The following is a 136851-nucleotide window of genomic DNA, read 5'->3' on the forward strand; positions in this document are numbered from 1 at the left end:
GACTGCAGAGGCTTTGACTGCAATGACACAAGTGTTGGCTCAGGCTAATGAGCAGGCTGCAGTTGGTCATCGTGATCCTGGAGAGGCTGAGGAGCGGAGGCTTGATCGTTTCTTGAGAAACAGTCCGTCGACGTTCAAGGGTAGGTATGACCCAGATGGAGCTCAGACGTGGATGCAGGCCATGGAGAGGATCTTTCGTGCTATGGTGACTAGTGAGGATTAGAAGGTCAGATTGGCTACTCATATGCTTGCTGAGGAGGCTGAGTATTGGTGGACCAATGCTAAGGGAAGGCTTGAGGCTGGTGGAGGAGCTGTGACTTGGGCTAGGTTCAAGACTGAGTTTTTGGGGAAGTACTTTCCTGAGGATTTGAGGACTAAGAAGGAAGTGGAATTCTTGAACTTGAAGCAAGAGAACCGTTCAGTGGCCGAGTATGCTGCCAAGTTTGAAGAGCTTTCGAGGTTTTGTCCGTACATCAATGCAGAGGATGCGATGATTTCCAAGTGTGTGAAGTTCGAAAGCGGTTTGAGGCCTGATATCTACCAGTACATGTGTATTCAGGAGATCTGAGACTTTGATACTTTGGTGCATAAGTGTCGTATGTTTGATGATGCCGGAAGGGCTAGGGCTAATCATTACAAGGCTCAGCATGATAAGAAAGGGAAGAGTCATGGATTTGGGAAACCGTACAACAATGACAAAGGAAAGAAGAAAGAAGGTGGTGGAGGCTCTAAGATGAATGTTGCTGAGGTTAGGTGCTTCAAGTGTGGCACATTGGGTCATTTTGCTAATGATTGCAAGAAGGGAGAGAGTTGCTACAAGTGTGGGAAAGCGGGTCACAAGGCTTATGAGTGTACTTATGTTGAGAAGGAGATCACTTGCTACAATTGTGGTGAGAAAGGGCATATCAGTACTAAGTGTACCAAGCCGAAGAAGGCAGCGGGAAAGGTGTTTGCACTGAATGCGGAAGAGGTGGAGCATCCGGATAATCTCATCTGAGGTATGTGTTTTATCAATAATACTCCTTTGATTGCAATTATTGATACTGGTGCTACTCATTCTTTTATCGCGGTTAGTTGTGTTGAGCGTTTGGGTTTGGTTGTGACTCCGTTGTCTCGAGGGATGGTTATCGACACCCCGGCTAGTGGTTCGGTGACTATTTCCTTAGTGTGTGCTAAGTGTCCTGTTAGCTTTGGTAATGTTGATTTTGAGTTAGATCTTGTGTGTCTTCCGTTGAAGCATATGAACGTGATTTTTGGTATGGATTGGATGTTATCTTTTGGTGTTAACATTAATTGTTTGACCAAGAGTGTAACTTTTTCTAAGCCGGTAGCTGAGGAAAGTGGGAAGTCCTTGACCGCAGAGCAAGTGAAGAAGTCTTTGGACGGTGAAGCTAGTGTGTTCATGATGTTTGCTTCCTTGAAGAAAAGTAGTGAGAAAGGAGTTGGTGATTTGCCGGTAGTGCAAGAGTTTCCAGAAGTTTTTCCGGACGACATTACTGAGTTACCGCCGGAGAGGGAAGTTGAGTTTGCAATTGATTTGGGCCGTATCGAATGTCTGCATCAGAGTTGGGTGAATTGAAGAAGCAATTGGAAGAGTTGTTCGAGAAGCAGTTTATTAGGCCGAATGTTTCTCCGTGGGGTGCTCCTGTGTTGTTGGTTAAGAAGAAGGATGGAAGCATGAGGTTGTGTGTGGATTATCGGCAGTTGAAGAAGGAGACAACCAAGAATCGGTATCCGCTTCCGAGGATTGATGATTTGATGGATCAGTTGGTTGGTGCGGAAGTGTTCAGCAAGATTGATTTGAGATCATGATATCATCAGATCAGAGTAAAGGCAGAATATATATCCAAAACTGCATTCCGAACGAGGTATGTACACTATGAGTATTCTGTGATGCCATTTGGAGTCTCTAACGCGCCAGGTGTTTTCATGGAATTCATGAATAGAATATTTCTTCCTTTTTTGGACTGTTTTGTGATGGTGTTTATAGATGATATTTTGGTGTATTTGAAGTCTGAAGAAGAGCATGACGAGCATTTTAGGATTGTGTTGGGAGTCTTGAAGGAGAAGAAGTTGTGTGCTAAGTTGTCGAAGTGCGAGTTTTGGTTGCGTGAAGTGAGCTTCCTTGGTCATGTGATTTCTAAAGGTGGTATTGCCGTGGATCCATCGAAGGTTGATGCAGTGTTGCAGTGGGAATCACCTAAGTCTGTTTTTGAAGTTAGAAGCTTTCTTGGTTTGGCAGGTTATTATCGAAGGTTCATTGAGGGATTCTCTAAGTTGGCGTTGCCATTGACGCAGTTGACTCGGAAAGGACAAACTTATGTTTGGGATGCTAAGTGTGAGAAGAGTTTCCAAGAGTTGAAGAAGAGGTTGACTTCAGCTCCAGTGTTGATTTTGCCGAATCCGAAGGAATCGTTTGTTGTGTATTGTGATGCTTCTAAGATGGGTCTTAGTGGTGTGCTTATGCAGAATCGTCAGGTTGTGGCTTAAGCTTCGAGGCAGTTGAAAGTGCATGAGAAGAATTATCCGACTCACGATTTGGAACTAGCGGTCGTTGTGTATGTGTTGAAGATTTGGAGGCATTATCTGTATGGTTCTAAGTTTGAAGTGTTCGGTGATCATAAGAGTTTGAAGTACTTGTTTGACCAGAAGGAGTTGAATATGAGGCAGAGAAGATGGTTGGAGAATCTTAAGGATTTCGATTTTCGGTTAAGTTACCATCCTCGAAATGCGAATGTTGTTGCTGATGCTTTGAGTAGGAAGTCGTTGCATATGTCTGCTTTGATGGTTAAAGAGTTGGAGTTGATTGAGCAGTTTCGAGATTTGAGTTTGGTTAGTGAATTGACACCGGAGGGTGTGAGGTTAGGAATGTTGAAGCTGACAAGTAATATCTTGGAAGAGATTAAGAATGGTCAGAAGGAGGATCTGGAACTTGTAGATCGTGTGGTGTTGGTTAACCAAGGTAAGGGTGGAGACTTCAGATTGGGTGAGGACGGTGTTTTGATGTTTCGTGATCGTGTTTGTGTGCCAGATGTTCTTGAGCTTAAGAAAAGAATTTTGGAAGAAGGTCATAGAAGTAGTTTGAGTATTCATCTAGGAGCGACTAAAATGTATCAGTATTTGAAGAGGTTGTTTTGGTGGCCTGGAATGAAGAAGGAGATCGCAGAGTTTGTGTATGCTTGTTTGGTTTGTCAGAAGTCTAAGATTGAACATCAGAGACCGTCGGGTTTGATGTAACCATTGTTTGTACCGGAGTGGAAGTGGGATAGTATCTCTATGGATTTTGTTGGAGCTTTGCCGAAGACTGTTAAGGGGTTTGATTCGATTTGGGTAAATGTGGATCGGTTGACGAAGTCGGCACATTTTGTTCCTATTAAGACCGGTATGTCTGTGGCGAAGTTGGATGAGATCTACATTGAGTAGATTGTTAGATTGCATGGTATTCCTTCTAGTATTGTGTCAGATCGGGATCCGAGGTTTACTTCTAAGTTTTGGGAGAGTTTGCAAGTTGCTTTGGGAACTAAGTTGAGGTTGAGTTCTGCTTATCATCCCCAGACTGATGGTCAGGCGGAGAGGACCATTCAGAGCTTAGAGGATTTGTTGAGAGCTTGTGTTTTGGAGCAAGGTGTCAGTTGGGTCGAATGTTTACCATTGATTGAGTTTACTTACAACAACAGTTTTCATTCTAGTATCGGAATGGCACCGTTTGAGGCTTTGTATGATCGGAGGTGTAGGACTCCTTTGTGTTGGTATGAGTCAGGTGAAAGTGCTCTGTTAGGACTGGAAGTTGTGCAAGAGACTACGGAAAAGGTTAAGATGATTCAAGAGAAGATGAGAGCGTCCCAGAGTAGGCAGAAGAGTTATCACGATAAGAGGAGAAAGGACATTGAGTTTCAGGTGGGTGATCATATGTTTTTGAGAGTGAACCCTATAACCGGTGTTGGTCGTGCTTTGAAGTGTCGGAAGTTGACTCCTCGTTTTGTTGGACCGTTTGAGATTGTTGAGAAGGTTGGGGTTGTAGCGTATCGGATTGCGTTACCGCCATCTTTGTCGAATCTTCATGATGTGTTTCATGTGTCTCAGTTGCGGAAGTATGTGTATGATGCGTCTCATGTGATTCAAGTGGATGATTTGGTAGTAAGAGATAATTTGACCGTTGAGACTTGGCCAGTTAGGATTGAGGATCGTGAAGTGAAGCGTTTGCGTGGCAAGGAGATCATTTTGGTTAAAGTGATTTGGGTTGGACCGATTGGTGAGAGTGTCACTTGGGAATCGGAGAGTAGGATGAAGGATTCGTATCCGGAGTTGTTTCCTTCAGGTAATTTTCGAGGGCGAAAATTCGTTTTAGTGGGGGAGAGTTGTAACAGTCCGATTTTTCGATAGATTTATTTTATTATTTATTTATGTGTGTTAATATGTGCTCGTATGTGATTATTTGCCTTTGTGTGTATTTTGGTCGGGAATTGTAGAATTCAGTGTTATAAGGGTATTTGAGTCATTTTGGACTCAGGGGGTATTTTGGACATTTTATGAGTAGGGATAATTTTGTAATTTTGATGAGGATTATTTTTAGTGCTTAGTGAGAGTGGTTATTTTATTAAGTGCTAGGGAGTCGTAGTAATTTATTTTATTACCGGTAGTTCACCGTTGTTATTACATTTTACCGTTAAGTGAGTAGTAACATTTTGGGTTAGAATAGAAATGGGTTAGACACATTAAGGACTGTGAGTTGAGCCCAATTAAGTAAAGCCTATTTAAACACTAGTGTTACTAGTGAAATAGGGTTTTATCAACATTTGCCATTTGGGAGAAGAGGAAGAAAGAGAAAGAGCAAGAGAAGAGAAAGGGTTTGAAGAAGGAGAGCTAGAGAGAGCTAGGGATTCAAGTTGTGGGAGCTAATTGAAGCCTTAGCTTGAGTTTGTGAAGAATTAAGGTAAGGAGGTTAGTCTTTGGTCATAATTACTTAGTTGTAGCTTCTACCGTAATTCTTTACTTAAGTGCTTAATTGAATAATTGATTATTTGTGAAATTAATTGTGAAATTCGTGCTTATGTTGTGATGCAATGTTTGGGTATGTAAATTGAATGCTAATTAAGTTGTTGATGATGAAATTGCAAGCTTAAATCATGGACATATGTATGCTTTGTGTTTTACCAAAAAATTGTTGATATGAGATGTTGTTGTTGATGAATTATGATGAATTCATGATTAGTTGTTGTTGTTGATGTTGTGAGGTGTTGTTATTGATGAATCGAACCTTGGGTAATCATAATCTTTGAGCTTATGATGACTTGTGTTGTTATTTTTGAAGTTTCATGAAATGGGTCAAATGGTGAATTTTGTTGGGAGAATGTTTTGGGTCAAATTTTATATCAATTTGAGTGTTTTTTTATGTTTGGAAACGTTTAGACAAGCCTTTGGATCAAATTTGGGCATTGGGAAGTCAAAATTGGGGTTTTGGGGTGAAAATGGAGGTTTTCCCGAGACTGAACTGTCACAACTCGCCACCGCGCTCGCGAGGCAAGTTGGACGCGAGCAGCAGGGGCTTCCTAGAGCTTACTCGCCTCGCGAGTAAAGTTACTCGCAACGGCGAGTTGCACAGGGCAGTACCCCCTGTTTCGCGTTCTTGCATCTTTTTCCCTAGTTTCTGTTTTGATTGGGTTTTTGTGTAAACATGAAAGTTTTAGATAATTTTGTTATCTTTCCAATGGCTTTGGTTTGACGTGGAAATGATTTTTGGTTTTTAAGTTATGAGGAAAATACTCTTAGTAAATTTTACGAAACTTCCGCAAAACTATTCCTAAGTCGACCCAAACCTTATGGATTGTTTCCTACTTTCAAACTTGGGTTCTATAAGTTCAATTATGGTTTTCAAACTGTGATGTGTTGGGTCTAACTTGTTTTGCTTAGAAAATGGGGAATTCTTTGAAAAATGATAAGAGAGACGAACTTTGGGTTTTTCATGATTTCGTCGCATTTGGCCGATGAAACGCCAAAGTATCCTCTACTGCACCCACGTGTGGCCTAGAGGTATACTTAGTTGAGGCATTGAATCTTGTTTACTTGATTTGGTTCAATAATTTCATTTATGTTGAAAATGAGATAAGATAGACGAATTTGTTGAAAACGGTTCCTTTGGACCAATTGCCTTGTGAATCTCTTGTGAATGATTTTATATGATCAATTGAGGGTGTATGACTGGTTGTTGAAGGTTGAATATGATGTTTATCATAAATGATGTATTTTTCCACTCTGCTTGGTTATGAGAAGTATGTGGATTTGTTGTGATATATTGTGTAGTTGATGATGACTTATGTGATGATGCCTCATATGTTAGTTGTGATTTGTTGAATGTGTGTGGACATGAATACTTGATAATGCTAATGTTGTTGAGCTAGTCAATGTAATTGGAGGTGTACATTTACATTGTCGTTGATAGTTGTATGTTGAAGTTGTGCATTATCGGGTCTTGTTGTATGTCCATGCATCATATCATATGAAGTTAGTTGTGAAATGTAAAAGGAGGTGCACTTTTACATAATAAGAGGAGGTTTACTCTTACTTAGATGTGCGGTTGGCATCTAATGTTGTTGTATGATACCACATGCATGTATGTGTCAAGTTTAGGCGCATTGCATATTGAAATGAAATCTTGAAGTGATATGTGAAAGTTGTTTGTTGGTGATAAGTGGATGCTTGCTTGTAATATTTGGATTGGTTGAATGGATGTATATTGGTAGTTAATTGTTTATGCAACTACCTGAGAATTAATTTGACTTCTTTATATCCAATTATTATTTCTTAATTATGATTAATGTGAAGCAAACCTCCAGTGGTTTTGACCGCCTACCTGTCTGTATGGATGGGTAGACGTCGTGCAGGATTAGCTGCTTTTGGTGAGCTGATGCTTGGATAGCGGGAGTTGTCTCGTTGTCGGTTGCCGAGTCTAGATCTTAGGCTCTGATTAGGGTGTAGTGTCCTTCTGTTCTGTTGATTTCTGTTATGTTGTTGGAATTTGTCCAGTGTCGGACTTGAAGGATTATTTTCGTATGTGATGTTTTATTGATCATGGCATGTTGTGTTGGAGATATTATATTTGTATCTACTGCTACTGTTGATATATTATTTTATATATGCATGTTGTATTTGGATTTTGTTTAGACATAGCGTCTATTTCTTGAATATTTGTTATATTCACGTGTTTTATCGCTTTAGTAGAAATAGGGCGTTACACTATTCATTCGAAGTTGCTCCGAGTTTCGCCATGAAGTCAGCACATTGATTCCCTTCTCTGAGACAATGATGAATGGTGAAATTTCTTGAGGAAATGAGGTCTTTGATGTCTTGGATTAAAACAGCATAGGCATGGTAATGAGAAGCACACTCAGTGAGAAGCTTGATGGATAACAGCGAATCTGAATAGCAAACCATTTCCTCAAACCCGTTTTCTATTGCCAGGAGCATACCTCTTTGAATTGCAGTATGTTCAGCAAACAATATGTCTGATGTTGTTGCGATGAAACCGGAGAAGCCTGTGAGGAAGAAACCTGCAGAATTCCGGATTATACTGCCATAACCAACTCGAATAGGTGACCCCAAGCAGCTGTCGTCGACATTCAGCGCAATACAATTGCAGTAATTATCATTCCAACGAACCATACGGTCTGTGTGAAGAACAAGAGCGGAATGAAAGGTAGCCTCAAAAACATCAACCGTATTTTGGATGTGATAATTAAGCCGAGGAAGGGACCAGGTTTCTTGACTAAGACATATTAAACTACGGTGTCTCCACGTCCACCAGAGGCCAGCAAGGAAGAGTGAGGAACGCATGCCAGCATCATTGTTTTTAATCCAGGTATGTGCAATATTTTTATTAAAGAAGTCATGAGCCGCGAAACCGAGTTGAAGCCAAATGTTTGTGGAGAAACGACAGTCACGGAGACAATGCAGAATGGTTTCATCCTCATCTTCACATCTCGAACAGGTAGCAGAGGGAGCCATGTGACGGTGGTGAAGAAGAGATAGAGTAGGTACCGCGTTGTGACAGACGAGCCAAACTAACAGCTTGAATTTTTCTGGAATTTTAAGCTTCCATATCCAAGACCATGTTAAAGGAGATGAAGGATTGGTATCGAGATCCGAGTTGCAAGTGAGCCAGGAGTAACCACTCTTAGCAGTGTAGACACCGTTTGTGTTGTGGTTTCATACGAGCGCATCTTCCACCTTCCCATTGAACTTGATGTGGGTGTTGTTCATGAAATCTGCAACTGCCTGAGGGAGGTTAGTGTATAGTGCCTGCGTGTGTTGTCCATTGTAAGTGAAGACATCTCGAACAGTGAGCTGGATGTCATGGATGTCGATGATGGGAACCAATGAACCAATAAGACCATGGGAGCTCCAGTTGTGGAACCAAAAGGAGGAGGTCCCGGAGCCAGCACGCCACATATACCCACTACGAAGGATATCTTTGGCTTTGATAATGGAAGACCATGAAGGGGAGTTGCTACTGTTGTTGGTGGCATGAAGGATGTTCGGTCCTGACGTGTACTTGTCAGAGAGGATGTTGACCCACAATTTGTTTGAAGATTGAACCATATCCCAAACAAGTTTCCCAAGCAGACAAGTGTTAGCATCTCTAGCCTTTCGGATACCCAAACCACCAAGATGCTTCGGGCAAGTGACCTTCTTCCAATTTACCAAATGGATTCCTTTGTTATTAGTGTCTTTCCAAAAGAAGTTCCGAGTTGTCTGATCAATACTATCACAAATATTTTGCGGAAGCCAATTAATCTGCATGTAGTAAGTAGGGATGGAGGATAAAACAGATGTTGCAAGAGTCAATCTACCTGTTCTGTTTAAGAGCTTATTTTTCCAAGATGCCAATCGGGTTTGCATTTTTTCGATGATGAAGTTGAAATCGCTTCTCTTTGGCCGACCATGAAGCATAGGGAATCCCAAGTACTTTCCAAGAGAAGTTGTGCTTTGAATTTCAGAAATAGCGGTAAGGTTGGTGATTTTACCATGAGGGGTACCTGAGGAATAGTAAGCTCTTGATTTAGATATGTTGATTTTCAACCCCGAGGCTCGACTGAATCTTTCAAACAGGTTATGAATGAAGTGGAATTGAGAGCTCTTTGCTTTAGTAAACAGAAGAACATCATCTGCAAAGAGGAGGTGAAATATATGAGGCCCCGTATTTGTGATTTGAAGCGGTTCCCATCTTCCTTGGTTGACGGCGGAATTGATGGCTGCGGAGAGCTTTTCCATGCAGAGGATGAAGAGATAAGGGGACAACAGATCACCTTGTCGAAGACCGTGAGAAGGCTTGAAAGGAGGCAACTTGTTCCCGTTCCAAAGAATAGAGTAGCTTGATGAAGAAATACAGTGCATGATAAGTTTGATGGTGATGTCGAGGAACCTGAAATCATGGAGACAAGTGCTAAGGAAATCCCAGTTGATGTTGTCGAAGGCTTTTTCCAAATCAAGTTTGAAAGCTACAAATCCCTTCTTCCTTTTAGATCTCTTCATGAAATGGATAATTTCCTGCAAAACAATAGAGTTATCTGAAGTACCCCTACAAGGCAGAAAACTGCTTTGATAGGGGCCAATAATGTTAGTAAGAATAGGTCGTAGCCGGTGAACTAATACCTCTGTAATAATTTTGTAAATAATATTACAAAGACTGATCGGTCTGAAATCCTTATAAGTAGTGGGGGGTCAATTTTTGGGATAAGTGTAATGAGAGTGTTTGAAATCTCTGGATCAAAGTAACCTGTTTGGAAGGCTGTTTGGAACATTTGGAAAATATCATCACCAACAATGTGCCAATATTGTTTGAAGAAGATGCAATGGAAACCATCTGGTCCAGGGGCTTTGTATGGCTTCATAGAGTTGAGGGCATCAAACACTTCTTTTTTGGTGATTGGAGAGGTTAAGGAAATTTTTCCCTCGGCATCAATGGTAAGGTGGGTGCCTTCATTGAAAGAGCGATCATAGGTGGGTGGGTTTCCACTGAAAAATTCTTGAAGTAGTTTTGGGCCTCTTCTTGGAGAGTGTCGCTATCAAATGACCAAGTACCACAAGGGAGCTGAAGTCTATGGATTCTATTTCTCTTTCTTCTAATGATAGTTTGAGCATGGAAGAAAGCAGTGTTTTTATCCCCAAACTTGACTCACTTTTCTCTTGATTTTTGATAACAAAGCATCTCTTCTTGGAAAAGGATATGGTTATATTCTTTCTAAAGCTCTTTTTCAAGTAGGGAATGCCAGACGAAATCAACTCTTTCAAGATAATTTTGGATACCTTTGAGACGATTTTCAATATGCTTCTTTCTTTGGAAAATGTTACCAAAGACTTCATGATTGAAAATGGTAGAATTCTCTTTGACTTTGTTCAAGGCCGCTGTGATGTTGTGGTTGGGGAAATGCCAGGAATTTTTTACCAAATCCGCGTAGTCATCGTGGTTGATCCAAGCTGCTTCAAAGCAAAAAGGTCTTGGCCCTCTGGCTAAAGGGAGTCCACCAAAACGGAGGAGAAGAGGATTATGGTCAGAATGGAGCCTACACAGAACCTCAACAAAAGCTTTCGGGAAGGACATGCGCAATGCAACATTAGCCAGACCTCTATCAAGCTTTTTAGAGAGGATGCGGATGCCATTGTTATTTCTATGCCAAGTAAACCGTCCACCTGTGGTTGTGAGGTCGAGAAGGTTGCAAGTCATCATAAAATTTGAGAAGGAGGCAGCTCTGCTGTGGTGGAAGATGCCACCTCTTTGGTCACTGGGGAGGAGGGTTTCATTGAAATCCCCTATGAGCATCCAAGGTGCATCAATGGTATGGTTGATGTTGACAAGGTGGGACCAGAGGGTAGGGCGCAGGGACGGGTTTGGGCTTGCGTAAATACATGTGCAAATGGTGGAGGCACTACCACGGCTAATAGTGAAGGTTAAAGAGTGGTGGTTGGAATCAAGGACAGTAGATATGGTGTTTGTTGCTGCGTGTTTGAGGAGCCAAAAGGAACATGAATGGGGATGGAACCATTGTTGGCCCAGAAAGAGGAGAGTCTACTAAAAGGAACATGAGTTTCATAAATTGCCATGAGAGTTGGATTATGTTTTCTCATCAATTCTTTCAGATGTCTTCTAGCATTGTTATTTTGAGCCCCTCTAATATTCCAAGAGAGGATGGTTATATCTAGGAGAGCTTCCATAACAAAGTAGACAGATGATAGAAGATGGAGGTAACAGTTACGTAACCATGTCCTCCTCATTAGCATCATAGGAGTCCTCATTTTCTGGAATAGTATAACACTGTCATCATGGACATCTTCGTTGGTATCGCAGACTGGAGCTTTGTGGAAATTATTGGTTTCGTTTTCAGTTTCGTTTTCAGTTTTTTTAAAAATCCTTTTAAAAAAAATGTTCGCAATAAAGTTATTTTATTTTTTGACAACAAAATAAAAAATTAATTGGATATTACATCAATGGCATTTAATTTAATAATTAATACCGTCGATTCACATTTATTAGCATTCTTTTTCTCCAAGCTTTGCAGTGCATTTTGGCACATTTGACGGCTACATTGTGAGTAAGTTAATTTTTTTTTTTTTTGAATTAAGTTAATTATTGTATACCAAAATCAGCGTTGAGAGAGTAAATTACGCCTTTTACTGTGTTTCTTTGCACTTATATATAGATTTTGATTTTACCCTAGAACTGCATTCTAGTCATCTTCATTGGAAAAGTCTGAAATATATATATCAAACCACGAGGCTCTATGGCTAAAATTGTATGTCTTAGAGATGCCATAACTTTCATCCTTGCCATGGCTATTGTGATCCAACTTGTCTCTGTGAGTTTTCTTTTCTTTTGCTTCATACTCGTTAACCTTGTAAAGCCTTTTGGTTTTCTTGTAGGTTTTTATTTTTTATTTTTTTTATTTTAGAACTAAACGTGTTGTCGGTTGAATCATTTTACTATAACATGTCAAAGATTTTAGAAAACGTGGGAGGAATAAGCCCTCGTGTTTTATTTTTCTTATGAAAAAAACAGTGTGGTGTAAAATAGACCGTGGCAATCGTAGTTTTTTTTTTTTAAGAGGACTGTGACAATCTTAATTATGGATAAAATAATTGGATCTCTAACAATAATTAAAAAGACTCAATTTAATCTTAAAAATAATTTCTTAGATCCAAACTTAATTATTTTACTAATACATTGTTGAATTATTTTACTAATACATTGTTGAAGTGTGTTTAATTATTTTACTAATACATTGTTGAAATGAAATTCCATAGGCTGGTTATGAGGGATCACTTCATCAAGAAGGTAATAGATCCAAACTTAATTCTATATATTTCAAACTCTTTTGCAACTTGTAATTAAAGGAAAACTAGAAAAGAAAATATTAATAACATCATTTTAATTACACATTTTGCAGAATGTGGTGCTGCATGTGATTATCGATGTTCAGAGACTCATCATAGAAAGCCATGCTTGTTCTTTTGCAACAAATGCTGCGAAACGTGTTTGTGTGTCCCATCCGGAACTTATGGTAACAAGGAAGAGTGTCCATGCTATAACAACTGGAAAACTCAAGAAGGAAATCCAAAATGCCCCTAGTTGATGATGTTACTTTAATATTAGCTTACTCTTTTTGATAATGTAATTAATTCAATTGCATTGTGACAATTAGGGTACTCATCACAAGTTATTTATGTGACTTTTGATATAACAATATAATGAATAAGTTAAGTCTACTTGGAATGGAGTAGTTCTTGCAACTCATCCACCATTTTCCTTTTAAAAAAAAGTTATTCATTTTCAGAGCACATCGTTGATGTATAGGCTATTTAGTACTTGTTTGGTTGTGCGTTTTGATTCTAATTCGCGTGTCAACAACTATAAACGTGGGTTAAATGAATTTTATTATGTTTGGTTTTATGAACAACATATTGGCCTCCCTTCTAGAACATTATAGGAAACGAGAGTTTATTACAAAAATCAATTAGGAACCAACATTTAGCAAGAATAGCTTCTACTTTCATGTTGTAAAAATAAAAGTGTTGTTTCCAATTTAAAGTTTTTATCTTTTAGAGCCGATGTTAATATTGTTAAAAAGTCACATATCGAATAAAAGATGATTTGAATATGTATTTATCTTCAACTCACAACCCGATTTTATGGGGTTGTATTAGGTCAAACAATGTTTTTTAAGAATTATGACCCAATATAAGTATAGGCAAACACATATTTAAACCAAATTAATCATCTAATTAATTTTTATCTTAAAATTGTGAATCAACAAAGTAACTTTTTCTTTAATTGAATCTTTTTTTTTTTTTTTTGGGTTGGGAGTGAGGATGCTCACAAATATTTGTTCTGATAAGGAGTTAGGAGGTTTGAGGGTACGGAAAATTAGGGAATTTAATATTGCATTGTTGGGAAAATGGTGTTGGAGATTGCATGTTGATCAGGGTGGGTTATGGTAGAAAGTCTTGGCAGCAAAATATGGGGTAGAGGGTGGTCATATTAGAATGGGTTGTCCAAATGCGTCTAGCGGGTGGAAGAATTTGTGATGTTAGAGAGGGTGTGGGCGTGCATGAGGTAGGTTGGTTTGAGGCTAACTTGGGGCGTCACGTAGGTAATAGTGAAAGTTTCTCTTTTGGGATCAATCCTTGGCTGGACGGGGGGTTCATTATGTGTTAGATTTAGTCGTTTGTTTGATTTGTTTGTTAATTCCAATATAACCGTGGCTGAGATGATGAGATTATTATGGTGGGGGGTTGGGGGGTGGAAATGGAGGAGGAGACTTTTCGCTTGGGAAGAGGGGCTAGTTGTGGACTGTTGTTCTTTGTTAGAAAATATTGTTTTGCAGGAAACAATTGCAGATACTTGGTCTTGGAAAATTGATCCAACTCAAGGTTATTTTGTTAAAGGAGTTTACAATCTGTTGACGCATGATGATCAACAAGTTCAAGCACCTTCCAAATATATCATTTGGAACCAAGCCTTACCTCTCAAAGAGTCACTTTTCGCATGGAGACTGCTAAAGAATAGGCCCCCAACAAAAGATAACTTAGCTAGACGTGGAGTTCTTCATCCAGGATCTTTGTTATGTTCAGGATGTTTGGTCATTCATTTTAAAGTAGTTAGGGATTTTCACTGCACTTCCATTTGAAATTGCCATGCATGCTTCATAGTTTGGTGGCAACCATCTTTTTTGAAAGGACATCCGCACATGTCTTCAAATTATTTGGGTTGCAAGTAATTGGATTATTTGGAAGGAACTCAACTTCAAGATCTTTCAAAACAAATAGTCACTTATCACCGAAATTGTTGACATGATAAAATTTCAACCATGGTGGTGGCTTATGATTTATAACCCTCATACTTTTTTGATTTTCATGTCTGATGAACTAAACCATTAGTTTGTTTAGGTTACTCCACCGTATAATACAGTAATTTGCTTGCAACTGTTTTTTTTATTTATTTTACTTTTTGTCTTTTGATACTTTTTTTATACTCTTTCTTGGTTAGGCACACCTAGAGTTTAACTTGGTCACTTTTTTCTCAAATATTTATTTAATTAATCTCTTTGGCTTCTTATAAAGAACAAAATAACATTTTCTTTCGTTCATAATTTTCTCACCTTTTAAACCGAGAGCAAGCATGTGATTCGAAGCTGAACCACAGTGTACACGTGTCCCTTTTTACACTACCACTTCCACAGAACAGATTAGGCGCGCACAAAACGAACTCCACTCTTTTTTCGCATCAATGGCGTATCCTCTCTCTTCTTCCTTCAACATTCCGATCACTCGCCACCCTTTCTTCCGCCACACAAAGTCACCTTCTCGAATATTCTGCTTCACAAAGAACCAATTAGGCCAATGTGATGATGACACGTCACTTGGTATAACTCAGAGGATAATGAAGCAATTGAAGAGTGTGATTCCAATCCTAATTGCTTCCACCGTTCAGTTCAGTTCCATGGTTCCTTACGTGTCTTCTCCCGCTGCGAATGCGATTCTGTATTCGCCGGACACAAAGGTTCCTAGAACTGGTGAAGTTGCTCTTAGGAGAGCTATCCCTGCAAGCCCTAACATGAAGGCTATACAGGTTCTGTTTTCTTCTATAATGCATGCATATCTTAATTTGATTTATTTCTTATGTAGAAGACAATTAAATATTTGAATAAATTTGTGTGTTCTCTTTGAATTTTTAATATTCAAGGTTGCATATGCTGTTTTTTCTTTGCCTCGTTGATACTTGATGGCGTAAATTTAACGGATGTACTAACCCCAAGGGTTGGCCTGGTGGTGAAGACTTGAGACCTAGGAGTGTGCTTCTCACAAGGTCTTAAGTTCGAATCCTCGAGGTTTCAATAATTCTTGTGTGGAGTCGGTCCATACTGGACGGTTGGAACATTGGTGTGAAGTTGGAAGGAAATTGAAAGGTTGGAAGATTAAAAACAAGTCACGAGACATATGGCTCTAATTAGACCTCCTGGTAGTAGATGGTGGGATTTGGTTCCCCGGATTAGTCGGTCTTGGGCCGGCTACTGAGTTTCCAAAAAGAAATGTTACCTATTTAGTTACTCCCTGTAATCTAAAAATTTTCAAGATGAAAGAAATGCATTGAAATGGTTAATTGTAATTGATGGTACAATTTTGAATTTATTCTAAAAATAGCCATTGGTGTCTTTTCATATCTTTCTTGGATTAGAAATGAGTGAGAATTCTTGTCACAATAAATAAGGGTGTACAAGGAATTGAATATTATTAATAATGTTGAAAATGACCAAATGGAGTAGTTTGTTATATATATAAGAACCAAAATGGGAGTAGTTCGTTTCTAACTGGTCTACACATAATTAACTATTTTTTATAGAAACTAATAAGCTGTGTTACAATGATACTAATTCAGGAGACTCTTGAAGATATTTCATATCTGTTGAGGATTCCACAAAGGAAACCTTATGGAACAATGGAGGGGAATGTAAAGAAAGTTTTGAAGGTAATCATAATTTTTTCTTCTCGTGTATTTATAATAGTTTAATATCTCAAATTCCATGGTTATGTATTTTAGATGCATTATAAGAAATAATGGAGGGAAATATAGAAGATGTAAATCATAGGATTCATGTGCAATATATGAAAAAAAAACAACCCTCGAGCTTACGGGTAAATTTTATAGCACTGTTGTAAGACCTGCTATATGATAAAGTGATAAAAAGAAAGTAAGATCCATGTTACAGAGATGCAAACTTTATGATGGGTCATGGAATCCACAAGACAAAATAGGAATGAGAATGAAAGTATTAGAAAGAAAGTTGGGATAATACTTGTTGTATAGTAGATGAAAAATCACTGATTATTAGGTGTTATTTCCTTTCTAAGATTTTTCAGACCCTCTGTTCAATTGAATTAATGAAAAACATTATTTAAATTTTGTACATGTGCAAACTTTGTGATTTTTTGAGCTTCCATAACATCTTTTAAACCTTGGTGTGTCTTTTCGTTGATAGAAAGATATATGATTGCAACTAAAGTACTTTAAAACTTCACAATTTATATGTAAAACTTAAGTCTTGATGTGTCGTATTCATACAAGAACTTCAATATTTTGATCAGTTTCTTCCTTATTTTAGATAGCGGTAGATGAAAAGGATTCTATATTGGCAAGTATACCAGCGGAACTGAAGGAAAAGGCCTCTTTGGTGCATTCAACTTTAATAGATGGGAAGGTATTTTAGAAAAAATGAACCTCGATTATTTGATTAATTGTATATCAAGTGCTGACACCTTCTTTCTAACAGAAAAAATATTCACGTTTCAACATAATTGGATATGTTTATGATGATTTCGGTCAATTTAACTCAGGGCTATACATGCGTTGATAGTTCTCGTACAATATAGCGATATTTTTCTGTTGTTTACTTTTCCTATATATAGCCGATATACCTTGTGCTTGTATCACACAGCTTGCTGATTCTAGAAAAAGGATTCAGATGAAGAAACTTGAGTGTGAAACTTAGTTATTTTCACTTTATTTCAGATCATTGTGTTACTTTTTTTGTTGTAGGATGAAATCTTTGACAACATTATTAGTTATATAATTCTCACATGGTAGTTATGGTCCATTATAGAAGCTATCAGAATGATATCAGCATTTTGCAGGGGGGTTTGCAAGTTCTCCTTCAATCCATAAAGGAACAGGATGCAGATAAAGTATCTGTGAACCTTCAATCTACACTGGATATTGTGGCAGAACTAGAGACATTACAGGTGATGGAAACCAAATAATATGACGCTATCTTGAAATCAAGAGTCAATTTCGTTTTCCAATTAAAATGACTGAATCAATGTAACACTTATATTATGAACATGTACTTAATCTGATCTTGATATTGCGGCAACAGGCACCTGGTCTATCTTTTCTGTTGCCGGGGCAATACATGGAATATCCACGGTCAGTGACTCCTTCAAAATGACATGTCAGTTTACTACATTGATGTAGTTTAAACATCCCTCTAATGTATATTTTGACGTATTTCACATGTATCCATCATTTGACATGAGACTGGTATAAAAAATCATTGTATCTTTAATCATTCTTAGTGCAATTCCTTGGACAAATTCAATAGTCAGAAGAAGGGAGGAAAATCAACATCTTCATAATTTTTTTGTAGGCTTTCAGGGAGAGGAACTGTTGAGTTTGTCGTTGAGAAAGGAGACGGTTCAACATTTTCTCCAGTTGGTGGAGAAGAGAGAAAAACTGCCACCATTCAGGTAAAATTCAATCCATAACTTGTCCTTTATGATTATCCATTTGTTGTTGATTTGATCGACCTAGTCTTAAACAATCCATAAACATTAAGAAAAGGTCCATTTTAAGGAATGTTTTTCCAGATAGATTAAGAAAAACAGTAATTGTAGCAAATTTACAAAACTGTCCTCATTAACTATTACAATTGTCATAAATGCATTGACGGTTGTAGACGCAATATTTATTTGGAGATAAACTTGGAATAAATTAATTAACGTTACATTGAAATAGTAGACACATTTTGAACAAAATTTCATTGCTAAAACTTATTTTGGAATGGATGGAGTATAACATAAGTACATAACTGCAAAGTTGGCTGAATGGTGCATTGCTAAATTACTGTTGGAAGACGGTATATTAAACTAACTGACAGTTAATTTCTTGTCAGGTTGTTTTAGATGGATATTCAGCTCCATTAACTGCAGGGAATTTCGCAAAACTGGTAAGGTAGTGCAACAGTACTTCAGCCTTGTGAATTCAGTTTTTCTATTATTTGCCAATATCAAGTGTATATCGCTCTTCATTTTCATCGCTTATCATGGTTTATCCATATTCTGTCAGATTTCGCAGTTCTCTGAGTGAACTAAATTAGTGATGTTCATTTTTTTACTTGAATGGTTTATTATCTATTTCTAATGTCCGAATCCATTACTGACTTTCTATTAATATGAACTTTTCATAGCAAACATTCAGTCAACTAGGTTTATTTTTTTCAATTAAAAATTACTTGTTTTGCTTTTGGGGTGATAGTTTGAATAGAGAATAAATAATGGCTTCCACATTCTTAAACTTATGTTCAGGATCCAGTGTATGCAGCGTGATAAAATTTCTGTGTAAGGAGAATATAGTAACTGGAATACCTAGATTTTTTACTTGAAATTTATGTAAAGTTGATTTTAAAGATTAATGAGGAAGAGTCAACTTTTAAACGAAACCTTGGAAACGACTATGGCAATATACAACTTTGAGGAATGGTTTAATGTGAAACTAATATAATGGATGAGAGCAATAAGGAAGTATGGTTTTCAGCTTTGGAAGACTGGAAATTATGTGTTGCAAATTGGAATATTTTGTTTCTTCGTCAGAATATCTATTTTCGAATGTGCATATATTGCTGTATAATGTGGTATTTTTCATGTTTCTAGATTTTGTTTTAAGCATCTAGATAATTTGATTTTACCATCATCTACTGAAACAACGCTGTTAAATTTGGGTTAGGCTGAACCCGACAAAATCGGTTTGTAAGGCTAGAGATGCTTTCCACTTATAAATACATTTTTAAGGCATATCTATCTAATTTGGTCTCTCAACACACTCAGTCACATATCCTTTAGGTGATGGATGGAGCATATAATGGCATAAAACTCAACTGTTCCAATCAAGCTATTCTCTCGGAAACCGGACTAGATAAGACCAGTGGTTACAATGTTCCCTTGGAAATAATGCCCGCTGGACAATTTGAGCCCCTTTATAAAACAACATTAAGTGTACAGGTATGTTTTCGTTTCAGTTTATCACGTTTTTTGCAGCATGCTTGACAGAGTAATATTCATGTTCTCATTTATTTTCTTATCTGTCTTTTGGAAGGATGGAGAACTGCCAGTTCTGCCTCTATCTGTTTATGGAGCAGTTGCTATGGCTCATAACGAAGCTTCTGAGGAGTATTCATCACCTTATCAATTTTTCTTCTATCTCTATGATAAAAGAAATGTAAGGGCAAGCCACCTATTTCTCCGCTAAATGCCTTATTTGTTTTCTTAAAATTTTGTTATGCAAAATAAGAGTGAAAGGTGGACGCAGAATTGGAATGAGTGATGTTTTGTGTTTTTAAAAACTAGAATGGGTCCTTTGTTTTTTCTTTTCAATTGTTGAAGCCTAATTAGTAACCTTTTTTATTCTTTTCCTCTGTTGTAGGCGGGCTTGGGAGGGATATCATTTGAGGAAGGGCAATTTTCAGTTTTTGGGTAAGTCATGTTACTATTCATATAATCTTCTGAACCATTTTGGAGTTTAACTTTTTTCTCTTTTCTCTTTTTTTTTTTTATTTTGGGGTGCTATGTGCAGATATACCACCATAGGGAGAGATATTCTCCCCGAGATAAAAACCGGGGATATCATTCGTTCCGCAAAGCTTATTGAAGGCCAAGACCGCCTTGTGTTGCCGAAGGAAAGTTGAGTAAGTCTTTCCGTTTTACAGTGCTCCCTGAGCAGGTAAAAAGGTTTCATTCTTTGTAAAATGTAATATTTTTTTGCAAAGTGTATGCTGTTTGGCATCAGCCTGATTTTCCAGATGCAGGTTGTGTTGTAAATTATAATTCTTATAATATTATGAGTCAAGATTCAAATTACACTTTTTCACTATGGAAAATTAATTTCTTGTTATAATTATCTGTCAGAAAACACTTGTGCATTTCCTTCCAAATTACACTGTTTCACCGCGGAAAATTAAATTCATGTTAGAATTATGATTATTTCTCGTGCTTTATCATACTGATTTATGCATGTACCGCATGATTCCCGTTGGTCAATAAGCCAATGATTGATGTCAATTTTAGTTAATTTTTTTTGCCAGAAACACCAGAAATATTGGTTTTTTTACAAGCATAAGTTTATTTCAGTGATTTATCTTTAAAAAGGGATTTATTGCACATGATATTTTTAAACGGTTTTATAGCCCTTTTCATCATTTCACATTGAATATTGCTAGTTGTCGCGAACAACCATTCCACGAAAGCGTCCCGAGCAGATTTTTACACAGTATCATTATTAAATTATACCCCACCTCTCCCTTGTATTGTGGGCCAGGAAAGAATTTAATTGGGTGATGGCTTTTCGGGATCAAATCGGGATGATTTTTTTCGGGGTAAATAGCAGCACTGTTTCACATTTATTGTATTATTATGACGTTTTGTTTAATAACAATTTTTTTGTTGGTTAACACTCTGGTTGAACATATAGAAAAAAGTACAAATATAAAATAGAGAAAAAAAACTAAAGGTGGAAGAACTGAATTCCCATTGCATTGGTTGAACATAGCTCAAGAGAGGAGATTGATAAGTTCTGATGATCTTGAACTCATGAGAGAGTGATACACCTAATTTGGCAAGTCAATCAGTATAACAGTTTCCTTCACGCTAAGTATGTTAATGAATAAACATAACATTCCAATCCCTCGACATAAATGAATGAATGATATCTATAAGAGGAGCATAAGAATGAGTAGGTGATACTCCGTCCTTGATAAAACTCAAAGTTGTTTGAGAATTTGACTTGCAAATGATGTCTCTGGATCCATGATCCTAAGTAAGTTCCAATCTATACAAAATAGTACAAAGTTCATCATTATTATTAGTACCATGACCAAAACATTCCACAAAACCAATGATTCAAGCACGAACTGAATTCCTGATAAGACCCCAAAGCCTGGCCTTCAAGGGTTTACCTATTGAACTACCATAAACATCAACTTTAATCATATTATCTGGGAACCAACCTTAGGAGCGGGGATAAGAAAAGGACCATCAAAAACCATCTTGGTGGAATTAAAGAGAGAGTAGATTTAGCTAAAAGTATACCAGAGAAAGTGACTAATATCGAAAATAAGCTTCACCATTTCCAGACTTCAAAATAAACCAACATCCGATGAGAAATAGAATGATATGTTGGACGGTTGCATACATCTTAAACCATAAACAAAGATTATCTCCATAAGGATCATTATGAAAATCAAGTATGGTTATGAGATACTGAAATATTGATGAAGTGAATGATACATTTGTAGGATGAACACACGTTGTAAAAGAAAACGTCGGCATGCTATATCACTACTCAACACCATCTCAATTCTCATGCATTTTTTTATTAAATACTCGAGACAAAAATCCTTTTTTTTTACTATTATTTTATGTAAGAAAAAGTACAAAATTGTGAAGAAAAAGACCAAAACTTCATTTAAAAAAAAATAGACTGCATTGTGGACAAAATTGTTGAACATAGAATATTTAGACAGAACTCTATCCCCGTGCTTGGCACCACTGGTGTTCATACTAGTTTACAAATTAACCATGACTCATCTGATTGGATCAATCTAGATTCTTTTTAGAAACTAGTGACTCTTACCCTAAAGTATCTACTAAACTTTGATCTAATTAATCTATTATTGGACACATCTTGTATCATTGCATAGACAAAAATTATAAAACTTTTATCCCTAATAAAACTATAAATCTTGTTTACTATAGGAGAATTTTAATTTAAACCAGTGCACACAACAGAATAATTATTTTTACCACTATGGGTCCTTTACATGATAATAGAATTCAAGATACTCTGAAAGAAGCCTTGCTCCCCCTAACTATAATTATTCAAAGTTGTAAAATTAAACTTATAAAGGTTTATTATATACATACCATTAACATTAACAATTATCCAACATGCATATATTCATACCATTAACATTAACAAGAATAACTATTTTAGTTTAGGAATAATTTCTGACGATGAGTTCAATTCCATCATCATGAACTGATTATTTACTAGTGTCAATAGCATTATCACTTGAATTGGATAACATCAATGAATTTGTACAGTACTGCTTTTCAGAAATAAAGTCACTTAAGTTTGATTTTGTTTAAGCAACACCTCCTTAATCACTTTGTCCAAGTTCATGTATGAACCACCTCCTGGTCTCGTGTCCTCCTCCGCCTTCTTCTTCAACTCATTTGTCTTTTGCCTCATCTTCCTTCCTTTCTCTCCCACCATCAATTCATTGACCAGCATCTCCACCTCCTCTCTCTTGACATTGGTGTCAATTTCGATCCCAATCTCCCATTCGTTGCAAATGTATCTGCTGTTTGTCGGCTGATCAGCAAAAAATGGCCAACACAACATTGGCACTCCAGCACATATGCTCTCAATGGTTGAGTTCCATCCGCAGTGAGTTAGGAATCCACCAATTGAAGGATGGTTCAACACTTTCTCTTGTGGACACCAACTCGCGATTAGGCCTCTATCTGAAATTTCATTCACAAACTCAGATGAAAAAATCACCGAGCCACCAATGACAAGATCAGGCCTAATGATCCACAAAAAGGGTTTCTTGCTGTTGGCCAAACCCCATGCAAACTCTAACAATTTTTCTACAGACATGACTGTGGTGCTGCCAAAATTTACATAAACAATAGATCCCGGTTCTTTCGATTCAAGCCATGCAAGACATTCAATGTCTTCTTTCCAAAGACTTGAATCTAAAGACGCCAAGTGATTCTGTGGACTTTGATTTAAAAAAGAAACAAAAGGGCCAATGATGTATAGAGAAGGGAACATAGAATAGAGAACATTCATAACATCACTCTCAAGCTCATTGAACGTATTAAAAACAATAGCAGAGGCTCTGTGAAATCTATCGACTACTTCAATGATAAATTCTATCAACGAATCATTAGGATTTGTTGTCCTTATGCAAGTAAGAAAGTCCTTCAGTCTGAAATTTTGCAGACCTGGAATCCAATCAACTTTAGTGTCCAAATATCCATTTGTTAGATAACTCTCATCTGCAAATCATAACTCCAAAAGTCAGTAGCTTGACGCTATATATAACAAGGTTTTAAATCATGGCCGTAACATCAATTGCAATCGTGTCCCGATTTTGATATTATACATAAAATCGAAACCAAATATGAGTGATACAAACTCAAGAAAGAAGAGGAGTATAGATTGTTACCTTTGAGGGGTATGACACCTTTCTCAATCAATATACGTAAATGTAAAGCAGACAAGAAAGAACAAGCACTAGATGGGATAAGGAGAACAATTGGGAGTGCAAGTTCTTCAGCAACTTGTATGGTAACTGACATGAAACTATCAGAAATTAAGCAAGTAACAGGAGGTATAAGACCAGATTTGGAAGAGTCATGAAGTTTAGCAAGAAGTTCACGAAAATGGTCGATGAAGTTCGTTCTGATCAATTCACGAAGAGATTGGAAGTCTTGACTAACATCATCACCTTGTGAAGTTGAACCATCTGGAATGGTCTCAAAGTCAAAGTCAGTGAGACCATCAAAGGGTATTGGACCGATTGACTTGAGCAAGCGTTTGTGGTTGTATTCAGTGTTGACAATTAATGTTATGTAAAAGCCTCTAAGGTGAAGTAGTTTTGCTAGTTTTAACATTGGATTGATATGACCTTGAAGTGGATATGGAGTTAACACTGCATGTGGTTTTTTCTCAGCAAAATTACTCATCTCTGGTTTTTTTTCCTTCTTCTTATGAAATGTTAACGTGAGTATAGATCTTTCTTTAGTAAAAAGAAAAGGCCAGTATCAGACTATGGAATATATGTAAGAAAATAAACTAAAAAGTTGAGCACGTAGACACTCTTAACGTGTACACCTCTTTGTACCACTCTGAAAAATTTCAGTTAACCAAATATATGGTCTCTGTGACCATATTTTTTAGTTGCGTGACCACTGTTTTTCCAGAATTTATTTGGTTAATTAGGTGGAAAAATAATAGTCACGCGCATTTAGTTGCGTGACCACATGTTTTAACTTCTAAATAGTAATCATGCAAGTGAAAAAATATGGTTACACAGACTACATATTTATTTAATTGAAATTTTTTAAATGGTACAAATGAATGTACACATCAAGAGTGTCTACCAATCTTTATTGAAATCAAGGAGTCTATGAGTAAAAATATGGTTACACGTATCCTTACATATTCTAAATATTATTTTGCTTTATATGATCTGTCGTGTAAAAATGTGGTAGGTAAAGCTTTATAATAAAATAATGGACCGGCCATAGTATATACCCTGCTATACGGTTGTGGTTGAAGATATCGAACAATTTTTTGCAAAATGGACGAATGATTCATATCATATCATTTCTCCATCAACTAGCACTTATTTGATAGGCAAATGTTAACATGTGCCCCAAGGGCATATGTTAGGGAATTTAAAATAGAAATAATTCCCTTAAAAATTGTGCATTCAACTTTATTCAACTTTTCAAAGTCAAACTTTTGTTCTTTTCTATGAAGAATTTCTAATTTTGGATTTCGAACAAGACCCTATTTTTAAGAGTCCCACATCGGTTAGGAGTTGGCCTGACAATTTGTTTATAAGTGGGGACAATCCTCACCTCACGAGCCGGTTTTGTGGGGTTGTGTTAGGCCCAACCACGATTTCTAATATGGTATCAGAGCCTCTTCACGATTCTTTGGGCCACCTGTTATCAGGTTTCCGTTATCGGGCCACCCGTCATTTATGTTCACACTTCAGATGTGCAATCCTGAGCGTGAGGGGGTGTGTTAAGAGTCTCACATCGGTTAGGAGTTGGCCTGACAATTTGTTTATAAGTGGGGACAATCCTCACCTCACGAGCCGGTTTTGTGGGGTTGTGTTAGGCCCAACCACGATTTCTAATACCTATTTGATATCATTAACCCCAACTGTCCTCTTTTATTTTTTTTAATGTTCATAATTTGAAAATTATATCAGACGTTGTTAGTTATTTTTAGTTGTTTTTTAGGATAAAGAAACGAAATAATATATATATATATATATATATATATATATATATATATATATATATATATATATATATTAGGGAGAAATAAAATATATTTTAAATGTTGTTTTGATTATTTTTGTTATAAAAATACATCTAATAAATAAATCGATATCTTTTGACACCCCTATTTCAATTAGCTTTTGACAAACCAGCTTTTTACTGTAACTAAATATAAATTATTGAATAGATAATTACAAAATATACTAACTTATTCAAATAAAAAATTAGGGTAGCCAAACCTACCCTACTCATACTCATACAGTCTCACCCTGCACACTGTTCCCTCTTTTATAACAAAATCTACTACATTATAATATATTGATAATGTTTAGAATCCAACTTTAGATCCTTTTTAAGGTCTATACTCTATATTAGTAGCACTAATATATAATACCTTGAATATTTTCTCATTTCTTTTCGCGTATCTTGCTATCTCTTAAGATCCTGTTATTTTGTAGTTTCTTTGACGAATAAATTTATGCGGATTTAGTTGGTAATCCTAAATCCATAGTGTTTGTTTGGTTCCATTAGATGAGTCAAAATTGATTGTGAAATGTTTTTGTTGTTTTCGAGTACGATTGATATTGTTTCTAGAATTGACTATACTTAAAGTTGTGATTTATAACTTTTAATTATAAAATTGATTTTCAAACATAAATTTAAAGTTCAACTCACATTTTACGTAAATATATTATAATATAAATTCATTTCTAGTCAAAATAAATCTTACAAAATCAATTGTTTCAAAATTAATTCTCGTCACATAAGTGTAGCGACTTGCGCTACTTAAGACCAGACCGGACAGCATATCAACAACATATGTAAAACAAAGAGCCGGCAGAAGGTGTATAGTAAATCCGCATCTTGCAGGTACAACAAATTTTGTGCCGTCTTTCCGGCTTAATGTTCAACAAAGCACCCACATTGTCCCAAATCCAAACTAAACTATCCTTCTTCCTATATAAATATTATCACATAGCTAGCTAGCAGCAGAAAATTAAAATGGCTATTTGTACTACTCGTTGTTTGTTCACTTTCCTTGTGTTCTTCTGCCTCGTCTTTCACCTTATTTCTGCTGGTTAGTCTCTCCTATCTTTCCGGCTTGTTCACACTTTAAAAATTAGTATATCATTTCATTTATATGCATATAAAAAATTCGATATATTAAATGAAAAAACTTATACATTTTTTTAAATACTTTTCGTACGATTCTTAATCTATGAAACACGAGCACTCCTTGGATTAGACGTGAACGACACCGACACATATGATTATATTGAATTATGAGATTTTTTAAAATTATTAACGGTGTCGTCGTGTCTGATGTCTGTTTCCGTATCCATGTTTTGCTAATTGAGTGATTTTTTTTCCTTTATATATTCAGAGGTTCGAATTGCTGCAGCAATTTGTCAACAGCCAAGTGGAACATGGTCTGGACCTTGTGTCGGCTCTAACATATGCAATGACCAGTGCAAAGAAAGAGAGGGTGCTGTTGGGGGAGGCTGCCACATTTTGGCTTGTTACTGTCATTTTTTCTGTAATGGAGACTAAAATATGTTAGATAACCGTGGCAAAGTACATAATTAAGGACGGTGTTAAGAAATAAAAAAATGTTAAGATAAATTTGATGCAATTAATGTCCGTGTAAATCTTTATATATTGTCAATCAATTATAAATCATCCTGTTGGTCATTCCTTGGGGGTTGGAGGTACAATTAATCTTTTGAATTATATGAACTACAATTAATCATTCCTTGTGATCTGATAAACTATTCATTTCATTGGCCAGCAAAAGTTTGACCCTTTTTGTAAATTAAATGATCTACAACTTGTTTGTGTGGGACAAGGTTTTAATGGTTGAGTTGTTGGATGTGATGGATTTGTTTCTAGTTTTAGTGAATGTAGACTCCTGGTTCGATAAGGCTTCTCTTGATGGAGTGTTTTCGGTTCAATCCTTGTATGACCATCTCTTGGAGAGGTCTTTGGGGGTTGGAGGTAGGGTATCTGACTTGTCTCTTACTATACCTCTGGTCTGGATGATTGGCCCCCCTTAAAAAAGTCTAGGTGATGTCTTGACAACTTCTTCTTGATAGGATCTCGACTAGAGCTAATTTTTTTAGGCATGAGGTTATTAGCAATGTGATGGGTTCCTTTTGCGCTATCCACGATGTGTGTAGAGATTATGTTGATCATCTTTTTGTTACATGTTGGGTGGCTTCTAAAGTTTGGTATATGGTGTTTAGATGGTTAGGGTGGGTAATGGTTTTGTTAGAGATTTGATGTGTCTTTTCGAGGTGTTTACGATGTTATGGCAGGGATAAGATTTGACGCAGTCTTTTGTTAAACTGACATATTGTTGTGAAAGAACAATTGGATACTCTAATGTGTGTACAAGTGTGCATGACCATATAATCAAATTATGACTTCAAAGGAAAGCATTTTGGTACTTAAGAGTGAAGTGAAAATAATAGACACAAGGAAGAGGGGTTTGAATTGTGACCCTTTTAAAATTAAACATGTAACTTAAAAAGTAATTCTCAAGCTGAAACTTGGAATGGTTAAGTTAAAAACTGACTTCAGAACGTTCTGAAGTATGAGTGCAAAAACAGTTTAATAAAGTAAATGTGTTTGTGTGTTGTGTTTACAGTAAGTAAAAGTATAAGGAAGTGAAGAAGAGCACACAAAAATTTATAGTGGTTCACCCAATGTGGGTTAGTCCACTCCTCACAATCTTGTGAGAGTTTCCACTATGATACTTGAGATAACCTCTCAAATCATGCACCTTACAATATTGTTCACCTGAACAATTACAACAATTGTATTCTCTAAGCCTCGGCAGGTTTTCACCTTCTTGCTAATTTACTCACTTAAACTTTTACACCATCTGTTCAAGCTAACACTTTAGTACCCCTAAAGCTAGATGAGACTTTCTTTACAATTTGTTTGGAGTTTGAATGATTGAAATCAGACAAGAGAAGAAGAATGGAGGGAGAAGTTTATCTTTATAAAGATAAGAGAGAATTGATTTACACTTAAAAAGACTTCTTGGAATCTTTGTGATGATCAATTTTTTGCTAAAGCTTCACAACAATGTTCTTGTTGGTTTTCTTGCTGCTTTGCAATGGTGCAAGTAATGTTGAGCCTTTCACTTCTATTTATAGAGTTCTTGGGGTCTTGTAGCCGTTCGAGGGTGACCAATGGTTTTGTACCATGTGTCCTGGGCCCCACTAGATTTTACTTGAAAATCTAGGTGAACATTCTGAACTTCAGAATGTTGTTGTGTTCTTGAGAATACATCATAATGTTGTTGCATTCTTTATGATCTTCATTTGGGTTCATCATGATATTCATCTGGGTTCATCATGTATGAATGTAGACATGAGTTTCCGGGTTCATCATATGATTTTCATATGAATTTTTGGGCATTATCTATGAGTAGTGTAATTTACACTAACATCAAAATGTTGTTGGGTAATGTCTTTCCAAATTTGTCTTGGAACTTGTGCATGAGAGAGAAAAGTGGATTTGTCACTTCTAATATATACATGAGTTCTAATATTATTGAGTGTAGGTTAGTGTTTTCTTGTCTATCTGGGCTGCTAGCTAGATACAGGAGGATCTTTTCCGGTTAGGAGCAAGAGATTTCAACATTTTTTTTGAGGCAGCGAATTTATTAATAGCCACGCACCAGAAGTGCAAACGGCAAGAAAAATACAAAGAGGCTAAGATAGACTATATCAAACTAATGCCAACAAGAGCACAATATGGAATAGAACAGTCCCAACAAAAAGAAGTAAAAGCCCCTGATACAATAAACAGACAGAACCGCAAAAAACTCCTTCCCAGCCGAAACAGACTTAGCGGAACAGGCACATCACCTCTTAGCGGAATAGGCACATCACCTGTAACAGCAGCCAAAATTACGGCAAGGCCTCAGACACGCATAAGGCATTCTCTAGGGTTCTACGACCATTCATAAAAAAGACACGAGGCAACCTTTAACCTACTCAACACCCAAAACCAAGACTCCAATTTGATACCCTCCACAATGTCATCAAAATCCTTTGTTTGATTTTTTAAAAATCCTCGCATTTTAACATATGTGTGTTATTGCATATTTTATGAGTGGTGTATGTGTGTTTGAGCATCCCTTGGTCTAACTTAGATATAAATAAAATCTTTTTTGCTGTTTAATTTCAAAAATAAAATTGCAATCATCATGCATATATAAACTATTATCCTACCAATTAATCGTATTTGAGGACTAAGTACAAAGCAACGAGTGTTCATTATACAAATATTTCTATTGGTACTTCATGCTCATTTTCTCACCAAAGATCAAACTGAATACACTTCCTAATACCATAAATTCAGGTAAAATAATAAATTAGACAATTCAAAATTATCAAATTGTAAATTTACCTGAGTGGTTTTAGCACGAGAATCAACATATTCACGATTGCCTTTTTTCATGTGTTGTTTTTTGTGCAATTCATTAATAAGTGGAAGTCGCCCGAGGGTGCATTTCTAATTTAGCACGACATAAAATTAATTGTAAGTGGTCAAAAATAAAGTTAGTTAGAATTTGTGAGTAACTAAATATATATAAATATATAAAAATTAAGAATTAAATGTATTTTTACCATGCATTGACTGGTTGTAAAAGAACCTGCAGAACCACCTGAGTGCAGGCAACCTCCCTTCTCTGACGCTCGGTTAACTTTTCCAATTTGTGAATGTTTTTTAAATGTTGGATCTGTAGCCCAATGATCTACTAGGCGAGGCCAAATGTCTTCTCCTATAAACATTGGAAACCATTTAGGTTTTTCAGCATGCTTTCGTCTAAATGTTGACATCATATCTGAGAAACGGTTTTGAGCTCGGTAGTGAAAATTCTTCTTATCTTGAGCATCGTAGCGAGACTCCCAAACACATTTTTTCTGCATCAAATGTATTATCAAAATCAACTTAATATTTTTATAAACTCGCTTTACCTCTCATTAAATTGATTATTGTAAACATAGTTCCCAAATAAAACATATGAACTAAATCAGATGCATTAGTAACTTCAAAATGTTTAACCAACATTTTCAAATGCATTAGTAACTTGACCATGAATCAGAACTTTTATGTATTTATTTCAAGTTACCTGAAACTAACCAAAAATCAACTCCTCGTCAACATCACTATAAACTTTCCAAAAATGCTTGAAGTTGGTTTGTATTGCCAACCTAATGTATTTGGCTACAACCGCATTGGGCTCCAACCTAAATAAAAATTTGAAATATATGAATTAAATTGTTAATTTCAAAAGTTAATAAAAGTTAAGTCAAAATATAAATAGAAAATTAATTTGTTAATACTTACCCTAGATCAATAGGCTTGATAATAAATCGATTACAGATTGGATGTTTTGCATGATGCTCAATATATTGCTCGTCCTCCTCATCACCATCCTCCTCCCGGTCTTCCTCCTCCTCCTCTTGGTCTTCCTCCTCATCCTCTTGATGTTGTCCCTCATCTTGCTCTTGTTGTACATGTGGCAGCACATATTGTTGATCATGTTGTTGCTCCTGGTTCAAAATGGTGGGTACTGGCATGAAGACTTTAGCAGATGGTTGTGAAGACAACATATTCATGAATTCTCCTGATGGATTTAAACATGGTCCATGAATAAGTGGACATTGTCGAAAATTTGGGGAGTGTGAATGGACAGATGAAGTAGTGGGTGTAGGGAATGGAGTAGTGATGTATGTGGGTGGATTAAATGAAGGGAATAGTGGTTGAGTGTGTGTCGGGAATGATGGATTTGTGTAGGGACATGTGAACGATAATTTGGGGAGTGGGAAGGACAGTTGAAGTAATGGGTGTAGGGAATGGAGTAGTGATGTATGTGGCTGGAGTAGGTGAATGGAATAACAGTTGAGTGAGTGTTGGGAATGATGGATTTTGTGTAGGGTATGATGGATGTGTCTGCGCAGGATGTGGATGCAATTGATATGTAGGAAATGGCGCACAACAAGTTGGTGGAGTCTGTATTGTTGAAGAACCATGATCATTTTGAGTCAGCATCGGAATAAACTATAACGACGGGTCTGTCTCAACTATATGTTCAACGAATTTCATCCTCCTCCGTTTAGTACCCGTTTTGTTTTCACCTTGTTTGGATGGCATCGCTGAATAACTAAAGAAAAATAATAAACATGAGTAACAGAGATCAAAATAGCCAAACTTATCTAAAATGTAGTAACAGAGATCACAAATATGGCTATTAAGAGTGATCCAATGTATATAGCAGTAGCACAAGCAAAGAAAAGAGCAAAGAACTCTTAATTTTAACCAACCTTGTGTTTCAGTCTAACTGACACTCTTAATTTTCATTTATCTAGTTTTTGACAAACATATGCATTTCAAAATAAATATTAATCCTAGAAAACGGGCTAACTGGGAGTAGACAAAAAGACAGAAACATGAGTTGTTTTGCCTTTGTAAATTTTGTCGTATAACATTATTGTAGTTGCAATCACACTAACACAATTCTCAACTTTATTTTCAAAAACATGAGTGCAACTAATAAACTGGCTGCTAGCTAGGTTCAAAACCAAAAAAAGGTCTTACTTAATAGACCACATACAAAATCAAAAAGGATCCCCAAATGATTATAAACCCTAATCCCCAAAGAATAACCAATTGAATAAAAAATCATAAAAATCCACCAGAAATCGTCAACTTAAAGCTAGAATGAAAAATGAAATTTGGGGGGAAAAAGGGTTTTGTGGGTTCAGTGAAAAATCAAAAACAAAAATGGAGAATGTCAACTCAGCTTGATTCTTTTTAGCTTCTATTGAAAGATTTGAGAAGAATCGCTAAAAATATTTCAAAGATTATAAACCCTAATCACCAAATCATACAACAAAAGAATGAGAATACCTTTGAATAATTGATTGAGTTCTTCAACGGTGAGAAGGAAAATTGACTGATTTTGGTTCTGTGTGTGTGTGAGAGAGAGAGAGAGAGAGAGAGAGAGAGAGAGAGAGAGGAATGTGCTCTCCTTGTGTCAAAATGAATTTTTGTTATTGAAAAAAAAGGAAAAAGAAAATAAAATGAAAAAACTTGAAAACTAGGATGCGCCACATGAAAAAAGTGAGCGGGAGAGTGAAAAAAAAGGGAAAAATGTGCTTCTATAAAACTAAGAGAAATTCTCTCAAAAAAAAACTAAGAGAAATTTTACACAATAGATAATGTTTAAAGAGTGTTCCGGAGACACTCGTTAACAAGACTCTAAAACTAAAAAAGAAGATAAAGACACATTAAAACTTCTTATTATTACTTTAAAACTAATAAACTCATCATTACACTGAAATGCTACATAATATTTCAAAAAAATTGAAATATTACACAAATATTTTAATCAAAATCCTATATATCACCATCACTATCTGTATCACCCCCGTTGTAAGACATGTTATCTCCACTGCTATTTGTCACCTCCTCATTGTCATCCAACAAGTTAACTTCAACTTCTTGACCACCAACTTCTTAGTCAACCAAACCTGTAATTGGTTCGACTTCAATTTAATTAGGAACAGATGACATTTCATTGTCTTGGTAAGCTGCTTCTTCAATTTGGACGTTCGTTTCAATGTGACCTCTTGGGTTTGTCTTGATGGCAGCACACCATCCTCGTTTGCGTTGCTGAAACGAAGGATAAGGTGCATAATACACTTATTTGACATTATGTGCCATGATGAATGGGTCAAACGCATTATACCTTTTGTCCATTCGTATGTCAACAATTTTGGAGATGGGGTCAATTTCTGTCCCATTCTTAGAAGGGTTAAAACCAATCACAGTAAAATAACACAACTTTGTTCTCATGTTCTACATATTGGTAAGACAATTCATATATGTTTTTAATCACGCCATAGAAGTCATCTACACCTCCTTCTCCGACTCCTTTTACGTAAACACCACTATTATATGTTTTTTTGCCCACCATCCAATCATGAGTATGGAATTTATATCCATTCACAAAGTAAGTGTTATATTCTTTAGCAAGCCTCTCTGGCCCTCGAGCTAGTCCTCTCGGATGACTGGCCCCTCTAGTAGGTTCAATAATTGATACTTGATGTTTAAACTATTCTGGAAAATTAGCATATATATAACCAGAAGATTGTTGTTAACTAACGTTTGCCCAACTCAAAAATGCCCTGTGGTGAAATTCAAAAGTTAACTTCAGTAATATTAAAAAATATATATGAGATTAAAATAAACATATACATGATGGACGTACTCGAGGTATGGTTTAACTTCAGTGCAATTAATCAACACATGAACTTCAGCTGACCGCAACTCTTCATCTTTCATCCAATATTCTTTGTTTCCAACATGACGTCCGGGAAGAAAAAAGACCGATAAGGCAAATGAGTGACTTCCACTTGTAGCATCAACTTCATTTTGTGTGTTTGTTGGAGTCAATGTCAAGTTTTTGAAGTAATGAGAGATAAAATGTGTTGCTTCCGTATGTGCGTAAGCTGTGCATATTGATCCCTCAACCTTAACTTTATTCTTCACACATCGCTTTGCATCACCCGTGAATCTTTCAAATGGATATATCCACCTATATTGAACAGGTCCGCCGAGCATGGATTCGTAAGTGAGATGCACCGACAGATGTTCCATAGAATCAAAGAAACCCGGTGGGAATACTTGCTCAAGTTTACAGAGAGTGACTGACATATTCTGGTCCATTTTAACAAGTTCATCCGTTCTTAGAGTTGAAGCACAAATATCTTTAAAAAATTGGCTAACTTTAGCAATGGTTTTATAACATTGTTTGGCAATGAACTAAACGCAATTGGAAGTAAGTGTTCCATGAAAACATGACTTTTCATCCCACACAACTTTCCCTTATTGACATTGGCACACCTTGCTAAATTAGAAGAATAACCATATGGCATACTCAGCTCTTTTAACCACATGCAAACAGATTTTGCTTCATCAGAGGTTAGACTAAGAATAACCTTTGGGTTTTCAAAATTTTCCATTTGGAAGAGGTTGTAGTTCCATTTCTGGTCTCTTACAATGAACCGACAAATTGAGTCTAACCTTCTCATTATCTTTTGTTTTATCTGAGACATTCATCACTGTGTGAAGTATATTGTCAAAAAGTTCTTTTCAATGTGCATAACATCAAGATTATGTCTCAGTAAATTGTCTTTCCAATAAGGAAGGTCCCGAAAAATAATTCTTTTGATCCAGTTGTGCTTTTCCCCGTATTCATCGTATCTGATTCTTTTGCCAACATCTGGGAATCTTGATAGCCCAGGGACCCTACAGAACACGTTTTGAGATGATATCTTAGGAGGCAGACCATCTTTTTCTGTTTTATCTTTCCTGAACATATTTCTTTTCCTCCAAAATACATGACTTTCTGGTAAAAACCTCCTATGGTCAAACCATGAAGCCTTTCCTCCATAGTCCAAAGTAAACACCTTTGTGTGCTCCATACAATGAGGGCAAGCAAATCTACCATGAGTACCCCAACCAGACAACATCCCATATGCGGGAAAGTCGTTGATAGTCCACATCAAAGTCGCCTTCATATTGAAATTCTCCCTCTTTGCAATATCATATGTCAATTGACCAATCCACAACCTCTTCAGATCATCAATCAAGGGTTGTAAAAAGACATTAATGCCATCAAGTGGACTCGATGGTCCCGGTATAAGACAAGTCAAGAACATGTACGGTTTTGACATACACATCTTAGGAGGGAGGTTATACGGGGTAGGGTTAATAGTGTTTTACCCCCTGTAAATTTTTTCGTTTTGGTTTTCGTCCTTGTAAAATTATTTTTTTCCAGAATAACCACCCTAATAGGCCATTCCAAAACCAAAATTTCTGGAATTTTTTTTCTAAAAATGGCCTATTAGGGGGTATTTTGGAAAAAAATAATTTTACCAGGATGAAAACCAAAACAAAAATTTTATAGGGGTAAACCCGAAAATGACCTATATTATAGGGGGTAAAACACTATTAACCCTATGGGGTAACAAGAATATGGCGTTGCAGACGCTTGGATACATGGTGTAAAGCCATCAGAGCATAATCCCAATCTCACATTTCGTGGATCTGATGCAAAATCATGATGAACTGGGTCAAAATGCTTCCATGCCTCACCGTCAAAAGGATGCCGCATCACAGGTGCATTTGACTTATTGTAGTAACGCCATGTCATTTGACCAGCAGTTTGCATTGATGCATACAACCTCTGCAGTCTTGGTATTATTGGCAGGTAAAACATTGACTTAACTGGGATTCGTTTGTGATTACAGTGAACATCATCATTGCGAACAACATACCTCGGTTCATTGCAAAATTTACACTCCTCTAGTGCACCATCATTTGTACCGAATTCATTGTCATAGAACAACATGCACCCATTACTGCAACAATCAATCGTTTTAGATTCTAATCCCAACTTCGACACTAATCTTTTGGCCTCGTAATAACTTTTCGGAAGATTGTCTTTGATGGGAGTAGCATCCAAAAGCATTTTCATGAAGTGCTCCAAACACTTATTAGGTACATTCCAATTTGACTTGGCAGCTAAAAGTCTCGCGCACATGGATAATTTAGAGTCATTCGATCCTTCAAACAATGGTTCATTTATCTTTTCCAACAGGTTGTAAAAATTTTGTGCTTTCTTGTTTGGGGGTAGCTCCTCTTCAACCGGCTCATCATAAGACATGTTCACTCCAAGAGCGACACCAATCATATCACCCATCATGTCAAACTATTCAACATTCTCTGTATGTGTTCCACTGCATGAAGCACGTGTATTCACATCGAACCTAATATTAATAGGCGACATTTGTTCACCATGATTAGGCCACACCCAATAGAAATCCATAAAGCCAACTTTTTTTTAAATGTTTGGTGACATCTTCTCCGCTCTGTATCAATCTACACGTACAAGTAAGACATGAACATCTTATCCCTCCCTCCCTCTCATAAATGTTTTGTGACATGGCGAAAGCAACGAATCGATGAATTCCTTCTTCAAATTGCGGTTTAAGTTTGGTTCTCCCCGGAAATGTTCTATCGTACATCCAACTTCGGTAGTAATAATATTGATCCATCTTTTGCATTGTTGACATTTGGTTAAATTCTTTTTAAAAAAAAAAAAAACTATTTGTGCATTTCTTAAAACAAAAACTAATATTTATGCATATTATATTTTTTTATACCAATATGCATGCCTATTTAATCAATAAAGTTATATATAAATAAATTTAAAATACATATGTAATAATATTAAATTAATTTAAGAAACTAACCTGATCAAGTTGTAATCTGATGAAAAATATCCAGGAAAATCAACAGCGACAACAACCGCAACATGTACGTCTAACGACAAAAAAACTATCAAATTAGTTATTTACAATTTACATGGATTACACATATTATATATCACATCAAGGCCGGACCCTTGGGGTGCAAACAGCGCTACTGTACCGGGCCTCCAAAATTTGGGGGCCCAAAATATTTTTTTATTTGTAACATGAATGTAAAATAGGGATATATATTAATAACGCTGTAAAAATTGCAATTTTACATAAGTGGCCTAGTGGTATTGCATTGTGGAAGAGGTATTGCATTGTGGAAGACGCCTTGAGGTCATGGGTTCAACTGGAAGACGCCTTGAGGTCATGGGTTCAACTCTCCTCATTTTATTTAATTTTTTATTTAATTTTTCTTTACCTCTTTCATTAATTTTTTTTTCTTTCCAGCATATAATACAGCCAAAACACTCATATGTCCTCCATATCCTCTTATCTCCTTAATTTAATTCACTCCTGAACCTAATAAACTACATATTTTTCCAAATAAAAACACTATTTTTTATTATTATTTTAGAGCACTTGTAATTTTGGATACATAATTGTCGTATAAAATAGCAAAGTTTAACAACAAATGTTATAATTATCCTCTCAAAAAATAAAATAAAGAATATAATTTTTTTTCTCTTTTAAAAAAACTACATTTTTTTTAATTAAGGGCCTCTCTTTTTCATGAGAACCGAGCCTCCATTTTCCTAGGAACGGCCTGTATCACATGTATGTATACTAAAATTTACGAACTAAGATTTTTGTTACTATGATTTTTACTAACTAGCATTTTTATTACTACCTATTTACCAACTAACAATTTTTGTAATTAAGTGACGACATTTTTATTACTAACAAATTTTTTTCACAACATTTTAATCACCAACTAACATTTTTACTAACTAATATTTTTAATAATTTTTTTAAAGAAGCTAATTATTTTAAAACTACTTAACTTTTTACTAACATTTTTTTTTACCAACACAATTTCTTTTTACAAATTAACATTTTTACTACTAATTAACCTTACATTTAAGGAATTAAAAATAAAAATCAAAAATAAAAAAATTAAGCAATAAATAGAAAAAATTAAGCATCAACAAGAAATTGACAGTGAGATTATAAATAACTATGATCAAAAGTATATAACTAATTAATGATAGTGAGATTATAAATAAATTGATAAATTAACATTATAAAAAAACTAAATCAACAATACACATAAAATAAAAATACATTTGTAAAACTTACCAATAACAATGATTTGATGCTAAATTTCAGATGATTTCAGTGAAAATGATTTTTAGAAGAATATCTGCATTTTTTAGAAGCTATGAGCATTTAGAGATTGTAGAAATTATTGAAGAGGGCGGTAGGTAATATAATTAAAAGTTTGCTGTAAAAATTACTGAGGGAAATTATTACAAGCTAGCTGCCATGCTATATAAAATCCTTGTTTAATTCATTACAAGGGTCATACACGTTTTGAAAAGTATTTAATAATGACAACATGTTTTCCGAGGAAAATGTTCCTCGGTATTAAACTTGGAAAAGTGTGCCCCACCGAGTTTGCAAGAGGGGGGAGCAGAGATTCTGACATGTGCATACCAAGGAAAAACCATAATTTTAGCAAGAAACCATGGTTCCTCGGAAATTTTTGGTCGGAATACTCAAGCTTTCTTGTAGTGATGAGTGTCAAAAATGAGGATGAAATTTGAATTGGAGCAGCAAAATTTATTTGAATCTCAACCAAGGTTCAAATTTAAACCCACTATTACATATAAAACTTGAAAGATGAATGATATTTGTATAACAATCTTTCGAATAACTTTTTGGAACAATTATTTCTTCGTCCACTTCTTTTGGGACAAAAATATGAGAGTGAAAGAGAAAAAGAGAAGTAAGAACATAATGTATGTAGGAGATAGAGAGATTTATCTCGAAAGTTATCACAAAATGATTTTACAAATATCATTTCTCAAACTCAAAACCTAGGATTGTCTAAAAAAAAAAATCTAGGACTGAATTCTTGATATTAATCACATGTATGGTTCTACTTTTGACTGTTGCTTCTTCACTTTCATGCGTTCACATTCGTTTGTGTGTTTCATGTTATGACTGGGAGCTACTTGGTAGCACTACCAGGGGAGTAGTGAGTGAATGTCTGATGGTTCACGTCTACTGTAACAAATTAAGGTTGCTTATAAATTTAACAATTCGGATGGATGCTTTGATATGCTAGAAAAACTTCATTTTGTTCTTTCCGGATACACTTATTATGACCCAAACTTGTATTTCATGAATTTGTTAAATTTATGTATTTAACAATAAACTCGTTTTCAAATTAGTCGGTCTTTTAGATAAGATATTAAGTTTTAAGAAAAATGAAAAAATAAACCCTTTTATTTTTACGTATCTCAGTATACATTTTGTGTAACACACGTAAATAAAATCTTCATGACAAACATGGGATATATATAAATCTTTCATTACAATTTACATGTTAATCAAGTTGTTGTCTTGTCGACATGCTACATGACATCAAATACTCTATATAAAAATAGTTAATCACATAAATCTAAACCAAACTTTTGAAAAACAGCCGCAATATTGTGTTTAGGTACAACGTGTTTAATGTGGCCTAGCCGAAATGTTCCTGATACAGCCAAATAATGTATGTCATGCAAAGTTGCAAAGAGAACTACTTTTCAGTTCCAATGGGTTCATGCACCATTGCGCAGTTACTTTCTCAGTGACCGACCAGTACACGGATTCATTGTATATTTGCATGCGTACATCCATTCCGTAACATCCACAAGGACCAAAACTATGTTTTGCCTTTCTACTTTTGGGTTACCATAACCAAACCAATCCTTCACATTGAATAACCAAAGAATCACCAATTATTTGCACATTGGCATGCATAGTGCAATAATCTGTTAGCAACATAAATTTACCAACCCTACGATTGACACATATGATGAGATTGACTTAAGTTTAAGGCTAGGGTTCCTCTTTTTGTATATTACACATAAATTTCATTATCATCATTGAAGATTCTCGTTTAATTCGGTCTTGTATGAGATGTGTCTTCTTAAATCTAAATTTTCTTCTTAAAAATTATCACGATATAAACAATTTCTTGGCCGATAATTAATGACCCAAATACCCAAACCCAAACGGGTCACCCAAGCCCGATAAAAATACATTATTATTATGTTGATATAAACTAGAAGGGTCGGTGACCCGGTTAGTCCTCATTCCGCTTTGAACCTCTTCGTCGGTGGGGTTCTTGGACTCCGCCGACAAGTCCATGTTGCCAAACGGTGGCACGGAAGGAACACAATAGTCATTACAACCATAATTCAGCATCCCCTGACTCTGGTTTCCTAATCCAAACTCCGGTGAGGATTCAATATCCGTCGGGTTAACCCAATCAGAGAAAAGTCCAGCACCCATGTTGTGAAACCCGAACTTCTCCTCTTGTTGTAGCATTCGAAGTGATGTCACCCGCGGCAGTGCAAAGCTCTGATCATCAATTTCCAGGAACGAGTCCAACATTTCGTCCACCTGGGACGATGATGAAGGCGAAGAACCATTGCTGCATTCTTTGGTTGAAAATGTTGGAATTTCCTTTTGCGAGCTTGAGTTTTTCTTGTATATTCGACACAAAACCCAATCATCAAGCTGCATCAATAAATCATATAAGTTAGATTCTTTACTTTTCTCATCAACAAAAATGAGCAAGGAAATATAACATGATTTTGTTGCTTACTTTTGAGCTACCAAGATTGTGTTTTCGCGAAGCGTCAAGAAGACGATACTCATGCATAATCCAATTAGTTTTTGTTCCTTTTGGTGCTTTGCCAATATAGAAAACAAGTGCTTTTTTTATGCCAACTTTTCTACCTTCAGTTGTGATAATTTTGTCTGTTCCTGTGGCTTTCCAGTAACCAGAACCAGCAACTCTGTTTGGTCTAGAACCATTTGGATATTTCCTGTCCCTTGGACTGAAGAAATACCATTCTTTCTCACCAAAATTCGCCTTGCCTGCACCAAAACCATGATAACAAAATTAAAATTGCATCTCAATTAAACAAATTAAATATAAACAACACAAAATATTTAGCAGCAGTATTAACATAGTTGTGATTTTAGTGCATGTTTCATATTACCGTATTATTGTCAGAATTTCAGTGTGATCTTGCAAAAGTTACAAGCTTGAAAGTGTAACTAACTATTGCAAAATCACAGTGGTTCACCGTGATTCTGACAAACTTACGGTAATATCAAACATACATTTAATATTTTAAAATTTAAAGACATGACAATTCTGCAATTGCAACCTGAATTGATGATAATTACCTGGAAGAACCCAAGGATCAAACTTGTACAAGTCAATTTCAGCAATAATTGGCAAAGAAAAATGATGTCCTGCAACTTTACGACATAGATACTGAACAAGAAGCTCCTCATCAGTGGGGAAGAATCTGAAACCAGGTGGTAAACTCAACTGTGAAAGAGGATCTCTCTCTGGAACTCCCATTATGATGAAAAACAAAGAACAATTGATGAAGAAAACAAAACAGTGTTTTTGTTTCTAAATTTTTAATGTTTGTTTTTCTTTCTTTTTTTTTCCTAAAACAAGGAGAGATTGCGGTTATTTATATAGGAATAGAGAAGATGCATCGTGATCTTTGTTGTGGGTACTATGTGGGACCAATTTGAGTTTGGAACCTTTAAGGATGTGCCACGTTAACGGTTTAAAAAGATGATGATTATGCATGCGGACGGACAATCTTATCTATTTACCGTACGGTCCGTGGGATTTGACGGGTCCGATTCAATGTATGAAACTGTTCATTGTTTAAAGCCAAATAAGTTAAGTTGAACTGTTGACCAAATACAATAGGAAAGTATTTAATATTTATCTCTTCCCTTCAATGAATAAAGACCTAATATATATTTATTCATTATCAAAAATCAAAAATAAGTCTTTTTTATAGGATATTCCCTCAAACAAAAGTCTTTTTAGAGGATGGGGATGTCCTAGTAGTGCATTATTAACAGAAATTAATTTTATCATATTTTTTAACTAATATATAAATATAAATATTAGCATGTAGATGATGTTTGATTTGTCTATATTAATATTTTTATAATATGAAATTTTTATAATTTTTTATCATAGATAATTGAAGAAATAAATGGTTAAAGTTGTATATTGGTGTCCAGTGATTGATTATGACAAATATTTTAAAACGGATGGAGTACATTTGGAAAGTAAATTATATATTACTATTATTCTATATTTATGTTTAATTACTATGTTGAGGTAATAATTATATTGGAAAATACAATTAATCACCAAATATTCGAACATATATTTAAAATAACTTTGTAATTTTTCAAGTGTTAATAACAAAAGTGTAGGCTCTGTCCTCGTGAGTTTAACTTAGTTGGTAAGAACAATGCATAATATATCTAAAAATTGGAGTTTAAACTCCGACCACCACAACAAAGAAAAGTGTAGGATCTGTGTATCTCTCAAAAAAGAAAAAGTGCAATAGAAAATACAAATAAATATGTGAATATGTCAATCAATTAATTATTAATTTTCTCAAAAATAATAATAATAATTGCAGAGGGTCACACAAAATAATTAAAAAACGAATAACAGATATAAAGCTACACACGTGTATATAGAGACAAAATAGTTTCACTCAGTTTCTTTCTTCTTGGTGCGAGTGTGTGCGTAAGCGTAATCTAAACATTTTAAATAGTTTTATTCGATTTCGTCATTGTCATTTTTCACGTGTGAGTTTTCACAGGACGGTGAACACGCGTCAAGTGCTTAAACTCAGGCTAGGAAAATATTATAAACATTTGAAAATAAAATCCAATGAAATTATTTATTTCAATAATAGGCATGGCAATGGAGCGGGGTGGGGACGGGTTTTACCTTCCCCGTCACCATACTTGATTCTCATATACTTACCCGTTATCTTACCCATACCCAACGGAAATGAGAAATTGAATCTCATCCTCGTACCCGACGAGTTCGGGTATCCCTGCCCCATCCCCGTCCCCGCATTGAATAATTGTTTTTAATAAAAAAATAGAAGTTTTTTTCATCCCCAAGAGCAACATTGTAATACATTATCGAACAATACGCTCACTTTAATATTTGTTAGACAGAATGATTTAGTTGATACTTTAAATATCAATGGTAGTTTTTATTAACATGACAATTATCAAACAAAATAACATGACATATCAACATAAAGTAATTTTTTACATTTGGGACGGGTTTGGGTATGGGTTCGGGGTGGGTACCTATATACCCGTTACCTGTCCCATACCCGTGTTTTGAAATCGGAGAAAACACATACCCGTACCCAAACTCAGTCAAAACGGGGAAAACCCATCAGATTGGGTTTGGTTCGGGCGGGTAACCGCGGTTATGGGTTTTGTTGCCATGCCTATATATCTATTCTTCAATTTACTTAAATCAAAGTTATTATATATTTTACATTGAATAAAGGATAATCTATTAGTTGCGAATATTCTATATTCTATCTAATGATATTTTGAAGATATGAAAACCAAATTGAAAGGATAAAATCCCTTTTATTTTTTCATTTCACCTTTCACAATCAAATTTGTTTGTATTTATTCATTGAGTGGAGCATTTTCCATGATTAGATGATTGGATGGTAGACAAACAAATTGGTATATTCATTCAACGATGCTGTTGTGTTGTAAGCTAGGTTGTTCGACACGTGCTATTTCAATCTTTATCTTACTCTTACCTACTTTTTGAGTTGAGCTACTTTTTTGGCCTAGGTCTTTCTTTCACTCCTCAACTTCTACGAGCAAGCTTACAAGTAAGATTTTGAGCTTTTATGTGGTTTTCATAAAAAAGTAAAGTGGTGACGTTGTTGGTCAAGGTCAAAATAATAGATTGGTGTGATTCAGTGAATTGTTCTCCCATGATTGGTGACATTTTTATAGTTTTGTGAACGTGGACAAGTTTAGGTTCGAGATAAGAAAGAAAATGGACATTTGCCTCACTTGTTTGGATATGCTGTGGTCAAATTCCAAATTTGAAAGAAATTATAATTTCAAGCAACATAACAAAAAACATCCCCATGCACTTTCTTTCAACTTCTCTCTAGAAACTCCAACTTCTCTCTAAACTTTCTTTCTCCTTCGTTCATTGAGAAGGGGTGGTTTTAGGTCATTTTTTGACCTAAAATCACCCCTCTACACCTCTTTCCCTTTTTCTTTCCATCTTAATAAGTGGTTTTCACATATATCAAGTTTTTCCTTTTGTGTTTTTGTGATTTCGTCGTCTAAGTGCGGCGTTGTGTTGTTCGTCGTCTTCTGCGGCGTTTGATTTCGCGTCTTGTCGCGGTGTTCGTTTATTTCCTATTGAAAGATCGACATCAGTCAATTACAAATTCAACCAATGATTTGGACGTCAACGTTGCAGATCCGGAAGCATGTATATTTTGATGACTTAGGTTTTATCATATTATTTGTAGGCATTTTGTCGTTGTGTGCTATTAACTTGGGTGTTGTGAGTTTGTTCGCTGATTCACCCTTTACATTTTTAGCGATGTTTGTATCTGATGTACTCTATCAATTTGAATGAATGAATATCGTTTTGTTTTTGTCAAAAAAACATCCCCCATAAATTGGGAGGAAGAGGGGTTACATGATACGTAAACTAAGCTTGTACTTTGTGTGGCTTTCATAAACAAGGCTTAATTTTAGCAATTGTAATGTTTATCTTCAATTGTAATTTTTAGTCACTCATCAATTTTGATCGATTTTAACGTTTTGTCTTCATTCTTCATGTTAGTAACATGCATGTAAGCACTATTTTACTAGATAACTATAAAGCTTAAAAGAGTTTTAAAATTCTATAACTTATTCTTTATTTCAAGGACGAAGCTAGAAGAGGGACCAGGATATGTCCTGGTCTTCCCTTAACTTTTGAAAATAAAAAATCTTATATTTTTGTATACTATTATATTTTTTCGGTCTCAATATTTATATTTTGCGGACTTTATCTGATATTGTATAATGAATTTTTTTGACTCAATCTATTGGACCTTAAACAATTAGGGTCCGTTTGATGGTCAGGATAGGGAGACAGAATATGATATATTAATCATATCCTGCTTAAATCTCATGTTTGATGTACCAAAGAGATAGGATAAAATAAACCATTTTCTCATCCTATCCTGACTTTCCTTTGTAATTTATATCCTGAGTATAAGCTGGGTTAGAAATTATCCTGATGGGATTAGGAAATCATTCATTATTTATTATCTTGATATTCTTCCATTTTTAAAATATTGTCATTTTTAATAACAAGTCATTTTTACAATATTTAATTAATTATGAGAGCAATTTTTTCATTATGATATCCTATTATGAGAAAAAAAAATTACTTTTGGATATCTATTAATATGGAATACTATAGGTTCTTAAATATTTTGTATATATTATGCATTTGAAAATTTATTTATTTTCACCAAGTTATACTCTCAACTCGGTCCCCCTAAACTAAATTTATGTCTTCCCTGCTTTATTTAGTTAATTACATAAGAAGGACGAAGCACCCTATTAATCCTATAGACCTATCACTTTACACCATATTGATAAAACATTTAACAAGATTAGAACGAAAGCTAGTGTGTGAAAGTGATTTGTCAAAAGAAAGAAAGTAATGGGAATTATGGTATATAAGAGAGAATAAGAGAGAATGAGAGAGTGAAGGTGATTAGAAATCAACACTTTATTAAAGGCTTAATAGCAGTTTTAGCCCCCAAACTTTCTCAAAGTTACGATTTTGGCCCCTAAGAAAAAAAACTATAAAACCGTCCCCTAAGTTTTGCGCATGTGGCAGTTTTGGCCCCAAGACCAATTTTAACTCGGTCTACGCTGACGTGACATCCTAAGTGAGGTGCCACTTGTTATTTTTTTAAAAAAAATTTGGCCTTGGGGGGCCAAAACTACTACAGTCGCAAAACTTAGAGCGCGGCTTTGTAGTTTTTTTTTTGTTAAGTGGCCAAAATCACAACTTCGTGCTAGTTAGGGGATGAAAACTGCTATTAAGCCTTTATTAAATGATCATATTATAATGATTATTATGTGTTTGTAGTCAGTGATGTGAATTACATTTTTTATTTTTTTTGACAAAATAAAAGATATTCATTCATTCAAATTGAAAGAATACATCGATATAATGCAAATTCGCTAAAAACAAAAAGGATGAATCTATGAACAGGCTCACAACATCCATGTTAATAGCATAAAACGGCAAAATACAAATGCCTACACATATGACTATATTTAAATCTCCGGAATAACAATGTTTCCGAATCTGCAACGTGGATGACGCCAAAGTCATTGATTGAATCTGCGCTGAATCAAAGCTGATCTGACAATCTGAAGCGATCAAATACCTGAGAGAAACAAGAAAAACAAACAACGTCGCACAAAGACGAGGAACAACCAACGTCGCACGAAGACGACGAAATCACAAAATAAAACGAAATAGATGTGAAAATCACTTATTTCAATAAAAGGGAAATAGAAAAACGAGTTAGAGGGGTGATTTTGGGTCAAAAATTGACCCTAAATCACCCCTCTTTGGTGGATGAAGGAGAAGAAACTAGGGTTTTTGTGACGGATCAAGAGAGAAAGGAAAGAGAGAGAGAGAGAGAGAGAGAGAGAGAGAGAGAGAGAGAGAGAGAGAGAGAGAGAGAGAGAGAGAGAGAGAGAGAGTTTTTCTGTGCGAAAATAACTATTTTCCTTCATTTTATTTTAAAAAGTCATTACTAGCAGAAAACTAATCAATAATGTTATCAAGGCTTGTTTTACTAAAGGATCAATGTGATCGTCAATGATGACAAATTATTGACAAAAATTGTTTGTTACTAGCGGAATATGGCAACCAGTAAATCCTGAATTTCTTGTGCATTATTAGGTTTTTAAAATTCCAATGCTAAGATCTCTAATACCACACCCAATTCTCATAATTTGCAGTTATCATCAGGCAATTTTGTCAACTACATTGATTCCAATTTTGAAGGTCCTTTGTCTTGACAATGGTGCCTTAAAAATCTTTTTCTCTAATACCACACTTTTATTCTTTGTGCTTCCATTTTCATCGTATAACATTTCCCAAGCAACTATCCAAGACTTATGAGTTTGCTTCTCATGCATAGTTGGGACATAAAGCACACGAGATGAATGGTTCTCTACCATCTTTACTTTGAATCATGGCGCGGGCTAGCGTGAGCAAGCAACATAGGTCTCTCACGGTGAAAACTGAATCTTGTCCATCAGATATATGATTATATTATGTTGTGGTCAGGATGTTTTACAGGAAACCTTCTTCAACCGAGTGAAACAGTGTCTATTAGTTTTTAAAAACTCTGTCAATAGCATCCGAAATTAATCACAGATAAATGAGTAGAAAAATAAGTGGGTTGCCACGCGTTGCAAATCACGACAAAATCTTATGAGATCTGCTCTTTACCCAACAGTTTTTTCTCATTCCCTAGTGAAAATACCAAAATACCCCTACATGAGTTAAGTTACGTTACTGTTAAATTTGCCTGACTTAACTCACGTTGGTTCTATGCCCGCACCAGAACATGCAGTGCTTCCTTGTTCCCTGTTTTTCTTCGTTCCTTCGTTCATACATAGGTACAACCATTCATTCATTCAACAAAAACTCATAATTTAGAGAACATGCATTCATTCATTCATAATTTAGATACGCAATATTAACGAAAAATAACTTAAATGTCATAAACAAGCGCAACCGCGCAAATGTAATTATAATACAACCAAAATGTCAGAAAAATACTACAAATATCAAAAAAGTCATAAAATAAGACGTTACTGCTGCTCCTGTGGACTATGACTCCTAGACCTCCTCTGTGGAACCAGCTCCTGGTCAAACACGCTATAATCGGTCCGGAGGCTCTCCAAAATGCTCAAAAAGAGTGGATTTGAAACCACATCTGGAATCTCCATCGTCTGCTTCACTCTGGCTCTCATGCTGCTGATGACCTGCAATGGATCGGGAGGATGTCTGGCCCACTCCTAGCCAACAAGAATATCCTGGTAGACAAGTCTCGGAAAGACAATGTCAGGCTATGGAGCAGGGTGGACGATAAGAGGATGAGATACACGGTAGAACCACCTAATGTACCTATCTAAATGCTTCCGAGGCTCGTCGTCCGGGATTTGGTCACCCCTTTGCTGCTGGGCAACGACATGCAGAGCAAACTCCAAGAAGGCAACAACCACATCTGCTGGGGCAAGAGGCAGAATCGTAATAGGAGGTCGGGGAACAGTCTGAACATATATGTACTGCCTCAGAACCCGCTCGGGAAAGTGACGCACCATCTTTTGTTTGTCGGCCATGATCCATTCGGAGTACCAGCACACGCCCTGAAAAGGCGTCACGTCTCGTCGGTGCTCGTAAGGCCTCCATAATACATGACAATGCTCCATCGAATCCAACAAGCCTCTGAAGTGTTCAGCATCAGCAAACCCCCTTTTAGGTTTCAATCTACCCGCATACAGGTTCTTCCGTTCGTAATCTTCATATTTCTTCCTCGGATCGACATGTCTGATGTGAGCTATAACCCATCCCTGCAAACACAAAAAGACAAATTTATATCAGCACACAAGTATCATACAAAAAACTATACATTTACGATCAACTTAAAAAAATAAGAAAATAATATATTACCACAAGCAAGGTCATGTAACCACCAACGACGCCAACATGTGAGCTGGAGATAAGATTCAGCTGCTCATACAAGAAAGCAAGTCCCATCTCGCCCCATGACCACGTGCCTATGTCATCCAAATTTTGAATCGCAAGCATCCACAACATATTAATGGTTTTGTTGTTCTTGCAGGCAAAAAGGGTGTAGCCAAGCAAGAGCAAGAAAAACGCCTTGACACAGGCGGACCTAATACGACTTAGCTCCTCCTCCTCTTCCTCTGATAAATCCTCCCCCAGCAAATGGTTACACCTATTCAACAGGTGCTCATAACGCTATTTCAGGGCTGTGTAAGTGACAAAGGCACTTGGATTATTACTCGCGTGCTCCACCGCTTCCTCCACCGGAAACAATAGGTGAGTCACCATCAGCTCTACACCCTGGTCATGATCTAAATCATCCTCCTGAATGAGCCGTCCAACGACGAGGATGCCTAGAAGACAAGCCACATCATCCAGTGTGATGGTCATCTTCCCAACAGGCAGATGAAAGCTGCTGGTCTCCTGATGCCATCTCTCGGCCAAAGCACAAACTAACCCATGGGTGATGTTATCGTACCCAGTCAGAAGGAGGGGCCTTAGACCAGATCTATTCACCGATTCCCAGAACCAAGGGTTATCATCTTCCGGCAACAGAAGTGACAAAGCAGAAAATTTAAGTTTCCTCCCGTGAGAGACGCCAGTCATCTTACGATCCGCTTGCAACTGAAATACAAAAAAAAAATTAAATAAATAAAATAAACATGAAATAATAAACTAAAATATAATACGTAAAAAATAAATGTCACGTATTCTAACAAACACCGTTAAAAAAATTAAACATGAAATAATAAACTAAATATATAATACGTAAAAAATAAATGTCACGTATTCTAACAAACACCGTTAAAAAAATAATACCTAAAATAAACTAGAAATATTCTACGTAAATTAAATAAAGCAAATTATGCTTACTGTTTTATAGTTCCAAAGCTTGTATGCCACGTGTTTACCAAAATTCGGTAAAAGAGACAACTCGTAAGGCCCCCTTGGAAAGCCCTCATCCTCATCCTCCACACCATGCTCATACTGTTGCTGAGGAGGCTGCTCATACTGCTGCTGCTAAGGAGGCTGCTCAGGTTGATACCCCTGTTGAAACTGTGCCTGATACCCCTGGTGATACTCATATCCCTCATGATACTGATACCCCTGCTAAAATTCAGGCTGATACGCTTGCTCCTGATAATACTGCTACTGATACTGTGTTGGGTCCATCGTCTGGGATGGACCCGTATGTGACGATGAGGCCACAACATCATCAACTATAGCAAGTCTCATGCCCCCCACTCTCCCTCGACCTCGAACAGCCATAGGAGGGTGTAGTTCTTGCTTCTCCCTCCGTGCACTACTAGTAGGGGCATGCCTCCCTAACCTAAGTTTGCCAGCCCTCTTCGGCTGAGACATATCTGCACAAAAAGCAAAAAATCTTTAACATATTTTCACACGGACATTGTGTCATCTTTAATAATACAACAACAACACTATAATTTCGACAATGTCATTTGAATCCATAAACTACCACATTGCATTCAAATTAACTATAATCAACATTAACAAACATATTTCTACTTAATTACATCATTAACAATCCAAAAAACAAAAAAAATATCATAAGACATTTCACCAAACACATAGTGTGCAATTTTCTAACAACTAGGTAATCTAACAATTTCTAAACCCTAAACTACCACATTATACTCTAAACAACATCTAAACAACAATTCCTAAGTTAATTCATCACTAACAATCATAAAAACTAACATGCAAGACAATTTTATAAAAACATAAAAATGTTAATTTTCTTAAAAAAAAAATCTAAAATTTCAACGAAAATAATGCAAAGAAGTAGGATAATCATCACTTAATTGATATTGTGGACGAAATTGGCTTTGAATGGCGCAAGAATGACAAAATTCGGATTTGGGGGTGAAATTTTCGTGTTTTGGAAAGTTTTGAAATGAGTGGTCTGTGTGTTATGTGTTGCTGTTAAATGACTTAAGTAACGTACCGTGAGTTAACTCACGCTGTGTGACTTAAGTCACGCTAAAATCATAACCAGCGTGTGTTAACATGCGTAGGGATATTTTCGTCATTTCACTTGGGAATGAGCAAAAACTTTTTGGTAAAGAGCAGAAGTCAAATCTTATCATGTCAACGACTATGGGCTTTTTTAATTGGGTAGATAATGGACTTGCAGGTTTCTTGATAGTTAATGGCCTGTTCGCTAGTTGAGAGAAAAGATTAAAAGTTTGCTACTCGCACCTTCATTAATTGCCTAATACTTGAAAAAATGTTATTTGTGAGATTAAATCACGTTTGATTAGGGGTGTTCAAAACCGAACCAATCAAATAGGAAAACCGCAAACTGAATCAATCCAAACTGAAACCACAAAAAATGACACTTGTTTCGAATGTATTCGGATCATTTTTTTACTCAACCGCATGGTTTGGTTTGGTTTGTGGTTTTGATTTTACCAACCAAACCAAACCGCAATATATATATATATATATATATGAGGGTTGCTAACTTACATCCACCTAAAAACACTAAGGTGCAAGTTAGCAAGCTGCACCCACTTATAATTTATTAAAACACTAATTTGTTTATATTCTAATTAATTTTAAATAGAAGGGCTATTTTGTAACTAGCTTAAAAAAGATCCTTAAAAAAAGAATCAAAAAAGACAATGACATGCTTAAGGTACAAAACATGTAATAAAGACAAATTTTTAAGGAAACAATATTTGGAATAATGAAAGTGAGTGTAAATTAGTGAATGTTTCTAACTTGCACCTTGATAATACTTATAAAAATGAATGTAAATAATCAAGTGGGTGTAGGTTGCTAACTTGCACCTTAATAATTTTAGATGAATGTAGCTTGCTAACTTGCACCTTAGTATTTTTAGGTAGGTGTAAGTTAGCAGCCCCATATATATATATATATATATATATATATATATATATATATATATATATATATCACCTAGACCAATGCTCAGAAACTAAATGGAAACTTTAAGAAAATGACATATTTTTTCTCTTGTTAAGTTTCTTCTTTTCTTTTTCTTTAAAAAATATATTTTTGTGGCACTTGAACTCTTAGAGAATGATAATAAATTTAGTCTTTTGTAATTCTTACAAATTTGGATTACTTTTTGTCCACGTTTAAAGCTTGTCTACGATGTTGGGAACATTGTTCGATGAAAATAAAATTGTAATGTTGGATAAAATTTAAAACATTGGTGAAAATATGTTGTGTTTTATCTTTTTAATTTTATTTTAATGTTGAAAACAAAAAAATTTATTGTATAAACAAAACTGCACCAACCGATCCAATTCAAATCGCATTCGTTTGGTTTGGTTTGGCTCGGATTTTATTTTAAAAGTCAACCGAACCAAACCAAACCAAACCGCATACTTTTTTATCTTGCGGTTCGGGTGACTTTTAGCCACAAAACCGAACCAAACCGCACCGCAAACACCCCTACATTTGACATTTTATGCGGGAGTTAACGCACGTAGGAACGTGAATTAGTAAAAGCAAATGGGAGGAGATTAATTTCAAAATTAAGATACAATTAAAAACTTGTGGTTGATAATATCGGATTAGAAAAAAATTTCCACTTGTTAACGAGATCATTAACCTACCAAAAAAAGATACATACATAAAAACTAACATGCAAGACAATTTTATAAAAACCTAAAAATGTTAATTTTCTTAAAAAAAAATCTAAAAGTGCGACCAAAATAATGCAAAGAAGTAGGATAATCATCACTTAATTGATATTGGGGACGAAATTGGCTTTGAATGGCGCAAGAATGACGAAATTCGGATTTGGGGGGTGAAATTTTCGTGTTTTGGGAAGTTTTGAAATGAGTGGTCTGTGTGTTATGTGTTGCTGTTAAATGACTTAAGTAATGTAGTGTGAGTTAACTCACGCTGCGTGACTTAAGTCACGCTAAAATCATAACTGGGGTGAGTTAACTCACGTGTGTGAGTTAACATGTGTAGGGGTATTTTAGGGATTTACCCCATTATTATACCCAAATTTGAGGTTTATTAAGTTGTTGGGTAATTTTGATATGTTGGGTAACTTTGATTTTGATTTTCAAAAATCATAAGCACAATTGTAATTTTTTTGTATGGGTTGATGAGGTTGAGGCTTTGGGGTTGCTTAATGGGACACTTGATCAAGATGCCTAGAAGGTTAGACTGTTGAGGAAGAAAGATAATTTGAAGAAAAGAAATGCATGTAATGATTATCAAAATGGTGGTGATGATATTTGGAAGCCACATTTGATGGAGAAAATGCAAATTTCAAGTCAAGATAGAAACAATGACGAGGTGTGGAAGATAAGGTTGCTAGATAAAATTGATGCATTGATGAATGAAGTCAAGTTATTGAAGTACATGATAGTATTGTTGTGTATCTTGGTAGTTTTGATTAAAATTCTTGGTTCACAATAGTTATATGAAATATGTATTGTTGTTCTAAGTATTTTCTTATGTGTATTGAAAACAAATGTAAGAGGCAATTATGCAAAGTTGTTTTTGTTGTTATTGTTCTAAGTTGTTTGTGTTGTTATTGTTCCAACAAGTTCGTGTCAAAAAAACCCTTGTAGTTTATATGTAATGGTCAAAAAAAACCCTGAAATATTTAACTTATAATCAAGTTGACACCTGCTGTTATCAGTGTATTGAAATATTTAACTTACAATAAAACTTCTATTGAAGCTCATAAAGCATAAGTTTTAACTTATAATAAAACTTCTATTGAAGCTTATAAATTGTAAGTTGTTAAAGTACTTAATACATCCGAACTTACAAAATATAACCATAAACCATGAGTTCATAACTGCTCAATACATGATAACTTCCAAAATATAAGTCTAAACCATCAGGTCATAAAATACCCAATACATCATTAAAATGTTATAACTTCCAAAACAGGCGTAAACCATAATACCATTAGGTACTTAATTCCAAAAAGGCCTAATGGTTGTTGAAATAGTTGTTATTTAGGATTCTGATTTCGCATTCCTGGATTGGGGATAAATAACATGTAATCAAGCTCATTTGTATTAGGACCCGACTTAGGGAATGGAACTTTGATTGGTGGTATTCCTGAACTTGATGTTGCCACCATGTGTGTGGATGCCTAAACTTGTGATGCTCCTTTCATTGTAGATGGCCGGAGTGGTGGTGGTCCTCTCATTTGAGAATGCTGAAATAATGGAGGTCCTCTAATTATAGGTGGCTGGAGTGGTTGTGGTCCTCTGATTGGGGGTGGTCTTACACCAAAGCCATCAATGTATACAACTGGGGCCCTTAAGCCGTAAGTCTTTCTCTACAAAATTGAAAATTATTAGTCAAATCAGTCCATGTATTAGGAAAACAAATCAAATTAGTTGGTGAAACTTTCATACCTTCTTGCTAGGCCTTGATGTTTCTGCCTCCTAAGATGGTTGGTCGCCTAATGGTCCAGACTGAGACAATGGAATTTCTGTTTGTGTTTCTACAACTTGTACATTATTCCCTTGTGGTTGTTGTCCATTAGCTCTTGTTACAACTCCTTCAACTCTTGCTTCCCTTTGTTGGTTTTCCTCTTCTTCTACTGGTACAGGTAGCTTATGAGGACATCCCCTACTGTTGTGTCTTTCTTATTTGCATGTTGAGCACGTCCACACATTATATGACCTCTTCAACTTTCCACCAAGCACAACACATTCATTACAATCCTTCCTTCTATTCTTTTTGGGCCTGCCTGCACTTCTTCTAACCTTCGGTGGAATAGGTTTTAAATATGGAGTCTTTTCCCAAAATTCTTGTGAGTTAGTGGGGTTGATAAAAAAAACTGATAGGTTGCATGATACGATCCAAAAGATAGCAACCATCACAATAGTCTTCAGGTTTCCTGCATTGATGTGTAATAGCTAAACATGCATGCATGAAAGGAATACCTAATGTCATATCAGAACAAGCGATATAAACGTGTATCAGATTCAAAACATAAACTTGTATCAAAATTCATAAAAGTCGCATCAGAATACATGCAAACAAAAGTTTACCTGACAGCTGCCAATATTTGCATGCACAAGTCATAGCTTCTAAGTCCATGTCAACCTTGATGCTTCCATTTTGGACTTGGTACCTTAAACGTGGAGGACTAGTCCAAGTAGGTGTCCACTTGTTGCTTTCAATTAACTCCTTTTTTAAACGACTTGCTTGTACTTGACAAAAAGGCCCAGTTCTACCAGTAAACTTCACCTTTCTTATAGTCATGGTTCTCATGATGTAGCATCTAACCTCTTCAGTCATTGTCAAAATAGGCTTTGTTCTCTAGTTCACTATCTTTGCATTAAACACCTCACAATTGTTGTTTGTAATGCTATCAACCTTTGAGTTTTCTTTGAAGTATGCCCTTGTCCAAGCACTTTTGTTCAGCCTTTTAACTCTATCCATATGCCTATTGAACTGAGACACGATAATTGACTTAGCACAATCCCAAACCACACCTTTTAACTCCTTATCTTAAAATATTAATATAAATAATATATTCGTCAAGGGAATTAATTTATTACTTGAATAATTTTATATCGCACTAGTGAAAAAATAAATAAAAAAATAAATGATTCTGCACTTTTTACCGATGTCACATAACATTGTCAACTGCACTCGTTCACATAAAAATTTAGATTACAATGAACATAAAAATAAATATTATAAAATCAGTATGTCAAATATTATTAATTATATATGTTTGGAAATAGAAGGTACGACAAGGACAGTTCAAAGCTAACTATATGTTACCTGAAGTACAACTAATAGTTTCATATAGATATATTCTCTTTCACATAGAGATAACTCTTAAGGGGGAAAGATCATGTGGGTCTAGGCAACATATTATGAACCTTAGACTTTCTATAAAAAGGGGAATGAAGTCTTTCCTCATCTTACCTTTCCATAACCTGTTAGCTTCACATCTCTCTCGTCCTTCTCCCCTCTCACTACACTCAAAGTCCATCTCTAAAAATAAACCCAAACAATCTCTCCTTCTTTCTGCCAATCAAAAGGTGCACACACCACCGTCTCTGACACGAATCCTCTTTTTGACTACGTTTGCAACGGTAAGGGCGCCTATCCACTTTTTAGATACTCTTATACATGTTAAAGTGATTATTTATATTTGTTCTTTTTCTTATGTGTTTTCTTATAAATTTCAAGGTGATTAAATGAAAATATATACGTGTTCATTTATGCATGAGAAAACAATTATTCATGGTATAGTTAAGTAGTAATAGGCGACTAAAAGTCCATATACATGGTGAAAATATTATGTTCATGCATTCATAGTTACGTGACCACCAGAGAGGAGTCACGAGGTGCACACCAGAGAGGTGGCACGAGGTGTGTTTTTTAAAAACCACCTTATCCCTTTGAGGATCATCGAGTCTGATAGATGAGTAAGATACTCATCTCCTTAGTGGCGCTGCCACGACCCTCTGCGGAGCGGTATTAAATTCCAGAACATATGCATAAACCATATAGTCATTGCATTAGGAGTCAAGCCATAATGCATTTTGTAACAATTATACTTTCTACTTGTTTTAGTATACAAGTTAAAATGAGATCTTTAACTTGTGTACAATGTTTTCTCCGTGGGTGTTTCTTCTATATATGTTATTTTCGGAGATGGTGACCCTTTCAGTGGATGTGTGGGCTTTACGCCAAATAGATTATGGTGGCACCGTGGAACTCCGAGATGCTTCCTCTGGAGGCAACGGAGTACAACTTCCCTGACATCTGAACCTCTACGTCTTGGGGTTTTGACCCGGCCTCAGGACGAGTCTCATTCACGGGCAGCGTTCATGAGACCACATATAGAGCTGGTCGCGAGACGGAGACAACACTTACTAGGCGTACCATTAGTTTCCCAGTCCCTCTCTATCTGATCATCCATAGCTTCTTGATGGGGATGATCGATGAGGTGGGAAATCTTTTTCCTCCGGCTCCACCTGCCCCTACCCCTGAGATGGGTGGAGAGGCTAACCTCCAGCCAGTACCCGAACCTTTCCCGGATATGGCCGTACTCCCAGAGGCCTCTACTCCTATCCCTTTCTTTGATGCTGATGAGTTCCTCGACCTGGATGCGACATTGACACTACCTGAAGATACCAAGAGGGGTGAGACTGTGGATTCCTCTGTGGAGTCTGACCCTTCAGAGTATCATTCTGATGGCGACCGTGATGATGCATGTTCCGAGCAGACTTTGACCAGCGATTGTAGTGGATTTTGTGGGGCAGCGAAGGGGGATTATTGTGGGTGTCATTAGTCTTGATCAGTTTTAGTAGTGGATTTTGTATATAGTTCTGATAGGTCTGATGATAGTAGATGGCGGGCGCCATGGAACCTTTTATCCCTACGTGGTTGGGTAGTTAGTTTTCTCCTTGGGGCAGCTCTCCTGCGTTAGTGTCTGCCGAGGACTTTATTTTAGTTTGATGTTGTCTCTATGACGGTTTGTAATATATTCATAACCGTACTTTATGACTCTAGACCCCAGGAACCTCTTATGGTATGCTATTATATGTTGATTACTACTTAGACTCTAAATTATTATTTATTTCAAACCACTACATACTTGACCTGGTTTTAATTCTGAAACCCCGTACAAAAAGGGATCATGATATCTTTCATAAGAAAAAAAAACATTGTCTCACCGTTTATAAAAGAAACTACCTTATTATTTGTTTTAAAAAAAAAAACGGGGCGTTACATTGTGGTATCAGAGCTTTGGTTTAATTTTCCTAGGGTCTCTGAGTCGGGTATCCTTAGTTGATCAAGTGTCGGGTAAAGTCCTAAGATTTAATAGTATAGAGATAGTTAGTTCGAGATTTTTCACATGGACGGAGTTAAGTTGTCGGGAATTTCTCTTGAAGCAGACAATGAAGTTCTAAATTGGTATTAATTTTGTAGGAAAATTATGCCTCCAAGACGTGATAACGCTATTGGTGGAATGAACAATCAACAGATGGAACAAATGGCCCACGCGATGGCCAACATGGCAGCTGCTGTAACTGCCCAGACTGTTGCCAAGAACCTGCGGGACTTGGAGAAACGAGACAGAGAACTACAAGCTAGGGAGTCAAGGGGATTAGTTGACTTCCGTCGCCACGACCCACCAAAATTCCAAGGAGATGTCAGTCCAGAGAAGGATGATTTATGGCTTCAAGAAATCGAGAAGATATTTGGAGTAATTAACTGCCCAGCTGGAACGAAGGTTCTTTATGCCACTTACCTCCTCCTCGGTGATGCGGAGTATTGGTGGAGGAGCACCAAGTTAATGATGGAAGGTGCTCAGGAAGAGGTGAATTGGGAATCCTTTAAGAAAAAGTTTCTTGACAAGTATTTTCCGATGAGTGCAAGGACCAAACTCGGGGATGACTTCCTAAAGCATCGTCAGGGTAACATGTCGGTGGGAGAGTACGCTGCGAAGTTTGAAACTCTATCTAGGCACTTTCGGTTTTTCAAAGAGGAAGTGGATGAAGTCTACAGGTGCCACCGCTTCCAGGAAGGACTAAAATATGAACTACAGGACTCAGTGGTGCCATTGGGGATTACACGCTTCCAGCCATTAGTAGAAAAGTGCCGAGAAATAGAGGACATGAAGAATAAGAGGACTAACCGCGCGGTGGGACAGAACTCAGGAGGACCGAATCGCTCATATTTTCTGAATCAAGGACGTGGTAAGCAACAGATAAAACCATACCAGCGACCTCAAAATAATAACAGGGGACCCCAACGTCCAGGGAATCATAACACTGGATTCGGGAATAGTCAGACTATGACTGAAGTACGTTGCTTCCAATGTGGCCAGAATGGGCATTATGCGAATGTTTGTCCTACCAAGGGCCCCACCTGCTACAGTTGCAACAGAAAGGGACATGTAGCGAGGGATTGCAAGACTCCAAAAACCGAATTAGCGGCGAATGCTGTGAGGACTGGCCGACCAACTGCTCAGGGAAGGGTGTATTGCATGGAGGCAGAAACAAGAGCCCCGTCGAACAACTTGATTCAAGGGGACTGTGAAATCGAAGGTACTATTTTAACTGCACTTTTTGATTCTAGAGCAACTCATTCATTCATATCTATGGAATGTGTAGAGCGCCTGAAGATGATACCAACCCCCTACCTTTTGACTTAATGGTATCTACACCCGCTAAGGTCCTAACTGTGAACACTGCCTGCTTGCTATGTAGAGTAGTTGTGCAAGGTAGGGAATTCCTAGTTAACCTAGTTTGTTTACCCCTACAATCCCTCGAGATTATTCTCGGAATGGATTGGATGTCATTTCATCACGTCATGTTAGATTGTGCTCGAAAGTTAGTAATATTGCCCGAACCTGGGGTTATCAAATATCTATCCTCCAACCCTCTTAGAGTTGCTCTCAAAGACGGAACCTTTGAGTTCTCGACACTTTCCAACACGGAGGTAGGCATTCAACTCAAGATTAAAGAGATACCAGTAACACAAGACTTTCAGGATGTGTTCCCAGACGAGATTTTGGGATTGCCTCCAATAAGAGATAACGAATTCTTCATTGACTTACACTCGGGGACTGGACCCATTTCAGTTGCACCACACCGGATGGCACCAAAAGAACTTCAAGAGCTTAAGGAACAGTTGGAAGACTTCTTAAGGAAGGGTTTCATCAGACAAAGTGTTTCACCTTGGGGAGCCCCAGTGCTCTTAGTAAAGAAGAAGGACGGACGTTCTCGACTTTGTGTGGACTACAGACAGCTCAACAAGGCGACAATCAAGAATCGATACCCTTTGCCTCGTATAAATGACTTGATGGATCAACTTAAAGGCGCTTCTGTCTTCTCCAAAATTGATTTGAAGTCCGGCTATCATCAGATCAGGGTAAGGGAGGAAGACATACAAAAAACTGCATTCAGAACTCGATACGGACATTATGAATACCTAGTCATGCCTTTCGGAGTGACAAACGCGCCAGCTATTTTTATGGATTATATGAACAGAATTTTTCACCAGTTTTTGGATAAGTTTGTGGTAGTATTCATCGATGACATTCTCATCTACTCTCAGAGCAAGGATGAACATGAGGAGCATCTGCGCCAAGTACTACAAATTTTACGAGAAAAGAAGTTGTACGCAAACCCATCTAAATGTGAATTCTGACTTGACAAAGTTAACTTCCTTGGTCATGTGATATCAAAGGAAGGAATTTTTGTTGATCCAGCCAAGATCGAGACTGTACTAGCATGGAAGCAGCCGCAGACTGTCACAGACATAAGGAGTTTTGTGGGACTAGCTGGATACTATCGGAGATTCATTGAGGGATTTGCAAAGATAGTGGCCCCATTGACACAACTAACCAGAAAAGATCAACCTTTTGCATGGACAGAGAAATGCGAGGCTAATTTTCATTTGTTAAAAGAAAAATTGACAACTTTGCTTGTTTTGGTTTTGCCGCAGTCAGAGGAACCATATGAAGTATATTGTGATGCTTCTCATCAAGGACTGGGGTGTGTTTTGATGCAACACGGGAAAGCAGTGGCATATGCTTCAAGACAGTTGAAAACACACGAGAAGAATTATCCTACTCATGATTTGGAACTTGCAGCTGTAGTTTTTGCACTAAAGATTTGGCGACACTACCTCTTTGGAATTACGTTTACGGTATTCAGCGACCATAAGAGCTTGAAGTATCTATTTGATCAAAAAGAATTGAACATGAGGCAGAGGAGATGGATGGAATCTTTGAAAGACTACGATTTCACCTTGCAATATCACCCAGGGAAGGCTAACGTCGTGGCAGACGCTTTGAGTAGGAAAAGTGTCCTTGCGTCATCATCGTTAATGGCAAAATAACAGGAATTGTGGGAGATGTTCAGAGACATGCACCTAAACGTAGAATTCGGACAGGGAACAATACAGTGCGGGATGATTAAGATTTCAAATGGATTATTGGAGGACATTCGCAATAGCCAGGACAATGCACTCATACAAGAGAAAAGAGAATTGATGGTACAAGGAAAGGCGACAGACTTTAAAGTAGGCCCAGATAATATCTTGAGATGCAATGGAAGGATTTGTGTGCCTGACGAAGCGGAGATAAGGAAAAAGATTTTGGAGGAGGCTCACAAGAGTAGGCTAAGCATTCACCCAGGAACAACAAAAGTGTACCAGGATTTGAGACAAAACTATTGGTGGCCAGGAATGTAAAGAGATGTTGCAGAGTACGTAGCATCATGTTTAACTTGTCAGAAGGCAAAGGTTGAACACCAGAAGCCAGCAGGAATGTTACAACCCTTAGATGTTTCGGAATGGAAGTGGGTAGCATATCAATGGATTTCATCACCGGATTACCTAAAACTCGAAGGACCAATGACTCAATATGGGTAATCGTTGATCGTTTGACCAAATCTGCTCATTTTCTGCCAGTGAGAGCAACCTATAATGTCGCCAAGTTAACAGAAATTTACATTGCGGAGGTTGTTAGGCTACACGGAGTACCATCCAGCATCGTGTCGGATCGAGATCCAAAGTTCACCTCTCATTTCTGGGGAACATTACACCAAGCCCTCGGGACAAAGCTAAGGTTGAGTTCGGCATACCACCCCCAGACGGACGGACAAACAGAATGAACAAACCAGTCATTGGAAGATTTGTTGCGGGCATGTGTGTTGGACGATAGAGGGAGTTGAGATGATATACTACCTTTAATTGAATTTACATACAATAATAGTTTTCATGCCAGTATCAGAATGACTCCATATGAAGCTTTATATGGACGAAAGTGTCAAACACCGTTGTGCTGGTATCAGGATGGTGAAAGTATGATTGTAGGACCGGAAATGGTATATCAGACCACGGAGAAGGTTAAAAAAATCAAGGAACGGATGAAGACTTCACAAGATCGTCAGAAAAGTTATGTGGATAGAAGGCGTAGACCATTGAACTTCGAGGCAGGAGATCATGTATTTCTGCGTGTCACGCCCACCACGGGTGTGGGGCGAGCAATAAAAGCAAAGAAATTGACCCCGAAGTTTATTGGACCCTATCAAATCACTTCCGAAATTGGACCTGTGGCATACCGAATTGCACTTCCACCCTCTCTATCTGGTATACACGATGTATTTCATATATCACAATTGCAAAAGTATATTTCCGACCCATCTCATGTGATCAAACCAGACATCATACCACTAAAAGATGACTTATCATTTGAAGTATTACATGTTCGGATTGGAGATCGAAAGATGAAGCAGCTGAGAAATAAGGAAATACCGTTGGTAAAAGTAATTTGGAACCAGGCAACCGGTGATGCAACTTGGGAATTAGAAAGTGCAATCCGCGAGAAGTACCCGAGTTTATTCACAGACTCAAAGTTTCGAGGACGAAACTCTTTTTAAGGGGGTAGTATTGTAAGACCGTATTTTATAAATAAATAGTAGTCGCAATATGTAAGGATGCTCCTATTTTGATTTATGTGTCCAAAAGAAATATTAATATAAATAATCTATTCGTCAAGGGAATTAATTTATTACCCGAATATTTTTATATCGCACTAGTGAAAGAAAAAAAATAAATGATTCTGCACTTTTTACCGATGTCACATAACACTGTCAACTGCACTCGTTCACATAAAAATTTAGATTACAATGAACATAAAAATAAATATTATAAAATGAGTATGTCAAATATTATTAATTATATATGTTTGGAAATAGAAGGTACGACAAGGACAGTTCAAAGCTAACTATATGTTACCTGAAGTACAACTAATAGTTTCATATAGATATATTCTCTTTCACATAGAGATAACTCTTAAGGGGGAAAGATCATGTGGGTCTAGGCAACATATTATGAACCTTAGACTTTCTATAAAAAGGGGAATGAAGTCTTTCCTCATCTTACCTTTCCATAACCTGTTAGCTTCACATCTCTCTCGTCCTTCTCCCCTCTCACTACACTCAAAGTCCATCTCTAAAAATAAACCCAAACAAGCTCTCCTTCTTTCTGCCAATCAAAAGGTGCACACACCACCGTCTCTGACACGAATCCTCTTTTTGACTACGCTTGCAACGGTAAGGGCGCCTATCCACTTTTTAGATACTCTTATACATGTTAAAGTGATTATTTATATTTGTTCTTTTTCTTATGTGTTTTCTTATAAATTTCAAGGTGATTAAATGAAAATATATACGTGTTCATTTATGCATGAGAAAACAATTATTCATGGTATAGTTAAGTAGTAATAGGCGACTAAAAGTCCATATACATGGTGAAAATATTATGTTCATGCATTCATAGTTACGTGACCACCAGAGAGGAGTCACGAGGTGCACACCGGAGAGGTGGCACGAGGTGTGTTTTTTAAAAACCACCTTATCCCTTTGAGGATCATCGAGTCTGATAGATGAGTAAGATACTCATCTCCTTAGTGGCACTGCCACGACCCTCTGCGGAGCGGTATTAAATTCCGGAACATATGCATAAACCATATAGTCATTGCATTAGGAGTCAAGCCATAATGCATTTTGTAACAATTATACTTTCTACTTGTTTTAGTATACAAGTTAAAATGAGATCTTTAACTTGTGTACAATGTTTTCTCTGTGGGTGTTTCTTCTATATATGTTATTTTCGGAGATGGTGACCCTTTTAGTGGATGTGTGGGCTTTACGCCAAATAGATTATGGCGGCACCGTGGAACTCCGAGATGCTTCCTCTGGAGGCAACGGAGTACAGCCTCCCTGACATCTGGACCTCTACGTCTTGGGGTTTTGACCCGGCCTCAGGACGAGTCTCATTCACGGGCAGCGTTCTTGAGACCACATATAGAGCTGGTCGCGAGACGGAGACCACACTTACTAGGCGTACCATTAGTTTCCCGGTCCCTCTCTATCTGATCATCCATAGCTTCTTGATGGGGATGATCGATGAGGTGGGAAATCTTTTTCCCTCGGCTCCACCTGCCCCTGCCCCTGAGATGGGTGGAGAGGCTAACCTCCAGCCAGTACCCGAACCTTACCCAGATATGGCCGTACTCCCAGAGGCCTCTACTCCTATCCCTTTCTTTGATGCTGATGAGTTCCTCGACCTGGATGCGACATTGACACTACCTGAAGATACCAAGAGGGGTGAGACTGTGGATTCCTCTGTGGAGTCTGACCCTTCAGAGTATCACTCTGATGGCGACCGTGATGATGCATGTTCCTAGCAGACTTTGACTAGCGATTGTAGTGGATTATGTGGGGCAGCGAAGGGGGATTATTGTGGGTGTCATTAGTCTTGATCAGTTTTAGTAGTGGATTTTGTATATAGTTCTGATAGGTCTGATGATAGTAGATGGCGGGCGCCATGGAACCTTTTATCCCTACGTGGTTGGGTAGTTAGTTTTCTCCTTGGGGCAGCTCTCCTGCGTGAGTGTCTGTCGAGGACTTTATTTTAGTTTGATGTTGTCTCTATGACGGTTTGTAATATATTCATAACCGTACTTTATGACTCTAGACCCCAGGAACCTCTTATGGTATGCTATTATATGTTGATTACTACTTAGACTCTAAATTATTATTTATTTCAAACCACTACATACTTGACCTGGTTTTAATTCTGAAACCCCGTACAAAAAGGGATCATGATATCTTTTATAAGAAAAAAAAACATTGTCTCACCGTTTATAAAAGAAACTACCTTATTATTTGTTTTAAAAAAAAAAAAACGGGGCGTTACACATTGCATAGTACCTATGTGCAAGACCAGGCATCACTTCTTAAACATCAGGTATATGTCCCTGCGCAAAACAAAACAAAAATTTAAAATGAATTGCAGTTACACGAAAACATTATGTTAAAACCCCCTGTAGTTTATCATTAATGATCAAAACCTCCCTCTGTAGTTATCAAAAATTAATGCATAAATGTAAAACTAGTGCAATATATTAGTGCACAAATGGCATATATTAGTAGTAATAACAGTGAAATAACAGACAACAAATGTAAAACTAGTGTAATATATTAGTGCATTATTCAACATAAGCAAATTATAGTCCCTGCACATATAGTTACTTTAGTAATAACAGAAGCACATATAGTAATAACAGAAGTACTTAAGTCACTTATAGCACACATAATTAGTAATAACAGAAGCACATTATATAATGTATAAGATTCATACTATAAGGTATAAGCACATTATCAGTGGCATATATTAGTCATATAAATTAGCATATATAAGGAATAAGATTCATAGTAGTAATAAATTAGCATAAATTTGCAAGGTCAAGTATACTACCTATAATGACAGGATAGGCATAGAGCATTATATTTCTTAGTTGATTTTGACCCTCCTTAATTCTTAGTATAAGCATAAGCATATAGTAATTGACAGAAGCATATAGTAATTCTATGACAAAAGCATCACTCAGTCATATAGCCCTTTTACACAAACTTTGCAGATACGACAAAACTTGAGATCAAAAAAACCCTGTAGTTTATAAGTAATGGTCAAAAAAACCTGTAGTTTATCAGTAATGGTAAAAAAAAAACCCTGCACTTTCACACAAACTAGTCACTTTTGTCACTTATATATTTCTGCAGTGTCATTATTCTGCACATATTCAAAACTTGTAATAACAGAAGTAGTCAAAATTATAGCACATTAAAACTGCACATATATTTCTGCACTATCATTATAGCACTTTAGTCATAATTTAGTAATTGTTCAAAACTGCTATACACACTTATATATGTTTCATAAGTAGTAATAACAGAAGTAATAGTAACATAAGTAATATAAGCATATACTGGATAAGTAATAATACTTTTTCCATATCAGATATAAAGTTCCAACCATGTTGCGTATGATGACCCAAGTCATTTTTCAACAAGGAAAGAAACCATTTCCAGTTATCTTTGTTTTCAACATCCAAAATTGCATAAGCAATCACATAAATATGATTATTTGCATCTTGGCCAACAGCAGACAACAATTGACCAACATAATAACCTTTTAAAAAGCATCCATCCAAACCTATGAATGGTCTACAACCAGCTTTAAAACCCCTCTTGCATGCATCAAGACAAACATAGAACCTCTGAAACTAGGGTGGAGAATTAGGAATAGGTATGGTATATATCTTTAATGTTGATTCCGGGTTGGTCCTCCCTAACTCTTTGGCATAGTCCCATACTAGACCATATTGTTCCTTTTCAGAACCTTCAACAATTTCTCTAGCTTCCCTTAATGACCTCGTTATTTTTGAGTCATCAAGAATCACATTAAAAGCCAGCTTGAAGTATTCCAATACCTCTTTATGTGAGATAGTTGGCTGAACTCTAACTTTATCCACTAACTTCTTAACTACCCATTTTCTATTTGTTGCCGATATGTAAGGTTCCCTGCTGCAATTATGGTGTTCACGGTATGCCTTAATCTGAAAGCTTCCTCTAAGATTATTCCTGGCGCAGTCTATTTCCCACTTGCATCCTTTAATATCACTTTTGCAGTTAGCCCTCGCTCTATATGACTCATCTTTTACCCAGCATATATCTTTGCCTTTCCAGATTGTGTAGTCCCTAACAACTTCTTTAAAAATAGCCAATGTTGCAAATTCCATACCCGCTTCTAAAACAACTTCACCAAATGATGCACCTTCATTGAACTGAGGGAAAATGACCTTTTTTGTACCGTCACTATCAGAATCCGTACTTATTGGAGACTTCAGCACTTCTGAATGGTATGAATCATCGCCTTCAATTTCACCTTCCCTTCTACCTTGCACAATACCACTTCCACCAACATTCTCATCAACATCTTGATAATAACTCTCTCTATGATCTAGTGCATCTCTAAACTCAACATGGTAATCCTCGTAACCACTATCTGAATCACTATCACTTGTTGGTAACACAAACCTCTTCCTTCGAATAACCCTTTTCACCTTATTTTTCCCTTCTGTTTAACCTCCTTTCTCATCTTCGAAAGCTCCTCATTCAAAGTTTGCTCTTGTTGGATTAATTCATCAGCGCATGGAAAATCATCTAGATTTTGATTTTGTTCTGGACCTTCTTGTCTTGCTTGAGACTCTTGACCAGATCATCTTTTATGGCGTCAACCATGTTGACAACTTCACTATCAACAGACAATGGCCTCAACCCCAAATCATAATCTTCGCCAAATTCTTTCCTCGTCCACTGCATACCCTCAACATTCTCATAATTACCACACTCCACAACCATATTTTTAAGATCAAATATGCAAACGAGGTTTGGGTCTACATCCCACACACATCTTCCTTTCCTTGTATATTCATGGTTACCTCTTCAATTTCTTACAAACCTCCCTCCATGATACATGACAAGTGATATGTCCCCATTCATCCTATACATCTAGAAAAATAACATTGAATCATAATAATAACAACTTAACCCTAAAAAAACATACATAAGATAAACATGAAAAATTAAAGAAATTAATAATATTCAAATACTATAATATCACATATAAACAATAATAGGATGATTAAAATGGTAGAAGAGATCATTTCCATATCAACCTTATTTGTAAAAAAAAATCTAATCTTTAACATGCAAAACCATTCAAATAGTAAGATTTAGATATAAAAACAGTAAGATTTCCACCATTATGGTAGTGTTTTTTTAGACCAAAAACAGAGCAACAAAGTTTCAGGACTTATGAGAAGTGTAACTTGCACATTCTCTTACGGTGATGGAATGATGAAGATGGTGATATCTGGAACAGAAGGCACGGCGACGGGCTTCACGGTGACGATTGGTGGTGGTTTCCGGTGACTCTTCGTTGGATATAGATGACAGTGTTGAAAGGGAGAGAAAAACAAAAAGAGTTTTGGAATGTTGTGGGTGAAATTATGGATATATTTGGGGGGAAAGTAATTAAAAAAAATATTAAAAGTGACTTTTATAATTCAGTCATTTACCCCCTGCCAGCAAGCATTGACACGTCAGAATCAAATAGCCACGTCATCACCTTTAACTAGACCACTTAAAAGAAGGACCAAATTGACCGACGGTGTAAAATTTCCAGGGGTGGGGGTAATTGACGTTCTGTGAATTTCGAGAGGGTAATTGAGAAAACGTGCAATTTCGGGAGGGTATTTGACTATTTACTCGTTTTTTTATATAATTAGTAGTGTTTTTTTTATTACAGCTTAAAATTGAAACGTAAATGTATTGTTAATTTATGAACTTATAAGTTAGTTTTTTTTTTTTTTTAAAAAAGTCCTAAGAAGAAGGTTTTTTGATTTTGTATATTGATAAAGCAATAATCAAATTTTTTTGGATACTTTATTTTTAAAAAACAGTAATTAACATAACTGCCATGTTAATATGATATAAAATTTGTTTGTTAATAGGATATCAGTGAAGGTCTTATTAACAAGAGTCCTAAGATGAAGGTTTTTTGATTTAGTATATTGCAATTATGAACATTTTTTGACTAGCATGTGCTGGCAACAGGCGAGATTGAAGTGGTTACAAGAAGGCGACACCAACACAAATTTTTTTAATGGAGTTATGTCCTCAAGGAGGCTCCACAACGTTATTTAGTTGTTACAAGTGAATGGAGTTCAAGTTGAGGGGGTTCAAAATGTTTGTGAGGTTGTCTTGCATCATTTTTCTTCTCGTTACAAAGCTACAAATGTGGTGCGGCCAAGGGTGGAAGACTTAAGATTTCGCCGGTTGTCTGTGGCGGAATCTGGAACTCTTATCTGTCCTTTTTCTTTGGAAGAGGTAAAGCAAGCGATTTGGGACTGCGATAGCTTCAAGAGTCCAGGACCGGATGATATCAATTTTGGTTTTATTAAACAATTCTGGCCGGAGTTGAAGGATGATTTTATGCGTTTTGTGGTTGAATTTCATTGTAACAGAAAATTGACTACGGGATTGAATGCAACTTTTATCGCTCTCATTCCAAAGGTCGACAGTCCCCAAAGGTTAAATGACTTCCGACCTATATCTCTTGTGGGGTGTATGTATAAGGTCCTGGCTAAGATACTTGCAAATAGACTACGCGCTGTCATCGACAGTGTGGTGTCTAATTCACAATCGGCTTTTGTTCGGCGCAAACAGATTTTATATGGCATTTTGGTGGAAAATGAGGTGGTGGACGAGGCACGTCGTCTACACAAGGAAATGTTGCTATTTAAGGTTGATTTTGAAAAGGTCTACGACTCTATTGACTAAGTTATCTAGATACGGTCATGCATGAAATGAATTTCCCGACCCTTTGGTGGAAGTGGATGTCTGAATGTATTGGAACAACCACTGCTTCGGTGTTGGTTAATGGGTGTCCTACTGATGAATTTCCCATGGAGAGAGGCGTCGTCAAGGTGACCCTTTGTCCCCGTTTATTTTTTTGTTTGCGGCTGAAGGATTCAATGTTCTTATGTTGTCGATTATTTAGGCCGAGTTGTTTTGTGGTTACTATATGGGTCACGATAATGCACTATGTCTTTCTTAACTCCAATTCGCTAACAACACACTGATTATAGGTGAGAAGAGTTGGTCGAATGTGCGTTCTATACGAGTTGTATTGATGATTTTCGAACAAGTGTCAGGGTTGAAGGTGAATTTCAATAAATGTCTTATTATTATATATTCACAATATATACTTATATCAATATCATGATACAAAGTCAAACCCAATCAACATAGATTGGCTATTAGGGCTTACTCCAACACAATATTTCCTTCAAGAGACAGAAAAAGATGTCACCGTCAGATGTTGGAGCAGCAAAGAGTTGCTTAGCATCTCTAGGATCAACCACCACCATGGTTACAAGGACAGAGCTTCCTCCGAAGCCATTTCGCCCACACAAATTCAAGTCTAGCGGAGGAATCCTTCCAAAGGTAATGATAAATGAATATCAATTTAATATACCATATTTGAAGGATGTTTAGTAAAAAATTCTTTTCCATGCCGTCTTTGTGTGTAGTATGTAAATGCACATTCAGACCAACTGTCAACATGCGTCTGACAGCGGAGGAGGCCATCGTATGTTCTTATATATTCCGAGATGACTTCCAATCGTACGTACTTGTTGAACTATAATCCTTTTTATACACTTACCCACTTGAGTTTATAAGACTATTTTTTTCATCCATCACTTTCAGGATCATTATTAATCAAATGCTATTTATTATTGTAGGAAAAATGAGCTTGTATTTTTGATGGAAATAACATTTTTATAAGATCTGAATTTCAATGTCTTGTCCCTGGAGGATATGTGGGAAGACAAGTAAAAAGTAGTATATTTCTAGGGTTTTTGTTTACTTGCAAATAAAAAGATTGTTTCTGCTTTAGATTATGAACTTTTATTCTAATATATTTGGTAAAACATATAGATCATACACATGATGGCTTTGAAAGTTACGTGGGCTCAAAATCATGCATTGACCCAAAACTTGTGGTGCTTGCCTCACTCATTTGCGGCAATATGACTATCTGTTGTATACCATAATATGTTACAAGATTAGGATTTTGATTTTTCACATAATGTCGCTTTTTCAAATATTTGCAGTTAGATGTGCAATTGGGTTTTAGCGCTGAGAAACTTGGGGTCATATACAGGCATGAGTGGATGCCAGCCTTTAAAGCATTAAAGCTGGTATACATTTAAACTACTCATATAGTAGATAATATACATCTACATGTATTATTTTTAAAATTTAACAGTTGATAAACATTTGTAACCAATGGCATTCTTTATTGTATAGATATATGTCCCAGTTGTGGATGAGGCCATTGGTTTTTGATGGTAGTACACATTGAGGAAAAAAAAATTATATGCTGGATTCCCATTTGGTTGCAAAAGAGGTTGATGAAAGACACCTTCTGCTGAAAAAAATTGCAAGTGCTCCTATAATTTACAACTATTAACTAATGTCAATGAAACATAATTTAAATAATCCTTATGACTATTGTTGTAGGCTGAAGTTCTGTCCTAGATGGTTTTAACAATTTATGACTATGAAGTACCATTATGTGGATTTCCTGATTTTGATTTCTGGGATATAGAGGAACCAAGTGGTGTTCCCAACTGCGGCCACATGTATAAATTAAAAAAAACTATAACCATAATCATATAACCCAATCTGTAATTATTGACGATGTTTTCCAAAATTTATATCATAGTGAAAATGCTGGCGTTTGGGTAGTCAAGTGGATCAATATGCAGAACGCCTTCAATAACCAGATTGTGGGAGTGGTATGCAACTGATAGGCTAATATAATTAAAGTTACAGTTTCCTTAATCCAATTGATCATATACTTATTTCAATATAATTGTCATGTAAACAAACAAATGGACAAAAGACTAGTCCGAATGACGATTGCTTTACGTTTGTTGCTTGGTCCTCATAACAATTACAAGGAGATGCTTGCCCATGATGCAAAGAAAGATTGGGAAAAAATTGAAATTTTGAAGGCGAACGAGATGAAGAATTGATGGGGGGAGCTGTTTAGTAACTTTATTTTGGGCTAGTTCTTTTTCAAATCAACTGATGGACTGTAAAGTTAATTGTGTTTTGGGCTAGAACTCTTAAATTTCGATGTTGGGCTTTTTTGGCCTTGCGTTTATATTTTGCAGGTGATGTTTTAAATATTTGGTTTGCTGTTAGGCTAATGACAATTATGTATTTTGTAATGATATTCTGCTTGATGATCCTATTTTGCGGCCTAAACATTTGTTTGTGTAATATTCCTAGTCCCAGTATTAATGAAGGTTGTTAGTATCATATGTTTCGTTACCCATTTTCACAATTATCACGATTGATTAATATGTATGTTCAAGATATAATATAAATTTCTTGGTGCATTATTCAATGTATAAAAATGGGTTACAACTAGTAATTGTTGTGCATTTTAATGTGTTGTTTTACAAAAAATGCAAAGCAATGATAATTATGTAGTATATAAACCAATGTGACGAGTGAATTGTATGAATTTTTATATGTTTGAGGGTTGTTTTAAATTTTTATGGTCTTTATATACTTTCAATTACAAAAATAAAACTTAAATGTGTCTTTCACGAGTCTTTTTTATCTTTAAATGCGTAACTACTACTTAATTTGGCCCCCGGATCAAATTTTTCTTCTAACTTATTTATCGACAAATGTACTAAAATTGGATATATTTAAAGATGTATTAGTAACTTTGTTAAATTCAAATATTATAGTGCCAATACCTATCACATGTATTAACAATCCAAACAGATATATAGGGCCCCCATTGTATAATTTTTTATCGTCCGACCATGTTCCTTATATACATACAAACATTATGATTATCTAATGGTAATCAACATGCACATCTATGATAATTCAACATATGTGTGTAAATTGAAAACACCAATTAAGGTAATACAGATCCATAATTATTCTACATTGCAATGCAACCATACAAATCCAAGTATTTTTTAGTGACAAACACAACAAATAAATGACAATAATACCAAGTAATCATATGAGTGTCAATTTGCAACAAACACATCCCAAATAACATTACAACACAAATCCAGATAGTGTACATCACACAGACAACTCGGTACATCGCACAAACTAAAATATTCAATAACATACTACATCACATGCAGAAAATCACCATTATTTAAAGAGTTAATTTAAATTTGCTCTATGGAGCATATTAATTGAAACCCTATTAAACCCCAAAGCATTTCCATGACAGCAATTCATCTGCAACACGTAGATTTTGCAACATAGATTAAAAATTTATCTATAATGCATAAGCAATCCTTAACAATTACATGAAAGGAAATAATAAAACTTCTTACAATTTACATCTTCGTAACAAGGCTTCCATAACATGGACGGTACACGTTTAAATCCTGGCTCAGCCAGATAATGAGGACTTTATAATAAAATAAGACATTTAAATTTAAAATACAAGGAATCCTGCTATAATAACTTGACATTCACTTACATTGTAACCCTCAGTGTTGTAACCATCCTCGTCTTGGAGAATTCCTTCTTCAGTTGACATTGGTGTTTGTGTCTGCCCAACATTGATGTGACTGATGGAAGGACAACAACGTCTATTATGACCTATGACACAAGAAATGTTGCAAGTTTGTGTATGTTTGCGTCTACCAGGAGTACCATTGGGGTTAGCACCACAACCTTTTGTTCTTACACATTGTGGTTCCAACACATTCTCGTTCGTGTTGTTCTGTGCCACTGGAACTGAATCACAATTTGCATTGTTCCTTTTCAATTTAAGCCGATTAATTTCACCACTCAGATATTCGACAACACGGTTGTACTCATCTTCATCTTCGAATACCATCTCAGTAACAACTTTACACATTTGGACTATGCCAGAATACCTTGTAGCAATTTGCGAGTCCCAATAAAGAGATCCATTGGCATAACTACCACGGATTGAATCTTTAGCAAACTTGGACCACATTGGCAACACCAAACATTTTGGAGTCGTGAAAATATACCCCATGGACATTTCTTGGCTTCCTGTAATTCTAAGAAGCAATGATCTTTTCAGAACAATACAAAACATAAGAAAGATCGCCTTCGTAAACTGATTAGACGCAGATTTCTCTAATGAACGTAAACTAGTCTTCATCACAGGTTGACCATAATTGGATTGGTAATCATATAAAACTTCCCAAAACCGAAAAAATGTTAAACACATGTGAAATTGTTGCACAAAATCAGTCATGTTTACCCAAGAATGCACTTATTGTCCCATGTGACTATGGAGTGCCTCACAACGAGAGTTGGTTCTTATACCAGCAAAGAAAGTTCCTCTGATGTGAGCGGTGGCCCACATATTCTTCTTTTCATACATCTCATTGATCCAACTGTTGTTTTCTAACCCAAACTTTTGAACCATCTCAGACCACATATCATCAAATTTGTTAGTCTCAATGTCAGCCAGCATGCATTTTTTCAAATAAGACATAAATTCAGGAATCCCAATGTTGGTTGAAACATTCCTTAACAGATGCCAAACATACAACCTGCGGTGTGCTGCAGGAAATACTTTTTTAATGGCATTTTCTATTGCAAGGTTACCATCTGTTATAACAAACAAAGGATGTTTACCGTTCATTGCACTCAAAAATTGTTCCAATAACCATACATATGTTTCTTCGTTCTCTCGAGTTATTATACCAGTTGCAAAAATAATGGTCTGATTATGGTGATTAACACCAGAAAACACAACAAACGGACAATTGTATTTGTTCTTCCGATATGTTGCATCAAAGGCCAAAACGTCTCCAAATAACTCATAGTTCAACCTACTTTCACCGTCGCACCAGAACAAACGCTCAAGCCTCATGTCATTGTCAATAGTGCTTTTCACAAACATAAAAGGGTCGTTTGTGCAAAGATCTCGAAGATACTTAACTGCACCACAAGCATCATAAAACAATGATTTGCGTTGCCTCGCAACCTGGTTGTACAAATCCTTTTTAACAAATCCTACCTTATGAAAACCCCCGAAAGCATTTGCCAGAGACCCATACATTTGGTAAGGTCTTATCCCTGCTTTTCGATTATGATCAATTTCACCTATGTTGGCCTTGCACATTTTCCTGTATGCTGACAACATTCCACAAAGAGTACCACCTAACAAATCATGGTTGTGATCAAACTCAAATACCGTAACATACCAATGCCTTGACAAAATATCTAAATGGACTCGAAATTTTGCATTACACCCACATCTTGTTTCATTTTTTGGCTCGCGCTTTCAGGTTTCGATGGTTAACCCCATATCCTCCCTGAATCCTTGACATGAACAAACAAAGGTTTGCTGAACTACTTCACCATTCTGATCCCTAACCACTTGGCCCTTACGAACTGAAAAATTTTGACGTTCTAGCAAACCAAGAGTAGAAAAGGTAAGCAAAATCTAATCCAACAAATTCATATCTCTCCACATCAGCCAAGCAAAAAATTTCCAAGTCAATCTTCATTATATCAACCATATCTTTTATGACAATAGGAATGACTTCATTAGGTTCATCATGTGAACCTTCAAATGCATCTGAACTTCCAGTGATATCTCCATTGATTTCTTCCGCATTTTTGTTGTTATATCTTTCATCCTCAAAATCCTATAACAAGTTAATCTTTTGTTGTGTAATTATATAAACCAACAATTAATTTCCAAATTTCACATTTGCGATTACTTACACTGGAAATTCTAGGACCTTCTTGCTCAAACAGAGGATTCGAAGCTTGTGATCTTCCATCCATGTCTCTGAGTACCAACATTTTATAGATCTTCCATCCATGTCTCTGAGTACCAACATTTTATATCAATCAGGGTTACCACAACTTAATTAAAACCCAAACATGTACCATACAAAAAACCAAACAACATTAATATGCTGCATAATTATATCAACATAAAGGTAAACCATGTCTTTGAATACCAAATATAGTAGTACTACAGCATAAATAGGGGCAGATCGATTGTCGTTTTCATAAAACTAATAATACCTCAATTATAATCAACAAAACAGCCATTTTTGTTTAAACCAAGATGGATTAAGAAAAAAAAAAAATTTAAGGAATCTAGATCTAGCATACAATCCGAAAAACTAATAAATATGAAGTTTTTAAAGAAAACATGATTATATGCTAACCAAAATGGATTCAGAAAAAAAAAATGGAATCTAGATTCAGCATACAATCCGTAAAACTAATACAGATGAAGTTTTTTTTTAAAAAAAAAAACATGATTAGATGCCAAAAAATACCTTACTGATCTTTAATCTTCAGCTTAGTATAAGCCTCCTGGGTATCAACTAGATTCTTTTCTTTTATCTTAGATCTCTCCTTCACAAATGTTAGATCTCTCCTTCACAAATGTTATATGTTTGGCTTTCAGATTTACTATATGACAATGTTAGATTTAATTTATTTTGTATTTATTGAAGATACAAAAATGGAAAAAAACATATTAGATGTAATTAATAAAAAATTGGTAAAAACCGGCTTCACCTACTATAAACGGTACATTTGTAAGTTTCACCGTGAGAGACCTATGTTGCTTGCTCACGCTAGAACGCGCCTTGAATCATAACCTTTCCAATCCCTTATGAGTTAACCACATTACTATATGCAAATTTTAACTTTCTTTTAACTGGCTCATTAAGATTAATGAGACAGTTTATGTTGCCAGTCATGTGATTTTGAGCAACATGTATCCAGATACCATTAGTCACCATCTTCTTCTTCACTTTTGATAGTAACCATTTGTAAAACTGTTGTAAAAATTAGGGATAAATTATCTCTATAAATAATAATCATCATACAAATAAAAGCATGAATTAAATATTAAAGAGAATAAATAAGAGGGGTATCAAGTAAACTTATCTGTTCTTGAAATTGCGGTAATTTGAAGTTGGTAATGGTGAAGTAAATAAACAAGAAACCATAAACTGCGATGACCTGCAGAATAGTAAACCGTTAAATAACTTGAGGCGTGACGAAGTCATTGTCCTTAAGGATTTATCCGCCTCATAAGCGCATATCCTTCCAGGATACAGCAGGTTCTTCCCTGATATGAATCATGTCAGAGGTGACAGAGCAACTTGAATCTGATAAACACATGGAATGATGTAACCCAGGAACTCAATGGTATTTGAAGTAGAGTAAAATAATTTCTCTGGTTTGATAGTGTACCAAAACGTTTTTGTTTCAATATTGATCAAAGCAAAATAAAAAAAGTGTTTTTTTTCTTCTGTACGTGCATGTATTATATATATATATATATATATATATATATATATATATATATATATATATATATATATATATATATATGGAAACCAAGAAAGAAGGCTAAATAATAGCCACATTCAAGAGATATTAATGGAAAGGCAACTACAAAATTTGGAATCAAAAATATGTTACGAAATTAAGTCAAACATTATAATTAAAATATAATAATAATTTTTAATTAAAATATTTTTCTATATTTCACAATTGAAAGACACAAAATATTTGAAACTTTTGAAATATAATCAAAATTTAAAAAAAAAACTTCATCTACGTCAAATCCATCTTCATTTGTAGGTTTAAAATGCACTTCATCTCCTCTATCCCTTGCAACCTATTGGAACCACTATTTGCACTTCATCTTCTCTTCGCCCTTGCTTGAACCTTCACCACGATTCTTGGAGTTTTGATTCTTCTAGTTATTCTTTCATTTCTTGAATTTTCCTTTCTTTCCATATTGAGCTTGCAATGCTTGATCAAATGAAATTTCATTGGACTTCTCCTTGTATTTATTTCATTTTGTTAACCTCAACTCTTGAGCTTCTAGACTTTCTTGTAGTTCTTCGACTTTCATTTCATCAAGATTCTTTGATTCCTCCAAGGCTACTACAATATGTTCAGACTTTGATGTCAAAGTTCTCAACACCTTTTCAATCTTCATGAAGTTAGAAATAATGTCACCATTCCTTCTCATCTAGTTTGCTAAGTTGATCAATCGATCAAACTGACTCATTGATTCTTTATTAGTCTTTGGGAGTTCATACTTCCTTCTCAATGCTTGTAATCTCACCTTCTTAAGTGTACTCGATACTTCTTTTACATTTTCACAACACATTATCTTCTCAAAGATGTCACCATTAACACATTGATGATTCAAGAACAACATTTTCCCATCTTTCATCTTCGAATTTTTGTGTGCATTGGTTTGAGTCTCTGTAGCAAATCTTGAAAGTACCAACATACCTTCATTGATACCATCAAGAACATCTTGATATCCAAAGATTATCTTTTTTTGTCTTTACGATGATCGTAATTCTTCCCATCATGGATTGCTAAATGCCCGGGGAAATTACTATTATTTGGACTTGCCATCCTTCACATATTGTACACACTCCTTTCTTTTTAGAATGAATTGTTAATAGAACCAATATCTTATGTCAATTTGTTAGAACACTTGACAAGTTTACTATGACAAGTTATTCTTTCAATTTTTTAGATGAAGACCAATACTACAGCAAAAACCCAAAAACTTTGAGACATTGCGAGTAAATTTTCTTCGTTGACAATATATTGCAGTGAGTTGTTATTAATGTATTTCTGTTTCAGTCCTGAACATCATGTGGTTGACAAAATGCTACAGTGGGTTCTATTCTGCTGATAAAAGTGTTTTTAACTTTCAATGTGTGTCTGTTAATGGTGGAATAGGGAAGTAACTACAACATTATTAATCAGATAAACATCCATTTTGATCCCTGAATGCGTGAGACATTGTCATTCATTATAATCTTTGATATGTATTAAGATTGGCACTTGCAGGTAGTATGTTTGAAGATCTTGAGCTTTAAACAAAAGGGAACAATTAATTAATTAACAGGATGATGCTCTGCTATGATCATGCTTTCCATGTCGAAGAAGCATTTCATGTCCATCCTTTGTCAACTTATTCTTTATTGCTCAAGGTATATCCAGTGCATATCCAAATCAATTTCGTGATGTAGAAATTTTCATGTTTGGCCAATATATCTTGCTATTTGATTTTATGTTTTGTTATTCCATTCACTTTTACGGTAGAAAAAAGTTCTTTATTCCTATTCTGATGTTATTTTGTTCTTTGTATTAGTTTAGTGATTTCGCATAGCATATTGATGCCTGAAGCTCAGACCCCTAAATCGTCTCATCTCACGCCCAAGAGTTCCAAAGGTATATAATGGAGAAGGTAGACTAGTCACATTTTTCTTTTAAGTATTGTTATGGAAAATTTGTGAAATATCTGTCCTGTGGGACTTCATTGATTCCTTTGTCCCTTAGTTTCGAGACTTATTGTTTTTGTGAGTAGATGGCAATATTTGTAAAACATTTTCAACTTCTCCTGCATTTTATTTTGTTGTTTGCAAATTATCAAGAAAATCATCTCTACAACTAAAGAATCAACATGAGCTTAACATCATTAGTCAAATATCTACTCCATTTCTTGTACCTAAGACTGGTTTCTAATTTGCTAAGTAAATATGGAGTCCCAAAGGGTTTGGGGACACACCATGCTTATTTAGTTAACATATCTTCAAACAAACTTTCACACACAATGTTTTTCAGTGGTTTTCTTTCCATCACAGACCCTATATATCAATGAAGCTTTCATACCATATTAGAAAAACATAAGCATCAACAATTGGAGGCGATAACAAGAGAAAAAGGAGAAAAATAGTAGAAAAAAATGGGAGAGCGAAAGGTTTCTGCATTACCCCAACCGAACACATACTAGAAAACATATATATAGTACTTGTTGGACAGAAATAAACATCTGCAGTAAACTACACAAAACAGTAACCACGGTTACTTTTTACCCACTCTACTAACCACACATCCACCACAACTTGAATAGAAACTTAATAGACATATTACAACTTCTTTAGAGAAGTTTCAAATTCTAATAGTTAGTATAGCTTATAGTAGAGTCAGATAGAAATCTTCTTCGTCACTCCAATCCTCATAAGAGCAAAATAAGCCATAAGTCTATAACCTATTAGCATTATGAATAGAAGAAATACAGCCATAAGCTGCCCTTGCAGATTTAGTTCTCCCATTTGCTTTATCAATGGAAACTCAGCAATCAAACACTTCCCATTAGAACATGGGTATGTGTCATTAATGTCATACTGAGACCCTAAAGCGAGCTTGTATATATAGTATGTGATGGAAATGTACTTGATCCATGCTATAAATTTTGGAACATGTTGAACATAGAATCCAACAACCAGCACAAAACTAAGCAAGATGATTGAGCCAAGTGTGATTGCTGATTTTTGTTCCATAATAATAGCACCAATGGCTAGGCCTAGTCCTTGTGAAACTATAACATTGAGTAAGAGGCTAAACAAAGTGTATAAGAAGTTGATCACATTAGGTTTCAACCCTGTCATAAAATATATTATGATAATATATATGGTGGGAAGGATAAGCTCCATTGGAAGGTCAACTATCATCCTTGACATGAAGTATGATGAGAGTCTATACATTCCAGAAGATCTTTCTTTTTCCAGCATAGTTGCTTCTTGAGGGAAAGTGAATATTGCTTTGTAGAAAGGTACCACAGCCCAGAAGCTATTAATGAAGAATAGAAGGCCAATCTACACGCACATAAGAATTGAGTTATGGTCAACTATCATCCTTTGCCATTCATGAATCATGTATTTTTGCTAATATTTTATAAGCCAAATTCTACACAATTGAACTAAATCTGGTATCTTAGGAACACAAAACTTATTTTCATTTTCACTTTTTCATGAATTGAAAATCTTATTACCTGATCCTGCAAGTGCGAAACACTAGACTTATACCAAAGTAGTCCTGTAAGAAGGGCAATCACAACGATCTTAGAAATTCGCAGGACGGAGAATGGTTCATGTTTTCTCTCTTTTAGGTCTCTTTTTAACAGCACAATGAATTGCTGCGACCAACTGGTAGACCATTTCCCAAAGCCACTGTCTTCAAATCCACTACTCTGGATTTCACCATTGTCAGGATTTTCATCAAGTATTATTGGCTTCCATTTGGCATCAAAGTAGTTCTTATATGCAGAAATCAATTCGTTCTTATTTAAGGCATGATCCTCATTTGATTGATCAGTGTAAACTCCTGCAATTTTTTCCGATGTGGCCAACATAAAACATAGTAACTAGATAATCACAATGATGTCTTTACATTAAATTTTAAAAACGTAGTTGGGAATTGAATAATCACAATGATGTCTTTACATTACTTTTTTAAAAAAATAAATATTAAAAAAATGAATCAAAATATATGCAAGTGCTAAAAAGAAAAATTCTTTCTTCGAATGATTTTTCATATAAATGGAAGTGTGTATTGATTCATAAAAACGACGAATGCTCAAACTTTGCAAAATAAATAGAACAAGGAGCAACATACCATTTGCAAGATCCAAAAGGAAGTCAGATGGATTCATGGTAATTTCAGGTTCATATCCAATACCAGAGAAATATTCCATGGCTTCAGAACCCTTACCATAATACAAAGGAACTCCTTCTGATAAAAGCAACACAGTGTGAAACATATTATATATCCTACTTGAAGGTTGATGTATTGTCATCACAAATGTTCTTCCTCCACTTGCAAGCTCCCATAAATTGAACACAATTTTCTGCGCCGTTGTTGAATCTAATCCTGAAGTAGGTTCATCTAAAAACAACATACTTGGATTTATAAGCATCTCTTGTCCTATGCTAACCCTTTTCCTTTCCCCTCCAGAAATCCCTCTCAACATTGGTTTTCCAATGATGCTATCTTTGCAATTTGTTAAACCAAGTAGAGCCATGACAGATTTTGCATGCTCAATTTTCTCTTTTTTGGTGAAACTATTAGGCAATCTTAGAAGGGAAGTAAACACTAGAGTTTCTGTAACAGTCAAGTGAGGATAGAGAATATCCTCTTGTGTAACAAATCCAATGCTCTTCTTCATTGAATTTGAAAAGATTTTGCCATTGTAAGTTATGGTTCCAGAGAGTTTCCCTCCTAGTCTTCCTCCTAGTGCTGTTAGGAGAGTTGTTTTACCACTTCCAGATGGACCTAAAATGGCAAGAATCTCACCCGGCTGAACCATTCCTGTAACTCCATTCAGTATTACTTTCTCTTCTACCTTGGTTTTTCTCTCAAGTAATTTCCACTTTTTGGTCTTGTTGATTTTATATACAACATCATGGAACTGTGGGGGAAACAATGTCAGAAATATATTTAATTGAATATTACAAAGGTTACTATTAGAACTAAGCAGTGAGGAAAAAAGGGATTATTTCAGCATTAATCCATGCAAATTAAAGAGGAAGGTTGAGGAAAACGGTTTCTTTTAATTTTTAACTCAAAATACCTTCAAAGTTACTGGAGGATTTCTCTTGTGGAAGATGTTAGATGCTTCCTTCTGCAATGTAATTTTGTTAGTGGTTTGAGCCTCAATGTCTTGCATCTCTTTCTCCATATCCATACTCACTTGCAATTTTCAGAGACACAATAGCATGCCAAACATGACGAAAAATACATCAAAAATTAAGCTAACCAAATTATGTAACCAAGTATGATTGTGCTTGCTAATATATAACTTTCACTCACTACCCTTTTCTGAATGTTATCTTAATATTACTACAGTAAAAAAACTTTGTTATGAACCAAGAAAAGTGTGCTGTTATGTGTACGTACCTGAATGAGAGTAAGAAGAATGAGTGAGTTTTGTGCTTTTCAATAAATATCACGTCTCATTACAAATTGGTTTCAATAAGAATATCCATTTACAGGCTCGTCTCTCTTATAATTGTTCTTCTACACACACAAGCTTGAAATCAAAACAAATGATAGACCATATTTATAAAGCACGTTATTATCATGTTAAAAAGGTGTTAGCTCGTTAGTAAGATCTTGACTTTGTAACAGCAAGAGACGAAAATCAATTCTGCTCAAGAACCATTATAAAATGATCATTATTACCGCTATCCAACACCCTCTTTGAGTTGGTGCATATATATCTATCATGTCCAACTTGTTTATCAAATGCTCAAAGACGAGTTTTGCCAAACTTTTGGTTAAAATATCTGCAATTTGTTGACCGACTATAAGTCACAAAAGGTAGACATATGATCCCAACATATCTAACCTTTTCTTTATGAAACGTCGGTCAATCTCAATATGCTTTGTTATGTCATGCTGATGGAAGAGAAATGACACAATCATGTTATCCCGGTTCATTCCACAATCTGGAGTTAATATAGTCCCCTCACAATTGTAATTAAACAGATTACAACAACAACAACGCTAAGACACCCTAATCCTATATTTCCTTGCCTTAAAGAGACAAAGCAGGTTACTAAAATCTTTCAACAACTAATATTGTTGAGTATGAAAATAGGGTTTGTTTGTACATTGGTTAGATCTTTGCAGTTAAAATTGGAAACATGAGTAGAGAGATAATATTGGTGGGATTAAGCTTTGCTAACTAATAATCTAAATCGTTTATACACTTTCTAGATTTTAGTTATGCCTCTCATCGTATGTTTCCATGTCTGGCAAACGAAGTGAGATCCATTCTGCCTATTAACTTCCGATGTCTCACTCAGTTGATCGGTTCATGGCATTAAGATCAAACAATGTATGTGACTATGAACCTATAGCCCTATGTATAGCAACTAGCATTCAAAGATGAAATTATTTCAGATCACTTAGATAAAAAGACAATGTCTCGCACTTTATAAATGAAAGTATCATTTTCAGATTGCACGTTAGAAAAAACATTAATTTGAGGTGGCATTGGAGGAACCTTATTTACGCTATAATAACACATCTCTCTCTAGCACTTCATTCAACTTTGCCGTGCACAATGTTACCGATGAGGTGCCTAGGGTTAACCTACCACAATGAGAGTCTGTTTTGAAAACGGTTTCACAAGAGCTTGTAGCGCAAGTAGTCATGCAACATGAACTTTCAACAGTTGCAGATGTTCATCACAAAGAGCTTGATAATAACATTTTTCTTTGATTTTTCTTCTTTTTCTTCTTTTTCCTTGCTTTTTCAGGGTTTTGCCCCCCACCCCACCCCCCATATATACATTTTTTCCTTTTTAATAATATATTAGGAGTAGGCGGTATAGGATGAAAGTATCTGACGGTTCTAAGGCTCAGCGAGCCCGGACATTTGCCCGTGCTCCGGCTTAATTTTTTGCAATTTCTTATGTAAATCCCTCTAAATTTCTTATATAAACATCTATAAATTGTTCAATTTCTTTAAATTTTTGATTATTTGTTTGCAATTTCTTATGTAAACCCTATAAATATGTTGCAATTTTTTTTTTGCCCAGACTTTATAATAATTATGGCTTCGCCACTGCCTGCCTCTGTTTACTTTCTAGAATTAACGAAAATCACAATAACCCTTAATTATGAAAAGTAAATTATTTTGCAAGTTGCAGTACTCACATGATATTGTAGAAGAACTTTCCCTTTAATTTATATGTAAAACAAAGTGCTAACAATACAATGGGGTTACGTGTCACCATCCTTGTGGTTGAATCCATTTTTATTTATAGGCTCCTCTTTGATGAGCATAAAGTTTGTCGATCAGAATCGATCATTGAAGGTGTTAAACAACGTCGATGAGTTGAAACGAGGGCTAACTGAAAGTGAACGCAGTTAGTGGAATTAAAAGGGTCAGGTATGACGTGGATCATTTAATCCACTTGGTATAACAAGATTAAAAACAAGATTAAAATACATGTTTTTGAGTTTTGTCTAAAACAAAAACATATCCCAAACCTTTTTTTTTTTACCTCTCCCATTCACTGCTCAAGCAAATCACTTTAAATGCCAATACTCATTCATATTTTTAGATGAGAATAATATATATATATATATATATATATATATATATATATATATATATATGTATATGTATGTCCATTCATCTCATGCAGGAGTGAGGTGTTGCTAATTCCAACTCATTTAGCAATAGTCAAGGAAAAGATGAGGTACAATAGTTCGTTTATTATTAATTTATAACAGAATGCTTTTGTGACTATGATTGTGATTTTTTCCAAGAGGCCATTACGTTAATTAACTGTTTTAGATTCCAAAAAACAGTAATATTTCATATAATATATTTAATACATGTGGGAGTACTGTTTCTGCTTAAGCAATTGAGTGTTCAAATTTCGAATTGCAAGTTAATGTCATGTTTCCAACAAGTTCAATAGTATGTAACACCCATTATTCAAAAAAAAATAGTATGCAACACCTTGTTATATGTTTTTTTTTGTTTGATTCATAATTTTTTTTTTATGTTATGTATACATAGTATTATTTCACATTCTTGACAACTTCATCTTAATTTCTAGTTGGAGGACAGGACAGAACAACTCTAGTTGTCCAGTGTTTGATTTGTAAAACAGTTTCAGGTACAGGACAAACTGGAGGCAAGGGACAGGACAAAAACTCATATTTTTGTCCCTCACCAAACCACAGCACAACTTTTTGTCCCACGTACAAGTTGTATAAAATACCAAAATAGCATTTTGTCCCCCAAAAATCGTATAAAACATAAAATTACTCATTGCCGTAAAAAATTTGTCCTGTGCTGTTCTGCCTTGTGTTGTGCTGTTCTGTCTTGTACTGTTATGTCCAGTACTTACTGTTTTGCAAACCAAACACACATTGTCATTCAATAATATCATTCTACTCCAACCTTGTACTGATATTTTTAGTCTTACTAAATGTTGCAAGTTAGTAAAATTGAGTTGCATACATCATTCGATCATCAATCAATAAGATATTTATCCTATATGGGTGGATTTGCAATATAGTAGACAAGTTTACAAAATGGAAATGAACTCCCTAGCATAGAGAACGAGCCTCCTATTTATAGCAAAAGAAAGAAATCGACTTATAAGTTTCCATGTATGACCCACGGAGCCGACCCCGATTAATTCGGTGGCTCTCTTATATTCTTTAAAATTTTCATTGAATAAAAAGTTCAACACCACTTATAGTGATAGACAACTAAGTTTAATTAAATATATGAGTCATAATTCAAGTTTAACTTTTACCTATAGACAATGCATAATTGATAGTAAAATTGTTGTCTTCCATAGTTTTACCTACGAAAAATGACATTTACTAACGGATTTTACCTGTAGGTAGAAGTTTTTTTTTTTTTTTTTTGCAAATTATGAAGCACCTCTAAGTTTGAGGCTTTGTTACACTTGCATAGGGCCAGCCTTGATAACACATGTCTCTCTAACTATAAAATTTTCTTTGCAAGTTTCCTCTTGTCTACGAATCTTGATTGTGTTGATCATATGTTTGTCCTTGAGCAATATGGTTATGTAGAAATTACTCTATAACTTTAGAGTTGTTTAATTCAATGAAAATGGTGCTCCTTTTATAGGAGAGAATACAACTAATCAAACATTTACAAGCATAGTTTTGGTTTAGCATACCTTTAGAGCTTCAGCAATCCAACATTAATCCAAACAAATATTTATTATTAGTTTTTGTTTTAATATTGGGTCTTGGTGTAGTTTTGGTTACAAACATAGAAATATTGGGTTTTGGCGTAAGTCCTAGCTATCATATCATAAAGTTTCTTAAAGTTATGTCACATTAATATGATTAGGAACCCCTTTTTGCGAGGTTCGTAAAATAGTAATGTTATTATTGTGAACCGGGTTGTTTTTTGAGGGAAGAACAGAAAGGGGGATTTTTTATCATGGAAAAGGTACATATACCTACTCAAAATTCTCACAAAGTTATCAATCCATTTGTCAAAAGGTAACCCAAAGGATGCCACCTTTCACCGGCAATGCATATATAAACGTATTTACAAGGGAAGTAAGAACAGAACAGAACTATGGTGGCAAAAATAAGCACCTTAATGAAAATCTAAATGTTGTCAAAATCACGAAGATTATACAAGTTTCATTATGATCCTTGGGTAAGTCTATTCGTCTCATTTTGGTTACCGAGAGTTTCCATGAGAAGGGGTGGGGCATACTGTGCTGTCCCTTGGTGTTCTTCAGAATCTTGGCAGAATGAGAGAACTATTGTATCAATTGACATCTCCACCACTGCAAAGAATAGAGTTGCAACAGTATATCCAAGAGCCCAGCATACCTGCATTACAATACACCAAATATAAAGTTCTGACAATAGTTTTAGAATTCACATTTGATGGTGAATGCATGCATGATTTGAATATATTTTGTTCTAATATTACAAGTGAAAAAAATTACGTTACGTTTCATATGTTCTAGTAATCAAGTACTTTGAAACAAACAATGAAATAGGGTCTATTTGTCCAACATTAAATAGCATACATTGCGAGAATGCAGCTAAATTAGAAACAGGTAAGTAGGTAACTACGTGCCATTGTTTGATTTGAGAACTTGATGCCAACGATACAATCAACTAGATGTAAGTTTTGTCCATATGTAGATAGTTTACGAGTTCTAAGTATTCAGTCCATTTTGTCAAAAAATATAGAGCCCATTAGTGTAAATATGTGTGTGTGTGTGTGCGCGCGCGCGCGCAGACACTCTTGTCTCTCATTTGTAAGTAATGAAGCATAATTTACAAAATTTCTTTTATGGCGACATGTTTTGTTCCTCCGGTGCACGTTGACTCCCACCTCCGGCACCATTGCCTCGCGACTGCTGGTCAGCCAATCAAACGCAGCTACTGAACAGAATTCTCACGCACTGCCACAACCTCCATCAACCCTGTTCAATTTCGACCAAATATACTCTTCCCTGCCACATGTCTGCCGACGCCATTGTACTCACTGTTATGAGTCTGCCCCAGTGGTCAGTTTCAACCACCATCGCTGCCGGGACTTCGGCCAGCTTCAATGAACCACTACTATTTGTTGTGCTCTTATTTGGTATTTCAGCCACTTTGTTATGCCTAAAAATGACTAATTCTTACTAATACAACAAGTCGGTCTCTTTCTCTGGTTTTGATATCTACTCCTGGAAGTGCAAAAGAAAAATTAATAGGCTCCTCTAATTATGGTCTATGGTCTAAAGCTGTTCAAAAGTGGTGTTATTGGAAAGGGGTTTAAGAATTGAAGGACAGGGAAACTTAGGAACAGAATGATGATCAAAATGTTAGTGCCAGTTTTATAATCCGTCTCATCACAACATCTACACCAACCAAGAATCTAATAAAGCCAAAAGTTTTAACACCAATGGCTTCAACGCTTATAATACTCTGTTGATGACAAATGAATCAACCTTCGTCAAAGGGTTCTACTTCAGTTTCAGCCATTGCTCAAAGCAGCCCTAGAGAAGAACAAGGTGGTGATCATTGAGGCGGCATCAAGGCATATCACCCTACAAGCACTTATTGTCATAGGAAGTGGGCACACAAAAGAGAGGTGCTTCAAAATGAATGGTTGGCCTCCTCAAATTACTCTTGCTCACAATGTCGACATCTTACCTGTCACCCTTACTTGGAAAATAAGAAGCTTGAGATTATTGTTAGATCTAGATTTAAGGGTAAGTATACTGTTATGGCATTGGTCACATGTGAGCTCGTCTGGATCGCCCAACTAGTTCATGGGAAAAATTTATTGAGGTCTTTCAAATGAAGTTGTTTTGCGATATTTATGTAGCTCTTCATATCGCTTCCAAACTGATTTTTCACAAGGAATAAACGTTGAAGTGGGTTGTCATTTAGTTAGAGAAAAAGTTCTATTTGGTTATATTGTTATTCTAATGTTCAACTAGCCGACAATCTCACTAAGTCTCTCATGAGTTATCGAATTGAGTTTATCAGAAACAAGCTTGGTGCATATGATCTACACGCTCCAGCTTGAGGGAGCGTGTTTGAGTTCTAAGTGTTGAATGCATAAGCCCATTAATATATATATGTGTTTATACTCTTGTAATCTTTCATTTGCACCATACAATTTGATGGTGCAAAGCATGAGCTAATGTAGGATCAAAATGGTTTTGAACTATTCTTGAGTTTCAAAACAATGTCTAATTTCTAAAATATATGGATTTGACATTAAAATATATGATTATAAACAAGACATACCACAACAGGGAAGAGTGGAGATGAGGTCTTGTTATGGCCAGAACTGTACTTGTGTGTGTCTAACATGAGGAATGCAAACACGGAACTTGAGAGGCTGACACACAGTTTTCCAAGGAACAAAATGACATCCCCGATCACATTAAGACGCCCAATCTTTAGAATGTTATTCATGATCAAATCTGTTGCTATAGAAGACGCGCTAAAGAAACTTTTGCCAGTTATAGCAATCTGCAAGCATCAAGAAGATAATCACAGTTAACATCAGAAAAGTCAAAACAATATATATAACAATCAGCGGTCATCAAAATAATGATTTATGGTAAATAATGTAGATTAACAAAAGTTACCATGATATAAGCATTTCGATTTACTGATTTGATTGTCCACTCAATACACCTGAGAAAACATTGAGAAGATTGGTGTGCAGCCTTGCCTATCCAGCTGCCATGCATATGGCTGGATACTTTTAGTTTGCGACGAAGAGATTCAAGCAGAAACCGGATTGATTCTACAAATGACACTATCAGAGAACCAAGAGCCACAGATCCGAGACTGTAACGCATAAGCCTTTTCATGGAGGAAAAAACTGACAGAAATGGAATTTCATGCTGCATTGAGAAATATAAATTACATTTAATAACTTGGACAACATAGAATTTTTCAAGTATCAAGATGAAAAAAGCTTAATCAGTAGACGGTCTTGTTCAAGTCGGCCAAAATAAATACCCGCGTCTGTTTCTTTTTAGTTGCGTTTTAAGGTTACTTACAGTACTACAAAACCAATTAAAATATTGTTACTTTTGATGGGAACATATTATTCAGTATTAGCTCGAATTTGCCAAGTTGTTGATGTAAGCAGTTCAGCAATCTGATTATTAAACACATTTTTTTATCTGTCGCACAATGAGGTATATTTTAATAATTTATCATGATACATATTTTACCAATGAGGAAAAACTTGAGCCAAATAGCAACTTACAGATGTTTCACCGTGGGCCCAGTAATAAGAAGCAACAGACCCAGCAACCACTGTTGAGGAGCACGCTACGAAAAATTGTGTGGCCCAATAGCACCCAAATAGGTGAAAAAGTATGGAAATTCCAATATGTGGTGTGTAATGAATGCTATATCCACAACAACGGTCACAGTTCACCCGTTTTGCCACAAGATCATACGTGCAGCAGTTAGAGTTGCAGTCATTCTGAACAATCTGGCCAGAGCTGAATAAATGGAGAGCAGCTGAAGTCCAAATCATGTAAAACACGGCAAGGATAGCATATGGGATGATTGGAAAAATTATGAGTGCTTGAACTTCTCCTATTACTTTTGCAGCAACCTGTGGACAGTTAGAATTATACCAATTAAATTGTCTGACTCAGGTAATGGAAAGAATGCTGCATAATTATTTAAGTTATTAGTAGCTCGAACACTGTTGTTTTTCGACAAGTTATGTTTAAGAGTTCTGTGAAAATGTTGTTTAACATTGTGACAACTGGATGTGCACACGCAACGCAACGCAACACATGGAGGTAGGATCACATAAGTGCCAAAAATAAGAAAATAGTTTAATGAAAGGAAGTCTGCATCATCAAAATCATGCTATTCTTAAACCAGCACAGAAAGTTTTAGAGAAATCATAAAACAAAAATAATAAGAAAATAATTTAATAATTGGATATGACAAAGCGATGCTTGCCTTGAGGACAGATGTTGCCATAAGGATGCGCCGTACAATAGCAATTGAAGTGAGAACGGAAACAGCCATGACAACGGTCACAAGTACAGTGACAACACGTAGATGAGTTAACTCCTGAAAGTGAAATCATTTTGTTAGATGTATACATGCAAAATATTGTCTAGTCATTAAAGATTTGAGAAAACTTCAATTTTTTTCACAATAGGATGTTACTCACCCTCCCAAATACATTAATGTAAGGATCATGCTCACCAATGATGGGAGAAATAGCATCATTTCCAATCCATCCAGCTGAAAATTTGTAAGAAAAATTAACTCAGTATTAATGTTCGATTGACGTTTGCCCAAAATCCAGATAAAGAAACTAAAATATTACTACCTCGGTCACAAAATAAGTGTTGTTCTAAGTTTTTGCAAATAGATTGAGAAAAGCTATAAATGAATGAAAGAATGCTGCAATTTTATAAAATTATCCTTATTAACCATTGTCACAAATGTTTAGTGGAGTACAATGGCTTGAAAGCGATGTAGACAATATTGATTTGGGGTTAGAATTAAAAGAAAAAAATTAATGTCACATTCAAAAAGCAAAACGATACTCATTTTTGGATATTTTTTATATTCTAAAACGACACATAATTTGGGACAAATTGGCTAAATAAGTTTTAACAGAATAATATAAGAATAGGTTTAAACTAGAATAACCAACGATATAGCAAGATATGAACAAAATAATTATGGTCAAAGTTCAATCTACAAGAATAAAACTTAAATTCATCAAGCATACTCCACATTACACATAACAGCAACATTTTAACAAAAACATGTAGACCGCCTAACTTGTGTCTAACCCATGAAACACATAGAACATAGAAAAGAATAACAAGTTAATTCAGAAGGATATTCATATTTCCTTTTTTACATTGGTATAATGATACTTTCATAAGAGGGCACATATTTGACTCTAGAAATACTGAAATAGGCCATGAGAGATCCTAACCTTTTATGTAGAAGAACATTGTGACTGCTATTATTAGTACATTAAAGAGAACCACTGTAATCCACGGCATTGCAGCAACAAAATGCCGAATCATCATCAGCCAAATCACAGAGAGAAAAAGAGGTAAAATCCCTCCACAAACAATCAGCACAGGCCATGCCTTTCCTATGTCAGCCATGTACCTCTGTAAATACAAATCAAAACACATTTTAATTCTGCAGCCTACAATAATATACACAACGCTGAATATGCATAAGGTCCCTGGCACGAATTTTTTGCTTCCTTCAATTTCTTATCTTCTCTTTTGACACTAACATACAATGTTGATATTGCGTTGTTACGCTATCCTTGTACAAAGTTACAATCAGAACACCAATAAAAGTAGTAGGAAGTTGAAAAAATTTAACCTTTAAGACAGCTGATCGAGAATTAATAGACTTGTGAATTGATTTATCAATAACAATGTCTTCATTGATGCTAACTCCACCCATCTGCTCCCAATGCTTCAGTGATGTGTTTGATGGTCGAGCAATAAACTGGCAACTCCAGTAAACTAGAAAGAAAAATACTCTTTCAGAATCGTGCATTGTCAAAAGGGTAAAAACATCAATGTGCACCATAAGGTATAGTTTACTCACCATTTACACTAGGAAATATAACAGGATAACATGGGCCCTGAAGTTGAAGAGAGGAGTTTCTCATATCAGGTGTAAGGAACTGATAATAATCATAGTCACTCTTGATCCAATCTTCCATGGAAAGACGGATATCTCCTTCAGGATAATCACACACCCATTTAAGAGAATCATCAGCAGGAATAGGGCATTCCGACAAGCATATGCTACGAGCATTGACTAGTTTGAATTGGCTATCCTTCAATCCAGTCTGATAAACTTGGTTAGGATTCTGCCAATATCTGAGCTCCAATTCACCAAGGCCAGGATGTGCATGCTTGTCACCGCACACATTACCTTTGTAGTCCAACCCATAAGTAAGCCTGAGGTAAATCATATTGCTAGTGAGACACTAATAAAAAAAAATTACATAATTTTCACAACAAAAAGGAGAATAAAAATCATTCGCCACACCCTTCCTAGTATAAGGGCCTGCTTGAATTGGCTTATTTGAGTTTATCAACTAGCATAAGCACTTCTGAGACTGTTTGGGAGAGGTTGTGTTAACCGCTTATGACATGTTCATAAGCTGTTTCAGCTTATTTCCATAAGCTCTCCAGGATAGCATATAAAAAAAAAAGTTTGACTTTATTTTATCTTTTGTTATATAAAGAGCTTATACATAAGCACTTACATGATAAGCCGTTATACTATAAACTCTTAATTAAGCCGTTTATCCAAACAGGGGCCAAATTCTTAACCAGCCATTATAACTAACAAACCAAACAAAAAGATTGATCCCTTCTTGAACTAGTACTGTAATAGCTAATAGACCCAGTACATTAGTCAAAATCAAAAATTAATAATTTGACATAAATGTTGAATAAAATCAGAATTTCATGCAATCTGAACTGAAGCATCATCCTTAATTAAGTAAAATAATAAAAGACTAAAAAGAGAAAAATTGAAAATCATGGACCCCTAGGAAGAAAAATGCATCCATTTACAAACTTTCCTTAAAAATAATCTCAAATAAAAAAAGCCCATCAAGAGAAAGTACCAGATGTATTAAAATTTGCAATAAAAATCAAAACTTGCCAATTGCAGAAACACCAAATAACAGAAGAACATACACAATGTTGAACTTTTTTTACCTAAGTGGGTTTCCTTGGTTAAAACCAAAACTGGAATTAACAATCATTGCAATCCAAAAAGCAATAAAGATAACAAGAGCAGTGATATCTCTACATTTTCTATTATGCTTAATGATTCCACCACCCATTTGAGTAACTCCATCACTTGATGTATAGCTTCCTATCACTGCACCTAAAGGACCCCTCATTTTCAATTATCAACTTTTGAGTATATGCAAATTAACAAGCTTTGCTTCAATGAGTGTAGTAGTAGAAGATGAAGAAGATGAAAGGGGTTAGTAGAGAATGAGGTAGCTAGGGAAGTGTGAAAAGGGTGTGTGAAAAAGCAAAGTGGTTTAGATTTGGGTTAATCTAATGAAAAAGAGATTAATATTAAGACAGAGATTTTCTAAAGTGAATGTTTTTTTTTTCCTTTGCTTTTTCTTTTCCGTGTTTTGTGGCTTCTCGGACACATCTAACTAGGTGTTTTTTATTGTTCGACTGGTCTTAAACGGCAAAGTGCAATATTTTATCGGATTGTTATAGGATACTCCGCATATATATAATGATACTTATAAAATACTTCAAAGATACATATCTTAGAAAATATGATGAGTAAAAAAGTGAGACAATGTTGTGAAAATTCAGTGGAAATGAATATGATTCAATTTTATATATATGTAGAATTGTTTCTCGATCAACCACATTTTTTTTTTGAATAAGCAAATATTATTAAGTTAGGTTAGCACAAGATGCACTTAACTCGCAAGGAGGAAAAAGAGTACAAGAGGTTCAAAAAAACGCGGACACCTCAACACCAACCAGACTCGATAAAAAACCTCCTGCAAATCTACTGCAGTAGCAGAACAATAATAAACAACAAGGCAGTAACAGACAACACGAACCCAAAAACGGCCACGAAAACAAACATCCAAACCGCCCCTAGCACTTAAAATTATACTTTTTGTGAAAACATTACATTTTTTTTAATTTTGATCACATGTATTATTTTTATAAAATTATGACTTTTATAATAACAATGAAGGTTTTTCTCATTCTTATTTTATGATGTTGATACTTTTTATATTACTACTACCTTAACTTTTGCTTTTTAAATCATGTATCGTAGCCATATCTAATACGATTCGTATCCATTCTAATGAACCGATGATAGAAAGTTGCAACAAAGTTCACACAGCTTATCAATTAGTAGTTCATACGATTCATATTCTTGTCGACGTTTTAGAGATTGTAGTATGAGATCATATTCTATATTAGGAGGCTAACCAAGTTGCAGAAGTGTTAGCTAAGCATAGTTTATCCTTAACTTATAATTGTAAGATTTTGTCAATGTTCCACATTGTAATGCCTCTTATGGCAGATTTGAATTGCATTGGTTTCCCTATTATTCACCAAAAAAATATTATTATCACTTTTTAATAGTAAAAATGAGTACCCTTGAAGGACTTCATTGAGATGATATGAGAACAAGATCTGATTTGTGAACGGTTGGATGAATTGGAATGAAGCCAAAGACAAGCCGTTATGGGAAATATTCTTAAAAAATACTCCTTTGAAATTTGAATTAAATTAGAGATTCTGCCGCTTGGATTAGGAAAAAGACAGTGATTAAGTTAAATTTAAAAAAAATTTATATCTGACTCATATGGACCAATAATGACAGTTTGATGGGCTTAAAAAAAATGTAATAATTCTTACATGTTTATCAAAAAAAAAAAATGGGTAGAGTTACACATGCTGAATTGACATCAATCATAATCATTTGTTTGTATTTGTATAGGGTTTTTTTATCATGTATAAATTTACGCATGTTAAAAAATTCTAAATAGTAAATTTGTAGGGAAATTTATATTTTTTAATGATTTTAATTAATGGTAACCCATCATATATAATTATACAAACTTTTATTGATAGGTACGTAGTTGTCAAAATAAAGATAGTTTGATGGTCCTAAATATTCCCATCCCACGGATAAAGATTGGTCAATAATACAGCGATTGCGAATGGAACATATAGCAAGTTGGTGGGGCCCTCCCCATGTTTGTATTTCCTTTTCCTTACATGAAAGGCCTCTTTGCTAGATCTCGTATCATTTTCTATTTTCACTTTTCATTTTTCTCCTTGCTTTTTCTTGTCAAGTATAAAATAATAAAAATTGTTATAAAAGTTCTATAGTATAAATTCTAACATGTTTATGAAAATCTAGACTCTCATAACAAAGATGTAGAACGATTTCAATGGTGAAAAACTTGTGAAAATGAACATGATAGATGGAAAGGATAAAGTATGTATAATGTGCACCGTATTATTAGGAATTTGATTAAATGTAGTTAGTGGTCAGTGTAGTTAGGTGTATTCATCACCTCTAAACTGACTTACTAAGATTACACAATTAAGATCTAAAAAAAAATAAAAAAAACTAAGGCAAATGCTAGCATGTTCTCTAAACGAATATGTTAAAATTTCACTCTGATAGGTGTGCATTCAACTTTTTTTAAAATTAAAATATTATCCTTTTTCAATGTAAATTTTCCACTTAATTGACCAAGATCGGCCTACCTCGAACTAGCCAACTGCACTGATACTTGATACATTGAAATTTAGTCTATATTATTGTATGGATAGTTAAATGTTTAGTTAGAAGGTCCGAATTCACCTCTTTTAAAACTAGGGTCATAAGTGTATAATTCAATCTTAATTTGAAAACAAAATCGATCAACTACTTGATTTATAATGTTGTTGATAACGTGTATTTGTAAAAATAGGTTTGAATTTGAAAACATGAAAATATGCGTAAGTAATCATATTTGGTTTTATAAACATTTTTTGGACTTGTCACCTCAATGTTAAATGATCCATATGCACTTAGTAATGAAGGTTGCTGAAGGGTAACAACGAAAATATTTTATAACTTAAAAGGACTAATTTATAACAAAAAAAAAAAAACTTAGAGGACTAAATTGTTACAACCATCTTTTATTTTTTTTGAAAAAGTCAAACTAACCCACCAAAATTTGTATAAAAGGGAAACGAATTTGAGACCTTGCGATAAGCAAACTTCAAGGTCCACATCCAACACCATTAGACCAACCAAAGAGGGTCAACTTGTTACGACCATCTAACTTAAAGGATAATAGATGGTATTTGACCTATTATATATTAACATATTAATTTATTATTTATATATTTTATAAAATACAAAATTTACTAATTCAACTAAGTATAAATTTACTACTTTGTTTTCGCTTTTGTTTTAGACTTCAGTATAAATTTTATACATTTGATGTAGATCTCTTGGTATGTTTTATGTTCACTAACATAGTACCATAATCATAACATCGGTTGTCATCGCTATGTGACATTGTCAGCCAATTCTCCATTTAACAGGAGTAGATCCAAGTATCCAGCTATATCATAGGATCAGAGTTTAATCTTCCATGCAAATTAACACCGGCTATAGAGTGATTACATGTCTACATGATAAATGCAGCTTTAAAATAGATCTACGACACACAAAAATGCTATTCTAGTATCACTCATTTGACATCAACTGCATTCAACACCAATGATGGTAAGAAATCAGTATTATTGCAATCTTGAGTTAAGAATTTCCCCAATCTCTTCATCAACCTCTATTTTATCATCTCTCATACTTTCCAAAATCTCATCAACCTCTATTTTATCAGCTCTCGTACTCTCTAAAATTTTATCATCCTCTTTCTCACTTCTATCATACCTCTTGATCAAGGACAGATACATATCCCTATTCATTGAAGTCACATTCTTCAATGAATTCACGAAATCTTCTATTTCATCTATATCTCTGTTATTGGTAGCCCAACTCAAAATGCTGGAAAGAACATCAATTTTTGGTCTCCAACCTTTATTCTTGGGTTGTACAGCCACAGCTTTCTTCATGCATTGAAATGCCTTCTCCATATTCTCTTTGGCAACATACCCAGCAGCAATGATAGCCCAACTGTTAGGAATAGGATTCTTCCCTTTCTCAATTATGCTTTGCAGCATTGTTTCCGCTTTTTCGATCAATCCATTCTTGGAATAGCCAATCAAAAGGATGTTTGGCACCCTGAAATCATAAGAATTAGTAGATATCTCCCACTCTGCAAGAAGTTTTTCAGCTTCATCAAAGTCACCCAGCTTCACCAAAGAACCCAACATGGTTATATATTCCCTGTTAAGTTGCTTCTTGCAGTTCTCTTTCTGAAGTTTCCATAATCTCATCATGGCTTTTTTGTTTCCAAGACTTGCATAGTGTGAAATCAGATAGTTGTATGCAATCATGTCGTGTTTGTCTGCTTTGTCCTCACATTTCTTCAGGTAGACTAAAGCTTTCTCTTTCAGGTCTCCTTTGATGAAGTAGTTAGCCACCATAGCATACGTGGCCCAATCTGATCCGACGTGGCTTTGCAGTTCCATTTCTTCCAACAGTTTCTCCATACTCGAAAAATCAGACCTTGCGCCATAAGAGTTTATGCATGTCCTATAGCTGAATGTGTCGGGAGAAACGCCGTCCTTTTTCATCGATGCCAAAACACCAAAGACTTCCTCATACTGCTCAGTTTGCAAGTAAAGACACATAATATTATTGTAATTTAGAACAGAAACGAAACCCAAATCCTTGATCTTCTGCATCAGGGAGAGTGACTTATCAACCAATCCTTCTCTTACATAACAATTCAAAAGAGCACCATAAGCCTTTTCAGTTTTATCTTCATCACTTAAATTCTGGAAATAGCTCTCCGCACTATCAAGTCCACGAACTTTACCAATAAGATTTAGTTGCACGGCATGGTCTTTTGCTGAAATTGGGCATAGACCTTTGCTACTCATCCATTCAGAAACCTGAACTTATCAACATTAAAGATATCTTAGTCAGCATTTCAGAACCGGAACAAAAGGATCGATTTAAAGAAAGAAACACATGATAGGATTTCAACTCCTTTTTTTCTTAAGATCAATTCTAGTTGTTAGAGAAAAAATTTGGCACCTGATTTAGTTCCTCAAAACAACAAAAAAAAGTAAACAAAGTAAACAAGAGTTCCTTAACTCGGAACATAGAAGTCCACTAAAAATAATTAAGGTCTAGTTATTCATTTTTTTAATGGGTTTAGTTATTCATTTAGTCCGTGTAAATATAGCAAATTTGATTTTGGTCATTTTAATTTTAATTTTGTTTTTTTATCCCACAATCTTTTTGGTACTTAAAGTCACTATCCTATAAATTGCTGATAATTGAGGTCCACGTGACACCTCTGAGTTGGCATTTTTGTAATTAAATTTTCATCCACCTCATTTCAAGACTACGCCTTTGAAATAGTGTTTAAAATAAAATTCAAAGAGCATAACAATCTCCATCCCTTCAACTTCAAATTCCTCTTTCTTAAAACCCATAAACTAGAACACACCTTCATTCTTTTCTGCCTTCAACATTCTACTTTTTATTCCACTCTTCTTTATCTCTACTTTTTAAGGACCAAAAAAATGGTATATGGTATTACAGGGATAACAAAACAAAACAAAACAAAAAATCACTAGGACTAAAACCAAAATTCATTATAGTCGGAGGGACTAAATGACTAATTAAACTAAAACTCAGATGCTAGTTAGACTCAACCATAGTAGTCAAAATCAGAATTTTAATAGTATAGTCGTACGATTTTACGATTATGGTTTCCCTGAACAATCATGAGTATACCCAGAACCGTAATTTAGTGAAATCGGGTATAACCGCTCCTATAAATCGTGAAATTGTAGAATCCACGATCTTTGAATCGATTCCTAGATTCTGGTTGCAGTGGTAGAACTCACGGTGCACTATAGGGTTAGGGAAAGATGAAGCGTTCTCATTCATGGGTCAGAGAAAACCCATTTCAGTAACTCGGGTTAAGAATATGACCCTTTCAGTAACTCGAGTTAGAATATGACCAGTTTCATTTCGTGGATCAGTAAAATCCCATTTAGAAATTAGGGTTTTTTAGAGCACCTCCAATGGTGAACACTACTAATGGTTACTTTGTGGATCCCATTGTGTTAAAACAACTCACATTTTTTTGCTCCAACAGTGAACTCTAAAAATCTCATATTGGGTTCCACATCTTTAACTTATATATGAGTATTATATTTATATTTCAACTTATTGTAACTTAAAGCAATGCATTTTATTTAACTGGGTCCACAAAGTAACGTTACTTCAGAAAGTAATGGTTACTCCACTATGGCGGACTACAGCGGAAAAATGAGCAAAATATTGGAATAACAAACATTACATGCTGGCGGACAACATAAAATACCAAGCGCTGGAGTTGCTCTAAATAGGAAATTGAATATTTAAAATGGTCATGTGCACATTAACTGTGCAGTAAGTTTGACATGCATCTTTCCAGTGATACAGGCACCTTTTGTTTCCCTCCCCTGCTACTGATTGCCTATAAAATTGGAAGAGCGTAACTTCACCATACACCTCCCACTCTGATCATTTCTCTTGCTTCTCTCTTTTCTTGTGATCCTTGCTTTCTAGTTCCATTATTTCATAAGCTTATATTTAATTAAGTATTGAAAGTGTGATTTAAGTTTTTCTTTTTCCTACTTATGCTATTTTATATGCATATATTTGAATTTTATGAACTTCGTATAATCCTACGGTTAATGTAATGATTTATGATTTTAATTCCTCTTATCGATTATGCGTAAAATCTCGATTTTAACTAACCTTGGAGTCAATGTAGATTCCAATATAGTATCAAAACCTATCCAAAATTTAGTGGGCCACCCACTATCAAGATACTCACGTCACGCACTAGATGTCTATTCATAGGTGTAAGAGGGTGTATATCAGATGATATAGGGCCGGAAAATATGTTAATAAGTGGGAGACATTTCTAACTTTACAAATCTAGGGGTTGATTTAAGTCTAACACAAATCCAAATAACACACAACTGCGACGTTTTACCACTTTGCCCTTCGCCTTAGTCGTGTTTACCTGACACTGACACATAAATCCATGCTTGACTGATATTACTCATTAATATCTTTCGTCGTACTTAACATTCTTTATCATACTCGCTTTCCATGAACATCAGTCCTCTGATACATTTAACAGGTAGAATTTCCATTATCTGACGAGCGGGATGTTACAAAATCTACATGATAAGTGATAATGATTTATGGTGTGGTTTTCGAATGAATCAAACACTCTAATTTATAGAAGTTTCTCTACATTGTGGACCACAAAAATTGTCGATGAAATTTGAACCACAAAAAAACTAAAACAACAGTTAACTATCATTGAGGGTAAAATGGTCAGTTCAGGGTGTTTGAGAACAAACCATGGGTGCCCAAAGGGAAATTTTCATTTCTTTTCCCACATTATGCCTTTCTCGCGTGTGTTTTGATTTGACCATTTTACCCCGTTTAGATTTTATAATGTAAAGCGTATTTGACATTTTTGGATTATAAAATCTAAATAACATTTACCTTGTTTTGTTTGGATTTGACTCGATTTAGTAAATTGTCATAATTTAAAATGACATAATATAAAGTGAGATAATATGAAATTGACAACCAAATTTATGATTCAACACATTTCATTAATTGAATAGGAATTCATAATACATTTACATTAACATAACGTTAATTAGTACAAAATGTTTGGTAATAATACAAAATGATGGGGGGAGAAGGAGGAGAAGGTTTGTCATTTATCTCGTGCGCCCTTCGAATAATTTGGAAACACAAGATGACGGAGCAGGAGAAGGTGGAAACCACTCTCAACAATCCTAGATTCAAACCGGTCTGACATACAAGTTGATATTGGACAACCAACTTTGACCATTCATAGTAACCTTACAAGATGACACAAGGTATTTGTTGACCCCTTCATACGAAAGAACAACAGTAAAATATTGACATCATAACCACCCCCAAAGAAAAGGAAGAAATAAAAGATTAGAAGGAAAGTATACGAGTTATAAAATGAAGAATATGGAAGAAAGTCAATGGGAAATCAACAACCACAAATTAAATTTCGATAGTCTTTTGGGACTCCTTATGTCCAAAGGTCACAAGAAATTGCACGAGTCGCCGAGCCATGTGGAAGAACCGTTGAATCGCTGCAATTCGCATTCGTCGTACTCAAGGTGGCATTTCTCCGTGAGGTTTATTGTTTGAAACAAGCTAACAAACATGATGTCACAGAAAGCACTCCGGTTAACTAGAACCAGTCGAAAATCATAGTTCGCCATCACGACTAGAATAAGAAACAAGATGTGGTGTTTAGGAATTAGACTCAGTGAATCTTCATTATAGAAAGATATTAACAGACGTCTTTTCTTCTCTAGGTGGAGTTTTTAGAATCCTTGTCAAGCCTTGGGAAACTGCCAAAACTTGAATTGGAGGCTGGGTTGAATTCCCACTCCTAGGTGGAAGAGTTTGAAAGGTGGCTATAACAGGGAGGCTTTCCGAAGAGGTGTAGATCTTCCATGTGTAAGACAATGAGACATGATGGCGAATACATCTTCCCATGGAATAGACATTCTTTTGGACATGTATTACATTCCCTTGGATATAGAGAGTGCCTCTATGAAATGTTTTGACAATGAATCTGGAGACTACTTCTTATATTTTTGGACCTCAACAGTCTCGGCCACTGATCTCCATTTAGGTTGAGGAGACTTTTAACACGACTTCAGTTTTGAGACCCTCCTTTGTTTCTTACCTCGAACCTCCCACACTTTCCTTGTTGGATTAGATTTTCTATTATGTCCTCAATTGGATGCAATCTTCTATGACATGTCCGCGACATTAATTGAATCTTCACCATTTGCTCTCGTAGATCCCAAGTCGCTCTCGACCCTTTTATAGATACTCAATACCCTTTTTGTTTGAACTTGGATTTGGAGCATTTCTATAATATGCAGTTTCGAGGAGTGTTAAGTGGGTTCTATTCACAGTATCTTGCAGAGCAGCGTCTTCCATCTCTATCTCACCCAAACCTTCACCCTTGGGGTCTCTCTGAACTTCTATGGGTTTCCATTCATGACTTTGTTAGCCTCCAACATTTCTTCATACTAGATCTAGTTCTTCATATGTCGTAACAAATGGTTAAAGTCCTAAGGGACTTTAAGCCAAATACTTCAATTGAACTTTGTTCCTTTCTCAAGTCCTTTCCTCAACAAATAGGTTTTCATCTTGTCATCAACCCCTTTCACATGAAGAGCCTCTTTGGAGGGTGGCACTTTGGTGACATAATGTCACCGTGACATTAAATCTGAGCCACACAACACACACCTTTGTGTGGCTCAGATTTAATGTCACCCATACAACACATCTGGGCCACACAACACAACCCTTTGTGTGGCCCAGATTTAATGTCACGGTGACATTATGTCACCAAAGTATTATCCCTCTTTGGAGGGGCTCTCCCTTTCTCTGACAGATGACCCCGAGACTGTCCACAAACTTTGTTTGCTTGAGGCAAAGTGGGTTGTGAAACGTCAGCAAAGACCATGGTTTCATCTCTTTGAACCAAATCATGGCCCCTTCAGTTGTATATAATTAATTAATTTTTTAAAGGTACAAGAATAAAATTATAATTTGATGCATACCATATATAATTGGATGCATACCACTTCAAATCATCATTTATTTATTCTATATATGAATGAAATTACAAACATTTAATACTCCCTTGGATCAGAGCACATGACAATGAATAATGATACATACTTTTGAAAAAATAATATATGAATTTTAAAAAATAGAAGAAATTAACTTTATCATATATATAACCTCCACTCATGCCTTTAAAAATTGCAGGGTGTTGGACATGTTTGATATATGTCTTCATTCCAGCTCATATGAGAAACTAATAGAATTGATTATGGGATGAAAATGTTTGTCCAAATCTCCAATTGGAAGACACAACATTGAGAAACACCAATGTTTTACCATCAACCAAAGTAATCTTGAACGAGAGTCTTTGGTTCCTTAGATCTGCACTGCTTTGCCAATTAGCTCCCCAATTTCTGTGCAATGGAAACCAAGCTCCACTTCTGGAACCTCTTATCCACACCCCCTTTATATCACCGCTGCCACCAACGTTTGTTATCATCACCATGTTGAAATTTGATTGACCCTTCAATGTGAACCTAACTCCTCCTCTTCTTTTGCATGCTACCCTGTTATATATAAGTGCCAATTGATTTACAATAGAGGATGCAACATTATAATATGGGTGCTCCTACTCGCTCCTACTCTCCGGTACCAATTTGAGTGGATTAATTTAACATTTTCAAAAACAATATGGACTTGCGAATTTTTTTACTTGTGTGGATCTCTCCAGTAGTGGCTTTGTGACAACCGTTAGTTATTTATACTATATATAAAGAAAATAACATTTTTCAGCTCTTTTGAGTTGACTTTTTCTCTTTCCAAAATTGTCCTTAATTTTCAATACAAATAACACATGTAGGAAATAAATAAGAATAAATTTAAATATTAAAAAAAATGTATTAAACAAGATATAAATATATAGATGTCTAAGTTTTTTCCTTTTATCATATTAAAAGTGTAACAAACTAGATGAATATATTTATACTTACTTTTTTATTATCTCAATTATACCCTTAAACAAATTTTTCTATAATAAAGATTGTGTTGGTGTCATTAAAAAGAGAATTTAAATTATATATTTTTTTGTTATATTGTTGGTGTCATTGAAATAGATCATCATGGTTAGTTTATGTTGTTATAACTTAAATGTAACAAACATTTATATTTTTAGTTTTAATCAAAACCAAAATTTCATAAAAAATACTGTTTATAATTTATATCTTACAGTTTTATTCATAACAACCGAATCTAAGTCTGTACAGATTTTGTAAAAAAAAAAAAGTCTGTACAGATATGAATTATTAACATTTTTTAGTTAAATAGTGGATTTTATAATAAAAAAAGAAAAAGAGATGTAACATTTTATTAAAATTTACTATAATAGTAAAGTCCACCTATAAATCTTTTTTTCCTTTAATGAAACCTATAAACATTTTTGAGGTCCAACTAGTAGTACGAGTGTAGTGCTCCTACAGAGATCTGAAAAAATTATGAAATTCCCTCATTATGTATCATATAAAGGGATATGTTTCTTAATTATTTTATATACACACACTTTATTATAATGCTAATTATTTGTTTGTGATATTGGGTTTGAAATGAGATGCTTATTCACGCCCCTTTGATTGTGCCTTCAATAAAAACAAAGTAACCTCATCAGATTTTTTATTTATTTATAAAAAATAGTGATTTCTTTTTCGGTTGTTAGTTTTTTATTAAACAATGTCAAACTTGATGCATCCTATACAATCAAGTAATTTCAGATTCATGTAAAATTTCCAGCTCTATAAAAATATCTAAATTTGTATAAAACTTTCAAGATGCTCTCTATGCATGTGTCTAAAGTAACTATTTAATTTCAAATTTGTAACAAAGAATGCACCATCAATGCCTATTAAAGAAAGATATGTTTTATTCTACCTTCTATAAAGGACAGGAACAATGCCTTCATTTCCTTGTCGTGCAATGCGAAAGAAAGCAGGCATGGACATATCAAAGTGATGGTGTGGAGGATCACACCATCCTCCATGATTGTTTGGAGGACAAAAATTTGTGGCAGTTACTGTAACACTTCGACTTCTAAGACACCATTTTGGGTCGATTTTATAGTCACATATGACTTGGTAGCAAGCACCACAAACCTCACCATCTCTGAAAAGCATAGTGCTCACTGCTGCTGTGTTCACACCAAACCCAGCATGAAAGGTATCATCATAACCACAAGCTCCTCCTGAAATATTGTCATAATCACAAAGAAGATTAATGTTATATTAAATTATCAGAAGGTTCTTAATATTAAACAAATGGAATCAAATCATGAATGATTAGTTAAGATTAGAATATATAAGGTATCAATATTGATGCATGTTGATAACACAACAAATCATTTTAGATTTATGTAAAGATTTAGAGAGGTGGTCTATATAAAATATTTTTGGATCCATGTAAAACTTACAAGTATGATCTATGCATTGAGTGTATCCAAAGTTAATTATTTAATTTTAAATATAATAAAGATTTTCTCCATGTTGAATTTTATTACTATTATTATTATTATTATTATTATTATTATTATTATTATTATTATTATTATTATTATTATTATTATTATTATTATTATTATTATTATTATTATGTTTCTTTTTCACATGATGATGATGATGCAAGCTTACATAAAAAGTTGTGTTATTTGAACAATCTTTTCTATGACAACTTATGAGACAACCATAAATTTACAAAGAAAAAGAGGTATTGACACAAAAACTAAAATTATAGAGAGAAAAAATAAAAACATAATGTGAATATGAGAAAAAGTTGTAAAAAAAATGGTTATACAAATAATACTTCTCAATAAAAAGGGGTAATTACATATATATTATGCTTGACATGTTATAAACTTTTTTTTAGCAAGACATGTTTATATACTTATTACACATAAAGTTGTTTTAACAATTTTTACTAACGAGCTTTGTCAATTTGTTTTCACTAAAGAACAATTTCAAATAATTTTTACACGCATATAAGGTACAATTATATCCCTAAAATAAAAAGGTACAATTATACTTTACATCATAATTTTCAAAGTCTCGCATTTATACCTTCTTGATAAATTTAAAACTATAAACTTATTATATATATGTAAACTAGTTAATATCTAAACCATAATTATAGATAAAATTGAAACGCCAATAAAATTATAGATAAAAAATAAAAAGTTGATATGTATTTTGACATCTCTAAAACTTAAATATGTCATAACTCATACCAAGGCTGGTTGGACTTTGATTGGCCCCATAGAACGTTGCATGAGCGTTAAGCCAACCGTTAGCTTCAACGTGGATTCTAACTGCGCATAAAACCAATAATAAACGACACCAAATAAAATTAAATGAAGAAATCACAAGAGGTCCCATTTTTTTTTCTTTCTCAAGTCTCAACGAACAAACAAACAAACTTTAATTTGTTTTCTTTATGCTTTTCTCGAACACAAGCAAGTACTACTAATGTACTATGGATGTATGGATTGGAGAGAGTGCCTGGTTTTATAGATTGAATACGCGGTTGTCGGTGATTTTTTAAAATAAAATTTGGATCTGTTAATTAACGACTTTGATGAATAACATTTTGATATATTTTTAAAAACGCGTTTCTCAACACTTTCTATGAAGTACGGAAGAAAAGTACGGTTGGATGACACAACTTTCAGACATAAAGATAAATAAGCACATGCACCCAATCTGTCTGTGTATCTGTTCTCTGAAGAAATGAAAATTATTCACATTTTGAACATCTAGTAACCGAAGAAGAGAAATTGTTGATCTTTTTGAAGAAGAGAAATTGTTGATCTTTAATTCGGGGAAAGAAAGAATGTATAGAATGAAACTTATAATTTAATTAGTTAATTGAAAGTTAATTTTTAAATAAATAATTTTTAGCTCTAGCTTTCTTCATCTTTGTAACAAGTTTTATTTTTTTATCATCAAAATAACATTTAATTGCCAAAAGAAAGTACTCTATCCACTACCGAGGGTGAAATACAAGCAGAAAGAAAGTACTATATCTGATCTCCTAAATGAGCTTCTCGCGGTTGCGGCCCAGCACGCCCGTGTGGAAAACTGCCTGCAGGAACCCCCCCCAACCCCCCCCCCCCCCCCCCCCCAACGAAAATTGTTATTTCAAACCCCGCACGCCCGTGCTTTCTGCAGTCGTGGGCCCCTTTGAAAGTTGTTATTTTCTCCTGCCAACTCCTGGTTGATAGGATTCCTACTAGGCTCAACTTGATTAGGCGTCGTGTCCAGCTTACGGAGGGAGATGGGGGTGTGCTTTCTGTGATGCGCCGTCGGAATCGACAGTGCATTTGTTTGTGTCGTGTCCTGTTATCCTTCCGGTGTGGTATCAGGTGTCTAAGTGGTTGGGTTGGGAGTTTGTGACCCCTCTTCGTCTTGCCCATCAGTTCTTGTCCTTTACGGGTTTAGGTGGGGGGAAGAGAGTTAGGTTAGGTTTACTTCTTATTTGGCATGTTGTTATTTAGACAATCTGGACGTCCCGGAACGACCTTTTGTTTTCTGGTGGCGCTCTTCGCGAGGAGCTTGTAGTGGATAGAGCAAAACTCTTAGCTTGGAAATGGTTCCTGGCTAAGTACCCTGGCAGTTCCTGCACTTATCATGAGTGGGAGGTGCAACCCGTCCTTTGTTGACATCGGTAGGGTTTGTGGTGGAGGTTTTCCCGTGGTTGTTTTTATTTTTTCCCTTTTGGCCTTCTTTTGAAGTTCTTGTGGTGTATATTGTACAGTTTTCTCTCTTATATATATATATATATATATGGGAGCCCCTAATATGGACCTAAAAAATAAAGGTCCACCCATGGACCTGTTCAAATGACTGGCTGCAATCGGTTACCCTCACTTTAATTACTGGAATTTACTGTGTAAATACTAGTACCAATCTTATCCTGAATCCTTCCATGCGGCCCTACTACACCGTAAACAACAATTCATAATATTTCATATGCTTCTAATCTTCTCAACATGCATAGATCTACATTAAAGAGTTTACGTGTGAGGGCTGGTAGAATGAAAAGAGAATGGGTTTTTGCAGTTAGATCTGTGGAGTTCGAAAACAACCATGGAAGATTTTCTACACAGATTTACTGAGATTGGACTTCATGGCCACTATTTCGTTTTGAACCTTCCATTTCTGTTCTTCTTGTTCAATGTCCAGTTGCTCAAAATTGTTTCATGAAAAGCACCTAACAAAAAAAAATCATATATGTTGGGCCTAATTTTTTATTTATGCCTTGTGTAATCTCTTGGCTGGCTGACAGAAACAAAAAGCAAACAATACTGATATTTTATTTTTAATCCAATTTATATAAAAACAATCGATTCCATGAAGAATTAAAAAAAAAAATAGTAACCCAAAGTCTCTAAGTTTGGTGGTTAATTAAGCCATTGTATCAAGGACTTCTTCTCTTGTTGCACCCATAAGCTTCTCAAACGCATATTGCTTCACGCCGGTGGGTGCTTGAAGAAGGGTGAGGGTGTGTTGGGTGACGATACAGTGAAAAAGGTGAAGCAATTTAAAGTGGTCGTGCACTGGAAGAAAGAATAGAGCTAGTGATGGAGAGGACACACTCAAGGCTAACTAATTAAAGTAAATTGTTTAACTAAATTGAGGATGACTGGCTGGAGTAGGTAATATGTAAAGGTCTATCAATGGATCTTTATTTTTTAGGACCATATTAGGGGCTCCCTATATATATATATATATATATATATATATATATATATATATATATATATATATATATATATATATATTGCCATTAAAAAAAAAAAGCAGAAAGTTTTATTTTATTATTAGTATTTCATTAACACACACATATAATAAAAGAAAGTAGAAATTGTATTGGACCCACTACTCATCTTAACTATCATACAAATGCTAAAAAATGAAAGAATGTGTTGAAGTGTAATTTATTGTATTTTCATGTTTGAAATGAAGTTTCATCCATGTTTAAAGTAGTCTCAAAAGTCTTCATGCTAGAGTGTTGAAAACCACTTCAAATTCTCTTTGGCTCTGTTTGGTAAAAATAAGTTATAAGCTTATAGCTGATGACTGATAACTGATAACATATAACTGATGACTGATAACTGATAACTTATAGCTGAAAAGCTCATTTATTAAAAATAATGTGTTTGGTAAAATTAGTTGTTGAAGTGGCTAATAAATATAAAATGACATAAAAATACATGATTATATATATTTTTTAAATTTATATACCTAATTTCTTTTACTTAATTTATTTCTTTTTAAATATTCAAATTATTTTAAATTACATTCATCTCCAAAATGATAAATATGTTTTACGAATTCAATTAACATTTTTTTACTAACATTTGTTTCACTATTTATTGTATATTTTATTTAGAATTATAATTATATTATATGAATTAAGAGGAAGGTAATAAGAAAAGAAACAAAGAAAATATAGTTTTACTAACATTTGTTTCACTATTTACTGTATATTTTATTTAGAATTATAATTATATTATATGAATTAAGAGGAAGGTAATAAGAAACAAAGAAAATATAGAAAAACTAGAACATGAGCTGTGGCACAAGTGTACTAACGTGCAACATTCTGGTTGAGGCAAAATATAAGTTGGTGGTTATATATATATTTTTTTTTAATAAAAGTGGGTAGTTACATGTAAACGTGGGTAGTTTTTTTTATTAAAAAAATTAAATTAATGAGGTTAAAATAGGAAGAAAATATAAAAAACTACTTGAAATAGTTTTCATAAAAAGTTATAAGCTCACGAGGAAAGTTTGTTACCAAACACGTATCCAACAAGCTTATAAGCTAATTCAACAATCTATAAGCTAACTTCTCGTGGCTAACAAACACAAGCATAATAATAAAGTAAACTGGGTGTATTCAATTAGGATTTTAAAGGACAATTTTTCTTTAAGAAAGTCTTGATGATTTTAAAAGGCTTTGTAGGATTTAATGACTTTCATGATTTTAAAAGACTATCAGGATTTAGGATTTGAATTTCAATGGATTTACATCATAAGATTTTAAAGGATTTAAAATGATTTTATGGACTTATAAAATTTCAAAAAAATTTATGAATTTTAAGGACTCAACACATTCTCTATCATAATATTCTCAATGGAGACTCTTACTATGCGTTTGTTTCATGGAATTTCAACACATTCCTAGGAGATATAGGATTGGAATAAAAAGTTCCCATGTTTGTGTTGTCATGGAACCAACAGTTGTACCCAGGAAAGAATCATTCCTAGGAAAAAAAAATTGCCTAGGTTGTTCGACTTTCTATTCCCCTCTACTTGAGGCTGGAAAATTTATTTCCAGTAGATACAAACAGTTTTTGCGTAAAACTAGTGATACACCCCACTACCTAGCACGTTTTCACCTACATATACAATTGTCCAATTTTTTATTTCTTTTTGAAAAATACATTTCAAATGAAAATATATCAATTATTTTTAAGAATTTAAAACAAAGGATTCCCATGAACTAACTATGCTACCCATACACTTTTTTTTTAAAAAAATTTAATCCTTTGAAAGTTATTTCTGACATAAACTTTTGATACCGTGAAACAAACGGGTGAATACTTATTTTTTATTTTTTTACGAGAGATATAGAGGAGATAGAAAGAGGGAGAATAGAGGAGAGAGAGAAGGGAGAAGGGAGAAGGGAGAAGGGAGAAGAGAGATGAAGAGAGGAGAGAGAGTGGAAGAGAGGGGAGGAGAGAGAGAGAGGTAGTAAATATTTTAAAAAAAAAAACAATCCTAAGAAATCTTATGTTTTCATGAAAGACTTTTTCATGCTAAAATTTCACTAGAAAATCCCACAAAATCCATCAAAATCCAATTTATTAAACAATCCTTTAAAATTTGAATGATTTTGAATACTGTGAGACTTTTTTTAAGTGATGTAAAGTCTTGATTGGATACCACAAAACTTTTTTAAAATGACAAAGAATCTTGATTGAATATCACAAGACTTTTTTAAGTTATAAAGAGTCTTGATTGAATACCACAAGACTTTTTCATAATTAAAAAGTCATTTAAAATTTCATAGAATCCTAATCCAATACATCCTGGTATTTAGGCAAGTTTGACATTTGTCAACTATTGAGAGTCTTTACTATTTTAAAAGATTTTATACATAATTATTTATTAGAGAATGTTAACCAGTGCTCTAAGGGCATTGGTTAAGGAACTAAAATAAGTAAGTTTTTAATAAAAAGTAGTGTAATTATTATTTGGTCAATTGTAACAGCTTACTTTTCCAAGACAAAATTTCTACTAATGGATTCCTTAACCATTGCCCTTAGGTACTGGTTAGCAAAACCCTTATTTATTTTGTTAATTATAACAAATTCAATTTAATCAAACTTTTAATGGATTGACTGATGGTAGATATCCATGGTGTGTGATATTGGAACGGCAAAGAGATAGCGTGTTTTCAATGTCAAGCCACTGAAAAATGTGAAGTTTTTATCTCATCGAGAATTTCCATCTTCCCAAACATTGCTCTTCAGTCTTCTAATTTCAAATTTGAATCTCCAAAATCCATTATTTATCTCTCTGTACACCTCTTTGTTCCCCCCTCTCTCTCACACACTTCCGATGAAGGAGAAGAAGCAGATAGGATACACCGCAATGTCCGCCGTTCGATCACCGTACTTCTCCTTTATTCCTTCTACCTCCCGCTGTTGCCCCTTGTCATTTCCAAAACTTATGTTTCCCATTTCTTCTCTCCATTTTCGTTTCACGAAATATGCCTAACGTGAGACACAAGCAAGGTTCCGCAAAGCCCATAGAAATTGTCGTTAGGGGGTAACAGGATGGTATAGTGTCAAATGAACTTGGAATAAGGTCTTTCTTTGCGATTAAAAATCTAGAGTATTGTGAGATTTTATTGCCTTCCTGGTGAAAGTTTTTTTTTTTTTTTCTTCTTGTTACATATTCGATTTTTCTATTGATTTGGTTATAGGTGCAATGACCGCTTTAAGATAGTAAGTCAATATTATGTTTTTACTTGGCCTTAATTTTTTCTATTCTGAATTTTGTCGATTTTTAAACATTTTTATTTGGTTTGTATTTTCATATCTACTGTCCTAGAGTTTGTGATTAGACTTAATGGAATTTTAGGCTATGGATGTGGTTTGAGCTATAATGGATATTTCATTCTTTACATCTTAACTTTTATATTGATTATTTACTTTAAAATTTTTACTTTATGAAATGACCAAATATTGAGTTTCTATTAGTGTCAATTCTGCACGTCAGCTATGAAAAACACATTTCTTGATTTTTTGTCCCTTTTATTGGCTATATTTTCATCTAACCTAATTATTTCAAATATTTCTTCAGGTTGGAATATGATGCAGTATCCGATTAGAATTGTGAAGAACCAATTAAAAGGACAGAGAAAATGAAAGAAAGTGTGAATCACAAGTAATCCAATATTTTGAATGTGAACTTCATAGAACCTCTATAAAAACCTATTATTTTTATTTTTATTTTTATTTTATTTCCCTAGCTTTTTGTTTATGTTTAGAATGTTCTAAACTAGCTTTTAGTTTATGTCTTGAGACTTTAATGTACATATTATAGGAGGCTCTTAAGTTTTTATTGAAGGTTGCATTTCCTGAAGAAGAACTATGTGGCTTGATATCAGAGCACTGGTAAAGGCTGGAATGATCCATGAACAAATTTTAGATAGATACCGTACTTTACCTTGTGTTGATCTTAATTAATTGTGTTAATGATTCTCAGGGCCGTCCCAATAAAACTGGAGGCTCGACTCTCGTAGTAAAAATAGGCCTCTAATAAAAAAAATCGCACAATTTTTTTAAGAGATTAATCTTCTATTTAAATTGAAAATAACACTCGTATAATGGTTATTAGCCACCGAAATTAAAATTAGCAATTATTTTTACTAAAGACGTGTTTGTTAATGAAAATAGATGACAAAAAATTCAAGATATATAGTAGTTTTCTACATTCATAAATAACTTTGAAATGCATTTTAAGTTGTAATGGCCTAGTAGTTGTGTATGTAATTGAGACTTTTATATTTGGTTCAAATTCACATAAATTCTCGGGATTGAACCTCAAGACCGATGACTCAAGTGCATTCTATTTTACTACTAAACTATTCCAATATATCTATTGATTTTTTATATTTTATTTTATATACCTAACACTTTTGAATGCTATATTAATCTATTTATTTTTGAGGTTCCTAAGATTGCGAGGCCCGGCACCGTAGCTCACCTTGCACATGCCAAGGGTCGGGCCTGATGATTCTTATTGGTACGTGTTTCTCAAGGGTGGTGGTTTTATTTCTTTGGAGAATTTTCTACTGCACATTTAGGGTTTATGCAAAATTACACTTAAATTAGCATATGCCTATGTACGTAGAAAACCAAGAATTTGAAGCGGTTTTCAACACTTTTTCATCAAGATCATCGAGTCTACGTTAAACATGGATGAAACTTCAATTCAATTATGAAAATGTAATAAATTATGGTTAAACACATTATTTTAGTTTTTAACATTTATTTGACAGTAAGAATTTGATAGTTAAGATAAATAATTCAGTGATTAATTTGATATGGAGTGATATAATTCAAGTCCATCTTGATTTTTAATTTAGTGAATAATTGAGAGATCGATATGACAATGTAACAATTTGTTATGACTTTCTTCAACAAAAATTTTTTTTTGTTACTTTCATTTAAAAGAAAAGTCCAAAAACAATTAATAATTTTGGATCAATTTCGTCCTAAATACATGACATGAGTTGCCATTTCACGTCAACACTAACATCATACATTATCATTGTTGAGAGTGAGACTTGACGGAGAGACGAAATTAATTGACGTTTATAAAATTTAAGGACGTCTTAGCTATTTCGAAAAATTTAAGAACGAAGTTGACAAGTCAATACAAATTGAAGGACGAAAAACCCATTCATTATATTTTCTATTGAAAATTGCTTTTCTGACATCAATAACTTCCTAATAACACATGGAAAATACTAAATTACCCCATCGGTAGTTAACTACCGCTGACATATCCGAAAGCAGTTAACTACCGCTGGCTTCAACTGCAGTTAACTACAACTGGCTTTGCTGCACTTAAGTGCAGTCCAGTTGTTGTTTTACGCGTTTCGGTCGAAAAATCAAAATAAATCGAGACTTAGTCGGAATGCTAGGAAACTTTATAGACACCTCTATAAAAATACATATAAAGGATGTGCAAAGTTTCGTAACATTCCGAATAAGTCTCGATTTTTTTTTCTGACCGAAACACGCAAAGTTGCAATTGAAAAAATAAAAATAATCGAGACTTATTCAGAATGTTACGAAACTTTGCACATCCTCTATATGTATTTTTTATAGAGGTGTCTATAAAGTTTCGTAGCATTCCGACTAAGTCTCGATTTATTTTGATTTTTCGATCGAACCATGCAAAATCACAATTTATTTCCAAGTGCGAGTCTGAAAATGTGTCCTGGAGGTTGAATTTTTTCACAATTTTTTGCACTCGTGTTTAGAACAAAATAAAATAACATTTACCACAAAAAATATGAATTTTCCGACAAGGGACAGATTAAATATGAATTTTTAACCCACCTAAAACTTAATACACCAAAACATCAACCTAAAAATTGAATTTTGAGCTGTTTTTTTTTTTTTTTTTGCAGACACCTCTATAAAAATACATATAGAGGACTTGCAAATTTACGCAACTTAGCCTCAGTTTATTTTGATTTTTTTTTACTGAAATGCGTAAAATCGCAATATTTTTCCAACTGCTCTTCTGAAAAAGTTATATCGAGGTTGAGTTTTTTCATTATTTTTTGCACACAAGTTAAGGACATAGAAAAAACATTTTCCACAAAAAATTAGAATTTTTCGACAACGAATGGATAAAATATGAATTTTTAATGCACCAAAAACTCAAAAAACCAAAAAATCAAAATGTCGACTTAGAAATTTAATTTTGAGCTGGTTTTTTGCAGACAACTCTATAAAAATACATATAAAGTCTGTAAAGTTTCGTAAAATTCCGAAAAAGCTTCAATTTATTTTGATTTTTAGACCGAAACGCGTAAAATCACAACTGGATCTGCACTTAAGTGCAGCAAAACCAGCTGTAGTTAACCGCAGCTGAAGCTAGCTCCAGCTAACTACTGTCGGGGATAATTTAGTACTCCCTCCGTCTCACAATATTAGTCGTTTAAGGTTTGTGCACGCTTATTAAGGAAATGATTAATTGTGTTGATTTCAATGGTAAAATTAGAAGCATTTACTAAAATGTCCTCATTAATTGTAGTTAGTGGAGTAGTTTAGTTGGATGAAATTCAATAAATAAGGGTATAATAGTGGAAAAAAATAATAAATGTTGCATTGGTATTGTAAAGTGACAATTATTTTGAGAAAAAGAAAAAATGCTAAAAAGACAATAATTGTGAGACGGAGGGAGTATTTTTCATGTGTTATTAGGAAGTTATTGATGTCAGAAAAAGCAATTTAATTTTCATTTCTATCCACACCACCATCTAAAAGCCACCGACCCACCTCATTTATAAACAATTTCGATCACGAATCTCTTTTTCACTTCAAAAAAGAAACGTATCTTTCCCTTCCTAAAATTAACAACGTATCTGCATAAATTTCGACCCGCTGATTGTTGTTTCCTCTTAGTTGGTGTAATCCAGGTTTGCCTCTCGTTCCCTTTCTCTCTCTTTCTCCTTCAATTTTTCAATCGGAGTTTTATATATCTATGCCTTAATTCGTTGTTCTGTTCATGTTACTGGTGTAAAATAATGTTTGATTTTGATTGTATTCATTGATTTTTCGAAACATATACTGTTTATAGATTCATAATCATATTAGTTGTTATAAAACCCTAGTTAGTGGTTATTTTTTATGCACTTATCCCCTTTATTGGATTATTGAACTGAATGTAATTACGCTAACCCCAAGTTTTGTTTTTGTTTTTGTTTTTGCTTGTTCCATTTTCTATTGAAGGAAATAACTTTGGAACGAATTGTATTTTTTTTTAGTGGTAATCAATGTTTAAAATTGCGGTGGTGGTTATGTTGTGATTGTGTTTTTTTATCTTGAAATTGTGAAAAAAGTTACAATTATAGCTGATGCGGGGATAAATGTGCTGCGATGTAATTGAATAAACTTCTATTGTTTTATAAGATTTAGGGTTCATCGCCCGCGTGTTGTCCAAATAGGACATGCTGCCATCGTCCTTGCCAACACGATTGATTTAGCCATTGTCTGTAATGTCCTTATAGATTTTGGTTTATCCTCCATGTTGGTCTTTGAAGAGGGTCTTGAAGGTTAATTGAACAATAGAGGGCATTCTTACCCTTCAATTAGCGACGTTAATCAGGGATCGCATGAGATAGCTGTTTGTTAAGAAAATTCTATGCTATATCTCTATAGCAGCTATTTGGCTACACTATAGCGCCGCTATTAGACAACACTGCCACTCTTTGCTAGCCATCACAAAGCGTTCATCTTGTGTACAAGGGGAATGTTTAGTGGGGAAATATGTTAGTTGAGCCTCTTAATTAGTTAGTTAGAATACTTATTTAGTTGTGGAGGTATCATAGGCTATCAAGTAGAGGGTAGAAAGCTTAAAGAGGAACTTAGAGGTGGGACAAAACTAGGTTTATTGAATAACTGGCATATTATAGTTTTATGCTAAAAAACACTTCTTTTTATATCTGAACCAGCACTTATATTGCTATGTAATAGCAATTCGTTTAAAAGGTAGTGAATGAATAATATAAAAAAAGAATAATTGTTGTGGTGCTTGAGGGGCCTGAATCCTCCCAACCTGTTAAATCCTAGATTTTGCAATAGTCTCCCCTTTAGTCATCTCTCCTTTTACACTAAATCTACAATCAGTTTTAATTTATAACTACCTTGACGAACTCAATTAGCTTCATTTCCTTTTCCCTCGCTACTTCACTCGTAAACCTCTTATATGCATCACTGATAAGGGTGTGGGGTTGTTTGCTCTATGGATTTCCTAGGCCCTAGCCATATTGCATTAATGCTTGCATCACATATATGATATGAATATCAATCTTACCATATTTTTCTTGTCATTGGGATGACATCTCTCGTGTTGTGTTGTGACTGTCCATACAAATATTTTTAAGTGCCGTTTTGATTGAGATTGCCATAATCATTAAACAAGTTATTAAATTATATTCAATTGATACACACAAATTGATGGTTAATTCTTTTTACTGATTTGCATCTCTATTTTCTTGTAGCAATGGATGTTGAACAATCAGATAATGCAGTTTTAGCTTCTTATCTCACACCTAATTCCATAGTTTCTCAGCAGAATGAGATTTTTTCTCCTGAAGATCTTGCGTGGGTTGATTCATGCCTGAATAACGATTTTGATATTTCAGAAAGTGATTGGATGCCTATGAGGGATGCTTTGTTAGAAATTATCAGTTCCGAATCTCAATCTTCTAAAGTTGATGGTGGAGATGGCAATCAAAGTATTCCTTGTAGGGAGGAGACAAATACTACTTTCCAACTCAATCAGTCATCTTCGACTTCTGATGTAGAGCACTTACAAAGTCGTTCTTCGACTTATAATGTTAGCCTAATAAGTATGGCTACAGAAACAAGCATAGACACTGAATTCACTAACACCTTGTATTCTTCAACTTTTCAAGGAAATCCTTTTTTGCCAACTTATAATGAAGACCTGAGACCGAACAAAACATTTGATTTAGGACTTGACCTTGATTCTGCAACTTATGGGATGGATCAGGAGAATATCTTCAAAGTCTGGGATATGGGTTATGCAACTGATGAGAGTGAGCAGGCATCTGAGAGTATCTTCAAAGTCTGGGATTTGGATATTCCATCTGAGGAAGGTGAACTTGTTAAAGAGTTGAAAAAAGCTCTGTCAAAGAATTCTTTGCGGAAGGACATGAAGGAAGAATCGCTTGATGATCTTATTGCTGGCATTGCTGATTTGTCTTTAAATAAGAAAGTTTAATTTTCTTTATTTTATTTTCATTTAGATCTTAGTCTGTCTCTTTTAACTCTATTTAAGTATTAGTATTATAAGTTCAAAGCTACTCATTCGCCTCTATGAATTTACTTTTTATCTAGAACAATGATTCTGAGACTTATATCCATAAGAGCATTGTGTTTGATGTACATAAATTTTAGATTTAGTGTGGTTTAAAATTATGAATCAAACATTAATCTATTCAAAGTAATCTTGGATCATGAATTCTAAATCATATGTTAGTAACCAAGGTTGTTAACATTGTGAAATAACTCGGTTGTAAAGTGGAAATTGAATTGAGTTTACTCGACTAACAGGGAACTTGGTAAACTCAAACAAACCCACAGGGAATTTTAAAAGAGTTTTTAGTTTTCCTTTTTTATCTAAGTTCGCACTTCCAAATTCAGTTTTACACTTCCAATTCCAATTCAATTTCTTCTTAATAATTAACTGATATTTTAAATTATTGATGTAGTTATTATATTATAAGGCAAGCTCATTGTCCATGTAAGCTTTGATTTGATGGAAATTGCATTATATATGCAGTGGCCGAAGTTAAAACCCGAACACTCAATTTATTCACCATAAGATGTGAAGGTAGGCTCGTACGAGTTAATTTCAAATAGGCAGAAATTAATTATGGTGAAGCTTGTGTTTTCTTTTGCGACATTTTGTTCTCTCGCTGAAGAGTAAAAACATAGGATGACAAATTGCTTCCTTTATGAGTTTAATCATCATGTTGTCATAAGACACTGGGGTTTGCCATGGAACTGATATTCGAGTTGGTAGTGAAATGTCATTTTTTTTTTTTTTCACGTCAGCTTGGAAAGCCTACAAACTAGGCTACTCCAGCAAATGGAACTAGGATTTTGTATTTTGCAAGGAAAAGTTACGTAAATGTAGAAAAGAACACCCCCAATATCACTTCGATGAAGAACAAAAACGTGATATGTCTTTGGAAGTGTAATACCAGAAATATAATAGATTTATTTAGAAATGTAGGGTGACCATAGTAGAGTTGCTTAAGAATTCATATTCACTCTCCAAACTTGCAAATATCCATGTCTTGAATGTTATTTGCTTCTTCAAATCAAGAACATGCACTTTCATTTAGTTACACACATTATAATTATCAGAAAATATAGTAAAACATACTATCTACATAAACAGACAATATAGTAGATCCATAAGGGCATCAATATTCAGGGCTACACAAGATAAGTGGCTGTACATACAGTCTGAAATACATCATCTTCAAAACAAGAGAAGACACAAAATGAAACAACAAAGAAGAAAGATTGAAACTCTGTTCAAAGACTTGTCAATCTGCATTTCCTGCCTTCTCATTCTAGGACTGGTACTTCCGTTATGAGGGTACGCAAACAAATTTGCATCAGATACACCAAACATCCTTGTCGACACCATCTCCCCAAACAAACCCATCACAGGATTGACGAAACTAGTCATAGCAGCACCACCAAGATAATGTAACCCATTGGCACTATGACCTCCATAAAGGTGAGGGATGTAGTGCTGATAATGAATTGGTCGCGATTGTGACTGGAAATAGTTCGGATGAAGTTGCTCCTCGTGATGTAGATTTGATGGGCGATTTGAAGTTAACATAGCATTTAAGTTATAAGGAGGTGGTCGATGAGGTATACTTAAACCAACCTGTAATTTATTGGATTCGGTTTCTGAATTAGATTTCCCTCGGCCGTAAAGTGGGACTAATGAAGTATGGGAGATCACGGCTTTACAAACCGGGCATGTTGGCTGCGTATCCAGTTCAACAGAAGAGCTTTGGACATTAAGCCACTTATATATGCATGGCCAGCAATACAGGTGACCACAGAGTGTAACCACAGGATCATTTGCTGATTCCAAGCAAATATTGCAATCAAAGCAGTTATTTTCACCACTAGAGATTGTTGTATCTTCTGTAGTGGATTTCCATTTTTGCTTTAGTGAGACTTCTTCATTAGAACCAAAGCATGTAGATTCCATTGAATTTTCTCCTACAGCAAAATACCCTGTTATACACTAAAGAAATGTCAGAAAGCTGCAATTATTTCAGACAAGCATGACGTAGAAGTAGAACCAATAAGATCAGGTACTCGGAGAACAAGAGCTACAATAAGATTTTATTGCAATTATACTTTGAAAAACAAATTACCAATGTTCAATTGATTTTTCTTTTAAAGGGAAATTTTTGGAATTAACGGTTGATATTTGACCCATTAATGAGAATCATAGAGAAGCAATTTCAATATCTGTCGGAAAAACCAAATATAGGCAATAAACCTAGAACTTTTTTATGGTGCTACATTGAAGTAATGAGTAGGGATCACAACAAAATGATTTAATCATATATGCCAACAAAAAAAAGGTTCTAAAGGTATGTTTGATGGACTACGTCTATATTTTGGTATATATTTGAGATTAAAAAAAGAAATTAAGAGAATAACATGATAGATCATCTTATAACATTTCAATTTTCAATTGCAATCACACTTGATGCATTTTGTAGAAACATCATATAAACATATGCGATGTAAGAACGGATTTACAATGTTAATTTCTTACAAAATGACATAACAAACATGTTTATTGATAACAAAATGACAAACATTTCATCACAAGAATCCACATATCAAATCTCTATGTTTATTGATCATCTTCAAACAGAATAACATAACTAGTCCCTTGGTATAGAATCAGCAGAAATCTTAGACCACATAATCATTAATTTATCAACGAATTTAGCTTAGAATTCGAAAGGAACCAATGAATTAAGAAAGAAAGTCAACTCACAATGTTTTCATTTCACAATTATTCATTGCTAATTCCAGTTTTCAAATCCAGAAACAAAAATTCAACAACAGCTAATACAGATTTAGCCCTTAAAAAAAAAAGGATATTATAAGGAATCTTGAATTGTCACCTCAGATGAAAATTCAATGCATGCAAATCATTTTAGAGAAATAAAAACCCAATACCCATTTGGAAAAATTGAAATTTTGATCCCAAAATAAAGAAGAAAAACTCTTATTATGCATCACAACAGAAAAATCACAAACCAATTAATAATAAAAATGAAATAAAAAGCATACCTTTGCAAATATGCAAATTAAGATGGTGATGAAAATAAAACTAGCTTGAAAGGAAGAGAAAATGAAAAGAAAAAAACAAAAGGAGTAGAAAATTGGGCTACGAAGAAAGCAATGGAGGAGAGTAAATTGTGGAAGAAGATGAAAAAGATTTTATTGAGTTGGAAATTTGGTGGTGCCACCAATGTATATATTTAATTCAGCCACAAATATCAGCTTGATAATAAAGTTCATTTTATGCTTAAAAAATATATATTTATTTTAATACTTTCTTATAAATAAAATATATCTTGGAGACCACGAATTAAGCGTGCACCATCTAGAACATGCATCTATCAATGTTTTAACAATCATCCGACCATGAAACCTTATTTTTTTTTTTGGCACAACCGACCATGAAACCTTAGGAGCAAGCATATTCAATGGTGATATATATAAATGGTTATTTTGTAAGTATTGTGACACATTATTTTAAGGGAAATGCTAGTGCTAACTTGTGTCATTTACCCTTATTTTAAAGCAACCCATTCATTTTCTACTTTAATAACGAAAATGTATACCCTCCTCACATTTGTAAGTAAAAATATATATTTTAAATTAATTTAATTAATAATGTATATGATCTTTATTATTGATTACATACATCGATTAATGAATAAATTTAAAATATCGATTTTTGTTTATAATAGTGATCGAATGGTGTACGCTAGATTCCACAACTTTACATTACAAATTAATATCATAATGTGAGCACAGTTTGCATTTGTGAAATGTCCATGCCTCCAATGGTTACATTTATCCTTTGGATTTGTGTTACTACTCTTCCTTCTGATCACCAACAAATCCTGCAACTAAAACCTTATAATTTTGATTGTTTTTTTGATAAAATTGAGAACAGTTTGCAATTTTGAAAAAATGTTGTTAGGATGCACTTCAAAATAATTGCAACGACAAGTTTTACGATTATATTCTCTTGAAAATGCTTTTTTCCGAGTAAAATGTAAAAGTTTTCATATATGACATGTCACACTACCTGTAGCTAGTTCTTCCTCATGAGTTTACTTGGCACCAAAACCTATTTCCCTTTGTTATTGTGCTAAATATTTCATCAACTACAGTTCAAAAACAGGTACTTTGCTTTCTTCTGATGAGAAGCTCACAAAAGACTTGGTACTAAAGAATGCAATAGGAGCAACTTGAAAGGCAAGTTTCTCCACAACAGTTTACAGTCTTCCATTATTGCTAGTCAGTAGTTAATAGTTATAATGAAAGAGTATTAGCAAACAACCATTTCAGTCCCTAATTGTGAGGTGATGTCACTATAATTCTATTTTTTTTTATCACAAACCAAAATGATATATATTAACAACAACGGTACAATCCCCCGCACAAGGCGTGCTAAGGAAAAACACCGCTTAAAGAATACAACGGAAAGGTGCCAAAAAGGAAGAGGCACCGCCAAAACAAAAAAATTAATTACAAGCAAGCACCCAAACAATGTAACGGGTGTAGCCACCAATCATGATAACATAAATGAAATGACGGCCATTTAGCTTTCAGCCATAAATAAGAATTCAGTTTGATTTTCTCAATGAGGACGGAAGAATTTGATCCCGTGTTGTTGAAGACACGGTCATTACGATCCTTCCAAATCACCTAGACACAAGCAAACCAAATTACTTTGAAAATATAATGAGAACTTCGAGGCATTCTCGCCATTAAAGAGAATTGCGTATAATGTTCGCGCACCTGACAAGGATACACCGTAGGTAAGCCTAAATGTATAAAAATTGCAAGCATGTCCAAAATGCCTCTTATGTTAGTATTTTATGTACTAAGTTGACCAACGAATAACATATTTGAGGACCAAATTTGACTACCAAAAAAATATATTTATGTACTAAATTGACAGTAAAAACATATTTGAGGACTAAATTGACTACCTAACATTCTGAGACTACATTGACAATGCCTCACATATTTAACGACCAAGACGATTGTTTGCTGAAAAGAGTATCCAATATAATCAAATTAAGTTATATTTTGTCTATCACCGCTGAAAATAGTCCAAATTGGTATTTACCTAAAAGTGCGATGGGGATCTCAACACGTTCTTGGGATAAGTCAGGGAACTTGTTTTGAAGAAGTGTTGATTATTTTACTGAAAGTGCTATAAGGATCTCAACTATTCTGACATGATTTGTGGATTCTTTAACTAAACCCACTCAAAACTACAACATGACAACTAGTTCAGGAACTTGTGCCATATATGAGCAGGGTTGATAATTGACACAATCCAAGATCATTGGTTCTTTTCTAAACTTATGTGTTGGTACTTGGAGTATTATTGGTTTATGCTTAATACTGACCAATTCAATCACTTGGATCCTATAGATATTTTAATCTTCACATAATAAATAAATAAAACAACACAAACTTCAGTTTTAATTGAAACATCCCAAAAGCATCTTAATAAATAAATAATAGCAAAAAAAATGCTAATATGTAATGCTATCACATTATATCATGTAATGCTTTCCAATTCAACTACAAGAAAGTCAGCATTAACTATATAGTTTTGGCTGTAGAATTATGAAAAATGTAACCAACTACATAAAGGTGGAAACTGACAGGAAGTTAATTTAGCAAAACAGTTGGTTTCAAGTGGTTTCAAGTATCCAGACACGTGGAAGGCATGCAGTTATCGACGAAGACATGCAATTTTTAGTTTAGGTTTTGCAGTTATTTTCTATATGTATATATAGTAGTTTTTTCATAAGAAAAAAAAACGGTCGCAAATCACTTATAGAGTTCCAGCATTCGAAGTACCAACGTCTAGAGAAAAGAGTCCTACAGAATGTATGTAATCTGATTTGTCGAACCACATTTACATTAATACAATGTAATTTACCTTTTATTTAAATTTCTGCGTTTAAACTTTAGAGTGTTTTACTTGCATTTTCTTTACTTTCAAGTTTTTTACTTGCATTGATCTATGTCAAAAGGCAGTTATCTTCGTACAAAGAAAAACAGTTTTCTTTATCTTGTTCATAGGGCTGGCAATGAACCGAACCAACTCGAAAATAGTTCGAAACTCGATTCGATAAGTATCTCGTTGAACTTGGTTCATGAACCAAATGAGCTGAACTTGAGCTGAGAATTAAGTTCGTTAAATAAATGAGCTGAACTTGAGTTGTATATAGTTCGATTCGATTGGTTCATGAGCTGACTCGATAATATATATTGGTGTGTGTTAGTTTAGTAAAAATTAACAAAGTACAAGCTTAAAGGGTTTTAACTAAACACATGTGTACTAAAATTAGTCCCACATCGGGGAGTTTGAAAACAATAGACAGGCGGAGTGGATATAAAAAGAGGAGTGCGCTTCATTACATTAACAAAGCTGCTACAGTGTATGTTCTGTTATAGTTTTCTTTTAATTAAAGTGCTACTTTTTTTTTTGAAGGGAAAAAGTGCTACTTTTTTTTTTGAAAGACAAAGTGCTACTTTTTTCTTAAGTAGTCTTAAGACCGCCAGCATGGTCCGTAGTTTTATTTTATTTAGTTAAATTTTTGTTTTTATTTTTAAAATTAATTAAAAGGGTAAGCTATATATTTGACAAAAAAAAAAACTTTTGAAAAAGGGTAAGCTATATATTTGACAAAAAAAAAAACTTTTGTCAAATGAGTTGAACCTAACGAGCCGAACCGAGTTGTTCGTGAACCTTAAACGAGTCAAACTCGAGCTAAAAAAAAGGTTCGTATCGAACTCGAGTCGAGTTTCGAGCCGAGTCAATTCTTATCGAGTCGAGTCGAGCTCAGATAAGTTCGGTTCGACTCGACTCATTTCCAGCCCTACTTGTTCATAAAGCAACCTATGAATATGATGAACATTCATGTATTTTCTAGAAAAAGATGGCACAACATGTCCTAGAATTTCTGGTTTGATCATGTTTGTAATAATCAAAAGAGAAATGATATTTGTACAACCAATTTTTGACAACTGTTATGACAACCCTCTCTCTTATACTCACATGTGCTTTTATTCTCTCTCTTCTTCATTCTCTCTCTATTCTTTTTATCCAATAAGAAGAGAGAAAAAGGGGTTGTCACACAAGTTGTACAACAATTGGTTGTGCAAATATCACTCCTCTAATCAAAATTAACCTATTGTTTACCAAAAACACCGGTAAACAACATTATGGTGTCAATTAATTGTTTGTGTTGTCTTCCAAGTGATCCAACCTCAACTTTTAATTACGTTCATGTTAACTTAAGAAGTTAAAAAAGGAAATAAAAGAAAAAATTTGTACCAAAAAGGATAAGGAAAATTCTATGGTGAAGTCATAAGAATGACTTTTTTGGTGAAGTCATAAGAATGACATCAAAAATGTAATGAGTAACACTCCACTGTTTGTACAATGGCATCAAAAGTTCAGTCCTCATAGTATCATCAATTCATCAGATTAACAAGACTACACTTAATCTAATTTTATCCTACCTTGTTATAAGCGTAACACCCCACAAAGTGTAACACTTAAGACTATCACATAATATCATCAACTCTGTTTGCATGTTAAATATTCCAACGATAAAATAGTACATGTAAGTCCAAGATGTTGCAAGCATTACTAGATGAATTACTATTGATCATTAATCAGTAATCAACAATTTAAAAATGAATCAAACATTAAAATCAAAATTACCTTTTTCAAAAAAGTTAGTTTCCTGACTGCACCGTAGAAGCTCCCGATAAGATAACTCTAAATTTTCACGATATTGTATACATAATTTCCATATTTGATTTCTTAATATATGTTTAAGCGCACAAATTCAAATGCACATGCACAACCGTATAATATATATCACCTCAAATGCACAACAGTGAAAATTAATTGTGTTAAAAAATGAACAAATCATTCAGAATTTCAAGATAAGATGTGAAGACATGTAGATAAATATAATTCTAAGATGTTGAGGACTTTTTGTTATAACATAATATAGTTTTTGTAATCTGCACTTATTTGCATAGTGAATCTTCAAAGAAGATCACTAACCTTTTTGATTGAATATTTGTGTGTCTATATATATATATATATATATATATATATATATATATATATATATATATATATATATATATATATATATATAGGGTTATGATAGAAGACGCCCTTTGGTGGTGTCTTTTATCAAGTCACACCTTAAGGTGTGATTTTCACTTTTTAGTTATAACTTTGATAAAAGACACCTTCCTAAAAGTAAGTTGGTGTCTTTTCGCAAATGCTCATAGAGTAACTTGATAAAAGACACCTTCATAAAATGTGTCTTCTATCATAACCCATATATATATATATATATATATATATATGGGTTATGTTACAAGACACCCTTTGGTGGTGTCTTTTATCAAGCAACATCTTAAGGTGTGATTTTCACTTTTTAGTTATAACTTTGCTAAAAGACACCTTCATAAAAGTAAGTTGGTGTCTTTTCGCAAAAGCTCATAGAGTAACTTGATAAAAGACACCTTCACAAAAGGTGTCTTCTATCATAACCCTATCTATATATATATATATATATATATATATATATATATATATATATATATATATATATATATATATATCATAATAGCTATCAATTTTATATGAATAAAAACAAATCAGTCATTAGTTTTGCTAGCAAAAACAATTATTTATTTTTTTCCCTTTCTTATGGTGTACTTGATCTTTAGTCAGCATGTAACCTATAAGCAAAAGGTTGCCTCTTAAGGTCAAAGATAAATAGACTCATCATTAAATTAAATCCACACAAAAAAAATCACTAATCACTACTACCCATTGAAAGAAATTCGAAAGGAATCTATAGTAATAAATAAAACACATGGCTATGCACCACCCATGGCACTGATTATTCGAAAGGAATCTGTAGTAATAAATAAAACAACTGAGAAGATGAAACAAGACAATAAATACCCCAATTGGCACTGATTCTCAGCACAAGAAATTTTGATTAAATAAACACATGGCTATGCACCACCCATTGAAAGAATCTATAGTCTTTGGAATTAAGATGATTCACCTCTAGAAAGTATTTACAGCCAATTGTGGTTAATACATGATTTCTCCATTTTGTGTGTATTTTATTTTGAGAACTATTAACATGACACATAAAAAGGAGACAGTGTCACAGTCTGATGCAGATTAAAGAAATTTAACATGTTCTGGAATTTAAAACCAAATCTACTTACCATATCAGTAACTAGATTAATCTAAAAACCTAAATAATGTTGCATCTGACAAAAACTATACAGGAGCATAATTGAGTATTTTAAGTAAGCAAATTTATGGAAACATGGACTTGGAAAAGAAACAACTAAGAGAAAAAAATAGCTCTTTATTTCTAGGAAGTTAACACATTCATTACATTACCACTTATAAGAATTTTTCTATGCTGGATGTCAGTGTTGACTTGGGCACAGCTCCAATAACTGTGTCTTTTTTCTCACCGTCTTTGAAGATCATAACTGTCGGGATACTTCGAATTCCGTACCTGGTAGCAGTTGAAGGACTCTCATCGGTATTGAGTTTGTAACACTTGAGTTTTCCAGTATATTGTATTGCTAGTTCATCAATTATAGGTGTGATCATTCTGCAGGGACCACACCATGGAGCCCAGAATTCAACCAAAACGGTAGATTCAGATTCGATTACAAGTGATTGCCAATTTTCATCGGTGATAGCAGGCACTGCAATAAACCGTTATAAAAATTATTCAAATTCCAATTAGTATATGTCTATCAAACAAGCAATAATTCTCTTGTCCGTAGAAAATTAACATTTGGATCCATCTGAGTTTGATACTACCAATCATGAATAATGCTGAAATGAAGAACATGCAAATCACATAAAATTGCACAAACAAGCAAATAGAAAATACCTAGTTTAACATCAATCAGTGACCTAAATGTCCTATCATCTTTTTGGGGTTGCAAATGGGAAGCCCAATCAATATTTCAATATAATGTCACGTCACAGTGATTTTTTTTTTTTTTAAGACAACTACACAAGTATATATATGGAAAGTGTTATGGACACCTTCTAACTAAGCACAAAACTCAAAGTGGACAATACCTCAAAAAGCAGTACAATGGACTTCAGTTAGCACAGTAATATATGGTTAAAACTGTTTGACAACGCCAATGTCACTGTATTGTTATTGAGTTCAAAGACTATTAAGTTCATTCAATCAATGCAAGGAAAATCAAATAAGCAAAAGTTATGGATCATGGACATGTTAAGAGCATGTCATTGCAAATGAATCACATCACAACAACAAATTAAAACCAATGTTATTGAAACTTGATCAATAAACGCAACATTGAAAATGGATTTGCCAAATGCAATACATCAATGCATCAATCAAGTCCATGTTGAGGTTATCAAGATTGTAACTATCGATACAAATGCAAATCAAAAACAATCTTATGCCAACAAATCCTTTCTATAAGATGAATTTCTAGTCAATCATTAGATTGGAAGCTTGCATCATGAATTTCACATTAATCCAAAATCAGTTCCTACTCTCCCAAATTGGCTTTAAAGTTAAAAGGATATATCAATCAGATGATCACAGATTAGTTATAATGGTTGAATTATATGATGGTAAATACTCAAAATTGTCTTGACTTTTGACAATTGCTGTTGAGAAACATGGCATCCATTATCCATGGATAAAATGGTGAAAAAGCTTAAACAAACCTTGTATTGATAATTGTGAACAATCTTACAGACGAGAAAGTTAAAAGTAAAAGGGTACATCAAAGCCTATCTATAGGCATCCACTAGCTAGTAACTAATACTCCTAATAACCAGCTAACCATATCTTCAATAATTGCATCAATCCAATCTCTAGCATTATCAATATTCTAAAATAGTCATTGCTTTACACAACATTGATCAATTTGGTCCATCTGCTTGTTTTAGTCACTTAAGAGGGCTAGACATACTGATGTGCCACGTTGACTATTGCGAGACTGTCTCTACTCTATTGTTGTCTTCTTCTCTTTTCTTTTAATGATCACCACTTCATTTTATTTTGCAACATCAAATACCCATCAGTTTCCCTCTTATTCAAAAAAAAAAAAAAGTTTCCCTCTCATATTCCATTTTCATCAACAAAATGGTCTCCATGTTTTCACCTTTTTGATGTGTTGAGTTAGGAAAAGACTTTAAATTCTATCAGGGAAATTACATGCCCAGATGATTAAAATGCCTCTTAAAAGCGTAACTTGACTAATGACTACTATGGATGAAAGCATGATGAGATAATAATTGAAATTTCATGAACATGTGTCATCAATAAAGTCGTTCTTTGTTTGTTTTGTAAGGATTTATATTCTCTAGATCTTTTTCCTAGAGAATTACGAAGTTCTGGAGGTGACGCTTACTGAGATTCTCGAGGGGTTCCAAGAATTGTAAAGTAAAGGTGGGTGGAATTTGACAGCAAACAGCTTCTGCCAAAACCACTACGTATTGACACCATTTTCAAGCTATTGCAATGAAAATTAAGAGGTCTCAATGTAAGGAAACAACTTCATTGATTTGGACAAAAGTAAAATACTTCAGTTTGATAGTTTTTTAATATGCAAAGTACATTTTATTAAGCCACAATCCACTGATACAAATTGTACCCCCAACTCTAAACATCAGTGTTCAATTCACATCCTCCACAACTTTACTTTTGTGTGGATTTCCTTCTGTGACATTTGCATGTTTGAGATAGCCAACATGCAAACTTTGTTAAGTGATTCAAACTAACAGAAGGACCAAATTGATCAAGGAAAGATTTTGGGTATTTAAGCATTAATTCATTCGATAACGTGTTTATATTTTATTGTATTTCATTTTTAAATATTCATAAAGAAATTCACACAGATAAGAGATTGATTTTTTGATACTCTGAGAGTAAAATAACAACTAATCACAAATTATCATTTCTATACTTTTTAAGGTAGATGATATTAACTAACATTAAAACTATTAAAACTTTAAACTGTCGCTCACTGCATATCAATTCAATCATAAAATAATTATCATTTTTCCAAAAGATCACTAAAATCAAAATAATAGATAAAGTTGCATTGCATGTTAACAATTATAATAAAAATGAGAAATAAAAACAGAAAAACTGTCATAAAAGTAACTATCAAATTTGCTTCAGACAATTTTCTTGCAGCACAATTTAGTCCCGACAAAAAATAATACCAAATTAGTCCCAACTCATTATCGCAGAGGAACTAATTTATCATTAGTTTGAAAACATCATGAACTAGTTCTGCTTCAGTCCAATATTTATTCTTTGGTTTTCATATTACAAACAAAATTATGATCAAGCGAAAATGAAAACTGACCATCATCAACAGCGGTATCCTGAGCCTCACACAGTACGCGTGAATTGCGGCTAGCAATTCTTGAAGCAGTGGAGTGAGTGGAGAAAATGGGCCTGGGCTTGGGGTTGGGTCTGAGGCCCACGTAACGGGGGAACTTGGGAGAACTCCGGAGTGCAACGACGGGAGTGATGGCGGCAGAAGTGCGAGGAACGACGGCGATGGATTCGATGATGGTGGCCATCGGAAACTGAAAGAAAGTGTTTCGATGAAGTTGAAAGCAAGTTGAGTGTTAAGACCAATTGAGTTAATTTAGATATTAGTGTTTGGAGAAGGAACAAAAACGTGTGTGGATGAGGATGATGTGGAACTAATGTTTGTTGTCGAGTTGCATTTTTTTGCTGTTGTTATATCAGATGCACCAATTGTTTCACGCCATGTCACCACATATACAAAAATGTTTACTCATCCGTCCCGGAATAACTGACCCATTTTCTAAAAAAAAGTGTCCCAAAATAACTGACTCATTTCAATTTTCAATACAACTTTCATCATTCCCAATACAATATAACACTAAATAATACTACTTTTATCATTCCCAATACAATATATTCCACTTTCCCCTTTATTTATACACTTTTCTTAGTCTGTGTGAAAAACCAAAGTAGGTCAATTATACCGGGACGGAGGTAGTAATTATTATGTCGGTTCTTAAATTGTTTGTGAATTTTTACACATGTCTCTGAACCAAAAAATAATGTACACCCTCCGGTCACAAATATAAGTAAAAATTCACTTTTCAGGTTCATTCAATAAATGATGTATGTGGACTATTTAATAGTGCACATACATCATTTATTGAATAAAACTAAAAAGTAAATTTTTGCTTATATTTGTGACCGGAGGGTGTATTTAATCAAAAGTATACACCCTCCGGTCACTATTATAAGCAAAAAACTATATTTTAGATTCATTCATTAAATGATGTATGTGGTTCATAATAAAGACCACATACATCATTTAATGAATGAATCTAAAATGTAGTTTTTTGCTTATAATAGTGACTGGAGGGTGTATGTGACATCTTCATATTTCTCATCTCATTTAATGTTTTCTTATCATCCAATCAAAATTGATTATGACACATTTATTTTATATCAACCAATAAAAAAATAATCAGGACTCATTTGTTTTTCATGAGCTAATAAAAAAGGATCATGACTCATCTAGAAGTCCTAGCTCAACTGGCAAAATGCCGAAATTGTTAGGCCGGATGTCATGACCGGGGTTCGAACCCCGGTACCTCCACTTGTGTGTGTGAGTTTATAATGGCTTTATCATTTTGTCTATCTACCAAAAAAAAAAGAGATCATGACTCATTTGTAAATTAATACATGATTTTTTTCCTATATATAGACAAATTTTTTTTTTTGACAAAATATATAGACAATTTTTTTTTTATCATTTTCATCTTTCTCTCATAAAAAAAGTATTGTGTGTTTTTATTTTCATGTTAGTAGATTATGAGGTTGATTTTCTTTTTATATTTGTATCTAATTTCTAATTGTTAATGTTATTTTTTCTAGATTCCATTGGAGAGCATGTGGCTCCAATTCCAGGAATTGATTCAATACATATCAATCCATTATATAATTTATATCTACATGTATGTTGTTTAAATACACAAATTCACCATATGAAACTCAAGTTTTACGACTTATCGCACATATCCAATCACGCGGCTTCAAGAATGTTACACTAAGGGAAAAATAAAGAATGTTTAATTGATAAGTCTATGATTTCCATTTTTTCATCTAAAATGATTGTAATGACCGATTGTATATTTTATTGGATTTTTTTATCTTTAGATTTTTTGCTCGTTCTTTTTTGCATTTTTTTTTAAATTCTTCAATGTTTGTGTGTTTCATTCCGATTTGCACTCATTCTATGAAGGATTTTTATTTATTACGTTATTGTTTTTTTGTATAATTATTATAAATTGAATACAAATAATTAAAGTATCTAAAAATTCATTTATGAGCGCCAAGTTATTAACATAAATTGCAAAAATAAATTATAAATTATAAGTACACACCCAAATAATTGATAAGGCATGCTAACAAGGGTGGTAACCAACGTGGCTTTTTGTGTACATGTCAATCATATGATATTGTTGTGCTCCATATGCTTGACCACAAAATGTGCCAAATGTACTTTACATATCAATCTAAATAAATATAAACACGACTTAATAAGGAATGGTATAGAAAAATAGTAGTATGATTCATAGCCAACACATGAAAATGTCAAATTATCATAATATAACCGATGTTGTTGCAAGTGTTGGTGTAAGCCTTAGAGGCCAATAGTTTATGTTAAACTTATGTTATGTATCATGACTTTTATTATTAAATAATATATGACATTCTTTATTATAATTGTTGTAAGATTAATAAAGTCCCTAGAATAGATAGTTCATGTAATGGAATATTAAATGTGACTTAATCATGAGATTACATTAACATAAAGAATGTTATTCTTAAATGCATCTATAGTCAAGCTTTAATATAAATGGGGATAATAATAAAGTGCAGAGACTATTATGTATGTAGATTGATGACCACATCTCATGGGTCATGGATATGAGATATTAAGTCTATACATAGGTATAAATATTAGGAGTATTATTTATACTAGATTGACCCACTATGAGAATACTGCATAGTATGTTATGAAAGTGTCATAAGATATTCTCACAATGATAATGGTGTATACCACTCTTAGACCTGGAACCACTATGATCCCTAAATGTGGACTCAAGTGTTTTATTGTCATTCAAACGTTGTCTGTAACAGGATAACCATAACGTTGGTTAATGGGCATTTGACAAATCATGCCGAGGGACATGAATGTCCTAAATGGGATTTGTCCCTCCTTCATAACAGGAGATATATCTTTAGGCCTATTGATGAAATATGGTTGTAAAATTGCATGGCCATGCTGAATTAAGTCAATATGAGATATTGAGCTTATTCGTTATTCAGTATATTTCGGGATCAAGAAATATAAATATTGATCTATATAGGAATGACAAAATCTATGTCTTGTGATCAATATAGATATGAGGACAAAGGAGTAATTGTGCACATGAACATTATCATGGAAAAGGTTTCGTCATATCACTTAACATTCTTGTCACTTGGGTAGCAGTGATGTGTTGCTAGATGTAACAGCCCGTTTTTCGCTAAGATTATTTTATTTATTTATTATATATGTATAATTGCTTGTTTGTGTGTTTGATTCGAGATTAGTGGATTTTTAGGCGAAGATGGTATTTTAGTCATTTTCAGGACTAAGGGTATTTGGTCATTTGAGAGCGAGGGTAAACTATTAATTTTAGAAGGAAGAGTATTTTAGTGTGTTAGTGTGAATAGTTATTTTTACTAAGTTAGTAGTAACTTGAGGTAAATATTTTGAGATGGTAATTAATGGAATGATTTAAGAGTTGAGTGAGTAGTAACTTTTTCATTTAGTGGTAAGAGTCACTAGGCCCGTTATCAATTGAGGTAACCTAGCCCATTTATTTGAGTATATAAGGATAAATTATGAGGAGAATTAGAGTTAAGGTATTCATTTCACACAAAAGTGGTTAGAGGAAAAATAGAGAGAATTGAGAGAGAAGTGAAGATAAAAGAAAAAGGAAGAGAACCCAAGTGAAGAAAAGAGAAGAGGAGAGCTAGGATTCAAGAGGGGAGTGAAGTTTTTGGTGAATTAGTTAAGCTTAAGAGGAATCAAGGTAAAGGGGGTATGTTTGTTCTACCTAATAATCTATAGTCATGTTTTTGGCTTATGGGTCATAATTGTTTTGATTGAACGGTGAAATTTGATGATTATAAGTGTAATTTTTGTGCTTGGAATTGAGTGGTGAAATTGGATATATGAAAGTTGTTGAAAACTTGTTGTTGATGCATAAATTTCATTATTGATATAAGTTAAGTTGTTTACTTTGAGAATTTAGCTTAAATTGGTGAAAATGATGATGTTGTTGTTGAAAAATGATGATTTCATGATTTATGTGCTATGAATGTTGTTGGGTATATGTTTGTGTTGAGAATCCATGAATTTGAATGTGATAAATGTGATGTTTGGTTGAGTTGTTGTATTCTGGTGGTTTTTGTGAAAATGGGTCAAAGGAGAAGTATGATTTTGATGAATTTGAATGGATTAATGGAGTTGTTATGATGAATTGGGTTGAATAGAATTTCTGCTTTGAAATATTATGTTTTGGTGAGGAATCGTTTGGATAAAAATCGGGTTTTTGAACCAAAAGTCGTTTTAAGCACTTTTGAGGAATAAGTCATTTTGGATGAATTAAATTAAGTTGTTTTGGGTTAGAAAATTATGTTTTTGAGTGAGTATAAATGGTATAAGTGTTTGGGACGCATTTGATGCAATTGGGGTTGAAAACAGTATCGAAAACAGACTCTCGCGCGCGAAAACGTAAAATTTGAAAATGTTGTACTATTAGGTATGCACGACCATGCGTGTTTTGGCACAGACCGTGTGTACCATTCACACTTGATCTGCACGACCGTGCGTAATGGAGGCACGACCATGCCAACTGTGCAGGGTGTAATATCCCGTTTTTAGCTAGAACTATTTTAATTATTTATTATATGTATTTATGTGTGTTTATATGTGATTAATTGCTTATATGTTTATTTGGATTGAGATTCGTGGATTTTTAGCCTAGAAGGGTATTTTAGTCATTTTTAAGACTAAGAGGTATTTTGGTCATTTGGCGAGTAAGGGTAACGTAGTCATTTTATTGGGAAGGTTATTTTTAGTGCTTTAGTGAGAATAGTTATTTTTACCAAGTTAATAGTGAGTTGAGGTAATTATTTATAGAAGGTAGTTATTCGATGTTGTGGCGAATTAATGAGTAGTAACTTTTTAGAATTAAGTGACAAGAGATTTGAGGCCCAATAAGAAAAGATTTACACTAGCCCTTTGTTGGTATAAATAGATAACTCTTAAGAGAAAACTAGGATTTTTCCATTCATTCCATTTCTCATAACTTTAGAGTGGCTAGAGAGAGAAAGTAAAGAGATAGAGAGAAGAAGAGAAGAGGAAGAACTTGGAGAGGAGAAAAGCTAGAGGTTACAAGCTAGAGGGGAGAGTGAAGCCATAACTAGAGACTTTGAAGCTTTGAGGTAAGGGGGATAGTTTCATTTCATCAAATAAGCTAAAATTCTTCTTTTTCACTTTTGGGTCATAATCACTTTTGAATGAATTATGATTTTGATGATTTTGAATGTTGATTTTCGTGCTTATGATTATGTGATAAATTTGAGTATGTGAAATTTGTTGGAATCTTGTTGTGGGTACTTAAATTTCATGGTGAAACTATGATAAAGTGTTAACTTTGAAGTTTTAGCTTAAAATGATGAAAAATGATGTTGTTGTTAATTGTTGGTGAATTCATGATTATATGATATGAATGTTGTTGAGTTGTGTGGGTTATGACGATTCTTGCATTGGGTGTTGATAAATGTGTTGTTGTGGTTAAGTTGTGGTGATTTTATAACTTTTATGAAAATGGTTTGAAAATGGAGAAGTTTGATTTTGATGAATTTGAATGAATTGATGAAGTTGTTAGAATGAATTAGAATGATAGGATTTCTGTTTTTGATCACTTTGTTTTGGGGAGAAATCGTTTGGGAGAAAACCGGGTTTTCAGTAAAAGTCGTTTTTAAGCACTTTTTGTGAAATAAGTCATTTTGGGGTGAGTTTGATTAAATTGTTTTGAGTTGTAAAACCAGGTTTTCATGTGTAGTTTGAATGGTTTAAGTGTTTGGGACGCGTTGGCGAAGACGAAATCGAAATCAGACTTGGAAACAAATTTTTACGCGTAAAAACATGTTTCCACTCACTTGCAGGAGTGGCACGACCGTGCACCCCTTGGCACGGGTCATGCATGTCATTCTACCAAGGATGGCACGACCGTGCCAGCCCCTTTATGCCCGGAAACCCCATTTTTTCGTGTTTTCTTGTACTTTTAAGTGTACCAATGGTTTCGACACACCTAAACCTAATGTATTGATGTATAATTGGACTTCTATGGGTGCTTAAACATAGGTGTTCATTAGGATTGAAATTGGTTTTGAAGCAAGTTAAAAATGAGACGAACTTTGAGTTTTTGAGAAAATAAATGAACCTTGTGAAATGAAAATATTATGATTGATTACCCTAGATGTTAGATGATATGTAGGGATGTTTTTAATAATATGTAAGAACTTGAAACTCTATTTTGTGGATAAAATTGAAAATAGATGATTTTCGAAAAATAAACGAACTTTACCGAAATTGAGTTTTAGGATCTCAAAACTTGTAAATGGATTGTATTCATGTTTATATTATGGAATGATGATGAATCAATGACGATTGGGTGTTTAATATGATGAATGTCGTGATGTGGTTGTTCGTCATTCATGCAAAATGTGAATTTGAAACGATATAGTTTCTTTAAGGTGATAGTTGTTGATGATGATTATGATGATAATTTCTTTGGTGGTTCTAATTTGATGATTTGATGATGACTCTTGTTGAATTATGACTTGTTGATTGTGTGGATGTAAAACTTGATAATGCAAACGGTGTTGAATTATGAAGAATGTAATTAGAGGTGTACTTTTACATTGCTTTGGTGAATATATAATTGGTGTTAGGTGCATTGTCGAGACTTACTTGAAGTCCATGCATTCATAGTCATGTTGAGTCTTATGACGAATGTAAATGAAGGTGTATTTTTACATTGCGTTGGTGAAATACGTAAGTGGAG

At 34.7% G+C, this 136851-nt stretch overlaps 10 protein-coding genes, 2 long non-coding RNA genes and 5 pseudogenes across 15 annotated transcripts; 6 read left to right on the forward strand and 11 right to left on the reverse strand.

The window, feature by feature from the left end:
• Positions 1-11774: 11774 nt before the first annotated feature.
• On the forward strand, positions 11775-12696 carry LOC146899184 (gibberellin-regulated protein 12 pseudogene; annotated as a pseudogene). Its single transcript, XR_015023181.1, has 3 exons — positions 11775-11849; positions 12295-12325; positions 12438-12696. The product of XR_015023181.1 is annotated as a gibberellin-regulated protein 12 pseudogene (transcript).
• A 2041-nt stretch (positions 12697-14737) lies between these two features.
• On the forward strand, positions 14738-20227 carry LOC146899185 (Cyclophilin-like peptidyl-prolyl cis-trans isomerase family protein). Its single transcript, XM_085731977.1, has 11 exons — positions 14738-15118; positions 15926-16015; positions 16650-16745; positions 17179-17286; positions 17421-17470; positions 17691-17790; positions 18216-18269; positions 19162-19320; positions 19415-19537; positions 19742-19791; positions 19892-20227. Exons 1-11 carry the CDS (start codon positions 14777-14779, stop codon positions 20001-20003), a joined length of 1284 nt encoding a protein of 427 aa, XP_085588103.1. The 5' UTR covers positions 14738-14776; the 3' UTR covers positions 20004-20227.
• Positions 20228-22089: 1862 nt separating this feature from the next.
• On the reverse strand, positions 22090-24126 carry LOC146899186 (7-deoxyloganetin glucosyltransferase-like). The gene is made up of 2 exons (XM_085731978.1): positions 23550-24126; positions 22090-23379 (listed from the first exon to the last, which is right to left on the reverse strand). The coding sequence occupies exons 1-2, from the start codon at positions 24067-24069 to the stop codon at positions 22442-22444; spliced, it is 1458 nt and encodes a 485-aa protein (XP_085588104.1). The 5' UTR covers positions 24070-24126; the 3' UTR covers positions 22090-22441.
• A 2157-nt stretch (positions 24127-26283) lies between these two features.
• LOC146899187 (uncharacterized) lies at positions 26284-27158 on the forward strand. The gene is made up of 2 exons (XR_015021298.1): positions 26284-26479; positions 26786-27158. It is a non-coding gene; the product is annotated as an uncharacterized LOC146899187 (long non-coding RNA).
• An 8261-nt stretch (positions 27159-35419) lies between these two features.
• On the reverse strand, positions 35420-36545 carry LOC146899188 (uncharacterized; annotated as a pseudogene).
• A 2703-nt stretch (positions 36546-39248) lies between these two features.
• LOC146899189 (NAC domain-containing protein 72-like) lies at positions 39249-41429 on the reverse strand. The gene is made up of 3 exons (XM_085737790.1): positions 41160-41429; positions 40570-40844; positions 39249-40481 (listed from the first exon to the last, which is right to left on the reverse strand). The coding sequence occupies exons 1-3, from the start codon at positions 41338-41340 to the stop codon at positions 39948-39950; spliced, it is 990 nt and encodes a 329-aa protein (XP_085593916.1). The 5' UTR covers positions 41341-41429; the 3' UTR covers positions 39249-39947.
• A 16208-nt stretch (positions 41430-57637) lies between these two features.
• LOC146899190 (uncharacterized) lies at positions 57638-58858 on the forward strand. Its single transcript, XM_085736711.1, has one exon. It carries the CDS (start codon positions 57638-57640, stop codon positions 58856-58858), a length of 1221 nt encoding a protein of 406 aa, XP_085592837.1.
• A 6927-nt stretch (positions 58859-65785) lies between these two features.
• On the reverse strand, positions 65786-66780 carry LOC146899191 (uncharacterized; annotated as a pseudogene).
• Positions 66781-72483: 5703 nt separating this feature from the next.
• On the reverse strand, positions 72484-74963 carry LOC146899192 (protein FAR1-RELATED SEQUENCE 5-like; annotated as a pseudogene).
• A 3064-nt stretch (positions 74964-78027) lies between these two features.
• LOC146899193 (uncharacterized) lies at positions 78028-78664 on the forward strand. Its single transcript, XR_015022372.1, has 2 exons — positions 78028-78172; positions 78334-78664. It is a non-coding gene; the product is annotated as an uncharacterized LOC146899193 (long non-coding RNA).
• Positions 78665-78930: 266 nt separating this feature from the next.
• Positions 78931-82211, reverse strand: LOC146899194 (ABC transporter G family member 9-like). Its single transcript, XM_085734697.1, has 5 exons — positions 81921-82211; positions 81595-81713; positions 80640-81432; positions 80017-80348; positions 78931-79840 (listed from the first exon to the last, which is right to left on the reverse strand). Exons 2-5 carry the CDS (start codon positions 81706-81708, stop codon positions 79169-79171), a joined length of 1911 nt encoding a protein of 636 aa, XP_085590823.1. The 5' UTR covers positions 81709-81713; positions 81921-82211; the 3' UTR covers positions 78931-79168.
• A 3890-nt stretch (positions 82212-86101) lies between these two features.
• Positions 86102-93106, reverse strand: LOC146899195 (Plasma-membrane choline transporter family protein). Its single transcript, XM_085731974.1, has 10 exons — positions 92764-93106; positions 91634-91992; positions 91403-91548; positions 90996-91179; positions 90213-90286; positions 89996-90109; positions 89280-89636; positions 88648-88908; positions 88301-88528; positions 86102-86374 (listed from the first exon to the last, which is right to left on the reverse strand). Exons 1-10 carry the CDS (start codon positions 92949-92951, stop codon positions 86183-86185), a joined length of 2103 nt encoding a protein of 700 aa, XP_085588100.1. The 5' UTR covers positions 92952-93106; the 3' UTR covers positions 86102-86182.
• Positions 93107-96183: 3077 nt separating this feature from the next.
• LOC146899196 (pentatricopeptide repeat-containing protein At4g21705, mitochondrial pseudogene) lies at positions 96184-97792 on the reverse strand (annotated as a pseudogene).
• Positions 97793-102405: 4613 nt separating this feature from the next.
• On the reverse strand, positions 102406-105906 carry EXPA12 (expansin 12). The gene is made up of 3 exons (XM_085732163.1): positions 105660-105906; positions 104315-104624; positions 102406-102960 (listed from the first exon to the last, which is right to left on the reverse strand). The coding sequence occupies exons 1-3, from the start codon at positions 105805-105807 to the stop codon at positions 102648-102650; spliced, it is 771 nt and encodes a 256-aa protein (XP_085588289.1). The 5' UTR covers positions 105808-105906; the 3' UTR covers positions 102406-102647.
• Positions 105907-115063: 9157 nt separating this feature from the next.
• Positions 115064-117701, forward strand: LOC146899198 (uncharacterized). The gene is made up of 2 exons (XM_085737791.1): positions 115064-115165; positions 116750-117701. Exon 2 carries the CDS (start codon positions 116752-116754, stop codon positions 117493-117495), a length of 744 nt encoding a protein of 247 aa, XP_085593917.1. The 5' UTR covers positions 115064-115165; positions 116750-116751; the 3' UTR covers positions 117496-117701.
• Positions 117702-118669: 968 nt separating this feature from the next.
• Positions 118670-120783, reverse strand: LOC146899199 (E3 ubiquitin-protein ligase RMA3-like). Of its 3 annotated transcripts, none has more exons than XM_085737794.1 (2): positions 120624-120783; positions 118670-119528 (listed from the first exon to the last, which is right to left on the reverse strand). In XM_085737794.1, exon 2 carries the CDS (start codon positions 119515-119517, stop codon positions 118765-118767), a length of 753 nt encoding a protein of 250 aa, XP_085593920.1. In that variant the 5' UTR covers positions 119518-119528; positions 120624-120783; the 3' UTR covers positions 118670-118764. The 3 variants fall into 3 exon arrangements, with proteins under 3 accessions (XP_085593920.1, XP_085593918.1, XP_085593919.1); XM_085737792.1 differs by having other exon boundaries at positions 118670-119543; XM_085737793.1 differs by having other exon boundaries at positions 118670-119553.
• A 6042-nt stretch (positions 120784-126825) lies between these two features.
• On the reverse strand, positions 126826-130391 carry LOC146899200 (uncharacterized). Its single transcript, XM_085737795.1, has 2 exons — positions 130035-130391; positions 126826-127370 (listed from the first exon to the last, which is right to left on the reverse strand). The coding sequence occupies exons 1-2, from the start codon at positions 130252-130254 to the stop codon at positions 127057-127059; spliced, it is 534 nt and encodes a 177-aa protein (XP_085593921.1). The 5' UTR covers positions 130255-130391; the 3' UTR covers positions 126826-127056.
• Between the last annotated feature and the right edge of the window lie 6460 nt (positions 130392-136851).

This window comes from Medicago sativa, chromosome 8, assembly GCF_051527215.1.
Source record: "Medicago sativa cultivar Bolivia chromosome 8, Bolivia_mono, whole genome shotgun sequence".
Lineage (NCBI taxonomy): Eukaryota > Viridiplantae > Streptophyta > Magnoliopsida > Fabales > Fabaceae > Medicago > Medicago sativa.

What these genes read in the sequence shown, in the direction of transcription:
- LOC146899185 (XM_085731977.1), top strand. Translation starts at nt 14,777, where the DNA reads ATGGCGTATCCTCTCTCTTCTTCCTTCAACATTCCGATCACTCGCCAC. An exon ending in CTAACATGAAGGCTATACAG is followed by an intron (nt 15,119 to 15,925) that starts GTTCTGTTTTCT and finishes ATACTAATTCAG; the next exon opens with GAGACTCTTGAAGATATTTC. An exon ending in CAACTTTAATAGATGGGAAG is followed by an intron (nt 16,746 to 17,178) that starts GTATTTTAGAAA and finishes AGCATTTTGCAG; the next exon opens with GGGGGTTTGCAAGTTCTCCT.
- LOC146899186 (XM_085731978.1), bottom strand. Translation starts at nt 24,069, where the DNA reads ATGAGTAATTTTGCTGAGAAAAAACCACATGCAGTGTTAACTCCATAT. An exon ending in AGGTGTCATACCCCTCAAAG is followed by an intron (nt 23,380 to 23,549) that starts GTAACAATCTAT and finishes TATGATTTGCAG; the next exon opens with ATGAGAGTTATCTAACAAAT.
- LOC146899189 (XM_085737790.1), bottom strand. Translation starts at nt 41,340, where the DNA reads ATGGGAGTTCCAGAGAGAGATCCTCTTTCACAGTTGAGTTTACCACCT. An exon ending in TGATCCTTGGGTTCTTCCAG is followed by an intron (nt 40,845 to 41,159) that starts GTAATTATCATC and finishes GTTTTGGTGCAG; the next exon opens with GCAAGGCGAATTTTGGTGAG. An exon ending in ACAATCTTGGTAGCTCAAAA is followed by an intron (nt 40,482 to 40,569) that starts GTAAGCAACAAA and finishes TTATTGATGCAG; the next exon opens with CTTGATGATTGGGTTTTGTG.
- LOC146899190 (XM_085736711.1), top strand. Translation starts at nt 57,638, where the DNA reads ATGCCTCCAAGACGTGATAACGCTATTGGTGGAATGAACAATCAACAG.
- LOC146899194 (XM_085734697.1), bottom strand. Translation starts at nt 81,708, where the DNA reads ATGGATATGGAGAAAGAGATGCAAGACATTGAGGCTCAAACCACTAAC. An exon ending in CCTTTTGGATCTTGCAAATG is followed by an intron (nt 80,349 to 80,639) that starts GTATGTTGCTCC and finishes AAAAAATTGCAG; the next exon opens with GAGTTTACACTGATCAATCA. An exon ending in TTTCGCACTTGCAGGATCAG is followed by an intron (nt 79,841 to 80,016) that starts GTAATAAGATTT and finishes ATGTGCGTGTAG; the next exon opens with ATTGGCCTTCTATTCTTCAT.
- LOC146899195 (XM_085731974.1), bottom strand. Translation starts at nt 92,951, where the DNA reads ATGAGGGGTCCTTTAGGTGCAGTGATAGGAAGCTATACATCAAGTGAT. An exon ending in TGGCAACATCTGTCCTCAAG is followed by an intron (nt 89,637 to 89,995) that starts GCAAGCATCGCT and finishes AACTGTCCACAG; the next exon opens with GTTGCTGCAAAAGTAATAGG. An exon ending in GGGCCCACGGTGAAACATCT is followed by an intron (nt 88,909 to 89,279) that starts GTAAGTTGCTAT and finishes TTCTCAATGCAG; the next exon opens with CATGAAATTCCATTTCTGTC.
- EXPA12 (XM_085732163.1), bottom strand. Translation starts at nt 105,807, where the DNA reads ATGGGACCTCTTGTGATTTCTTCATTTAATTTTATTTGGTGTCGTTTA. An exon ending in TCAAAGTCCAACCAGCCTTG is followed by an intron (nt 104,625 to 105,659) that starts GTATGAGTTATG and finishes ACAATATTTCAG; the next exon opens with GAGGAGCTTGTGGTTATGAT. An exon ending in GTTCCTGTCCTTTATAGAAG is followed by an intron (nt 102,961 to 104,314) that starts GTAGAATAAAAC and finishes TATATATAACAG; the next exon opens with GGTAGCATGCAAAAGAAGAG.
- LOC146899198 (XM_085737791.1), top strand. Translation starts at nt 116,752, where the DNA reads ATGGATGTTGAACAATCAGATAATGCAGTTTTAGCTTCTTATCTCACA.
- LOC146899199 (XM_085737794.1), bottom strand. Translation starts at nt 119,517, where the DNA reads ATGGAATCTACATGCTTTGGTTCTAATGAAGAAGTCTCACTAAAGCAA.
- LOC146899200 (XM_085737795.1), bottom strand. Translation starts at nt 130,254, where the DNA reads ATGGCCACCATCATCGAATCCATCGCCGTCGTTCCTCGCACTTCTGCC. An exon ending in GGATACCGCTGTTGATGATG is followed by an intron (nt 127,371 to 130,034) that starts GTCAGTTTTCAT and finishes GGTTTATTGCAG; the next exon opens with TGCCTGCTATCACCGATGAA.